Source organism: Bufo gargarizans, chromosome 2 (genome assembly GCF_014858855.1).
Source record: "Bufo gargarizans isolate SCDJY-AF-19 chromosome 2, ASM1485885v1, whole genome shotgun sequence".
Classification (NCBI taxonomy): Eukaryota; Metazoa; Chordata; class Amphibia; order Anura; family Bufonidae; genus Bufo; species Bufo gargarizans.
The window spans coordinates 275,201,349-275,345,527 of record NC_058081.1 but is presented as its reverse complement, the minus strand read 5'-3'; the positions used below and the strand labels follow the sequence as shown (position 1 = coordinate 275,345,527).

The 144,179-nt window shown below is 40.8% G+C and overlaps 1 protein-coding gene across 1 annotated transcript; it reads right to left on the bottom strand.

The window, feature by feature from the left end:
• Window positions 1–22,561: 22,561 nt before the first annotated feature.
• Window positions 22,562–140,573, bottom strand: TFEC (transcription factor EC). Its single transcript, XM_044277012.1, has 8 exons — window positions 140,461–140,573; window positions 100,897–101,139; window positions 96,970–97,065; window positions 75,466–75,586; window positions 39,130–39,186; window positions 38,747–38,822; window positions 25,884–26,031; window positions 22,562–24,161 (listed from the first exon to the last, which is right to left on the bottom strand). The coding sequence occupies exons 1-8, from the start codon at window positions 140,497–140,499 to the stop codon at window positions 23,805–23,807; spliced, it is 1,137 nt and encodes a 378-aa protein (XP_044132947.1). The 5' UTR covers window positions 140,500–140,573; the 3' UTR covers window positions 22,562–23,804.
• Between the last annotated feature and the right edge of the window lie 3,606 nt (window positions 140,574–144,179).

Genomic DNA, 144,179 nt, shown 5'->3' with positions numbered 1-144,179 from the left:
AGTGTGGACAGTGCCGATAAAGTTTATTGTATAAGGATGCAAGTAATTTATTAGATTATGGTGAGGTAATAGTAATAGTCACAGCAGTAGATGGTCATAGGTTTCAGTCAGGGTGTTTCCTCTCGCCATTTCCCCTCTGTATACGCCCATTCATATGGCGTTTCTTACCCCGCATCGTTTCATGTCCTCAAAGTGTGTTATTCTCGTCATTAAGCTTTGCCATTCATTTATTATAGGAGGTCTATCTTTCACCCACTGTCTCAGAATTATCACCTTGGCCAAAAGAAATCCCTTCAGCCAGTACGCCTGTTCTTTTTTGGTGGTTCTATTTTTGTACTCGGGAGGAAAGAGTCCAAGCACAGCTACTTGGATAGTAAAGGGGGGATTATTCCTACAATTTACCACCATAGTCTGGAATATACTGCCCCAGAAGGTCCTAATGGCAGGGCAGTCCCACAGCATGTGTACAAACCCTGCGGCTACAAGAGAACATTTCAGGCAGCTAAATTCCTGACCCTTATTACTGTACATTTTGGATAAAAGACTCGGGGTAACATATAGGCGATGTATTATTTTAAATTGTATCAATCGGTGTTGTCGTGAAAGGGAAGCCTTCTTAATGTTTTGGTATATTTCCCGCCATTGTAAGGGGTTACAATCCCCGATGTCCATCTTCCATTTATCTACACTTTTAAATTTAATGATGGAGCTTAATTCCTCAATAAATCTCCTATATATTAGTGAAATCTTAACTTTATTCCCAACGATATTGTAACAAAATAATAAAAACCCCTGCGTGAAACTTGTAAAAGGTGTTTTTTTAAGTGTGCTTACTAATGCGTGTTGTAATTGGCAGTATCTATAGTGCTCTAATGCAGTTATTGGTGTCTGTTGTGTCAATTCTCCTATTGATTTAATTTTCCCTTTCGTGTATATATGTGAAATTAATGTGATGCCTCTACGAGTCCAATATTCATTTTCGTTAAGTGTCCGGAATTCTGTTAACACGGGGTTATCCCATAGCGGGGAAAAGTCCAGAATTTGGGGGGCCTGAATAAGTGCCTTAATTTTATTCCAAGATTTCTGTAGCGCGGCCCCAATGGGGCAGAAATAGTCTGCGCGCTGAAACAGCCCAGTTTCCAGTATACTAAAAATATTGTTTACATGCAGTTGGCGTTGACCTAAGATATGGGATAGTAGTACTCCGTCCCCAGTATTAACACACCATTGTAGCTGTGCACACAGGTAGTACATTTGAAAGTGGGGTAAGCCTAGACCACCATTACTTGGCACCATTTGCAAATATTGTAATTTAATGCGGACCCTCTTTCTGCCCCATATCAGGTCATTTATCAAGCGATCAATCAAATTGAAAACACTGTCCTCAATCCAAGCTGGACAGGAGCTAACCGTGTATAGTATCCAAGGCAACAGAACCATTTTAATTAGCGCAATCCTGTTAATCTGCGAGAGCGGAAGTTTCTGCCATACCCTTATTTTTTTTTTTATCTTCACAACTAAAGGGGTAATGTTGAGCTTATTATAATCCATAATGGTATTACTGATTTTTATCCCAAGATAGTCTAAATGGTCTGTAGGGGCAATGATTCTAATCCTAAGATCATTCAGGGGAGGCATCTGGTTCAGGGGGAAGAGTACAGACTTTGTCCAGTTTATCTCATATCCGGCAATTCTGCCGAATTCCTCTGTTATCCGCATAACATCAGGGACGCTTCTCCATCCGTCATTCAGGTAGAGTAAGACGTCATCTGCGTATAGACAGATCTTATCATCTGTCCCTCTCCCCCCGAAACCCACTATACCGGTTTCAGCGCGTATTCTGCAGGCGAGGGGTTCCATAAAAATTGAGAAGAGAAGTGGGGAGAGGGGGCATCCCTGGCGTGTCCCCCGCTTTAGAGAGACAGCAGGGGTGAGCACCCCATTAACCTTAATTCTGGCTGTTGCATCACTATATAGCAATTTAACCCATCCAATAAATTCCTGGCCCAGATTCATCCTATGCATAACACGCCAGAGGAAGGGCCACTCCACCCGATCGAACGCCTTGGCGGCATCCAATGACAGGATGGAGCGGTCCTCCCCCCCTCCAATCTGAATATTCAGGATGGTCCGGCGTATGTTGGACTGTATCTGTCGCCCGGGGATGAACCCGGTCTGATCTACATGGACCAGGCGGGTTATTACTTTTTTAAGCCTATTGGAGAGAACTTTTGCAACTATTTTATAATCTGCATTAAGCAACGATATAGGGCGATAATCCTCCACTTTATTGCCCATTTTCTCTTTCTTAAGGATCAGTGTGACCGTTGCTTCAGTCAGAGAGGGGGGCAGCCTTCCACATTTGCTAGATTCATTTAGGACCTGTAACAGTCCGGGCAGAAGTATCTCCGCATGGCACTTGTATATGCCAAATGGGAGCCCGTCCGATCCGGGCACCGAGGATCCCCGGGTCTCATGCAAGGCCACCTGTAGCTCCTCCAAAGAGATGGGGGCGCTCAAGGGGGCAGAGTCCGAGTCCGACAGCACCGGGATCCTAACCTGCTCTAAATAGTCATCTATTTCAGTCACTGTATCTGTCACACTGGATCGATATAAACTGTCAAAGTACTTAACAAACTCTCTCTCCATCTCCACTCCTCCTTCCAATCTACGCCCGTCACCCGTCAGTATTTGTCTAATTCTTTGGGGGGGCTTTTGGTTCGCTATAATGGAAACCAGTAGTTTACTCGGGGTGCCTCCCTCACAGAAATCTTTATAGCCCCTAAAAAATAATTGATTCTGCGCTTTTTTCCTCATAAAGATGGTATACTGATCTTTAGTGGATTTTAACTTAATGCGCGTATTCGCATCATTCCGTACACGGATACAACCCTCCAGATATGAAATGTTTGCCTCCAATTTTTTTTGATCAGCAAAAAATTCATTTTTTTTCCTTTTTATTCTGGAGAAATAGAGCCCGCGCATAAATGCCTTCATGGCATCCCACACAAAGTGGACATGTGCTGTGCCATTATTCTCTTGCCAAAATTGCGCAAGTTCTCTATCTATCCCTGCAGGGTCATTTAGTATAGTTAACCAATGTTCATTCAATCTGAACGGTCTGCTAATCCCAGTTTGTTGTCCGGTCTTCATCACTAGTAAGATCGGTGAGTGGTCGGATATGCCGTGGACCTCATATGTCATTTTTAAAACGGAATCAAGCATCTGCTCATTAGCCAAAGCCATATCAATCCTGGACATAGCACTGTACGCCTTACTAAAGCAAGAGAACGCCTGTTTATTACCATAGAGCCATCGCCAGACATCTATTAATCCCATCTCCTCACAGAACCCGCGAAGTAGGGCGTGTTTTCCCTGCGCACTTTTCCGAGCAGCTGAGATTCTATCCAGCGCCGGGTCAAGTACGCAGTTAAAATCACCACATATTAATATCGGCGATCGCTCTATATTATGCATAAAGAGCGCCAGCTGTTTTAGGACTGTCATTGTAAACGGAGGCGGGATGTACAGGAAAGCAAGAACGCACTTTCTGCCGTTCCATTGAGCATAGAGGAAGATATATCTCCCGTCTATATCAATCAATTGGTCCAGCAGAACAAAGTCAATGCTTTGATGTACATACACACTGATCCCTCGGGAGTATGTCGAGAAGCCGGAATGAAACTGGTGCGCCGCCCATCTTTTTATTAGATATCCGGGGATATTAGGTGTCGCGTGCGTTTCTAATAGGGCAACTATTGCAGGGAGGTGTCGAGTAATCAGATCAAAAACCACAACCCGTTTTATTCTATCGGCCAGTCCACGCACATTCCATATCATAACTCTATTATTGGTCATATTATGAGTTATAGAGGAGGCGTCCATCGCCCCCCAGGGGCAACCGCAACCATGCCAGAGTCCTCCCCCACCCACTACCCACCCACCCCGTTTGACCCCCACCCCTCATCCCCCTAACTGGTTCACTGATGCGAAGCATCATTGTAAACCTCTTACATATTCGCCCATCCGTCCATGGGCAGCCCCCTCTGTTCCCACACCCCTTCATTGGGCAGGTCTCCTGCCACCAAGACCCGACGGATGTGATGGATGTTAGTCATAAATCATTGGGAGATCAGAGAGCATGTCTAGGGTGGTAGACAGAGAGGAATGAGGCGATATAGGAGAATTAACTTCATTCATAGAACTCTAGAGAATTGAGTCTTTTAAATTATTATCTGTAGGTTTAGAGCAAAGGTATAGTCCATACTTGTAATGCTAAGATATATTTTGTATATTGGAGTTTCACTGTCAGAACAATTATAGTTTGAGACTTTCTGATCTTTAGTCATATTTATAGATATTACACCTTAATGCATAGCTGTAGCTATGATTACAAGTGTTCTTGTCCTACTTTATAATATATCTCACTAGCATCTTTATCACCTTCAAGCAGCCTGCAGCTCCCCTTTCCTTCCACAAGGCATTTTGTAAATGTTTGGACACCTACTCATTATTAAAAAGTCTATATCTATTTACAGTACATAGTAAAATAAGACAGAGGACCTGCTCTCACACTTAGCAAAGTCTCAAAGACTGTCTCAACTTTATTTGATTCATAGGGTGTACAGAACCCCTAAATTCCTATTTCAAATTGGACTCCGTTCCAATTCATCCTGTCTGCAATGTAAAGAAACTGAAGCATCAATGTTACATTTGGGAGTGCTCAAAATTGGGAGACTTCTGCTCGGGGATAAGACAAACGATAACCAAAACAACTCGAATTCAGGTTCCCAATGACCATAGGTTTTGTGTATTGGGCATCTTGGATTCAGCAGGTATAACTGACAAAAAGGCCCTGTGTGTCCAGAGGATGCTTTTTCAGGCAAGAGTACTGATTGCTAAGCATTGGATACAAGCATGCCCCCCCTCTGTACGAGAATATATAAACAGGATGAATACTGTGATACAATTTGAAAGGGGAATTTATATGAAAAGGAAATGTCTCACTAAATTTGTTAAGGTATGGCAGGATTGGCTAGATACCCCTGGCATGGCGTCTGAAGCGCTACTGAGAGATTGTCTAAGAGACCTTTGACGTCCCTATTTTAGGATTGGGCGAGGACTAGAACTAATGACCCTACAATACACTACCCTAACAATTCACGCAATATCTGCTCTCATATGTGAAGAGATCTAGGTGGTATAGAGATGGAGTATATGAAGTGTCACCCCTAAGTGATGCAGTTGGGATAAGGGTGGGGGGTTAATTGTTATGTTATGAGGTGTCCGAGGAGCGGATTTCAATTCATTGATTGTTGTCATAAGATATTCGCTATATTTATGACCTATTTATGATCTGACTTTGCTACCGATTCAATCTATGTTAAATATTGTATGATGTATGGGAACTTGAGGGGAAAAAGGAGACACCTCTTATTTGTCTTATCTGTTACAAAATATGTTACAATAAAAATTATGTTTGATAAAAAAAAAAGAAGACAGAGGAGAGGGAAGCGGGTCATTATGTTACAATTTTATAGCCTTAGCCTGGGTGTGAAACTCATGCTGTGAGAGGAAGGAAGAGTAGAAGGTCAAAGGCAATGGATTGGCCGGAGGACACAACACAGCTCTTCAGCTCCATACCAGGAAGGACGTGCCACTTATGACAGTTATCAAGAAGATGACTATTTATAGAGATGATGAAGAGGAGGAGAAAGGGGCATGCCATCTGCACATAATATTTCTATCTGTACTACATCTAATACAAATTCATAAATTTTAAGGAGGGATTAAGAACCATCCTTTTTAACCTATTATATATTTATCCTTTGGGTACACACTATGAGTACCAGTGGGCCATTATGTCCCCAGATAACTACTGTTTTGGAATAAAAAGGCCACTTTTTACTTTTAGGCAACTACCTTTTACAGGAGAAGAGGAACACAAAATGAGCTGCCACTGATTGGCACCTTTATTTTAAGGGATTTTCTTTGAAAATGGACCTAATTCATATGAAGGATTGCACTGCAGTAACTGTCTTTTTATGGGCACTTTTTTTAGGTATTTTGGTACTGCTTGAGTTTGTCATCTGTGCATAAATCTAATATGGGGGCAATGATGCAGCCTGAATCTGTTATGGAGGCACTGTAGCAAGAAGGCTTTGACATAGGTGAGTTTGTTATGACTACGCTGAGACCAGTCATTTTATAATATTTCTTTTGTTGACTCATTTATGGAGACACCCTGTATGGCTCTATTAAGGGCACTGTACCATAGTGTGCCTAGTGCACCACATATAAATATTAGTTTTTGCAACTCTCAAATCGTGAGAGGGGTGGACCTTATTTTTCTATCTTGTACAGACAGACCTGTGAATGACCATGGCACCCAGCCCTACCACTTTGGACTCTACTGATGAAATCAGGTTAATATCATCAGCACAATACCGAAGTATTAAAGCACTAATATACAAATAAACTATACTAAGCTACTACATAGTGCAATCTGCTGTCGGCTGAGCAATTCCATTGAAAACCATATTATAGAGTTTGGTATGTTTAATTTAAATATCTTTCATTAAGGTGAACTTTAAATGTTCAGAACTACTGAGCTATAGTCCTTATTTATTTTTGACACAAAGAAAAGTTCTTCTTGACTAATACCAGGCATTAGTTCAATCAGGAAACATTTTTGGTGAAGTGATTGATTTTTGAACCTTTGTTTTATTCATACTCCAAATAGTTTGTATGTAAAAAAAAATGTTATAAGAACTTCATTGATAGTGTTTTGTAGCAAGCATTGCTTAGGGTAGATTCATAAGTCTGAGAGTCTATTCTGGCAGAGGAATAGACTAACAGAGTTTATTGTATCCACCATACACCACTGGATCCTCATTTACTATAATGTCATCCTACGGCGATCTGGCAGCTTTCTGGCATAAATACAAGCATTTATGGCGGGAAGCCACCAAATCTCTGTCAGATCTTTGTATAGTCAAGGAGCATCCAGCGATGCCCGACAGTGTGCCGCAGTATTCGGCTATGCCAGATATGGTAAACTTTGGTAGTCTGATTCTCTGCCGGTACAAAATACCTGAATTTGTGCTGAAGATGTGAACATAGCCTTAGTTTGATTATCCTTTACAGATAAATTCTTTAAAAATGGTAAGGGTTCTTCCAGTCATTTCCCCTAATTGGTATTCAGTAATAACCTGTGTAAAGAAGATCTTTTACATAGTACTTACCCATCCCTCACTCCACCAATATCATTATCTCCGCTCAATGCGTTTTGATGGACCACGAGATTTTCAAGGTAGCCACTCCAAGTTAGAGTTATCCACTCCTGCACATATAGGTAAAATATTAGTCTCCACAGGAATCTTTCCTCCTCCAATTATTCCTATGGAATGACAAAATATTACACTGATAGTGAAGTACTGCTGCTGTTAGCTATATGCACACATGATATTATACTCACAGGCGCACAATAGTATGCAGGCACTTCAAACAAACGCTATAAATATGAGCACATCAAAGTCGTCCTATCAGTAAAAAACAGGGTACAATCGTCTATGCAAAATATAAATGATTTATTATACAATAATTTGCAATACAATCAAAAATGAATCAACGTAAATTTCAATAATATACAATGATATGCAGTACCCAGAATTTGCCACAATATGGTGCTAACAAAACACTACTCAACCAACACTAAAATATTATGCAATACGGCTTTAAAATTGTGAGAGATATAACATCAATTGATTATGCGCAGAAACTCAATCAAGAAAATTATAGATACGAGCCCTTGCTCTGCCAAATATTATGCCCAACCTTGGATAATGGTAGTATTGCAATAAAACTTAAAATTATCAGCTTGATATTGAACTATTAATTAACTAATATTAACTAATAAATATTCCCATGAGCGAGTTTCTCCAATATTATCCCCTTATTCAGTTATATGCATAGTAACTGAAATCAGCGAAAATATTGATGTAGCAACTAACGTTACACACCCGCAAATTAGCTGGTATCTGGCTTCATATCAAGCAAATTAATTTATATCAATACTACATATAAATAAAAGTATACATTACCCAAGGATGTAGGTGATAGGTGGCAGAGTCTAGGGGAAATTAGCTCTCCAAAGATTTTTCTGATGATCCCAAAATCTTTCTCCAGAGATCTCCATCTATTTCTTTGTTTTTTCCTCTTTTTGTGTCCCCCCCTTTTTGGTATGTGGTTTCTTAACCAAAACTTATCAGATGAGCACACGTTCCTAGTTTGGAACTTTCCAATCATTGTTGGATAGGTGTGTACATTGATAAGGATTGTGACGTCATAACACTACTCAGAAGGCACTTTTGCTACTGGTGTAGTGTTACCTACTCATACCTAGGTGGCACTGTTGTATAAGCTATAAGCATCATACCATGGGTTAACTCATACATGCCTGAGATTTTTAATACTACAAATCTCTGACATCTGGAGACCTTGTCTCAGAGCTAAGGGACAAACTTTGATACATGAGTATATACTTTGAGGAACAACTAGACAATTCTCCCACTTTGGAATTCATGTTTAGATAAAAAATACAATGAAGCCTCTACTTCTGCAGGTGTTCTGTATCTTCTAACTGTCTAAATGTACAGGGTGGGCCATTTATATGGATACACCTTAATAAAATGGGAATGGTTGGTGATATTAACTTCCTGTTTGTGGCACATTAGTATATGTGAGGGGGGAAACGTTTCAAGATGGGTGGTGACCATGGCGGCTATTTTGAAGTCAGCCATTTTGAATCCAACTTTTGCTTTTTCAATAGAAAGCATATGCTCTGAAGAAACGAGATGTGCAGCACCTGAAACTACGGATACTGGAAGCCTGTGCTAGCATTTCTCCTGCAGTGTTGCTATCAGTGTGTGAAGAGTGGGAGAAGAAGGTTGCATTGACAATCCAACACAATGGGCAGCACATTGAACACATTTTATAAGTGGTCAGAAACTTGTACATAACTCATGAAAGAATATAGTTAAAACCAAGCACACCATTGTTTTTCTTGTGAAATTCCCAATAAGTTTGATGTGTCACATGACCCTCTTCCTATTGAAAAAACAAAAGTTGGATTCAAAATGGCCCACTTCAAAATGGCCGCCATGGTCACCACCCATCTTGAAAAGTTTCCCCCCTCACATATACTAATGTGCCACAAACAGGAAGTTAATATCACCAACCATTCCCATTTTATTAAGGTGTATCCATATAAATGGCCCACCCTGTATAATAGATTGTTACAATAACATTAGTTCGTTGAATGACGCAGTAATCTTCCCATGGACTTACTTCGGCCTACATTAAAATCCATACAAAATAGTTAATATAAACCAATATTGCTCTTAAAGGCAATAAATATCCATTATAACTAGAATACTCATATATAAATGTTTACACTCATGAAAAGGCACAACAAATCCCCCTTTATTACAATATAATCCATTGTAATAAGTTGGGTTATGTTGGAATGTCCAAAATGGATTTTCATACGGATCCTTCAGAGACATTAGTTCTTGTTTAAACTGTATGTTACTCTTATGAAGATTTATTGAATGAGTCAATAACTTTGAGTGTAAGTTGGTGGTGATGATAGTGTCCTCCACAACGGAATATACCTAGGATGACCTAGGATGACAAACACGTACCTGATTAATATGCACCCAATTCTCTATAAATTCATCCCCCTTAGGAATTTTGATCTTGTAGACCACATATGCAATGGATCCTGATGGGTATTTATCATGGGAGTGGGCTTTACCTTTAGGCCAAGTTGCTGCATCCGGTTAGACAAACAGATCAAAACATCTGCATTCTTTTTTACTTGAATGGGAAGCAGAAATGGTTTGCATCCTTCAGGGATTTTAACCTCATCAAAAACCATGATACTCACGGAATAGGGCATCTGTGGTCCCCATCTCAAGGCTTGCTCTTTATTCTGGAACCCCTCCGGGTTTCCAGGTAATCTGGACCATAGAGTATTGTTGACCAGATCAGTCTGCATGGCAAATTGGTGTAGAAGGTCATTACCTATGTACATCTGGTACCATGGTTCATTCAACACGATGAATAAATGTTCAGTGTTCCGCACATTAGTTCCGCACATTATGACTCTGTGAATCTCCATCCAAATCAAGGAAACTTTAATCACTTTAGGGTTAGCGATCTGTTTCAAGAGACTTAAGCTCATGTAACTGTCTTCGGATTTCAGATCCAGCTAGGAGTATTTCACCCGGGCCATATTGTTCACCTGTACAGGAATCAATAAGTTATCATTAAACTTCTCAATCCCTACCATGGAGTGAGTATGCTTGGTCAGGTTTGCGATTTTGTAACTTCCCCCTTTAAGAGAAATAGTTAATGCATCCCCATCCAGGGTTACCTTTTTCATTCTGTCTTTCTGGATAGTTATAGTATGTGCGGCACCATTGACGGTTTCCTCGGGCTTACCATTTTTCAGGATCATGACATCAGGCATTTGATTGTTCCTAAAATGAACTTCAACAGAGTTAAACCTTTCTTCAATTGGGGTTGTGCATTGCAAGAGTACTCCAATGAGTGCCTTTACCTGAGTCCAGACTGCTTCATTAATGAAGTCTAGTATGAAACTCAATCTTTTCAGGAGGTCGATTCCTATGATCAGCCGATTATAGGGAAGGTCCACAATCAGTGTGGAATGTCTAATTTTCTTCTTGCCAATTTAAAATTTCAACCATGATGTACCTCTTAACTGCGAAGTGTCTCCAGCCGACACTTATCAAAGAGCCATCAAACTATTTCAATCTCGACCTCTTTGATGTCACATCTAATGCCTGTTGGAAATAACTGTATGACAATCTAGTGGCTTGTGATCCTGAGTCAAGTAAACCCCTAATTGGCCCGATAAGTTCACCTTGGAGATAAGAATCAAGAAAATGTGTGGAGACATCATCACCCAGAGGAGAGAGTGTATATGTATTTCTCACATGCTCAGATATCCTGGTCAAGACTAAATTATATGTTAGTGTCCCTTGACCTGATGTCGAAGATCACCAGTTCAGAGATATCTGATCTGGTTCTATCAGATCATGCTTCAGTTGTAATGGATGGAAATCAAGATATTCTGGAAGGAACAAATTATATTTGGCGATTACCGCAATTGCTGATGCCGGGGATGGTGGTGGGACAGGTTACGGGGATGGTGGTGGGAGTTTTCTCAAGATAACAGTGGCCATGAACAAAATCTTTCTTTGTTTTGGGACACAGCTAAAGCAGTATTAAGAGGGCGTATCATAGCCTATACGGCGGGAAAGAAGAGAGAGCTACGTACAAAGCTTGAGGCAGCAACGAATATATGTACATATACAACTTTCCTACATGATCCGTCGGAGGCGCATAAAGTGCTTTCAGTCACAGCATCCCATCTGTCCAGTCCATTCGTTAAACAAGTCCATTTGCACCCTATTAAGGATAGAGCGGGTACGCTTCACACTCATTCCAAAGAAATAGTTGAGATATTGGGAAATTATTTAAAATCCTTTTACGCCCAAGACCCATATGATAAGGAGAGAGCCTGGGAACTTCTGGGAAAGATTTGTCTGCCCAGATTATGAACGGAGGCGCTATCCTCTATTAATAGGGACATAACAAAGGAAGAACTGAAGATAACAATTAAGACTTTATCAAATGGAAAAGCACCCAGATGGATTTTCAGCAGAATTTTACAGGGCTTTAGCGGATGAAATCTCGCAAACCCTCACAGGGTTTTTTACCTTAATTCTGAAGGGTAAAGATATACCAACATCAGGTAAAATGGCCTATATCAAACTACTTCCAAAACAGGGAAAAGACTTGACCCAACCAGGATCATATAGGCCAATTTCCCTCATAAATCAAGATGTAAAATTGTTATTTAAAATACTGGCCAATAGGTTGGCTATATTCCTACCAGATTTGATAGGGGCCCATTAAGTAGGCTTTATTAAAGGCTGATCAGTGGTCACGAACATGAGAAGGGTTTTAATAGCATTGGATGGATAGAGGGGTGGGAATCACAAAGCCAGGCTCTTCTTGCTGTCGATGGAGAGAAGGCATTCGATAACGTGAATTGGGCCTGGCTCGAAAAAGTACTAGACAGGGTAGGTCTTATAGGTGATTTTTGAAATTACTTGAGGGCAATATATGCAGACCCCCAAGCAAGAGTATATATACCAGGCTTTTTATCAAACACCATAGAACTTAGAAAAGGGAACTAGACAGGGTTGCCCGTATCTCCCCTTTTGTTCAATTTGGCTGTAGAACCCCTGGCCCAACTTTTAATACAGACAAATATATATGATGGGATTTCAGTAGGGAGGAAGGAGATAAAACTATCCTGTTTTGCAGACGATCTATTGATCTACATGAAATCCCCAGAGGCCCATCTAAAATAGATTTTAGAAACTTTTCTTTATTATGGCTCGATAACAGGTTACAAGATAAATGTGTCAAAAAGCCACATTTTATTTTTAAGCCCGGGAAGAAAGGCGACAGGGCAGCAATATGCAGTGGAGATAAGGCGAGATTATATTACCTACTGTATTTGGGTATTAAGATTGGACGATCCGCGCCCACACTCTATTCCCTTAATTACCCTCCACTGATTCAAAAGATAGAGAGGGAACTGGAAAGGTGGAAAGAGCTGCCATTATCCTTGTGTGGGAGAGCGCATCTTTTAAAAATGGTCAGTTTTTCGAGGCTATTATATCCCTTACAAACAATTCCATTATTATTAAAACACAGAGATATAAAGAGAATACAATCAGCCTTCATCTCTTTCTTATGGAAAAAGAAAAGGGCCTGTATAGCCTATGAGAAGCTGATGATGTTGGAATGGGAGGGGGGGCTTCAACTGCCGAACATGCAACATTATAATTTGGCGGCTCTGTTTTGGAATGCCAGAGACTGGATTTAAGAAACCTCTTATTTCTCAGTTGCCCGACTAGAGCAAGATCTGGCAGATCCATGGGATTTATCGGCTCTATTACACACGAGACTCAGAGACATCCCAACCCAAATAAAGGGATCTATACTCTTGAGGGATACCATTATGGCCTAGAAAGAAATAAGGAAGATTTATAGGCTTTTATAGGCTGTATCTATTGCCGCAGATGCCATTATAATCCTTGCCTTCATTTCCTCAGGGAAGGGAAAACAAAATGTATAAAGAGTGGAAAGGGAAAAATATATACAAACTGCGTGATCTATTAAACAACACACGTCAACATCTTATCGCATGGGAGGAATTCCGATCTAGATACCAATTAGCTCCTGCTCACTATCTTCCTTTCCTACAGATCAAATCTTACTGCACTGCGCAAACTGCTATGATGGGGGAGACGGAGAGGTTGACATGGTTTGAAGCCTTATTAGGTACAGAGAACGATAGGTCTGGTTAAAGGAGTCTTTACTAGGTGGGAAAGAGAGCTTAACGACAGAGACCTGGCCAAAAAGATGAGGGAAGGATTAAATTTTATAATGAGGGCAATACCTAACGAATAGTGGAGAGAAACTCAATTGAAGAAAATGCATAGGACGACATATGCATTCGACCTTTCATACAAAGACGCCCCAGCTCATTATTTGAGACAATGCCCTAAATGTGATCTGCCTAAAGCGGGACTGCTACACAGACTGTGGAGCTGTCCAAAATTGTCGCCACTATAGAAACAGGCCATAAACTATGTTAAGTCCACCTGGGAGGTAGAAGTAGCACTTAATCCACAACAGTGCATCTTTCAGTGAGAAGGGGTGTCTGTGAAAGGGGTACATTTGTTGCTCATGTCGGTCAAGAAATCAATCTTAAGGCACTGGTTGAATAACAAGATCCCTAATTGGGAGGAAGTCTTGGGAACCATGAAACAAGTGCTGTATATGGAGAGACTGGAAATAGAAAAGAATAAGGAAAAGACAATAGGCAAATTTGTTAAAAAATGGAGAAAATATATATTGAATTTATATATTGAATCAGCATTGACAAAAGACGAGATCCGAGAATTAATGTCCCCATTTTCACAAACCAAGTTGTACCTAGAAGCTCAAATTGGAGAAAAATTTGGCAAACTGTCAGTATAGCATTAATAACTCTCCGTACGAGAGAAGGCGAGGAAAGAATAGAATCCTTCCGCATGGAACTAAGGGAATAAGTTTGGAGTTGGTTTCAGTTAAGGGGTAGGGAGGGAAGGGGGGAGGGTAGGGGAAAATGGATTTATTACTATCGAAAAGATCAGGATGTGTCATTGTTTAACATAACAATTCTAATGTGGGTAATTTTCTGATACAATTGTACTGATTACATTTTGTACCGTATTTCCTGATTAAAAAATAAATAAATAAATCAAGAAAATATCGGCCTTTTAACCTGAAATAAAACACATAAGAAATTAGGGTGTTCATTTATTTGACGCTTATTAAGGATTTGACCTTTCTGCAGCATCGCGACCTTTTGTGAATTCTTGGAATTCCTGCGGCACGCAGGAGCAGCAGCAGCCCCACCTTTGGGGAAAACTGGATCACATCACAGCTTACAGATGGCAGCTCTCAACTTGACGCTGAGATGATAGGATCACTCACTAGAGAAGACACATTAGTGCCTGGATCAACATGGTTAGACTGCAAGTTAGACAACATGTTAGACATCTCCTCCTTGGCCTCAATTTTAGGGTCAACAACGCTGCAAGGCAAAGTTGGATTAGATATCACATTCGATTTTTTTGCAACCATCCTGGAAGCCTTGCACTGGCCTGGTCTCTGACCCTGCCCCGGCCTGCATTTGTCAGCTGAGCTGGGACCTGCAGTCCCCCCTAAAAAAGACAGGCTGTTTTCCAGTGGACACCTGGGACATTTTTTTAACGATCTGTATGTAATTTGGCCACTTGATCTGCCAACTGATCCAATTGATTATTTGATTTGCACACAGTTTGGACTTGTGGTTTGCCCTTATTAGAAGTGGGTGACCGACTTCTAGGTGAAGTAGGAGGTTCAGGCCTGTTGTCTGGGCCTGTTATTCCAGCGCCTGTATCCCTGGGGACCCCTATTGTAATATTGGGGATGGTAGTTAGACCTCCCAGCACCAGAGTTATCCCCCTCTTTACCATTAGGGTTATGAGGTTTTGTTTGCTTAGGTCCTACCTGTTGTCGCTGGGTTTCTTGGGCAGGTCCTTTAGACTGAGGGTACTTACATGGCTGTGTTTCAAATTTGAAGCTTGGGTTTACCATAGCTTCTGCTGCGTTTTGTTGTGGGGACTTTTTATATCTCCTCTCACCTGTAGCATGGCCTTCACTGATATTATACAATGAGGTAGCAGCTGTCACCAACCTGTCCAAGGGAACTTTGAGATCAAGATCTCTAGCCAAGCTAAGCTTAATTTGGGTCAGCATTGCATCATAAAACTGTTGTTTAAACTCCTCAGACTCCCAGTTTGAGGACCTATACGCCAACCCATAGGCATTTTTATAAATAGAGAGAAATTCCCTGGGACTTTGATTGGGTCTACATGTGAGTTTATAGATATCACGTTTTGCAGCAGTTACCGTACGGTAAGGGACGAATTCTAATTTGACCTTGTGCAAAACATTCTGCCAATCCTGAATTCCCCTCTCCCTGTCCTCATCAGAATACAATTTTAAAGAATCCATGGTGGACTGGTACAATTCTAAGTGAATGGCAATTTCAGGAGAACCTTTTTACAGAATTTGGGCACAGTGACATTTAGAAACTTAATGATACTCAAAGAGCTCTGATCATTTTCTGAACACTGAGTATTTTTATTTCTAGAGACCACCTCAGCATCCCCCTTGTGGGCAAACTAATGCCTGCGTGGTAGGGAATGTATCACATGCTTTCCCACATCACTGTCACAATTACTCACGCTTCGCTCACTTCCATCAGACCCACTTGGCACAGGTTACTTAACCCTAACATTTCTCTCTAGGGGAAGACGTGGAGGGGAACTTCTGTGGCCTTTCGTGTCGCTAGTGCCTAATAAGGACAGTCACAGCTTGAAACACCTGCATTAATTGGGTTAATGCCTCCTGTGTAATCATGCCTCATGATAAGACAGATCACTGAGGACATTGGCTACTTTTTTTGGCATTGTTTGTTTGCTGCAGACTGCTATAACGGATGTGCAGCTCCTCTGCCTCACTTTTTAATTTGTGATAGACAGTATGGATTTGATCGAGCTCGCATTTTAAGTCCTCAATCGATGCCTTTGCAGATTCTAATCATTCTTCCATCTGGTATACATATGCTTGCATTTTTGTTATATGCACATGTCGAACCTCTGAGAGAGTGCTGACCTCTAATAATGCATGCAGAATTGATGGCAACTGCTCTGGGCTAGATGGACTATCTCCTGTTGCATCATCATTTCCCGCTTCACTACCAGCTGCACTCATTTTCCTTACAACAAAATGATACACAGATCTTTAAATAATCTGGTTAGCCAAGAAAAGTATGGAACGTTTTACTATTTGCACAAATAATCAAAGAATTAACTCGATCTCGGTGAGACCTCCATTTTTTGTCAGGTTATATAAAAACCAAATGCTTTATATTTAAAAAAGAACTAATGGATCAAAAAGAAAAATTATTCAAATGCTATTGATCCATGAGATGGACATAAACATCTCCAAGAGTTCAATCGAGAACCTAATTATTTTGTGCAATCAGTAAAAAACAGGGTACAATCATCTATGCAAAATATAAATGATGTATTATACAATAATTTACAATACAATCAAAAATTAATCAACGTAAATTTCAATATTATACAATAATATGCAGTACCTAGAATTCGCCACTATATGGTGCCAACAAAACACTACTCAACCAACACAAGAATATTATGCAATACAGCTTTAAAATTGTGAAAGATATAAAATCAATTGATTATGCCCAGAAACTCAATCTAGAAAATAACAGATATGAGCCCTTACTCCAAATATTATGCCCAATCTTGGATAATGATAATATTGCAATAAAACTTTTAAATTAAAAACTTATAAATTACCAGCTTGATATTGAAATATTCCCATGAGAGAGTTTCTCCAATATTATCGATATTTATATGAATACTACATAGAAATAAAAGTATACATTACCCAATGTACGTGATAGGCAGAGTCTAGGCAAAGTCAGCTCTCCAAAGGTTTTTCTAATGATCCCAAAATCTTTCTCCAGAGATCTCCATCTATTTCTTAGTATTTTCCTCTTTTTGTGTTCTCCCTCTTTTTGGTATGTGGTTTCTTAACCAAAACTTATCATATTAGCACACGTTCCTAGTTTGGAGCTTTCCAATCATTGTTGGATAGGTGTGTACATTGATAAGGAATGTGACATCATAACACTACCCAGAATGCACTTTTGCTACTGGTTTAGTGTTACCTACTCATACCTAGTTGTCACTGTTGTATAAGCTATGAGCATCATACCATTAAGAGTTAACTCATACATGCCTGACATCTTCAATACTACACACCTCTGACATCTGGAGGCCTTGTCTCAGAGCTGAGGGACAAACTTTGATACATGAGTATATGCTTTGAGGAACATCTAGACAATTCTCCCACTTTGGAATTCATGTTTAGATAAGGAATACAATGAAGCCTCTACTTCTGCAGGTGTTCTGTATCTTCTAACTGTCTAAATGTATAATAGATTGTTACAATAACATTAGTTCTTTGAACGACGAAGTAATCTTCCCATGGACTTACTTCAGCCTACATTTAAATCCATATAAAATAGTGAACCTAAACCAACATTGCTCTTAAAGGCAATAAATATCCATTATAATTAGAATACTCATATATAAATGTTTACACTCATGAAAGGGCACAACAAAGCTTTTCTGCTAATAATTAGGCACAACTAATAAATAAAATATAATATTGAAATGCAACCTTATTATATCATTAAAATGATCACAAAACTGAGCAATATACTTTTTCCTTCAAAGTCTTTTAATACCAATCCAATATTAAAGAATATATGGTCCGATAAACTATAAAATTGTTCTACATTTATAAAATGGAATGTTTCAACAGTCAGTAAAAAATATAAGCATAATCATACTGTACAGACATAAAAAATCACTCTATAAAACAATTGAAACCAGAAGTTTGTGCTGAAAGACTCTGGCTACTTTAATATTTGCCATGTTTGTTTCATGTCATTTGCATTGTGTTTTACAAATATGATAAAATAAAGAATAAAAAAAATTCAACTTTCACAACGAAATACAAAAAAACTATAAAAATAAATAAATTCAGATGCATTTACTTAAAATATGTGCTAGAGTACATGTGCTAATATTCTGAAGATATGGAGACTGATTCATCTGACAAAAAATAGAACTTTATAGCTGTTATCTGTCTCTTTCCAATTATTATCTATTAACAAATGTTGCTATTAATTTAAGATTCAGTTTTTAGTCTATTTTTATTTTCAAATATCCAGTGAAGGGAAAACAAATTTAAAAGGGATGAGAAATTGATTGCTACTTCTCTCATCTATTTCCCCTTTGCTCCAATATAGTTCTTGAAGGTCCATGACTGCACTGTTGAGCTACAGATAGATAAGAAATCATGTATGTGCTGCAAACAAGTAGAATAAAGTAGAATGAAGCTATCGTATTAAAATTTAAAAAAAATTTGACAGAAACAAATTTTTCAAGATTTTTCATTTTTCTGTATCTTGTTCTTTCAAAAACACAATTATAAGTGTTTGAAAGTGTGAATAAATCACATCACACCAAAATCCCATAGATGATACTTCAACAAGAATACTCCAGGTGCCCAAATTGATGTTACTATAGCATTTTTCTGTCTTTATATCAGGATTCCTAAGTGTATACCTTAGCAGATTTTAAAAATAAAAATTACACATAAAATTCACATAAAGTAATACGTATATTAATATACACAAGATCAATACATTTGAAAATAGCCTTCCCGTGCACTAATACAATGGTTTATAAAGTATTCTGAGGAATGGTCATATTCAAATTGTTAAAATATATAATATAAAGTTAGATTTTCTCTAGTCAGCAAAAGAAGTTAAAATAAATTAGCCTTGGAAATCATAAAAGAATTCTACAAACACTTGCTTCAAATATTTCTAAAACCATTACAAAACTGACTGTAAGGAGCTAAATGTCCTCACAGAATAATTATTGCTTAAATACATAAACTTAGAGTTTGAGAAAGAATTTCAGCTGCTGAAACAGTTCATGCCATAAGGTACCTAGAAGCTCTTGCACACACCTAAGGGCATGTAAATTGAATAGGCTGAAGGCTTTTTTGCTTGTGGAAGGATCTCTATGTCTTTAAACTGTATAATAAATATGGACCTATAAATTATATTTGGAAAATATAGCTTAAATATAGCCTCTGGTATATGAACATTTCCCCATGAAAATCTATTACAATCTGTTTGAGTTAATTTATATGGCTATTTCTATTGTTTTACTGAGGTTTTAAGATACCAACAATTTTAAGTGCTTATGTAAATCACTGGGCAACTCTACAGAATTGGTGGTATCAAGGGACAGATTTATTCTTATAGGAATATCTGCCTTTATTTAAAATCAATTGAGATCAGTTTTATCCACAAAACCATTATATCTGCTTCCATTGCATGTTTTCTAACGTTTTTGGCAACTAAACTGAAGATTGTCCAATCATTTTATAATTATAACTCCATTTACTCCATCCCCTCTATGCAACACTCAAAAGGACAAAAAGCACATTGTATCCTCATTGTTCTCTAGATCATGCAGAGTTGTATATTCAAAATTAGTTTTTGAGATTATATTTTTTGTTTGATAAGGAAGTAGTTAAAAACAACTACCCCTCACTATTAACTAAACCTTATGCCTCATGCACACAATTTCATGAGCATTAACCTAATGCATCCTTCCATGTGGCGGTGCCAAATCTTGGATGAGTATTTCCCCTAAAAGTACAGAAAATTTTGCTTTTTAAAGAACTATTGATTCAATATACAGTATACAATGAATCATTCTACAATTTTATGCAGAATCCAATAAAAATATCTGCCACATTGAAATACCTAACTATAATATTCAGGTTCCATGCGATATGGATCCCAACTATGGTTGTATGCATAAGGCGTAAAGAGGTTTTCTCCTCTGAGACAATTGGAGTTAATACTCATGATTTATGAGATGTGTTATCTAAACTAAATGAGTTAAGCAAACACCTTCAATTGCTTTTCAATGGCTTTTGTCTCAAGATAACGCGATGAGTTAAGAAATTTGAGTTAAGAGCTTGAGTGCTAACCCTGCTCCATCTGTATATCTTAAACGGAGCCCTGAAAGTGGTGGAAGGCGCACTATGTCCATTAATTTCTATGGGGCCACTGAAAATAGCCTAGCCAGTTCCGTCGGGCCCATAGAAGTGAATAGGAGCGGTGGACATGCATGCGTGGTACACTCCTATTCACTTCTATGGGAAGAGCGCTTGGTTGTGGCCGGACTGGAGACTTCCAGCCACCACTTTGAGATACGCACCTATCAGATAATGGGGGTATATCTTAGCGATATGCCCCATTGTCTCAGATGAGAATACCCCTTTAAAGCAATGGTATCTTTTTGACTAAAGCCAAAAGAAGAAAACACAGCAAAAAGTATTTAATATTCTATTATAATTTGCATGATTTAATGAGAACCTGATGTCTAATCTACAGGCAGCATATTATAGAGCAGAAAGTATTAAGCAGATTGATATGGTGTTCTAAAGTGGAATTAAAAAGACTCTATAAGACTATAACTTGCACTTGATGCATTTAAATCCCTCTACTTTCTATATTTAGGAGTCCAGTGGGTGGTCCTACTTATTGACTTACAACTGTCTCTACATATATAGAAAAAGATCCATGGCACTCTCAAAAATGGATAAAATGAAGTGTTCTTTAATCACCAGACAGCTGTCTGGTGATTAAAGAACACCTTATTTAATCGACTTTTTGGGAGTTCTGTGGAATTTTTTCTTTACCCTTTTGGATGTTGGATTACTTCCATAGCTGCAGGTACCCCGCTACAAATATTCTGCTGTTCTGCTCACAACTTTGGATTTTCTAGATATCTATCTCTCTCTCTCTCTCCATATATATATATATATATATATATATATATATATATATATATACAGTGCTGCCCATAATTATTCATACCCCTGGCAAATTTTTACTTAAGGTTACTTTTATTCAATCAGCAAGTAATTTTCTGACGGGAAATGACATAGGTGTCTCCCAGAAGATAATAAGACGATGTACAAGAGGCATTTTTGTGGGGAAAAAAAAACATTTCTCAGCTTTTATTTACATTTACATTTGTTCCGCACTGTGGAAAATCTCAGAGGACGTGGTCGGAAGCCAAAAGTGACACCTGTGCTGGCCAGGAGGATAGTTAGAGAGGTGAAAAAGAATCCAAGGATCACCACCAAGGCCATCCTGGTGAATCTGGGCTCTGCAGGTGGAAATGTCTCAAGGCAGACAATCCAACGGACACTGCACAATGCTGGGTTCCACGGATGCAGACCAGGCACACAAAAGCTTGCTTGGCCTTTGAAAAAGCTCATCTGGACAAAGAAGAAGACTTCTGGTCTTCTGTGTTATGGTCAGAGGAAACAAAAATTGAATTGTTTGGTCACAATGATGTTTTCTTCATTTGGCGTAAAAAAGGAGAAGCCTTCAACCCAAAGAACACCAACCCCACTGTCAAACATGGTGGTGGGAACCTAATGCTTTGGGGTGTTCTTCAGCCAATGGACCAGGGAATCTAATCACAGTAAACGGTACCATGAAAAAAGAGCAATACATGAGGATTCTCAAAGACAACATCAGGCAGTCTGCAGAGAAACTTGGCCTTGGGCACCAGTGGACATTTCACCATGACAATGACCCAAAACACACAGCAAAAGTGGTGAAGAAATGGTTAGCAGACAACAACATTAACATTTTGGAGTGGGCCAGTCAGAGTCCAGACTTGAATCCAATTGAGAATCTGTGGAGGGAGCTAAAGATCAGGGTGATGGCAAGAAGACCCTCCAACCTGAAATATTTGGAGCTCATTGCTAAAGATGAATGGGCAAAAATACCTGTGGAGACATGCAAAATGCAAAAAGCTGGTCTTTGATAATTTTGGACTGGAGACTTTTTGCTCAAATGTAAATAAAAGCTGAGAAAAGTTTTTTGTTTTCCACAATAATGCCTCTTGTACGTCATCTTATTATCTTTTGGGATACACCTATGTCATTTCCCATCAAAGAATTACTTGCTGGTTGAATAAAAGTAACTTTAAGTCTAAATTTGCCAGGGGTATGAATAATTATGGGCTGCACTGTGTATATATATATATATATATATATATACACAGATATATACACACTATATATATATATATATATATATATATATATATATATATATATATAGTGATGCATAATGGCTATATGTTACTGAATGGGACTGCCCTCTGAACTCTTAAGTACAGAAAGAGTTCTAAATGTGTAAAATATTATGCCTCAATGTTATAGAATTTGTACTAATCCCACAAAACTATATGCCAATCTGCTCAGTTCCTCCTGCTCTATAACATGCTCCCTAATGATCTGACATAATATTCAATGTTACACATTGCCTTTAAATTTAGCATTGAAGGCAAATGTTTTAAGCATTATATGATGCTACAGCCACGTTTTTAAACCTAGTCATTTTTGTCTTCCTGCTGTTTAAAACATAATCTTGGTGAATAATTGCTGCTTCTGGTGATGAGGCATATGGGTACCGTGATTTGACAAAAGGTTCACCGTTCGGTACAAACGTCACAAAGGCACTTGCCTGTTATGACATAGCGTTATTAGAGCAGCTAGTGTTTAAAAACTATCTATGCAGACTCTAGTGAGTTAGAAGCAAAGTGTAGACCAGAAAGTCCTTAAAGCCATACCTGTGGCCTCTTTTTCTGACACAATTCCTGATGTACTGTTCATTGGTACATAAGTGTTAGTAAATATATCCCATCAAGATGATTAAAATAATACCAATACATCAAAAAAAGAAGAGAACTTTAATGTCCTAATCTAGAGTAATGCCAGTTGTTATTTTAGTCAGTGTAGCAGAAATATAAAATGGCTATTTCCTCACGAACATCCGAGTCAACTATGAAATTTGAAAAATAGAAATAAGTTTTCACATTTTAAAGGCCACAACATTCTTATTATACTGGAGTGTAAGAAAAATACATTATATAGCAAATATCTGTTGCTATGAAACATAGAATGTGTCGGCAGATAAGAACCATTTGGCCCATCTAGTCTGCCCTATGGCCCTTTAAAGACCCTTAATTAAATTTGCTAAAAGGATGTTCCATTTATCAAAATGTCAACTTAATTACCAGTGGGAAATATTATACTGTAATACACATACACAAAATCATTAAAGTTTAGTCACCAGGTGATTTTTAGCCCCAAGCTAAACAAGTTGAGTTGTATTTACTAATTGGAGCTGTTATAGTGGAAAATTACTTAGGCCCATGTAAATTTAATGGGTGAAAAATATAATATACAAACATGTCACTTTGACATTCATGTGTTAGAGAATGAAGTTGTTCATTTTGCACTCTTTCCCTGCAATGAAAATCACTTTTTCCTTTACGTCTTCTTTGTAAGTTGACACAGAAGAAACTGTCTTTAGGGTCTGTCTACTGTATTTATACTTCATCACCATCATCACTGCTGAAACTGCTTCTTCTGCTGCTTCCTTTGGAAAGGTCAGGTGACGTTGCCGACAGAAAGGGGTCAGTTCCGTATGGAGACATTTCTTCTAATATCTGTTCCTTAAGTGCAGCACTGAAGGATAAATCTGTAAAGTGTGAGAGTGGATCAGAAAATCCTGTTGACCCATCACACAAGTCAGTTGATTGTCCAATACACATAGGAAGCTGATGAACATAATCTTCGGACATATTTTCTCCAAATGTTTGTTGCTTAATGACTTGTGAAGTTAATTCTACTGTGCACATTGATGGCATTGGCAAACCATGTGCTCTGGCTTGCATTTCAAGTTCCTACAGTGAAAAAAATAGGATATATATTATTTTATGTTCCTTAGAAACAAATACAATTTTAATCTGTTAAATTTGTCAATCCCTCTAAAATAACAATTTTGGATCTCTTTCTTAGAACTCTATATTGTGCTGGTTTTCAGCTACTCCTGGAAATGTATGAATAACTGACATATGGGTGATACCATTCCTCTTGCTGAATCAGTGCTGACAGTGTCAGAATGACACTATGTTAGGGACACAATGCAGAATTCTAGTAATAGATACAGCAGAATTGTTGTCTTATGCAGAATGTAAGTGTTCACTAAAGCAGACATGTCAAGATAGCAGGCAGGTCCCCTTTAAACTAAGTTCCGACACATCATAGAGACGTGTACGAGGTTTAGATTGGGGGGGGTCTGGGTCTTGAGACTCCGAGCAATGAATATGATAAGGGGACACAATCTCTTTGTTGAGTTCTGTGCCATTTTAGCTCCTTACTGTACATCTTTACTTCCAAAGAGTTGAAGACAAACTAGATATAGTTATATCACCTATCTTCAGTTCTCCATATACCTCTGTATGGCCCAGTCCTTAGAAAAGTAATTATATTGCAATAGTAACTTATTTATATTTACCAAACTATACCCAACATTAGTCCTTGTCTGTTTTTGGGCAGATATAATTTGAAATATATTTAAATATCTGAAGCCTACTTGACATGTTTTGACATGCACATTTAGGGTACTTTCACACATTGGTTTCTGTTAGAGTTTTTCTGCACTTTTTCATTTTTCGGATCTGCATTTTTTGCTGTTAGCATTGTGAGATATGGCAGGCTGTTCTGGCAGAGTCTCTCTGGTGCAGTGTTTTTTGTCTGGCAAATTCTCGGCATGTTTACAAGGTTGTGGCCAGATCTCTGCCAGTTCCCATTAAAATTTACTGGGGCCAGATGGGAACACAGTGGCTTCTGGAAATCCAAAGAGACCTGGTCCTTGCCAGTACAGCCTGTCGGATCTCATAACGCTAATGTAAAACTAGCCTTAATGTTTTTTTTTTTTTTTGTTATTTCTCAATACTTTCCCTAAAGAGGAAAAAACGCCATGAAGAAAACACTACTGGTAAAACACAGTAGCCCAGATTTACAAATGTGTTTGTGCCAAAAATCTGTTTACAAAGTAGCACAAATTGGCAGTATTTGACACATCTAAGGTTTCCACACTTTTTTCTGACATGTGTAACAAGGGGGGCGTAGCTTAGAGGAAATGGGATGGAGCTTCATGGGAAAGAGTCAGGTCCTAAGATGCACCATTCTGTACCAAAATTGCACCATAGTTCTGACGTAAAAATCCCAGAACCAAATTTAAGAGGGTAAAAAATATATAAATTGTAAACTAGGTGTTTAGCTAAAGGAGAACACTTCTATAAAAACACTTTTAAATTAAACACATTGGTATTTCTTCTAAAGGAAATATTGTTTTCTATATCTTTTGTTTTACATTGTGGAGAGACATAAATTGGTTCTCTTGATTCTTAGCACTTTTAAAACTCGCAGGTTTTAAATCAAAAAGCTACTCATTGAGCAATGTCACTGTACATTTATTCAGACAATCCTTGTAAAAAGTTAAATGCATTCTGTCATTGCAAATGGCTCCAGCATCTAATGGTTAAAATAAATAAATATCTAGTGGAGGAATAGATCAGGATAATTTTCAGAAGTTTAGAACTTTTTTGCACTTAACCAACCTGAATACGCAGCAGCAATCTTCTGTTGGCTTGTTCTATTTTTTTCTGTCTATGTTCTAATTCTCTACCTCTTTGTTGTTCTTTTTGTAGCCACTTGATGTATTCAACTGAAGCTTTTAAAATAGTTCCTTTGTTCCAGCGCATATCACTGCAAAATGGCGAAATAACCTTTCTCAATTGTGCACATCAGCAGAATTCATAAGAACTTACAAAATCTTTTACATTAACCTGAAATAATGATTTACATGACTATTATTCACTGTTAGATATTATTGCTTCTGAATGGAAATTTTAATAGAATAGTTAAGAACTCCTTATATAGTAAAATTGATCCTGGAATGAAAATATGTGTCAAAAGAAACTAATAGAGAGACTTTTTGTGAGAGCGCTAAATGTATTATGATTCCACCATTACAGTTTTTATATTTTAAGTGAAAATTGCTTTTATTATTAACTTTGAGATTAAAATCTATGTTCAGTACTTATACATTAATGGAAAAGAAATGTACATTGCCAAGGACTTCAGATTACATTTTTAAAGATCGTTTTAAGTATAATATTCTTTATATTTGACTCTTTTCGGGAAAGGGAGAGGGTTTCATTGTTAAAGTAAAATAAACTACAGTTTTAAAAGGGATTCTTATTTGAAAGTGTACAGAATTTCAAAGTATAACATCAATGGAAACTGCTACTCAGATGTTTATTTTAGCTGTATGTTAAGACCATCAAATCTACTGACCTGAATCTAATCTTATCTAAACATAATGAACCTGTACAATAAAGTAATAAAGAGCAAAGGCTAGGATGCAATGGGGAACCTTTATTAAGTGTAGATACTAAAAGTACATAGGAACATCACCATAGCTAGAGTAAAAAGGTTGGTTCTGGTCTGGTGAAGAAAATAACCAATTAAACTAAACAATTAAGCTATGAATATATGTTTAGGCATATAGCTATAAAGCAACTTACATTCTTTCTCAACCATACAAACTTTGAGGTATTATCTAGAAACTCAGACAGCATTTGCCCCCTTTAAAGAGGACATTAATGGGAAAAAAACGGTCAAGAAATTGAGTTCAGGTCATAGATACAATGATTGAAAGTGGGATATATTAATTTGTACTTCACAAAGTCTTTTGATTGCTGTGTCTTATCTTTCGATGTCAATGATAGGTCTACTACAAAGATGTTTTGATATGTTTTAAAAAGTACCATAAAAATACAATTAAACCCGCACTACATGTAACACGGATAAGTTGCAGTTTTGGTTAAAATTAAAGGCCTGGGGAGGAAGGAACTCTAAAATAAGCAACACCTGGAGTATGTTATGTTTATCATAAATTCCATAGTATCAAACTACCCAAAAGAACAGCAAAAGCAAAATTGCATTGAAAGCACTTAATATGTTCTTATTGACTATGAACATACATCAAGCCACTACATTTTCACTTACAAGAAAACAAGAAACAAGAAAAACAAAACACTGAAAAACAAAAAGACATAAAGTTTATGCCAATAAGTCGGTGGGGCTTAGAGGAAGGGACAGAGCTTATTAGAAGGTTGGGGCCCCCTTTATAATAATTTTTTGCTAGACAGCTGCCATTAGCTGAGTGCAATGGTTATTCTTTATAATATTGTAGATGATATCCCACCACTGAGCATCTCTATTGCTGACCAGAGTTCCAATCGAATTCTAGCTACAGAACACCACTTGATAAATGAATTGCTTTATATGATTCAGTTATCTCTAGCTCCCCATGTGAATCAAGTCTAATACTGGTTTGAATATAGCAATCTATAATGCTATCAATTTCTGAATTAGGCCTCATGCACACGACAGTGTTTTTTCACTGTCAGTGATTTGGCTTCAGTGGTCCGTGTCCGATTTTGCTTCAGATGTGTTTCCTTGTGTCTTCCTTTTTTTTTTGTCTGACAGGGGAAAAAAAAAATGAAGGTTAATGAAAAGTGTCATTTTATTGCACCAAGGTCTTGTAGAAAATAAACGGACACGGACGCAAACACGGATGACATACCAGTTGTGCGTCCGTTTTTTTGACGGACCCATTGACTTGAATGGGTCCGTCCTCCGTTTTCCACTGACAAGAATAGGACAGGTTATATTTTTTTGACGGACTGGAATCACGGATCACGGACCCGGAGAAAAAACGGAGGAGTATCAGTTTTTTTTTTTCACAGCTCTATAGAAATGAATGGGACCTCCGCTAAACTGTGAAAAATGACGGATCGGACGCGGATGCACACAACGGTCGTGTGCATGAGGCCTAATGCAGTCATTGTTTAGTTAGTGATCTCCATCAGTGATTGTGAGCCAAAACCAGGTGTAGGTCAAAAACAGGACAGATGCAAATCTTTCCATTATACCTAATCTTTGTGTACCCTCTACTCTTGGTTTTGGCTCACAATCACTGATAGAAATCAATGATCAAATTTTCAAAACACTGTGAAAGTGATCTACAGCTACAAATGTCTACAAAATAAAATATAAAAAAGAATATTTGTGGTTATAAGCACAAAATAAATTTCATGAAGAAGCATTTGGTGATATCATAATTAGTGTTGAGCGAATCGAAGCCAAATTGATTTTAAGCCAAATTTCCTCATGCTTCGTGGTAACGAATCTATTTTTTCTGTAATGACTGTAAAAAAAAAATATAAATACATACTCACTTTATTCACTTGTGTGCGAAGATGCCGTCACAGCCATTTTGATTGCAGAAACCGTGCAAAATCTCGTGCGGGGTAACTTATGACATCACCACGCCAGTGCGCTGGCTGGGCGTGATGACGTCATCATATTACCGCGTGAAATTTCAGGCAGTGTCTTCAATCAAGATGTCTGCGAAGGCCTGTAAGCAAGCAAATGGATAAGGTGAGTATTTATTTTATTTTAAATCATAGCCTCAGATGCCGCAATCAGCGATGAACGCAGAATCTGAGGTGTTCAATGACAGGGGCCATTCCCCATCATTGAACCCACTACATACAAAGAAATGCGCTTTAGTAATTTTGTGAAATTCGGTGAAGCAGCCAAATCGAAATTTTCATAACTTTGCTCATCTCTTATCATAATGAATTTAAAAAAAAACTGCAAAAGGCATATTTTGCATGCCTTTGCAGTTTTTTATTTCATTTGTAAGTTCACATGACCTGTCATATTAACATGAACAGAACTGTATATATATATATACATACATATATATATATATATATATATATATATATATATATATACATACAGGTGCATCTGAATAAATTAGAATATGATCAGAAAGTTGATTCTCAGAAAATTTGAATAATATATAAGACCAATAAAAAAATTTTTACTACAGAAATGTTGGCCTACAGAAAAGTATGTACAGTATATGCACCTAATAATTAATCGGGGTTCCCTTTGCAAGAATTACTGCATCAATACCACGTGGCATGGAGGCGCTCAGCTTGTAGCATTGCTGAGGTGTTATGGAAGCCCAGGTAGCTTTGATAGTGGCCTTCAGCTTGTCTGAATTGTTGTATCTAGCAGTGGCGGATTATAATTAGGGCGCTTGGGCCTGTAGCTCCGGGTCTGGCATCGCTGGGGGGCCCAACACTGACCAAAACTTAATTAATACTGTGGGGGCAGTGTGGGGGAAAACTACTACTACATATTAGAGGACATTATTTTTCAGGGACACTATACAGGCATTATTACCTAGAGCACAATATATGATGTTATTATTACTGGGGGCACTCTAGGGGACATTATAATTGCTGTAGACATTATAGGGACATTTGGGGGTCATTTAACAAACTGGTGTAACATAGAACTGGCTTAGTTGCCCATAGCAACCAGATTCCACTTTTAGTTTTAGACAGCTCCTTTTGAAAATGAAAGGTGGAATCTGATTAGTTGCTATGGGCAACTAAGCCAATTGTACTTTACACCAGTTTGAATTAGTCATGGCGTTCTGGGGCAAACGGAGGAGAAGAGAAGATCTACACGACAGGAGATATCACTGGAAGTAAGAGGTATGTGGTGCTGTATTCTATTATATGTAGAGCTGGCTCACTACTGTGACCTGCGTCTCATCTTCTCCTCCAAGTCTTTTTTTTATTATAATTGACAGTATTTTTCGCTTTATAAGACGCACAAAATGAGGGAAAGAAGTCAATGCAGATGGTCACAACGGCCAACCGATGAGCAAATGGATGAGGTGACTGTGTTTTTTTTCTCTCCACCATTTCAGTGGAAGACAAGTGCAAGAAAATTCAGCTTTGTGGCTGAAATTCGGATCAAAGTCAATTTGACTTTGATTAGCTCATCGCTAGCTGCAGTTTTCCCTATTGCTTGTGTACCTTTTTCTACAACATTTTTTCCTTCAACTTTCCATTAACCCCTTACTGATCAATGACTTAAAGGGCTTCTGTCACCCCCAAAACTCATTTTTCATTTTTGGGCATCCTCCTTTCAAAAAAATGCCCCCTCCTCCTGCTGATTGACAGGGCCAGGGAGCGCTCTCCTCCTCTGACTGGCCCTGTCTGCAATTCAAATCCCGCCCCTGCACCTCATTCGGCGCAGGCGCTCTGAGAGAAGGACGCTCGCTTCCTCAGCACTTCCTCAGTGCGCCTGCACCGATGACGTCTTCTCTTTCGGGTTTAGAGGTGATGTCATCGGCGCAGGCGCACTGAGGAAGTTCTTAGGAAGCAAGCGTCCTTCTCTCAGAGTGCCTGCGTCGGTGCGGGATTTGAATTGCAGACAGGGCCAGTCGGAGGAGGAGAGCGCTTGCTGGCCCTGTCAATCAGCAGGACGAGGGGGCGTTTTTTTTAAAGGAGGATGCGGCAGCTACCAGCAAGTAGACGCCCTACTTGCTGGTAGTCGAATCATTTGCATATTTTAAACGATCGATTTTTAGTGAAACCAAGCCACAGAACAAGGTAAGAGCCCTATATAGGGAATAGTCATCCAATAAGGATTTTAATATGCCCAAAAATGAGTTTTGGGGGGTGACAGAAGCCCTTTAACATGTACATCATGATGTTAGTTACCGCATCATAACGTGCACAGTACTTCATGAAATGAAAGTGTCCCCGCAAGTATACTTGCAGTGACACCGGCCTCTTAATGAGTGTCATCGACAGCAGAGCTGTCAGGGCACCCATCAGGGGACCAGTCCGTCCGCTAACACTAGTGATGACAAGCCACAGCAAAGTCACAGACGAGACTCTTTGCTTGGCACTAGCGCCATTGACCCTGAATGGATACCAACAGAGTCATATACTCTGTCTGTTCCAGACTGTCACAGTAATCCATTATGAAGTTATGGGGTTTAGGGGGGTGGAATATTTTAAAATTTCTTCATTTCGATGACAGCACACAGTGCCCCCAACATGATGACCCCAGACATGACAGGGTTTATAAAATTAGGCACCTTATAAATTATTTAAAAGAAATTTTTAAAGAGGCCTACACCCCAGAATATTGCCGTGGAAAAGTCACTTGTCCTTTTTAAAGGCAGGCTTCAATTTTGCCAATATTTGCCAAGGAAGAGGGCACGATTTGGGCTAAAAATGTATAAGCTCTGCAAGAGCTACACCTATAAATTTAGAGTGTATGAAGGCAAAGATACCCAGTTTTGCCCTCCTGAATGCCCCTCTTCCTCCAAACTGGCAGGTAAAATAGTGTGGGATCTTTTGCACCCTCTTTTAGATAAGGGGTACAACTTGTATGTCAACAATTATTACACCAGTCAGAAAGACAGTGGCATGTGGCACCATAAACCGCAATCAAAGAGGCCTGCCCAAGCTTTTTGTGATCCAAAAATTTAAGTCTGGGGAAATTAAGGGCCTTTGCAATGGGGAAATTTTACTTGTAAAATATTGAGACAAAAAAAGATGTCCTCATAATGACATCTATGCATCCAGACAGTAACAGCCCTGTTCCTGTGTGCGGCACAAATGCCACAGTCTGTAAGCCTGTCTACATACAGGATTACAATAAATTTATGTGTGGTGGACCTTGCAGACCAAATGCTGCAGCCCTATAGAGCAGTCAGGAAATCCCACATTTGGTACAAGAAACTTGCAGCCCACCTTATGCAAGTAGCCCTGTATATTTATTTTGTCATGTTCCAAAAAGCAGGGACCCAAGGAACATATCTTGTTTTTCAAGAACAAATCATTAAGAATGTCATATTTGGAGAGCAGCGCCAGGATAGCAGTGGGATAGCGTCATCTAGTCATGCCAGCAGAATTATGCCAGGGCAACATTTCTCATCAGAGGTGTCCCCTACTGCGAAAAAAAGCAGAGCCCAAAAGAGATGTATGGTCTATTACAAGAATGGGATATGGTGGGATACCATATATCAATTGGACACCTGTCCAGATAAGCCTGGACTTTGAATTAATCAGTGTTTCCGCATTTACCATACTTCCCTAGATTAACTTATTCAATTTACATTTTCTAACTTATTTTATGCACTTTTGGCCATTTTTTTTTTATTATGCAATCCATTGCTTTTTAACACTCCACATTTCATTATATTATTAGCCAATTATAATTTGGAAAATTAGACAAACTCCAAAATGTAAAAATAAATTCTTATTATACCCCTAGATGAATACCATAAAATAATAAAATTCTCACTACACCCCTAGATGAACACTTTAGGGGGTATAGTTTCAAAAATTGTGTCACATTTTGGGGTACCCTGGGGTAATTTCAAATGTTACACAGTGCCTGAAAATTATTCCAGTGAAATCTGCTCTCCAAAAACTATATAGTTTTGCTCTATCTGTTCTAAGCTCTGCCGTACGCCCATACAGCAGTCAACAACCATATATTGTCTGTATTCAGGAGAAAATGGGAAACAAATATTGTGGTAACTTTCTCCTGTTACCCCTTGTGACAATGAAATCTTGGGCCCTTGATTAAAATAGAAAATCTGGGAAAATAGTGAAATTTAAAAATTTCATCTCCATATTCCTTTAATTCTTGTGGAGCACATAAAGGGTTAACAAAGCTTGTAACATCAGTTTTGAATAACTTGAGGGGTGTAGTTTCTAAAATAGGGCCATGGTTTCTACTATGTAAGGCCCCCAAAGTGACTTCAGAACTGAATTGGTCCTTAAAAAAGTGGGTTTTAGAAATTTTTCTAAAAATTGTAAGAATTGCTTCTAAAATTCTAAGCCTTCTAATGTCCTAAAAAAATAAAATTACATTTTCAAAATGATGCCAACATAAAGTAGACATATGGGAAATGTAAAGTAATAACTATTTTGTAAGGTATCACTATCTGCCTTAAAAGCTGAGAAATTAAAATTTTTAAAATAACAAATTTTTCAAAATTTTCTGTAAATTTTTATTTTTTTTTAATAAATAAATTTGAAACATTGTGACTTAAATTTACCACTAACATGAAGTTCAATATGTCACGAGAAAACAATCTCAGAATGGCTTGGACAAGTAAAAGCATTCCAAAGTTCCACATAAAGTGACACATGTCATATTTGCAAACATCAGTCTGGTCACGAAGGTGCAAAATTGGCCCAGTCATTAAGGAGTTTAATATGCTTGGAAGCAACACAGTGAACAGCCATCTTCTTTAGCAATTACCTTTTGTAGCCTACCATCCTTGTGAAGGGAGTACATGACTGTCTTGTGTACAACTGTCAAGTCAGCAGTCTTCCTCATGAATGTGTAGCTTACTAAACCAGACTGAGGGACAAGTTTAAGGCTTAAAGGGATCCTGTCACCTAAAAAAACATATATAAAACTGCTAGCATTACCTCATAGTAGCCCCCAGTCTGTTAATAATCATATGTTTGATCAGTTAGTCTGATGCTCCATAGGTTCAAAAAACGATGTTTTAAGCGCCATCAGCGCTATCTTGCCGGTCAGCTTGAAGTCAAGGGGGCAGCGGCTTCCTTACTTCAAGTCAAGGTAAACACGCCCCCTAATCGTCCCCTCTTTTGTTAGATTGACAGCCTGCAGTGCGGCCAGGATCACATATATCTCACGCATACGCGGTGCGCTCCTTGGTAAGGTGCGATCTGGTCTACAGCTGCCGCTGTTAGCAGGGTTCCATCGGCGCACTGCGCATGCACGAGACTTATGCGATACCGGCATCACTGCAGGCTGTCAATCTAACAAAAGAGGGTATGGTTAAGGGGCGTGCTTACCTTGACTTAAAGCAAGGAAGCCGCTGCCCCCTTGACTGCAAGCTGACCGGCAAGCTAGCGCTAATGGCGCTTAAAACATAGTTTTTTTTAACCTATGGAGCATTAGACTAACCGATCAAACATATGATTATTAACAGACTGGGGGCTACTATGAGGTAATGCTGGCTGTTTTATATGCGTTTTTTAGGTGACAGGTTCCCTTTAAGAAACCTTTGCTGTTTTCTGGTTGTTGATTAGCTGATTAGAGTGTGACACCATAGTCTACAATATTGAACTTTTTCACAATTTTGAAATACCGACTTTTGCATTTTCATTAGCTGTAAGCCATAATCATTAACATTAAAAGAAACAAACACTTGAAATAAGTCACTCTCTATGTAATGAATCTATGGAATATATTCAAATTTATTGAGATGCACCTGTATATACATATATTAACCCCTTTCCGACCAGCACTGTAATAGTACGGCGCTGCGGGAAGTGACTTCCCGACCAGTGCCGTAGGCTCCTGCACCCGCCCCAATAGCTGCAGGGGACCAACTGTTCCCATTTGCCAGACTCCTGCTGTATGCGTCAGCATTGGTGAAAACACTGCGGCATGTGCGAGGTGTGTGGAGGGAGCACCTTCCCCATCAGGTCCCCGCGCTGCTGTGACCCCATAGCAGGGAAGGCAGCCCGATGCCTTCCACAGGTATCGGGGCTGTCTTCCATGTAAGCCTGTGAGATCCAGGCTGAAAGGCTGTAAGTATATTACAGTGTGTAATACACTTACACACAATGCATTATAATACAGAAGTATTGTAATGCATTGTACAGAGAACAGACCTCCAAAAGTTGTGGGGAAAAAAAGTTTAAAAAAAGTTAAAATAAATTTTTGAATAATAAAAAAAAATTAAAGTTTCAAGTTTAATTTCCCATAATTAAATAATAAAAAAATTGTAAAAAAAAATAGGAAAAAAAAGAAAAGTAAACATATTAGGTATTGCGACGTCCATATTGACCGGCTCTATAAAAAAAATTTCACATCATCCACCCTGTCAGGTGAATGCAGTAAAAAAAAAAAAAATATTATATAGTGCCAAACAGCCATTTTTGGTCACCTTCCCTCACAAAAAGTGTAATAAGAAGCGGTCAAAAAGGCATATTTAGCTCAAAATGGTACTCATCAAACCGTTATCTCATCCCGCAAAACAAAAGACCCTACATAAACAATCGCCCCCAAAAAAATAAAAAAAATATGGCTTTTAGAAAATGGCAGCACAAAAACAAGATATAATTCTGTTCAAAAATACATTTACTGTGTAAAACTTACAAAAATAAAAATGATAGACATATTGGGTATCATCATGTCCGTAACAACCTGCTCTATAAAAATATCACAGGAGATGCCCCCTCAGGTGAATGATATAATATATATATATATATATATATATATAGATAGATACAGACGTGGACAAAATTGTTGGTACCCTTTGGTCAATGAAAGAAAAAGTCACAATGGTCACAGAAATAACTTTAATCTGACAAAAGTAATAATAAATTAAAATTCTATAAATGTTAACCAATGAAAGTCAGACATTGTTTTTCAACCATGCTTCAACAGAATTATGTAAAAAAATAAACTCATGAAACAGGCATGGACAAAAATGATGGTACCCCTAGAAAACACAGAACATAATGTGACCAAAGGGACATGTTAATTCAAGGTGTGTCCACTAATTAGCATCACAGGTGTCTACAACCTTGTAATCAGCCATTGGGCCTATATATATGGCTCCAGGTAATCACTGTGTTGTTTGGTGATATGGTGTGTACCACACTCGACATGGACCAGAGGAAGCAAAGGAAAGAGCTGTCTCAAGAGATCAGAAAGAAAATTATAGACAAGCATGTTAAAGGTAAAGGCTATAAGACCATCTCCAAGCAACTAGATGTTCCTGTGAGTACAGTTGCACATATTATTCATAAGTTTAAGATCCATGGGACTGTAGCCAACCTCCCTGGACGTGGCCGCAGGAGGAAAATTGATGACAAATCTAAGAGACGGATAATCCGAATGGTAACAAAAGAGCCTAGAAAGACTTCTAAAGAGATTCAAGGTGAACTTCATGCTCAAGGAACATCAGTGTCAGATCGCACCATCCGTCGTTGTTTGAGCCAAAGTGGACTACATGGGAGACGACCAAGGAGGACACCATTGTTGAAAACGAATCATAAAAAAGCAAGACTGGAATATGCCAAACTACATGTTGACAAGCCACAAAGCTTCTGGGAGAATGTCCTGTGGACAGATGAGACAAAAATCGAAGTTTTTGCCAAGGCACATCAGCTGTATGTTCACAGACGAAAAAATGAAGCATATCAAGAAAAGAACACTGTCCCTACTGTGAAACATGGAGGAGGCTCTGTTATGTTCTGGGGCTGCTTTGCTGCGTCTGGCACAGGGTGTCTTGAATCTGTGCAGGGTACAATGAAATCTCAAGACTATCAAGGAATTCTAGAGAGAAATGTACTAGCCAGTGTCAGAAAGCTTGGTCTCAGTCGCAGGTCATGGGTCTTGCAACAGGACAATGACCCAAAACACACCGCTAAAAACACCCAAGAATGGCTAAGAGGAAAAAATTGGACTATTCTAAAGTGGCCTTCTATGAGCCCTGACCTCAATCCTATTGAGCATCTTTGGAAGGAGCTGAAACATGCAGTCTGGAAAAGGCACCCTTCAAACCGGACACAACTGGAGCAGTTTGCTCATGAGGAGTGGGCCAAAATACCTGCTGAGAGGTGCAGATGTCTCATTGACAGTTACAGGAAGCGTTTGATTGCAGTGATTGCCTCAAAAGGTTGCGCAACAAAATATTAAGTTAGGGGTACCATCATTTTTGTCCATGCCTGTTTCATGAGTTTATTTTTTTACATAATTCTGTTGAAGCATGGTTGAAAAACAATGTCTGACTTTCATTGGTTAACATTTATAGAATTTTAATTTATTATTACTTTTGTCAGATTAAAGTTATTTCTGTGACCATTGTGACTTTTTCTTTCATTGACCAAAGGGTACCAACAATTTTGTCCACGTCTGTATATATATATATATGCAAAAACAGACATTTTTGGTCACTTTGCCTAACAAATAGTGTAATACCAAGCAATAAAAAAGTTTTATGTACTCCAAAATGGTACCAATCAAACTGCCCTCTCATCTCACAAAAAAATGAAATCCTACCTAAGACAATCGCTAGAAAAATAAAAACAAATAGGGCATTCAGAAAATGGCAATACAAAAACATCCTGTTAAAAAAATGAAAAAAACTTTACAAAAACAAAAATAATTGACATAGTGGGTATCGCCATATCCGTAACAATCTGCTCTATAAAAATATCTGCCCCCTCAGGTGAATACTGTAAAAAAAAAAATTTATAAACTGCACCAAAACAGCCTTTTTACCTCGCCTCACAAAAAGTGTAATACCAAGCAATCAAAAAGTCTTATGTACCCTAAAATGGTACCAATAAAAATGTCACCTCATCCTACAAAAAAATGAGCCCCAAAAAAATCTGTGCTGCAAAAGCCATATGGCGCTCCTTTCGTTCTGGTGTGTTGCTATATTCAGTAGAAAATGGGTAACAAATTTTGGGTGCTTTTTCTCCTGTTACCCCTTGTGATAATGAAAAATCTGGGGCTAAAGCAACATTTTATTGGAAGAAATGAAACTTTTCATTTTCACAGCTGTGTTTTCAAATTCCATATAACACTTAGGGGGTGCTCAGTACCCCCTTAATATATTCTTTGAAAGGTGCAGTTTCCAAAATGGGGTCACTTTTTGAGTGTTTCCACTGTAGGGGTACGTCAGGATCTCTTCAAATATAAAATGGTGCCCAAAAACCATTCTAGCAAAATCTGCCTCCAATATCCATATGGCGCTCCTTTCCTTCTGACCACTGCCACGTGCCCATAGAGAAGTTTACGACCACATATGGGGTATTTCTGTAAATTTCAGAATCAAAGTAATGCATAATGAGGTTTATTTTTCTGTTGATTGATTGACCTAAAAAACTGAATGAAAAATGAAATTTCGCCTACATTTTCCTTTAATTCTTGTGAAACACCTAAAGGGTTAACAAAGTTTGTAACATCAGTTTTTAATAATTTGACGGTGTAGTTTCTAAAATGGGGTTATTTATGGGTGGCTTCCATTATGTAAGCCCCTCAGAATCACTTTATAACTGAATTGGTGCTTAAAAAAATGGTTTGGGAAATTTTGGTGAAAATTAGAAAAATGACTTCTAAGCCTTCTAACATCCTAAAAAATTAAATGACATTTTTAAAATGATTCCAACATAAAGCAGACATATGGGAAATGATGACTGATAACTATTTTATGAGGCATTACAATCTGTCTTAAAAGAAGAGAAATTCCAATTTAGAACATTTTGATTTTTGAAAATTTTTGGTAAATTTGGGATTTTTTATAAATAAAGGAAAAATATATAGACTAAAATTTAGCACTGTCGTGAAGTACAATGTGTTATGAGAAAACATTCTCAGAATGGCTTGGAGAAGTAAAAGTGTTCCAAAGTTATTACCACATAAAGTTGCAAAAAATGGCCTGGGCAAGAAGGTGAAAACTGGCCCGGGGTAGAAAGGGTTAATGTTAGAAGTAAAGTAAGTGAATTTACTGTAGACTCACGGATCATTTGACTTTGGGATCAGCGTTCCAAGTTCTTTAATCCTGTAGTTAATATTGTAACGTCTCCTCCGTTCAACTGAAAAACAATGAATATTTCATGAGGGTTTATTTCAGCCTAGCTATCCAAGAGCTCTATTTATATGCACTCCAGTTAATGTTTGTCATTAAAAACAGCAGTTTAATTGGATATTTTTAGGAAACTTTTACAGGATTTTAGAAAAAAAAACTTGAGCAGTGAATAAACAAATAATTCTCAAAGTTCTGTGAAAGTTTTTGGACCAGATATTACTAATAAAGTACAATACAGCATTGATGTAACTTTTGATATTAGAAATATACATTTTGTTAGGAACAATATTCATTATATATGTTCTCATCCTTACTTAGATTATGACTGTCTTTCTTCTGCCTCTCTTTAGCCAATGCTCTTGTATCTGTATCTAGAACAAAAAAATAGTACAAAAAACATTAATCTGCAGTCAATAAAATGGACTGATAATTATTATATACAGTATTACAGTTCTTTACATTATTTGTCATTTTGATTGTTAGCCTTTTACATTTTAAGCCATTTTGTAAAACCTTCTATGTCATGTAACTAATTATCCAATTATTTGAGGATGGTGGATATTTACATTAGGAAAATCCCATCTCTAAATAAAGAACTACTGCAAGGGGCATGAAGAGTTAGGTCTTCCAGAGCCTGAACCATTTTTGGAATTGGCTATATACTGTGGCAAATATAGGCTGTTCACAAGCAGGGTATCCCCCCTATCATGCGCGCGCAATACAGGCGTGGGTCACTGTTGCTACATTTTTCAAGCTGATAGAAGCTTCCCGAGACTGGAGAAAATGGTTGGCACGGCAGAACATTACAATAGCTTTATATGCAGATAGAGTGCTCCAATATATTTGTGATTGCGCAAATTGGTAATTAATGATGCGCATATTGTTGCACAATACATGCAACTTCACATTTTAGCAGGTCTGGCTACATATTACTGACTGGTGCACTAAGTATTGTTGTGAACTTGTGACATCACAGCACTGTCTGTAGCTTGTATGTATGGACAGCTACACCATATCACTATCTAACTGTCACGAGGGTGTCAAGAGCCACGTCTGACTCCGTTATACCCGGGGTCAGGAAGTCGCAGCGGGTGGCTGCGCGCTCTATGTCTAAAGATCACGGTGTTTCTTAGTGTTTGTTTTCTGTGTTTGCCTTGCTATCCTTTTTGTCTCACTCAGGGATCCGTAGCTTCTCCTCCTCAGCTGTTTCTTGTCTGCCACTCCCAAACTCCTTATATTCTCCTCTCACACTTCTCTTGTTGCCAGTTATAGAGCTTCCTGCCTGGACATCTATGCTGACCCACTGGAGCTGAGAATCTGGTTGTTGTTCCAGAGTGCTACCCTCCGGATCCCTGTTGGGCTTTTGTTGTCTCCTGTTGTTGCCCTCCTGGGATTATATGTTTAGTTTGTATTGTCTGTCCTCCCCTTGGTGTTTTCCTTTAGAGCTAGTGGTGCGGACTAGTGTTCCCACCGCCCTGTTCACTATCTAGGGCTCATCCTAGGGAAAGCCAGGGTTTTAGGCACGTGATCGGCGTACGGGTGAGGAACCCGTCTAGGGACGACAGGGCAGCCAGGCGCCAGTCGCAAGGTGAGTCAGGGGTCACCACCTTCCCTCTCACTAGGGCAGGGCCTCCCTCTTTTCCTCCCTCCGTGTCACGTATGTGACAGTTACGCCGATCGTGATATTATAACTGGCCCTTATTTTTTTTTGAGAAAAAAAAAAATATATATATATATAATTTTTTTTTTTTCTCTACTTAGAATCCAATATGGATCCTATTGCTGCTTTGGCAAAACAGCTTCAAGGCCTGTCTTTGGAGGTGGCAGGATTGAAGGCGTCTGTCCTCCAACAGCAGCAGCAAATGCAGCAGACCGTAAGCCCAGCGGTTGCTATGGGTAACCAGGTTGTTACAGAACCCAAGGTTGTTCTTCCTGACAGATTCTCTGGGGGAAGGGACAAATTTGTGTTGTTCCGTGAGGCCTGCAAATTATATTTTAAGCTGCGCCCTTACTCCTCAGGTAATGAAGAACAGCGGGTGGGGATTGTTATTTCCCTGCTTCAGGGGGACCCGCAATCCTGGGCGTTCTCGTTACCCCCTGGTTCCCAGGCTCTCCGGTCAGTGGAGGGATTTTTTGGGGCTTTGGGTCTCATATATGATGACCCTGACCGTGTCGCCCTGGCTGAGTCGAAGTTACGGAGACTCCTACAGGGAGATCGGCCAGCAGAGGAATATTGCTCAGAGTTCCGCAGGTGGGCTACGGATACTCAGTGGAACGACCCGGCTCTCAGGAGTCAGTTCTGCTCTGGGTTATCTGAAAGGGTTAAGGATGCGCTGGCGCTGTATGAGACCCCCCTTTCCCTTGATGCTGTTATGTCCCTCTCTATCAGGATAGATAGACGTCTTAGGGAGAGATCGAAAATTCCTGAGCAATCGGTAACCTCTCCCAAGCAGCAGTTAGTCTGTACTGACTTGGATGAGCCTATGCAGCTAGGAGGAACTTCTCGTCAGGTCCGTCCTCCTGAGGTTCGCCGTAGGTGGGGGGCTTGTTTTTTCTGTGGGGGGAAGGGTCATTTCATTAATGTCTGTCCCTCCTTTTCCCAAAAACAAAAGACCGTCGGAAAACTACTAACCCCAGGCTGTGCGGAGGATGTCAGCCGGGGGGTATACGTTTCCTCCATACGAACATCTCAATTTGTGTTGCCAGCGGTTATTGTTTTTGGTGTTAAGACGGAGTCTATTTCTTTTTTTCTAGACAGTGGTGCAGGGGTAAATTTGATAGATGCCCATTTTGCCCGCACTATGGGTTTGTCTCTCTGTACGCTGCAGAGACCCATTCCCATATTCGCTATTGACTCTGCTCCTCTGTCTCAGAGAAACCTCACTCACGTTGTCCATAACTTACATCTTCGGGTAGGGGACCACCATAAGGAGCGTCTTTCATGTTACGTTCTGGAGGGCCTTCCCTCTCCTGTGGTATTGGGTCTTCCCTGGTTGGTAGCGCACAATCCAGTGGTGGATTGGCAGGCCAGGGAGATATTGGAGTGGAGTGAGCATTGCAGAGAGAATTGCTTAAATAACAATTGCTTAATCGCCTCCATAGCTTCCCTACCTACATTTATTTCGGACTTTGAGGACGTTTTTTCTGAAAAGGGTTGTCAGAAGCTACCACCTCATCGTCCTTATGATTGCCCGGTTAACCTGATTCCCGGTGCAAAATTACCCAAGTCCAGGTTGTATAATCTTTCGGGTCCCGAGAGACAAGCCATGAAAGATTATATCTCCGAGAGTCTGGCCAAGGGACACATCAGACCCTCTTCTTCACCCGTGGCTGCAGGGTTTTTCTTTGTTAAAAAGAAAGATGGGGGCCTGCGTCCTTGCCTAGATTTCCGTGAGCTAAACCGGATAACCGTCCGAGACCCATACCCTCTTCCTCTCATTCCTGACCTTTTTAATCAGATTGCGGGTGCTAGGTGGTTCTCCAAACTTGATCTTAGGGGGGCCTACAATCTGATTCGTATCAAGGAAGGGGATGAGTGGAAGACAGCTTTTAACACCCCTGAGGGGCATTACGAAAATTTAGTCATGCCTTTCGGTCTGACCAATGCCCCTGCTGTCTTCCAACATTTCGTTAATGATATTTTTAGTCATCTCATCGGCAGGTTTGTAGTCATATACCTAGATGATATCTTAATTTATTCGGCTGATCTGAAAACACATGAAGTACATGTCAGGCAAGTACTGCAGGTCCTACGGACGAATAAATTATATGCGAAAATTGAAAAATGTGTCTTCGCCGTTCAGGAAATACAATTCCTGGGATATCTATTATCTGCTTCAGGTTTCCGTATGGATCCTGGGAAGGTCCAGGCAATTTTAGATTGGGATCTTCCTGAGAACCTTAAAGCTCTACAACGGTTTTTGGGTTTCGCAAATTTCTACAGAAAGTTTATTAAAAATTATTCAGTGATCGTTAAACCCCTTACTGACATGACTAGGAAGGGGACTGATTTTTCTAAATGGTCTGACGCCGCTAAAATTGCATTTTCCTCTCTAAAAGAGAGATTTACCTCGGCACCTGTCCTAATTCAACCTGATGTCTCCCAGCCTTTTATTGTTGAAGTTGATGCGTCGGAGGTGGGAGTGGGGGCTGTATTGTCTCAGGGTCCGTCTCCTGGCAAATGGCGTCCTTGCGCTTTCTTTTCCAAAAAATTATCTGCAGCAGAAAAGAACTATGATATTGGAAATAGGGAACTGTTGGCGATTAAACTGGCGTTTGAAGAGTGGCGTCACTTCTTAGAGGGAGCAATCCACCCCGTCACGGTAATTACAGGATCACAAAAACCTTCTGTACCTAGAATCGGCTAAGCGTCTCACCCCTAGACAAGCTAGGTGGTCGCTATTCTTTACCAGATTTAACTTTGTAATCACCTATCGTCCTGGGGCAAAAAATACCAAGGCAGACGCATTGTCTCGTAGTTTCCCTGGAGGGGGTAATGTTAGTGATCCGGTACCTATTTTACAAAGAGGAGTGGTTGTCTCTGCTGTACACTCTGTTCTAGAGGGAAAGGTGTTAGAGGCCCAGGGGGACGCCCCGGCCTCTTGCCCCTCAGAGAAATTGTTTGTACCGTTAAACCTGCGTCTTGAGTTATTGAAGGAACATCATAATTCGGCACTTGCTGGGCACCCGGGTAGTAAAGCAACCTTGGAGCTATTGTCTCGTCGTTTTTGGTGGCCAAGGTTGCGTCAGGATGTAATAGATTTCGTGTCTACTTGTTCTACTTGTGCACGCGCGAAAGTCTCTCATACACGTCCAGCAGGGTCTTTATTGCCACTTTTCATCCCCAATAGACCATGGACACATCTATCAATGGATTTCATCACTGACTTACCTTTGTCTGCGGGTAAAACAGTTATCTTGGTAGTAGTAGACAGGTTTAGCAAAATGGTACACTTTATTGCGCTACCCGCACTTCCTAATGCTAAGACTCTTGCTCAGGTGTTTATCAGTGAAATCGTGAAGCTTCACGGGGTCCCTTCCGATGTGGTTTCGGATCGGGGAACCCAGTTTATTTCTAAGTTTTGGAAAGCTTTTTGTACCCGTTTAGGGGTACACTTATCCTTTTCCTCAGCTTTCCATCCTCAGTCGAATGGACAGACTGAGCGTACCAACCAAAACCTAGAAACATATTTAAGGTGTTTTGCGTCTGAAAACCAAGAGGTGTGGTCATCATATTTACCGTTAGCCGAGTTTGCCATAAATAATCGCCGTCAGGAATCCACTGGCAAGTCACCATTTCTTGGTGCATACGGTTTTCATCCCCAATTTTGTACTTTCAAAGAGGGGGGGTCTTCTGGGGTTCCCGAAGAGGAACGGTTTTCTTCATCTCTTTCATCGGTATGGCAGAAGGTGCAAGCTAACTTGAAAAATATGAGTGGTAAATACAAATGCATGGCCGATAAGAAACGGTCGCCAGGTCCGGACCTAGGAGTGAATGACTATGTGTGGTTGTCTACTAGGAATATTAAGTTGAAGGTTCCCTCTTGGAAACTGGGTCCTAGGTTCATTGGTCCTTATAAAATTGTAGCCGTCATTAACCCTGTGGCTTTTCGCCTGGAGCTACCTCAGACTTTTAAGATCCATAACGTCTTCCATAAGTCGCTGCTCAAGAAGTATGTTCCACCTCTAGAACCATCACCGCTGCCACCTCCTCCTGTTGTTGTGGATGGTAATCTGGAGTTTCAAATATCCAGAATTGTTGATTCTCGTCGGGTCCGCCGCTCTCTTCAGTATCTGGTGCATTGGAGGGGTTACGGTCCCGAGGAAAGAATGTGGGTTCCAGCGTCAGAGGTAAACGCCAACAGGTTGATTCAGGCTTTCCATGTCTCTCATCCGGAGAGACCTGGTCCTGAGTGTCCGGAGGCCCCTCGTGAAAGGGGGGGTACTGTCACGAGGGTGTCAAGAGCCACGTCTGACTCCGTTATACCCGGGGTCAGGAAGTCGCAGCGGGTGGCTGCGCGCTCTATGTCTAAAGATCACGGTGTTTCTTAGTGTTTGTTTTCTGTGTTTGCCTTGCTATCCTTTTTGTCTCACTCAGGGATCCGTAGCTTCTCCTCCTCAGCTGTTTCTTGTCTGCCACTCCCAAACTCCTTATATTCTCCTCTCACACTTCTCTTGTTGCCAGTTATAGAGCTTCCTGCCTGGACATCTATGCTGACCCACTGGAGCTGAGAATCTGGTTGTTGTTCCAGAGTGCTACCCTCCGGATCCCTGTTGGGCTTTTGTTGTCTCCTGTTGTTGCCCTCCTGGGATTATATGTTTAGTTTGTATTGTCTGTCCTCCCCTTGGTGTTTTCCTTTAGAGCTAGTGGTGCGGACTAGTGTTCCCACCGCCCTGTTCACTATCTAGGGCTCATCCTAGGGAAAGCCAGGGTTTTAGGCACGTGATCGGCGTACGGGTGAGGAATCCGTCTAGGGACGACAGGGCAGCCAGGCGCCAGTCGCAAGGTGAGTCAGGGGTCACCACCTTCCCTCTCACTAGGGCAGGGCCTCCCTCTTTTCCTCCCTCCGTGTTACGTATGTGACAGTTACGCCGATCGTGATACTAACCTACACTGACTACCTCCCACTAACTATCTGTTTTATATATATAAGCTAACTAACTATCTAATGTAATTAACCAGTTAATCATAGAGAACCGCAATGACACTGCTGTCTCTCTCAGAACTCCATAAAACTACAGAAAATGGCTGCTGGGGAGGTTCTTATATAGTAAGGGGTAGGCAAATTTCCTATTGGTTGCTAGGGATGTTGCTAAGCGCAGACAAAGACATCGCAGCCTTCTAATTGGACCACAACCAAGAAGGGAGATTACTGATGAAAAAAAAAATCTCGAATATTTGAGAATACGAATATATAGCACTATAGTCTAAATCGTAGCAAATTCTAAAAGTGGCGATAGTCGCGATTCAAATATTGGCGCCCAACACTAATAAAGACCGGCGTTTTAAGCGCCAATCTTAATAACCCCTATATCTGGTGGTGGATCCGTCGAAGTTATAAATAGGTGCAGACCTCTACATAACTTCAGCACATTCAGCGCCAATTTTAAATGTAAGACAGCTTCCCATCTGGTATACATTTAGACCATTTTCCACGCCTAAAAAATTATGAATAAGACGCCAGACCTGACGTGAGCAGGGAAAAGTCGCAGATTTTGGCACAAATAACCAATAACGAATAATTGGGCTGCAATCTGTGCCAGAAATACCCAAATATAGAAGTATTTCTGGATAATAAAGGATCGACAGAGTAACTAGCAAAAAGTTTTGAGAGCCAAGCACCCATGTTCACATGTAAATATCTCAGGTATTAAATCAATTCTATCAATTGAAGAAAAGTTCAACCATTAAAAGTACAATTTGGAGTTTACTCAGCAAAAATTCTGTGCATAGCTGGGTTGTCTGGGTTGCTGACGTGTCAGTGAGGCTAGAAGCTGAGCCAATTACATTTCTGGCTCAGCGTCCAATCCCATAGCTAGGCAGGGAAGTTAAATCTGCTACTCAGCCATGGACAGCTGCTGGTGATTGTATACATATACAAAGGCTCTGTACCTCTATACTTTGTACCTGAACTCTAGTTCTGCTCATGAACCCTCTGTGTACTGGCCGTATCTTATTTCTGGATTGATTCTACATCTTTAGTGTTAGCTTCTACTGACTCTGTTGGTATTCTGACCAGTGGCGTGCCTAGGGTGCTTGTCACTCAGGGCGGGTCCTTTCCCACAAATTGTTCCCCCTCACAGTAGTATTTCCCTCATTGTACAACCTTCACAGTTGTTTTGTAGAGATGTGTGCCCCTTCACAGTAGTTATACCCACATTATGCCCCCCTCACAGTAGTGATGCCCTCTCTGTGCCCCTTTCACAGTTGTAATGTTCTCTTTTGCCCCTTCACAATAATAATCCCCATTGTGCCCCCTTTACAGTAATAATCCCCATTGTTCCCCCTTCAAAGTAATAATCCCAATTGTGTCCCTCTTCATAGTAATAATCCCCATTGTGCCCCCTTTATAGTAATAATTCCCAATGTACCCCCTTAATAGTAGTAATGCCCACTGTGCTAGTAATGCCCTCTGTGCCCCTCCATAGTAGAAATCCCCATTGTGCCCCTTCACAATAATAATGCCCTCTGTGTCCCCTACACAGTAATAATGCCCTCTGTGCCCCTTTATTGTAGTAGTGCCCTCTGGCTCTGTGCCCCTCCATAGTAGAAATGCCCATTGTGCTCCCTTCACATTAGAAATGCTCTCTGTGCCCCCTCCATAGTAATAAAGTCCTCTGTGTCCCCTCCATAGTAATAAAGCCCTTTGTGCCTCCTCTGTATTAAAAAATAAATAAAACACAGAAACTACTCACCTTGTCCCGTACCTGAAGCTAACATACCTCTCTTCCCTGCAGGCACAGATCACTCTGCAGCACTGTGTGGGCAGAGCTTATGCAGATTTCTGGGCTGCAGACTTCGCCCACACAGGCTGACAGCGCGATCTGTGTCTGCAGGTTGAATGGTGGAGAAGGGAAAAGTCTTTCTGCTTCACCATTCAGAGCGCTGGGAGGAACGTGGGAGGTGAGCGGTGAGTGACAGGACCCAGCTCCCTGTGCTCCAGCAATCAGCGCTTCCATTTGTATTGATGGAAGCTCTCATTGCTTCTGGCACCCCCCTGAGAGCCTGCACAGTGGCCAGCTTCTGGATTAACCTCTAATCTACTGTTTGGGTCTCCTGGTTATGATCCTGCTTGTCTAGTATTTTTTGTCATTCTGGTAGCTCTGTTTCTATCAAACTTGTACCAGTTTTCTACTACCTTACTCCGCAGACATAGCCTGGGTCCCTAGTAGCCAAGTCTATCTAGTTGTGCAGTAGGCTCTGGTCAAGAACATAGGGGTAGCTTTAGCTTCTTATCCACCAGAGTGGTTAAAGAAGACTGGTAGGATTTTCTGAGTTTTATGGCTATGGTTTTGCATTTCCTTACAGGTACTTTAAATACTCACCATGGAATGCAGGACAATCTGCAGGCAACATGTTATACATTGTTTTTACAATGATCAAATGATTAAAAAAAACTGTTAATGGGGTTGTCCAGTATTTGTTTTTAATTACTTAGAAGCGAAACACATACTCCATAATTATGGTGCTCATTCTGAACACCTTATTTCTCAATGTGGTTAAACCAGACAGCTGGTAAAAGAATACATATTCATAACTTGCTTCTCTGAACACAGTTTATTATAAAACTGGCTGCCTACAGCCACCACTAGGGGTAGCTCAGTACATAGGAATTGATACAGTTACTATTTATATCAATAGAAGATGAAAATAATCTCTTTGAACTGAACTCCCCGTAGAGGGGGCTGCTGGAAAATAGAGTAAATTTAGGTAAGGAACAGGGCTGTCTCCACAGGCCCCCTAGCAGTCACATGGTCCATTATGGGCACACCACTGTTTCAAGCATTTGTATGGCTTATTTTTCCATGCAATAATAAAATATGCACCCATAGCATACATGCATACAGCAAGGCATGAAAAGCTAAAAGTATACTTATCATGGTTAGCAAATTATTTTCATGAACCACCATGCTATTATGCTATGTGGTGTGGGTACACTAGTTACTGGCTGTAACTAAAAGTTAACATACAAATATAAGAGCAGAGAGAGAAGTCAACAATGTCTGTAGCATCTAAAGTGGTCACGCCATCACTGAGTCTGCAGTGATACTAATGTGTTGCAATGGCAACAGTAGGGCTAATAAAGGATCCTGTATCTGTCATGTGTATGTGCCTATTAGGCTTTTCCTATGGTAAAAATAGTAAAATATTGACAAACAATTATATACTGCTATAATCTATCTATCTATCTATCTGGAATCACTTTTTTTAAATAACCTGTATAATAAAGTAAAAATGATTTTTTATTCCACTGTAAATGATAGTAAATAAAAAATAAACAGTAAATGATAGTAAATAAACTGATAGTGGAATATGTAGGGCTTTTTACCATTAATACCCCCTTTAAAATTTCATTTATACTGTATGTTGAATCCCATGAAAAAAATTAACAAAGAAAGCAATATGGGATTTACTGCCCATAGCCGATTTTAAATACTGCATCCTCAGGTTACTTAAAACAGAATTTCAAAACGTTGTAAACCCTTTCCTGACCTCCTCCATAATAGTATGGTTAAAGCCAGATCTTTAAAAATGGTGCTAGTCAGCGAGTCATGAAACAGACTCCTGTGGCTAATCGCTGTGACCAGCGATAATGCCAATCGCAGGCATTTAACTCTTCAGATATGTGACCATGGCATCTGTGAGTGCAAAACCCGAAAGCAATGTGCTTATGGGCCTAGAACAGTTCCGCCACACAGCGAAAGTGAGAGCTATTCATTGTCTGTGAAAAGCCAGAGCCTACTGAGGCTCCGCTGCCTTTTAAGGTACTTTTGCAGGTGGCAGCACTATATTTCAATATACTGAATCTATTTGTCAATGGATTTAAAGTTAGGCCCTTGGGGGCCTAAAAGAAAGTAGAAAAAAAAGGTTTTAAAAGTTTTTAAAAATATAAACAAAAATTAAAGAAATATAAAAATTCTAATCACCCCCCCTTCCCCAGAATTAAAACAAATAAACAATGAGAAAAAACATAGGCAATGCCACATGCACAAAGCCCATACTTCTAAAGTATAAAAAAAAAACATTTATCCCATATAGCGAACAGCATAACAGAAAAAAATCTAAATTGCTGCTATGCCATTTTTTTCGCTTCACAAAACAAAAAAATTTAAAAAAGTGACCAAAAAGTCATATACACCCTAAAATGGTATAAATAAAGACTACAGATCAGCCCACAAAAAAGAGCCCTTACACAGCTCCGTAGACAAAACTATAAAAAAAAATGTATGGGGGTAAAAAAAAATGGCAATGTTTTCATTTTTATAATTAAAACACAAGGAAAACTATGTGTGGTTTCGAAGTAATTGTACTGATGCAAAGTATGGAGGTCATAGGTCAGTTTTACTCCATAGGGAATGCTGTAGAAACAAAACCCATGAAACTGTGGCGGAATTGTGTGTTTTTTCCAATTTTCCAATTTAGAATTTTTTTCCAGCTTCTCACTACTTTGTATAAAATAGTAAATGGTCAATTAGAAATCACTTGTCCCAAGAAAAACAAGCCCTCAATCGTCTATGTAAACAGAAAAATAAAAAAGTTATGTCTATTGGAAGACAAGGAATGAAAAACAAAAATGCAAGGGGGGTAGAAGAGGTTAAGGCAAAATGGAGGTAAATTCAAAAATTGATATATAAATTATAAAAAAAAAATTATCCAGTTTGTAATGTAGCACAGCAAGGGTTAACAGCAAAACCAAAATGTATCACCCTGATTCTGCCGTTTATAGAAATATCCCATGTGTGACTCTAGTCTCCTAACTGACTTTATTAGGCGCTTGCAGAGGCCTTGAGCTGCCAAAACATAAGAAACACCTCTCAAAAGACCCCATGTTGGGGATATAGGGATATAGTGAGCATTTTGACCTCACAGGTGTTTTATAGAAGTTAGAATAGAACTGTGCCATGAAAATGCTAAATTATATTTGTTCTCATATAATGTTGCTTTAGCCTCAAATGTTCCATTGTCACAACTGGTAATAGGAGAAAAAAAATGTGTTATGCATTTTCTCCTAAATGTAGCAATACCTCATGTGATCGTAAAGTAAAGGAGCGCCTTTTGGCTTTTGATGGACAAGTTTTGCTGGAATGGTTTTCAGGCAACATGTTGCATTTCAAGAGACGCTTACAGTGGAAATCCCCAAACCGTGACCCCATTTTGCAAACTAAGGGGGTCATTTATCAAACTGGAATAAAGTAGAACTGACTTAGTTGTCCATAGCAGCCAATCAGATTACTCTTTTCATTTTCCAAAAGAGCTGTCCAAAATGAAAAGTGGCATCTGAATGGTTTATATGGGCAACTAAGCCAGTTCTACTTTACACCAGTTTGATAAATGACCCCCTTAGTTTCCAAAATGGGGTCATGGTTTGGGGATTTTCACTGTAAGGTTCTCTTCAAATGCAACATGACGCCTGAAAACCATTCCAGAAAAACTTGCCCATAAAAAGACAAAAGGTGCTCCTTCCCTTCTGAGTCCCGCGATGTGCTCATATAGCAGTTTAGTTATTGGCTTAACCTCACAGGTTTTCATATAATTTAAAAAAATTGGAATATGAAATAAAAAAAATTATTTTATTTTAATTATATGTAGTTTTAGCCTCTGAATCCAATATTTTCGCAAGTAGTAATAGGAGAAAAAACACCCAAAATTTTCTTACATCATTATTCTCGAGTATGGCAATTCTAGTATATGGTCATAAACCGCCTTTTTACATTGCAGGGTTCAGAAGAGAAAGAGGACCATGCATTTGAGGCCTAGTTTGGTGCTTTATACAGCATTGGCCGAGAACTGCAGAGACACTGAGGTGAAATAAATAATGAAACCCCAAGAAATGGGTGTAGCGAGCATTTTAACCCAACAGATGTGTAATGACCCAGAGTGCCATTACCACTTTGCACCCAGCTACTGTCTCCTATGGGATAACACAGTGTCATCTTATGTATTTATTTCATGTCCAAACACTGTGCATTGCTATTTATTGCTGTTATTGTCCATGTAATGTACCAGGTTTACTAGAAGGTGGCAGCAAGCATAGAAAAGCTACATTTTCAGAGGATGGAACCTTCTTTCCATTCTCTACTCTCCCTCTAAGGAGGAGTAAGTTAGTTAGAGGTCAGTGGAGAGTACCCTGCTTGGGGAAGGAAGCAGGTCCACGTCCCTGCTGGACGTGCCCTACCTAAGCCAAGTAGAGTACCTTCAGCCTTGCTGGACACCAAGGCCAAAGCCTGAAGCCTCTGAAGCCAGAAGGTATAGATTACCTGGTATTAATCTAGAGACAGACAACAGAGAGAAGTTGCAGCATAAAGAAAGAATCCAAGTTATACAGAAAGCTTGTCAGCACAGCAGAGCCAGAGAGCAACCGAAGTAGCAGAGTTGAGTTAATGGTAAAGCCTGCTGGGAACCAAAACAAAGCCTGAAACGTTTATTCAAGTAAAGCTGTTATTGAACTTCATCACAATCTCTGGACTCAATTTATTTATTCAAATCCCTTGATTATTCACCCAATTTGCTCTGCTTCGGCCGACGACACCTGGGATCCAGCATATTCAGGTAGGAGCACCATGACACGTGCACCAACATTAAGGGACATTTAGGCCACCCTACACCGCTCTGGCATTCCTACACCTATGTACCATCTACCACAGTATCACTAAAAAGGGGCCCTGTGCCCTTGTTGCTTCACTGCAACTGGCATCACGAAAAACATTTGCTTTAATGGCTGTTGCCGTGCGTCGCAGATGTCTTGCAAAAAATAATGCACAGAAGATGGCCTAAAATTGACATTTTACTACAAATAGGCCATGTCAGTACCCCATATGTTGATCCCAACATGTGCTAGTGTAAAAAGTCAGCCCTTATTATGCAGAACTCTGGCAACTGATCAGAACTCTGGCAACTGAAATTTAATGTGGATAAGTGCAAGATAATGCACCTGGGGCGTAAAAACCCAAGGGCAGAATATAGAATATTCGACACAGTCCTGACCTCAGTATCTGAGGAAAGGGATTTAGGAGTAATTATTTCAGAAGACTTAAAGGTGGGAAGACAATGTAATAAAGCAGCACGAAATGCAAGCAGAATGCTTGGATGTATAGGGAGAGGTATAAGCAGTAGAAAGAGTGAAGTGCTTATGCCGCTGTACAGAACACTGGTGAGACCTCACTTGGAGTATTGTGCGCAGTACTGGAGGCCATATCTCCAGAAGGATATAGATACTCTAGAGAGAGTTCAGAGAAGAGCTACTAAACTGGTCCATGGATTGCAGGATAAAACTTACCAGGAAAGGTTAAAAGTAGAGTTGAGCGAACACCTGGATGTTCGGGTTCGAGAAGTTCGGCCGAACATCCCGGAAATGTTCGGGTTCGGGATCCGAACCCGATCCGAACTTCGTCCCGAACCCGAACCCCATTGAAGTCAATGGGGACCCGAACTTTTCGGCACTAAAAAGGCTGTAAAACAGCCCAGGAAAGAGCTAGAGGGCTGCAAAAGGCAGCAACATGTAGGTAAATCCCCTGCAAACAAATGTGGATAGGGAAATGAATTAAAATAAAAATTAAATAAATAAAAATTAACCAAAATCAATTGGAGAGAGGTTCCATAGCAGAGAATCTGGCTTCCCGTCACCCACCACTGGAACAATTCTAGTAAGAAGCAGGGCGGCAATACCAGAGGGTTAGACGGATCGTTAGTGATAGGGATATGTGTCAAACAAGTTTAGACGATATGACCAATAAATTTAGAGAGCGAGGCTACCCCCCTGATCTATTGAAAATACAGCGTAATAAAGCTGAGATTACACCACCAGATAGAACTAAGAAAGAAACAAGGGTCCCCTTAGTGATTAAATACCATCCCTGGTCCCAGCGCCTTAGGACTATTGTTAATCAACATTGGCACATATTATCTAAGTCCTATCCACGGATAGGAGAGTTCCAGAGGCCACCCATGATATGCTATAAACGGGCAGAAAATATTAGGGATAAAATAGTCCGGGCGGATGTGGGAAGTAATAAAATAGAAAGAGGACAGAGTACTTTATCTACACCTAGACGGGGCACTTTTCCTTGTTTAAACTGTGTCAATTGTTCCAGCGTTATAAAGGGTTCATGTTTCTCCCACCCTCACTCAGGTGAAAATATTCCAATAAGGGGCACGTTCACTTGTGATAGTAGATTTGTGGTTTACATTCTTAAATGTCCATGTGGATTACTATATGTGGGGGAAACCTCAATGAGAATGAAGGACAGACTAAGTAAACACAAATCTACTATCCGTAAACAGAATTTATTACTCCCAATACCCCTTCATTTTTATGATAAAAAACACAACATCTCGCAGTTGAGGTATCAGATTATTGAAGGTGTATCATTACCCCGTCGAGGGGGTGACAGAAATAAATTGTTATTGAAAAGGGAGGCTTACTGGATCCATCGTCTTCAGACAATGGAGCCCAGGGGCCTCAATCGTGAGTACAATGTGTCCTGCTTCCTATAAGGCATTCGGCCTTATGCAATCTGATAAATATATTTCTTTTTTTCTTCAGCGTGATTAATCACTGCAAGAATGGACTATGTGACTGAAAATCTTCGCCAGTATAGAGTGGATATGTTTTTTGCGAATTTTCAATTGCGAATTTTCAGTTGCGAATTTTTAGTTGCGAATTTTCAATTGCGAATTTTCAATTTTCAATTGCGAATTTTCAGTTGCGAATTTTCAATTGCGAATTTTTCAATGCGAATTTTTCATTGCGATTATTTGATATGCGAATTTTATTTAATGAGGGAGGCGGAGCTTCTTTGATGATGTCAGTTCCTTTGTGTTTCATTTATGTATAAATAGCTGGAGTGTAAGATGTTTTATGCAGTCTGATGAAAGCACATCTGTGCTGAAACGCGTCACTATGCCATTTTGAATATGTGACTGAATAAATCTACATTGTGATCTACATCAGCGAAGTGCCGGTCCTTTCCTTTGAAACCACCACTGGAACAGTCCATTCTCAGATATTTAGGCCCCGGCACCCAGGCAGAGGAGAGAGGTCCCGTAACAGAGAATCTGTCTTCATGTCAGCAGAGAATTAGTCTGCATGTCATAGCAGAGAATGAGGCTTCACGTCAGCCACCACTGCAACAGTCCATTGGCATATATTTAGGCCCAGCACCCAGGCAGAGGAGGGAGGTCCCGTAACAGAGAATCTGTCTTCATGTCAGCAGAGAATTAGTCTGCATGTCATAGCAGAGAATGAGGCTTCACGTCAGCCACCACTGCAACAGTCCATTGGCATATATTTAGGCCCAGCACACACACAGGCAGAGGAGAGAGGTCCCGTAACAGAGAATCTGGCTTCATGTCAGCAGAGAATCAGTCTGCATGTCATAGCAGAGAATGAGGCTTCACGTCAGCCACCACTGCAACAGTCCATTGGCATATATTTAGGCCCAGCACACACACAGGCAGAGGAGAGAGGTCCCGTAACAGAGGATCTGGCTTCATGTCAGCAGAGAATCAGTCTGCATGTCATAGCAGAGAATCAGGCTTCACGTCAGCCACCACTGCAACAGTCCATTGTCATAAATTTAGGCCCAGCACCCAGGCAGAGGAGAGAGGTCCCGTAACAGACAATCTGGCTTCATGTCAGCAGAGAATTAGTCTGCATGTCATAGCAGAGAATGAGGCTTCACGTCAGCCACCACTGCAACAGTCCATTGGCATATATTTAGGCCTAGCACACAGGCAGAGGAGAGAGGTCCCGTAACAGACAATCTGGCTTCATGTCAGCAGAGAATCAGTCTGCATGTCATAGCAGAGAATGAGGCTTCACGTCAGCCACCACTGCAACAGTCCATTGGCATATATTTAGGCCCAGCACACACACAGGCAGAGGAGAGAGGTCCCGTAACAGAGAATCTGGCTTCATGTCAGCAGAGAATCAGTCTGCATGTCATAGCAGAGAATGAGGCTTCACGTCAGCCACCACTGCAACAGTCCATTGGCATATATTTAGGCCCAGCACACACACAGGCAGAGGAGAGAGGTCCCGTAACAGAGGATCTGGCTTCATGTCAGCAGAGAATCAGTCTGCATGTCATAGCAGAGAATCAGGCTTCACGTCAGCCACCACTGCAACAGTCCATTGTCATAAATTTAGGCCCAGCACCCAGGCAGAGGAGAGAGGTCCCGTAACAGACAATCTGGCTTCATGTCAGCAGAGAATTAGTCTGCATGTCATAGCAGAGAATGAGGCTTCACGTCAGCCACCACTGCAACAGTCCATTGGCATATATTTAGGCCTAGCACACAGGCAGAGGAGAGAGGTCCCGTAACAGACAATCTGGCTTCATGTCAGCAGAGAATCAGTCTGCATGTCATAGCAGAGAATGAGGCTTCACGTCAGCCACCACTGCAACAGTCCATTGGCATATATTTAGGCCCAGCACACACACAGGCAGAGGAGAGAGGTCCCGTAACAGAGAATCTGGCTTCATGTCAGCAGAGAATTAGTCTGCATGTCATAGCAGAGAATGAGGCTTCACGTCAGCCACCACTGCAACAGTCCATTGGCATATATTTAGGCCCAGCACACACACAGGCAGAGGAGAGAGGTCCCGTAACAGAGAATCTGGCTTCATGTCAGCAGAGAATCAGTCTGCATGTCATAGCAGAGAATGAGGCTTCACGTCAGCCACCACTGCAACAGTCCATTGGCATATATTTAGGCCCAGCACACACACAGGCAGAGGAGAGAGGTCCCGTAACAGAGAATCTGGCTTCATGTCAGCAGAGAATCAGTCTGCATGTCATAGCAGAGAATGAGGCTTCACGTCAGCCACCACTGCAACAGTCCATTGGCATATATTTAGGCCCAGCACACACACAGGCAGAGGAGAGAGGTCCCGTAACAGACGATCTGGCTTCATGTCAGCAGAGAATCAGTCTGCATGTCATAGCAGAGAATGAGGCTTCACGTCACCCACCACTGCAACAGTCCATTGGCATATATTTAGGCCTAGCACACAGGCAGAGCAGAGAGGTCCCGTAACAGACAATCTGGCTTCATGACAGCAGAGAATCAGTCTGCATGTCATAGCAGAGAATGAGGCTTCACGTCACCCACCACTGCAACAGTCCATTGGCATATATTTAGGCCTAGCACACAGGCAGAGCAGAGAGGTCCCGTAACAGACGATCTGGCTTCATGTCAGCAGAGAATCAGTCTGCATGTCATAGCAGAGAATGAGGCTTCACGTCAGCCACCACTGCAACAGTCCATTGGCATATATTTAGGCCTAGCACACAGGCAGAGGAGAGAGGTCCCGTAACAGAGAATCTGGCTTCATGTCAGCAGAGAATTAGTCTGCATGTCATAGCAGAGAATGAGGCTTCACGTCAGCCACCACTGCAACAGTCCATTGGCATATATTTAGGCCCAGCACCCAGGCAGAGGAGGGAGGTCCCGTAACAGAGAATCTGTCTTCATGTCAGCAGAGAATTAGTCTGCATGTCATAGCAGAGAATGAGGCTTCACGTCAGCCACCACTGCAACAGTCCATTGGCATATATTTAGGCCCAGCACACACACAGGCAGAGGAGAGAGGTCCCGTAACAGAGAATCTGGCTTCATGTCAGCAGAGAATCAGTCTGCATGTCATAGCAGAGAATGAGGCTTCACGTCAGCCACCACTGCAACAGTCCATTGGCATATATTTAGGCCCAGCACACACACAGGCAGAGGAGAGAGGTCCCGTAACAGAGGATCTGGCTTCATGTCAGCAGAGAATCAGTCTGCATGTCATAGCAGAGAATCAGGCTTCACGTCAGCCACCACTGCAACAGTCCATTGTCATAAATTTAGGCCCAGCACCCAGACAGAGGAGAGAGGTCCCGTAACAGACAATCTGGCTTCATGTCAGCAGAGAATTAGTCTGCATGTCATAGCAGAGAATGAGGCTTCACGTCAGCCACCACTGCAACAGTCCATTGGCATATATTTAGGCCTAGCACACAGGCAGAGGAGAGAGGTCCCGTAACAGACAATCTGCCTTCATGTCAGCAGAGAATCAGTCTGCATGTCATAGCAGAGAATGAGGCTTCACGTCACCCACCACTGCAACAGTCCATTGGCATATATTTAGGCCTAGCACACAGGCAGAGCAGAGAGGTCCCGTAACAGACAATCTGGCTTCATGACAGCAGAGAATCAGTCTGCATGTCATAGCAGAGAATGAGGCTTCACGTCACCCACCACTGCAACAGTCCATTGGCATATATTTAGGCCTAGCACACAGGCAGAGGAGAGGTTCATTCAACTTTGGGTAGCCTCGCAATATAATGGTAAAATGAAAATAAAAATAGGATTGAATGAGGAAGTGCCCTGGAGTCCAATAATATATGGTTATGGGGAGGTAGTTAATGTCTAATCTGGACAAGGGACGGACAGGTCCTGTGGGATCCATGCCTGGTTAATTTTTATGAACGTCAGCTTGTCCACATTGGCTGTAGACAGGCGGCTGCGTTTGTCTGTAATGACGCCCCCTGCCGTGCTGAATACACGTTCAGACAAAACGCTGGCTGCCGGGCAGGCCAGCACCTCCAAGGCATAAAAGGCTAGCTCTGGCCACGTGGACAATTTAGAGACCCAGAAGTTGAATGGGGCCGAACCATCAGTCAGTACGTGGAGGGGTGTGCACACGTACTGTTCCACCATGTTAGTGAAATGTTGCCTCCTGCTAACACGTTGCGTATCAGGTGGTGGTGCAGTTAGCTGTGGCGTGTTGACAAAAGTTTTCCACATCTCTGCCATGCTAACCCTGCCCTCAGAGGAGCTGGCCGTGACACAGCTGCCTTGGCGACCTCTTGCTCCTCCTCTGCCTTGGCCTTGGGCTTCCACTTGTTCCCCTGTGACATTTGGGAATGCTCTCAGTAGCGCGTCTACCAACGTGCGCTTGTACTCGCGCATCTTCCTATCACGCTCCAGTGCAGGAAGTAAGGTGGGCACATTGTCTTTGTAGCGTGGATCCAGCAGGGTGGCAACCCAGTAGTCCGCACAGGTTAAAATGTGGGCAACTCTGCTGTCGTTGCGCAGGCACTGCAGCATGTAGTCGCTCATGTGTGCCAGGCTGCCCAGGGGTAAGGACAAGCTGTCCTCTGTGGGAGGCGTATCGTCATCGTCCTGCCTTTCCCCCCAGCCACGCACCAGTGATGGACCCGAGCTGCGTTGGGTGCCCACCCCGCTGTGACCATGCTTCATCCTCATCCTCCTCCACCTCCTCCTCATCCTCGTCCTCCTCGTCCTCCAGTAGTGGGCCCTGGCTGGCCACATTTGTACCTGGCCTCTGCTGTTGCCAAAAACCTCCCTCTGAGTCACTTCGAAGAGACTGGCCTGAAAGTGCTAAAAATGACCCCTCTTCCTCCTCCTCCTCCTCCTCCTCCTCCTCCTGGGCCACCTCCTCTTCCATCATCGCCCTAAGTGTTTTCTCAAGGAGACATAGAAGTGGTATTGTAACGCTGATAACGGTGTCATCGCCACTGGCCATGTTGGTGGAGTACTCGAAACAGCGCAACAGGGCACACAGGTCTCGCATGGAGGCCCAGTCATTGGTGGTGAAGTGGTGCTGTTCTGTAGTGCGACTGACCCGTGCGTGCTGCAGCTGAAACTCCACTATGGCCTGCTGCTGCTCGCACAGTCTGTCCAGCATGTGCAAGGTGGAGTTCCACCTGGTGGGCACGTCGCATATGAGGCGGTGAGCGGGAAGGCCGAAGTTACGCTGTAGCGCAGACAGGCGAGCAGCAGCAGGATGTGAACGCCGGAAGCGCGAACAGACGGCCCGCACTTTATGCAGCAGCTCTGACATGTCGGGGTAGTTGTGAATGAACTTCTGCACCACCAAATTCAGCACATGCGCCAAGCAAGGGATGTGCGTCAAATTGGCTAGTCCCAGAGCTGCAACGAGATTTCGCCCATTATCACACACCACCAGGCCGGGCTTGAGGCTCACCGGCAGCAACCACTCGTCGGTCTGTTGTTCAATACCCCGCCACAACTCCTGTGCGGTGTGGGGCCTGTCCCCCAAACATATGAGTTTCAGAATGGCCTGCTGACGTTTACCCCGGGCTGTGCTGAAGTTGGTGGTGAAGGTGTGTGGCTGACTGGATGAGCAGGTGGAAGAAGAGGAGGAGGAAGCCGAGAAGGAGGAGGTGGCAACAGGAGGCAAAGAATGTTGCCCTGCGATCCTTGGCGGCGGAAGGACGTGCGCCAAACAGCTCTCCGCCTGGGGCCCAGCTGCCACTACATTTACCCAGTGTGCAGTTAGGGAGATATAGCGTCCCTGGCCGTGCTTACTGGTCCACGTATCTGTGGTTAGGTGGACCTTGCTACAGATGGCGTTGCGCAGTGCACACTTGATTTTATGGGATACTTGGTTGTGCAGGGAAGGCACGGCTCTCTTGGAGAAGTAGTGCCGGCTGGGAACAACATACTGTGGGACAGCAAGCGACATGAGCTGTTTGAAGCTGTCTGTGTCCACCAGCCTAAATGACAGCATTTCATAGGCCAGTAGTTTAGAAATGCTGGCATTCAGGGCCAGGGATCGAGGGTGGCTAGGTGGGAATTTACGCTTTCTATCAAATGTTTGTGAGATGGAGAGCTGAACGCTGGCGTGTGACATGGTTGAGACGCTTGGTGACGGAGGTGGTGGTGGTGGTGTTGGTGGTACATCCCCTGTTTGCTGGGCGGCAGGTGCCAACGTTCCTCCAGAGGCGGAGGAAGAGGCCGAGGCGGCAGCAGCAGAATAGGCCGAGGCGGCAGCAGCAGAAGAGGTAGCAGGGGGAGCCTGAGTGACTTCCTTGGTTTTAAGGTGTTTACTCCACTGCAGTTCATGCTTTGCATGCAGGTGCCTGGTCATGCAGGTTGTGCTCAGGTTCAGAACGTTAATGCCTCGCTTCAGGCTCTGATGGCACAGCGTGCAAACCACTCGGGTCTTGTCGTCAGCACATTGTTTGAAGAAGTGCCATGCCAGGGAACTCCTTGAAGCTGCCTTTGGGGTGCTCGGTCCCAGATGGCGGCGGTCAGTAGCAGGCGGAGTCTCTTGGCGGCGGGTGTTCTGCTTTTGCCCACTGCTCCCTCTTTTGCTACGCTGTTGGCTCGGTCTCACCACTGCCTCTTCCTCCGAACTGTGAAAGTCAGTGGCACGACCTTCATTCCATGTGGGGTCTAGGACCTCATCGTCCCCTGCATCGTCTTCCACCCAGTCTTGATCCCTGACCTCCTGTTCAGTCTGCACACTGCAGAAAGACGCAGCAGTTGGCACCTGTGTTTCGTCATCATCAGAGACATGCTGAGGTGGTATTCCCATGTCCTCATCATCAGGAAACATAAGTGGTTGTGCGTCAGTGCATTCTATGTCTTTCACCGCTGGGGAAGGGCTAGGTGGATGCCCTTGGGAAACCCTGCCAGCGGAGTCTTCAAACAGCATAAGAGACTGCTGCATAACTTGAGGCTGAGACAGTTTCCCTGGTATGCATGGGGGTGATGTGACAGACTGATGGGGTTGGTTTTCAGGCGCCATCTGTGCGCTTTCTGCAGAAGACTGGGTGGGAGATAATGTGAACGTGCTGGATCCACTGTCGGCCACCCAATTGACTAATGCCTGTACCTGCTCAGGCCTTACCATCCTTAGAACGGCATTGGGCCCCACCATATATCGCTGTAAATTCTGGCGGCTACTGGGACCTGAGGTAGTTGGTACACTAGGACGTGTGGATGTGGCAGAACGGCCACGCCCTCTCCCAGCACCAGAGGGTCCACTAACACCACCACGACCATGTCCACGTCCGCGTCCCTTACTAGATGTTTTTCTCATTGTTATGGTTCACCACAACAACAAATATATTATTTGGCCCAATGTATTGTATTCAAATTCAGCGGGATATAAATTTGAGGCCTAGTATTTAGGCGCTGGGTGACAGGTATGGGTTTAGTGACAGAATTAGACTTGGAAATACACAGTAGCGGGTGTGTGTGAAGTTATTCTGAATGACCCAATGTGCACCTTGAATATTATATACCCTTTTAGGGATAGATTTCAAATAGCTCTGATATAGCAGAAACCACTAAATTATGAAATTGCTAAATTGGGAATTGTATTTCAACCCAGAACAAGAAATGTGCTTGAACGGACACTAAATAACTCGCCCAGCTACAGCACTAACGAGAGATTTAGCAGGATATAAATTTGAGGCCTAGTATTTAGGCGCTGGGTGACAGGTATGGGTTTAGTGACAGAATTAGACTTGGAAATACACAGTAGCGGGTGTGTGTGAAGTTATTCTGAATGACCCAATGTGCACCTTGAATATTATATACCCTTTTAGGGATAGATTTCAAATAGCTCTGATATAGCAGAAACCACTAAATTATGAAATTGCTAAATTGGGAATTGTATTTCAACCCAGAACAAGAAATGTGCTTGAACGGACACTAAATAACTTGCCCAGCTACAGCACTAACGAGAGATTTAGCAGGATATAAATTTGAGGCCTAGTATTTAGGCGCTGGGTGACAGGTATGGGTTTAGTGACAGAATTAGACTTGGAAATACACAGTAGCGGGTGTGTGTGAAGTTATTCTGAATGACCCAATGTGCACCTTGAATATTATATACCCTTTTAGGGATAGATTTCAAATAGCTCTGATATAGCAGAAACCACTAAATTATGAAATTGCTAAATTGGGAATTGTATTTCAACCCAGAACAAGAAATGTGCTTGAACGGACACTAAATAACTCGCCCAGCTACAGCACTAACGAGAGATTTAGCAGGATATAAATTTGAGGCCTAGTATTTAGGCGCTGGGTGACAGGTATGGGTTTAGTGACAGAATTAGACTTGGAAATACACAGTAGCGGGTGTGTGTGAAGTTATTCTGAATGACCCAATGTGCACCTTGAATATTATATACCCTTTTAGGGATAGATTTCAAATAGCTCTGATATAGCAGAAACCACTAAATTATGAAATTGCTAAATTGGGAATTGTATTTCAACCCAGAACAAGAAATGTGCTTGAACGGACACTAAATAACTCGCCCAGCTACAGCACTAACGAGAGATTTAGCAGGATATAAATTTGAGGCCTAGTATTTAGGCGCTGGGTGACAGGTATGGGTTTAGTGACAGAATTAGACTTGGAAATACACAGTAGCGGGTGTGTGTGAAGTTATTCTGAATGACCCAATGTGCACCTTGAATATTATATACCCTTTTAGGGATAGATTTCAAATAGCTCTGATATAGCAGAAACCACTAAATTATGAAATTGCTAAATTGGGAATTGTATTTCAACCCAGAACAAGAAATGTGCTTGAACGGACACTAAATAACTCGCCCAGCTACAGCACTAACGAGAGATTTAGCAGGATATAAATTTGAGGCCTAGTATTTAGGCGCTGGGTGACAGGTATGGGTTTAGTGACAGAATTAGACTTAGAAATACACAGTAGCGGGTGTGTGTGAAGTTATTCTGAATGACCCAATGTGCACCTTGAATATTATATACCCTTTTAGGGATAGATTTCAAATAGCTCTGATATAGCAGAAACCACTAAATTATGAAATTGCTAAATTGGGAATTGTATTTCAACCCAGAACAAAAAATGTGCTTTGACGGACACTAAATAACTTTCCCAGCCACAACAGGACAGCGTTAACGAGAGATTTAGCAGGATATAAATTTGAGGCCTAGTATTTAGGCGCTGGGTGACAGGTATGGGTTTAGTGACAGAATTAGACTTGGAAATACACAGTAGCGGGTGTGTGTGAAGTTATTCTGAATGACCCAATGTGCACCTTGAATATTATATACCCTTTTAGGGATAGATTTCAAATGGCTCTGATATAGCAGAAACCACTAAATTATGAAATTGCTAAATTGGGAATTGTATTTCAACCCAGAACAAGAAATGTGCTTGAACGGACACTAAATAACTCGCCCAGCTACAGCACTAAGGACAGATTTAGCTGGATATAAATTTGAGGCCTAGTATTTAGGCGCTGGGTGACAGGTATGGGTTTAGTGACAGAATTAGACTTGGAAATGCACAGTAGCGGGTGTGTGAAGAAATTCTGAATGTCCCTATGTGCACCTTCAATATGATCTACCCTTTTAGGGATAGATTTCAAATAGCTCTGATATAGCAGAAACCACTAAATTATGAAATTGCTAAATTGGGAATTGTATTTCAACCCAGAACAAGAAATGTGCTTGAACGGACACTAAATAACTCGCCCAGCTACAGCACTAACGAGAGATTTAGCAGGATATAAATTTGAGGCCTAGTATTTAGGCGCTGGGTGACAGGTATGGGTTTAGTGACAGAATTAGACTTGGAAATACACAGTAGCGGGTGTGTGTGAAGTTATTCTGAATGACCCAATGTGCACCTTGAATATTATATACCCTTTTAGGGATAGATTTCAAATAGCTCTGATATAGCAGAAACCACTAAATTATGAAATTGCTAAATTGGGAATTGTATTTCAACCCAGAACAAGAAATGTGCTTGAACGGACACTAAATAACTCGCCCAGCTACAGCACTAACGAGAGATTTAGCAGGATATAAATTTGAGGCCTAGTATTTAGGCGCTGGGTGACAGGTATGGGTTTAGTGACAGAATTAGACTTGGAAATACACAGTAGCGGGTGTGTGTGAAGTTATTCTGAATGACCCAATGTGCACCTTGAATATTATATACCCTTTTAGGGATAGATTTCAAATAGCTCTGATATAGCAGAAACCACTAAATTATGAAATTGCTAAATTGGGAATTGTATTTCAACCCAGAACAAGAAATGTGCTTGAACGGACACTAAATAACTTGCCCAGCTACAGCACTAACGAGAGATTTAGCAGGATATAAATTTGAGGCCTAGTATTTAGGCGCTGGGTGACAGGTATGGGTTTAGTGACAGAATTAGACTTGGAAATACACAGTAGCGGGTGTGTGTGAAGTTATTCTGAATGACCCAATGTGCACCTTGAATATTATATACCCTTTTAGGGATAGATTTCAAATAGCTCTGATATAGCAGAAACCACTAAATTATGAAATTGCTAAATTGGGAATTGTATTTCAACCCAGAACAAGAAATGTGCTTGAACGGACACTAAATAACTCGCCCAGCTACAGCACTAACGAGAGATTTAGCAGGATATAAATTTGAGGCCTAGTATTTAGGCGCTGGGTGACAGGTATGGGTTTAGTGACAGAATTAGACTTGGAAATACACAGTAGCGGGTGTGTGTGAAGTTATTCTGAATGACCCAATGTGCACCTTGAATATTATATACCCTTTTAGGGATAGATTTCAAATAGCTCTGATATAGCAGAAACCACTAAATTATGAAATTGCTAAATTGGGAATTGTATTTCAACCCAGAACAAGAAATGTGCTTGAACGGACACTAAATAACTCGCCCAGCTACAGCACTAACGAGAGATTTAGCAGGATATAAATTTGAGGCCTAGTATTTAGGCGCTGGGTGACAGGTATGGGTTTAGTGACAGAATTAGACTTGGAAATACACAGTAGCGGGTGTGTGTGAAGTTATTCTGAATGACCCAATGTGCACCTTGAATATTATATACCCTTTTAGGGATAGATTTCAAATAGCTCTGATATAGCAGAAACCACTAAATTATGAAATTGCTAAATTGGGAATTGTATTTCAACCCAGAACAAGAAATGTGCTTGAACGTACACTAAATAACTCGCCCAGCTACAGCACTAACGAGAGATTTAGCAGGATATAAATTTGAGGCCTAGTATTTAGGCGCTGGGTGACAGGTATGGGTTTAGTGACAGAATTAGACTTGGAAATACACAGTAGCGGGTGTGTGTGAAGTTATTCTGAATGACCCAATGTGCACCTTGAATATTATATACCCTTTTAGGGATAGATTTCAAATGGCTCTGATATAGCAGAAACCACTAAATTATGAAATTGCTAAATTGGGAATTGTATTTCAACCCAGAACAAGAAATGTGCTTGAACGGACACTAAATAACTCGCCCAGCTACAGCACTAAGGACAGATTTAGCTGGATATAAATTTGAGGCCTAGTATTTAGGCGCTGGGTGACAGGTATGGGTTTAGTGACAGAATTAGACTTGGAAATGCACAGTAGCGGGTGTGTGAAGAAATTCTGAATGTCCCTATGTGCACCTTCAATATGATCTACCCTTTTAGGGATAGATTTCAAATAGCTCTGATATAGCAGAAACCACTAAATTATGAAATTGCTAAATTGGGAATTGTATTTCAACCCAGAACAAGAAATGTGCTTGAACGGACACTAAATAACTCGCCCAGCTACAGCACTAACGAGAGATTTAGCAGGATATAAATTTGAGGCCTAGTATTTAGGCGCTGGGTGACAGGTATGGGTTTAGTGACAGAATTAGACTTGGAAATACACAGTAGCGGGTGTGTGTGAAGTTATTCTGAATGACCCAATGTGCACCTTGAATATTATATACCCTTTTAGGGATAGATTTCAAATAGCTCTGATATAGCAGAAACCACTAAATTATGAAATTGCTAAATTGGGAATTGTATTTCAACCCAGAACAAGAAATGTGCTTGAACGGACACTAAATAACTCGCCCAGCTACAGCACTAAGGACAGATTTAGCTGGATATAAATTTGAGGCCTAGTATTTAGGCGCTGGGTGACAGGTATGGGTTTAGTGACAGAATTAGACTTGGAAATGCACAGTAGCGGGTGTGTGAAGTTATTCTGAATGTCCCTATGTGCACCTTTAATATGATCTACCCTTTTAGGGATAGATTTCAAATAGCTCTGATATAGCAGAAACCACTAAATTATGAAATTGCTAAATTGGGAATTGTATTTCAACCCAGAACAAGAAATGTGCTTGAACGGACACTAAATAACTCGCCCAGCTACAGCACTAACGAGAGATTTAGCAGGATATAAATTTGAGGCCTAGTATTTAGGCGCTGGGTGACAGGTATGGGTTTAGTGACAGAATTAGACTTGGAAATACACAGTAGCGGGTGTGTGTGAAGTTATTCTGAATGACCCAATGTGCACCTTGAATATTATATACCCTTTTAGGGATAGATTTCAAATAGCTCTGATATAGCAGAAACCACTAAATTATGAAATTGCTAAATTGGGAATTGTATTTCAACCCAGAACAAGAAATGTGCTTGAACGGACACTAAATAACTCGCCCAGCTACAGCACTAAGGACAGATTTAGCTGGATATAAATTTGAGGCCTAGTATTTAGGCGCTGGGTGACAGGTATGGGTTTAGTGACAGAATTAGACTTGGAAATGCACAGTAGCGGGTGTGTGAAGTTATTCTGAATGACCCTATGTGCACCTTGAATATTATATACCCTTTTAGGGATAGATTTCAAATAGCTCTGATACAGCAGAAACCACTAAATTTTTAAATTGCTAAATTGGGAATTGTATTTCAACCCAGAACAAAAAATGTGCTTTGACGGACACTAAATAACTTTCCCAGCCACAACAGGACAGCGGTAACGAGAGATTTAGCGGGATATAAATTTGAGGCCTAGTATTTAGGCGCTGGGTGACCGGTATGGATTTAGTGACAGAATTAGACTGGGATATGGCCAAAAAATAACCACACTATTGCTGGTTAAATGCACTTGGTGATGGGCGCAGCTTGCCCCTGATGTAGTATATGGCCAAAAAATGAACAGACTATTGCTGGTTAAATGCACTTGGTGTCACAGCTTGACCAACCACACTACTGAGGGTTAAATGCACTTGGTGACGGGCGCAGCTTGCCCCTGATTTAGTATATGGCCAAAAAATGAATAGACTATTGCTGGTTAAATGCACTTGGTGTGATAGCTTGACCAACCACACTACTGAGGGTTAAATGCACTTGGTGTGACAGCTTCACCCTGATGTAGGCTTTAGCCAAAAAACAACCACACCATTGAGGGTTAAATGCACTTGGTCGCAGCTTGTGCTGGCGCACCACAAGACACAAAATGGCCGCCGATCACCCCAGAAAAATGTGACTGACAAACGGTCTGGGCAGCCTAAAAACAGTGAGCAATTGAGGATCAGCAGCTCAATGATCCACAGCTGCAGATCGATCAGTTAATCAAGTCCTTTGGAGGAGTTAATCTGCCTAATCTCGCCCTACTGTCGCAGCCGCAACCTCTCCCTACGCTAATCAGAGCAGAGTGACGGGCGGCGCTATGTGACTCCAGCTTAAATAGAGGCTGGGTCACATGGTGCTCTGGCCAATCACAGCCATGCCAATAGTAGGCATGGCTGTGATGGCCTCTTGGGGCAAGTAGTATGACGCTTGTTGATTGGCTGCTTAGCAGCCTTTCAAAAAGCGCCAAGAAAGCGTCACAAAAGCGCGAAGAAAGCGACGAACACCGAACCCGAACCCGGACTTTTACGAAAATGTCCGGGTTCGGGTCCGTGTCACGGACACCCCAAAATTCGGTACGAACCCGAACTATACAGTTCGAGTTCGCTCATCCCTAGTTAAAAGACCTTAATATGTATAGCTTGGAAGAAAGAAGAGACCGAGGGGATATGATAGAAACTTTTAAATACATAAAGGGAATCAACTCGGTAAAGGAGGAGAGCATATTTAAAAGAAGAAAAACTACCACAAGAGGACACAGTTTTAAATTAGAGGGGCAAAGGTTTAAAAGTAATATAAGGAAGTATTACTTTACTGAGAGGGTAGTGGATGCATGGAATAGCCTTCCTGCAGAAGTGGTAGCTGCAAATACAGTGAAGGAGTTTAAGCATGCATGGGATAGGCATAAGGCCATCCTTCATATAAGATAGGGCCGGGGCTATTCATAGGATTCAGATATATTGGGCAGACTAGATGGGCCAAATGGTTCTTATCTGCCGACACATTCTATGTTTCTATGTTTCTATGCTGTGCTTACTGATTTTAGAAACATCCTACATGTGATCCTAATAGTTTGCCTGGACATAAAATACTATCTATGTTTTTGAGATGTATAAAGCCTTCCGCTGAAAATTGTAGAGAGTCTCGGGTGAAATAATAAATGGAACCCCTAAGAAAAGACATCAGTTTGGAAACTACGCTCTCAAGCTATTTATTATGGGGTGGGGTGAGCATTTTGACACCACAGGCAGTTTGCAGAAATGAATGAGCAGGGGACTGTGCAAAATGAAAACTGGAAGTTTTGGAAGTGTGCCTAGCTTATGCCATCTGAAACTCATAGCACACCCTTTAATTTAAGTAAACTGGGTACAGAAATTCCATAAATGTAGATGTAAACTGCTGTATGGGCACATGGAAGAACTTAGAAGGGAGGGAGAATTTGGTTTTTGGAGCACGTATTTTGCCGAAATGGTTTTTGGGAGCTACATGAAAAAAACAGAGACCCTGAGGTAACCGTAGAGTGAAAACTTCCAATAAGTGACCGCATTTTGAAAATTATGCCCTTGAAGTATTTAACCACTTCACATCCGGGCCATTTCCCCCTTCCTGACAGAGCCATTTTTTGCAAATCTGACATGTGTCAATTTATGTGGTAATAACTTTAAAACGCTTTTTCTTATCCAGACCATTCTGAGACTGTTTTCTCGTCAAAAATTGTACTTTAAGACGGTGGTAAAATAGAGTCACAAAATTTTATTTTTAATTATAAAAAAATACCAAATTTACCCCAAATTTGTAAAAATTTGCAAATTTGCAAATTTTAATTTCTCTACTTTTATAATAGAAAGTAATACCTCCAAAAATAGTTATTACTTTGCATTCCCCATATGTGTACTTCATGTTTGGATCACTTTGTTAATGTCATTTTATTTTTTGGGGACGTTAGAAGGCTTAGAAGTTTAGAAGCAAATCTGGAAATTTTTCAGAAAATTTCCAAAACCCACTTTTTAAGGACCGGTTCAGGTCTGAAGTCACTTAACAGAAACCACCCAAAAATGACCCCATTTTATAAACTACACCTTAAGGTACTCAAAACTGATTTTACAAACATTGTTAAACCTTTAGGTGTTCCACAAGAATTTATGGAAAATGGAGATGAAATTTCAGAATTTCACTCTTTGGGCAGATTTTCCATTTGAATATTTTTTTCCGCTAACAAAGCAAGGGTTAACAGCCAAACAAAACTCAATATTTATTGCCCTGATTCTTTCGTTTACAGGAACACCCCATATATGGTCGTAAACTGCTGTATGGCCACACAGCAGGCCGCAGAAGGAAAGGAACGCCATATAGTTTTAGGAAGGCATATCTTGACTGTTTTTTTGACACCATGTCCCATTTTTTTGACACCATGTCCCATTAAAGCCACCAAAAATCATATGTATCCTAAAATAGTACAAACAAAACTTCCACCTTATACCGTAGTTTCCAAAATGGAAAATTTGCCCAAAAATTTAAATTCTGAAATTTCATCTCCATTTTTCATTAATTCTTGTGGAACACCTAAAGGGTTAACAAAGTTTGTAAAATCAGTTTTGAATACCTTGAGGGGTGTATCTTCCAAAATGGGTCACTTTTTTGGGAGTTTCTACTCTAGGGGTAGCATTGTGTGGGACATTCACCTTTTTGATCAGTTGGTGTTGCACTTTTTGTGATGTTAGGTGACAAATATGGCTTTTTTTGAAACCGTGATATATTTATACTAAATATGTCTATTTTATTAATTTTTTCCTATTTTTTAATTATTTAACTTTATTGGGGAATTAGGTTTTTTACATGTGAAACCTTTTTTACATTTTTTTTATAAATAACTTTCTTTTTTTTTCTTTTTTTACTTTTTATTTTACATTTTGTGTCCCCAATAAGGTCATACAAGAACTCTGGGGGATATTTTACTTCATTTGACTTTCATTACGAGCAGCATAATCCTTTCAAACAGCCTCTGAGGTACCAGAACAGCCATTTTTCTGACAAACATGGGCCTGATTTATTAGGTAGTTTTGCCAGTTTTCTGGTAGGGAAAATACACACATTTTTTGCATCATCTTCACTAATTTCCATAAAATAAGGGGAAGGTGGAAAGTGGTGTGGCCAGCAGGCCTGCCACATTTATCATCTTTTTGGCCAGCATGGATGCTGCTCCAAATGTATGACAAGGTGTGTGCCTGGTCAAAAATTTGACGATGCATCTGGCAGCACACAAGCTTATCATGGACCAGCCTATGATAAATCAGGTCTTATATGTTTTTTTTTCTATTTTTCTCACAATGGAGCTATCTGAGGGATTATTTTTTGTGAGATAAGTTTTCATTATCATATGTTCTTTTGTTTATACGACTTTTTGATTGCTTTTTTATTTAATTTTTTTGGGGGGGATGCAGGATGAAGAAAAGTTTCAATTCTGCTATTACTGTATGGGTTTTGTTTTTATGACATACATCATGCAAGAAAAAAATATATCTATTACCTTTATTATGCTGCTCAGCACAATTAAATAGATTTTAAAATTTTTATTAATTTCTTAAAGCTTACTACTTTTACACAATAAAAATTTCAGAGAAAAATATCATGTTTTTGTGTCGCCATTTTCTAAAAGCCATTTTTTTTTTTTCTAGTATTTGTCTTGTGTGAGGACCAGGGTCAGGACAATCGGTAGGCGAGGGTAGGCGCCCTAGGCGGGAGAAACCTCGCTACCAATAAAAGGGGACACTATCATGGCCGCATCTGCTGCCCTTCAATCTGCATCTGCAGCCCTATGAGGCAGTAGAATGTCGAAAGATGAAGTGATGACATCACCGCTACCTCCTGTGCTGGGTCCCGCATGATCTTGTAATCGCTGGGGGGAGCAGGGAAGAAGGAATAGTGATGGACGAACATCAGCCAGGATGGTTCGCTAACGCGATCACGCGAACGTGATCAAATGTTCGCAAACCATAAGTTCGTGGCGGGCCCCATTTACTTTAATGGCAGGCGAACCTGAAAAACCTTCAGTTCATATTTGCAGCCACCAAATACTTAGTAGAAGTGTACAAATAGTCCCACAACATGGACAGTGACATGCTAGAATGGATCAATGACAGCAATTCCAACAAAAAATATGTGTCTTAATCAGGGGACATTTTTATGCATCTTAAAGGGAAATTCTCTGAAATGTGCCCTGCTGGAGCCTAGAAAAATGGCTATTTTAGGCCACGGGAGTACGGGCCCCAAACATTAGGCATTCACCAGACAGAAAAGATCAAGTGATTATGTGGCTGGAGGTATATTACACGGTCAATGGATATCAATTTTACTGCAAGCCAGTACAAAAACAGATCACATACATATGTTTAAAAGAACTAAAAATATAAAATTGGAGTAAAAACATGGCTAAAGAAATCCCCCCTCTTGAAAGAAAAAACAATGATAATAGTTGAAATTCGATAACACGTGGTCGTCACTGGTGTCGAATTCCTCCGAGGCCACAAAAATTATTTATTCAGCGTACATATAAGAACAAGTAAGTATGTGGCTGGAGGTACATTACACGGTCATTGGATATCAATTTTACACCAGGCCAGTGTACTACAGGTCCCAAAAATTATGCATTCAGCGTACATAAAAGAACAAGTAAGTATGTGGCTTAAGGTAGATTACACGGTCATTGGATATCAATTTTCCAGCAGGCCAGTGTACTACAGGCCCCAAAAATTATGCATTCAGTGTACATAAAAGAACAAGTAAGTAAATGGCTGAAGGTAGATTACACGGTTATTGGATATCAATTATCCAGCAGGCCAGTGTACTACAGGCCACAAAAATTATGCATTCAGCATACAGAAACGAACAAGTAAGTAAGTGGCTGGAGGTAGATTACATGGTCATTGGATATCAATTTTCCAGCAGGCCAATGTACTACAGGCCCCAAAAATTATGCATTCAGCGTACATAAAAAAACTAAGTAAGTAAGTGGCTGAAGGTAGATTACACGGTCATTGCATATCAATTATCCAGCAGGCCAGTATACTACAGGCCCCAAAAATTTGTAAAAGCAAGTATGTGGCTGGAGGTCTATTAGACGGTCAATGGATATTAATTTTACTGAAGGCCAGTACAAACACAGATCAAATAAATATGTTTAAAATAACTAAAAATATAAACTTGGATTAAAAACATAGCTAACGAATTCCCCCCTCTTGAAAAAAAAAACCAATGATAATAGTTGAAACATGTGGTCGTCACAGGTGTTGAATTCCTCCGAGGCCTAAAACATAAGGCATTCAATGGACAGAAAAGGCCTTTTATGCTGCTGAATTTACCAGGGACCAATATTTGTTCTGGGTGGTAGTGGATATTTGTGAGCTGGCATGAGGAAAGAACGGATCAGTCCTTCCGTCTTATGGATTCAGTTATTTTCCGTTATAACCATGTTATAACGGAAAGTCATAACAGAATCCCTCTTATACTAGTGTGAACCCACCCTTAGTGATATTTTATTTAACACAGCCTTATTGTATAAAATACATATTGTATTAGTATTAATCACGACACAATGACAGGTTAAAAAAACAAAACAATTTTTTCAATTATAAGACTAAAACACAAGACACCATTTAGCTTTATACATTTCTTTGAAACAGAAACTCCAAATGTTTATATACTCCACCTACAACTGATAACATTTTACTGCAATTTCTGTTATTATACACAGAGGAAAACTTTGTTTTTCATCTCAAATCGCATCAAGATTTATAGTACTTTTTCAGACAAAAGTGTATTTAACCATCTTCCAGTAGCTGGACTGTCTGCATTCTCTAGTTCAATTCTAATCAGATTTCTTAAATTTTTCCAGTGAAAGAGCCCTGTGTTTGCTTTCCATGACATTAATAAACAGTAAAGGGTTTTATTATGTTGAGGACCAATTGAATGTAACTTTTCAATCTGTTAATCCGTTAATATAGATACTTATTGAATGGATTTTCTGTAAACTCTAAAAAGTCATTTGTTCTATCATGAAACACATTTAATAGGAGATAATTAATTTATGCAGTTGAACCCCGGCCAACATTTGAAAGAATCTTGTGTTTCCCAAAATAATTTGATTATGGAAATGCATGATGCTCATATGGATCACAAGGTCACCATTGTTTTTGAGCTTCTAAAATAAGAGGACTGAATAAACATGCTTGTTGATCTTTGCTCTGCATTTACTAAAATAGTAAACTTTGTAAGATACATGTGTCGTTGTCATCACAAAATGATTAGCATTTTTTCTATGTAGAAAGCATTATTCTGGACCTTAAAGATTTTTTAGTAGATTATGTGTTATTATACTTTTATTTTTTATTTATTTTTATCTTGTATGTTCATCATTTGTGGGCAAGATTTAATAGGGCTCATTTTCACAATAAGAATTTATATATAATTTATAATATACCAGTCACCAGTACAGGGTCTTACTTGTTGGTGCATGCACTAAGTCTCTTATACCAGCTAAATACCGTTACTGCTTCTGGTGCAAACTCATCCATGCCAGTGACCATACATCATGGTATCCCTTCTCTTAGGACATTTAGCAGTCCTGGTGGTTTCAGATTTCATGTACCATAGGCCCCTGGATAGCTAATACTCCCAAAGCAGATGTTTTTCTATGCATGATAGACTTCATGCACATAAATATATAACATTACCATGAACATATTTGCGATTATTTTCTCGATTGCGAAAATCGGCAATGTCATAATCGTGTAATACACGTGCAATACAGTTTGGGTCACTTTGGGAAACTGCTGTCTCTCCTATAAATGCAAAAATTGTTAGAAGAAGTTTCCTGAGACTGGAGAAAATGGTTGCTACGGCAGAACATTACAATAGCTTTATATGCAGATAGAGTGCTCCAATATATTCACGATTGCGCAAATAGGCAATTAATGCACATATTTTGCACAATATGTGCAACTTCACATTTTAGCAGGTCTGACTACATATTACTGATTGGTGCACTAAGTATTGTTGTGACATATGTCTGTAGCATATATGCATGGACAGCAGAACCTATCAGCTACACTCTAACACAATCTAATCTACACTGACTATCTCCCACTAACTATCTGTATTATATATAAGCTAACTAACTAACTATCTAATGAGTTTGACACACCAAAGCACAGAGCACAACAATGACACTGCTGTCTCTCTCATAAATGCAAAAATTGTAGAAAATGGCTGCTGGGGAGGTTCTTATATAGTAAGGGGTAGGCAACTTTCCAATTGGTTCCTAGGGATGTTGATAAGCTCTGACAAAGATATTGCAGCCTTCTCATTGACCCACAAGCAAGAAGCAGGGAGGTATCATGTGTTCAAGTTCAAAAAAATCTAGAATATTCACTAATATGAATATATAGCACTATATTCTAAATATTCGTAAATTCTCGAAGTGGCGATATTCGCGCACAACACTAATAAACACTATATATGACACTATGGTGGCCAGTAGAACATCGAAAAACACCTAATAATATGGTCAGAGACAGGTGTACCATAGCATTTTAAGTAAAGAACAGGTGTACACTACCACTATACCACCAATGTTACCAATAATACTCCATACATGACCACACAACATGACCATATAATAGGGACATACCTATACAAGAGAAAACTGAACTGATCAGATACAGTCACAGGCAAAATGCAAAGTAATTAGAAGACCTATCACCCCCTTAGACATGTCTGCTTTCTAAATGCTGTTATTCCTTCTGGACATCTATGAATAAATTGGCAACTGTTGTCACCATTCTTCTTGCCAAATGGATATGCTTCTACATACCGTGTCGAATTCGCCAACAGTATCCAATTTGCCATCACCATATTTTCACCATGTGTATTATGTAGGTCATTAACAAAGGAATTTGCATAATCACATGAATTCAATAATTTACCTGTAACTTCCCTCTTTACACCAACGCCAGATGTACAAGATGTGTTAGACAGCCCCATGGTGGAACTGGAAATGCTTTGGTCAGTATTATAAACATCCAAAATACTGCTGGATAATGAATGCTGAAAAAGGAAAGATCCAACTTTTACATTGTATAAAATAATAATATGACAAAATGTATATCTACTGAAGTATAAAGATCTAATATTGAACATAAAACACAAAATTAAAAAATATGTTAATTAAATAATTTCTGCAAATTGTGAGTACTGCTGTATTATGACAATGTTGGTGTACACATCCTAAACCTTGGACCCCAAGCATGCCTGGACTGGACTGCTAATGGCACCACCAGCACAGTGTGAGATTTATAGTATGTGCTGGGAAATCTTACACAAACCACTCAAATATCTCATTATCAGTTAGCTTACTATGGCTTGAAAGAATGAAAATAAAAATGAAAGGGTGTGTAGGCTACATATACACATAGGGAGTCATTTATCAACACCAGCGTTTTAGATGCCAGTCTTAATATCCCTTTGCATAAGCTATGGCTGTGACTATGTTATGTAGAGGCGTCGCCCTCTATATAACTTTGGCGTATCCACCTCCTGTCTAAATGAACACTAGCTCCCTTGTTCACGTAGATTTACACTATTTTCTATGCCTAAAACAGGCGTAGAAAATGATAAATGAGATGGGCCTGCCACCCCCACCCCTGTTCCCCACCCACGCCATGCCCCGTTTTTTAAACCTGGCATAAGCAGGGAAAAGTTACACATTGCAGCACAAATAACCTTTGTGCAGCAATCTTCCCTAGATATAAGCCAAACATTGGTGTATATCTCTTAGTAAATTACCTCCATAGTTCTAAACCCATTATTATTATGCAGAATTTTTGAATATATACTAAATATTTATCACTGTCATAAGCAGGGTTGCCAACCCGAATTCTTCTTCTTTCTGAACAACTCATCCCAAATCATGAGCAGTCAACATGACAATTTGAAAAACCATATTAAATTATAAAGATGATAAGTAATTAGAGTTGAGCGAACACCTGGATGTTCGGGTTCGAGAAGTTCGGCCGAACATCCCGGAAATGTTCGGGTTCGGGATCCGAACCCGATCCGAACTTCGTCCCGAACCCGAACCCCATTGAAGTCAATGGGGACCCGAACTTTTCGGCACTAAAACGGCTGTAAAACAGCCCAGGAAAGGGCTAGAGGGCTGCAAAAGGCAGCAACATGTAGGTAAATCCCCTGCAAACAAATGTGGATAGGGAAATTAATTAAAATAAAAATTAAATAAATAAAAATTAACCAAAATCAATTGGAGAGAGGTTCCATAGCAGAGAATCTGGCTTCCCGTCACCCACCACTGGAACAGTCCATTCTCAGATATTTAGGCCCCGGCACCCAGGCAGAGGAGAGAGGTCCCGTAACAGACAATCTGGCTTCATGTCAGCAGAGAATCAGTCTTCATATCATAGCAGAGAATCAGGCTTCACGTCAGCCACCACTGCAACAGTCCATTGTCATAAATTCAGGCCCAGCACCCAGGCAGAGGAGAGAGGTCCCGTAACAGACAATCTGGCTTCATGTCAGCAGAGAATCAGTCTGCATGTCATAGCAGAGAATGAGGCTTCACGTCACCCACCACTGCAACAGTCCATTTTCATAAATTTAGGCCCAGCACCCAGGCAGAGGAGAGAGGTCCCGTAACAGAGGATCTGGCTTCATGTCACCAGAGAATCAGTCTGCATGTCATAGCAGAGAATCAGGCTTCACGTCACCCACCACTGCAACAGTCCATTTTCATAAATTTAGGCCCAGCACCCAGGCAGAGGAGAGAGGTCCCGTAACAGAGGATCTGGCTTCATGTCACCAGAGAATCAGTCTGCATGTCATAGCAGAGAATCAGGCTTCACGTCAGCCACCACTGCAACAATCCATTGGCATATATTTAGGCCTAGCACACAGGCAGAGGAGAGAGGTCCCGTAACAGACAATCTGGCTTCATGTCAGCAGAGAATCAGTCTTCATATCATAGCAGAGAATCAGGCTTCACGTCAGCCACCAATGCAACAGTCCATTGTCAGATATTTAGGCCCAGCACCCAGGCAGAGGAGAGAGGTCCCGTAACAGAGGATCTGGCTTCATGTCAGCAGAGAATCAGTCTTCATGTCATAGCAGAGAATCAGGCTTCACGTCACCCACCACTGTAAGAGTCCATTTTCATAAATTTAGGCCCAGCACCCAGGCAGAGGAGAGAGGTCCCGTAACAGACGATCTGGCTTCATGTCAGCAGAGAATCAGTCTGCATGTCATAGCAGAGAATGAGGCTTCACGTCACCCACCACTGCAACAGTCCATTTTCATAAATTTAGGCCCAGCACCCAGGCAGAGGAGAGAGGTCCCGTAACAGAGGATCTGGCTTCATGTCACCAGAGAATCAGTCTGCATGTCATAGCAGAGAATCAGGCTTCACGTCACCCACCACTGCAACAGTCCATTTTCATAAATTTAGGCCCAGCACCCAGGCAGAGGAGAGAGGTCCCGTAACAGAGGATCTGGCTTCATGTCACCAGAGAATCAGTCTGCATGTCATAGCAGAGAATCAGGCTTCACGTCAGCCACCACTGCAACAATCCATTGGCATATATTTAGGCCTAGCACACAGGCAGAGGAGAGAGGTCCCGTAACAGACAATCTGGCTTCATGTCAGCAGAGAATCAGTCTTCATATCATAGCAGAGAATCAGGCTTCACGTCAGCCACCAATGCAACAGTCCATTGTCAGATATTTAGGCCCAGCACCCAGGCAGAGGAGAGAGGTCCCGTAACAGAGGATCTGGCTTCATGTCAGCAGAGAATCAGTCTTCATGTCATAGCAGAGAATCAGGCTTCACGTCACCCACCACTGTAAGAGTCCATTTTCATAAATTTAGGCCCAGCACCCAGGCAGAGGAGAGAGGTCCCGTAACAGACAATCTGGCTTCATGTCAGCAGAGAATTAGTCTGCATGTCATAGCAGAGAATCAGGCTTCACGTCAGCCACCACTGCAACAGTCCATTGTCATAAATTCAGGCCCAGCACCCAGGCAGAGGAGAGAGGTCCCGTAACAGACAATCTGGCTTCATGTCAGCAGAGAATCAGTCTGCATGTCATAGCAGAGTATCAGGCTTCACGTCACCCACCACTGCAACAGTCCATTTTCATAAATTTAGGCCCAGCACCCAGGCAGAGGAGAGAGGTCCCGTAACAGAGGATCTGGCTTCATGTCAGCAGAGAATCAGTCTGCATGTCATAGCAGAGAATCAGGCTTCACGTCAGCCACCACTGCAACAGTCCATTGTCATAAATTTAGGCCCAGCACCCAGGCAGAGGAGAGAGGTCCCGTAACAGACAATCTGGCTTCATGTCAGCAGAGAATTAGTTTGCATGTCATAGCAGAGAATCAGGCTTCACGTCAGCCACCACTGCAACAATCCATTGGCATATATTTAGGCCTAGCACACAGGCAGAGGAGAGAGGTCCCGTAACAGACAATCTGGCTTCATGTCAGCAGAGAATCAGTCTTCATATCATAGCAGAGAATCAGGCTTCACGTCAGCCACCAATGCAACAGTCCATTGTCAGATATTTAGGCCCAGCACCCAGGCAGAGGAGAGAGGTCCCGTAACAGACAATCTGGCTTCATGTCAGCAGAGAATCAGTCTGCATGTCATAGCAGAGAATGAGGCTTCACGTCACCCACCACTGCAACAGTCCATTTTCATAAATTTAGGCCCAGCACCCAGGCAGAGTAGAGAGGTCCCGCAACAGAGGATCTGGCTTCATGTCAGCAGAGAATCAGTCTGCATGTCATAGCAGAGAATCAGGCTTCACGTCAGCCACCACTGCAACAGTCCATTGTCATAAATTCAGGCCCAGCACCCAGGCAGAGGAGAGAGGTCCCGTAACAGACAATCTGGCTTCATGTCACCAGAGAATCAGTCTGCATGTCATAGCAGAGAATGAGGCTTCACGTCAGCCACCACTGCAACAATCCATTGGCATATATTTAGGCCTAGCACACAGGCAGAGGAGAGGTTCATTCAACTTTGGGTAGCCTTGCAATATAATGGTAAAATGAAAATAAAAATAGGATTGAATGAGGAAGTGCCCTGGAGTCCAATAATATATGGTTATGGGGAGGTAGTTAATGTCTAATCTGGACAAGGGACGGACAGGTCCTGTGGGATCCATGCCTGGTTAATTTTTATGAACGTCAGCTTGTCCACATTGGCTGTAGACAGGCGGCTGCGTTTGTCTGTAATGACGCCCCCTGCCGTGCTGAATACACGTTCAGACAAAACGCTGGCTGCCGGGCAGGCCAGCACCTCCAAGGCATAAAAGGCTAGCTCTGGCCACGTGGACAATTTAGAGACCCAGAAGTTGAATGGGGCCGAACCATCAGTCAGTACGTGGAGGGGTGTGCACACGTACTGTTCCACCATGTTAGTGAAATGTTGCCTCCTGCTAACACGTTGCGTATCAGGTGGTGGTGCAGTTAGCTGTGGCGTGTTGACAAAAGTTTTCCACATCTCTGCCATGCTAACCCTGCCCTCAGAGGAGCTGGCCGTGACACAGCTGCCTTGGCGACCTCTTGCTCCTCCTCTGCCTTGGCCTTGGGCTTCCACTTGTTCCCCTGTGACATTTGGGAATGCTCTCAGTAGCGCGTCTACCAACGTGCGCTTGTACTCGCGCATCTTCCTATCACGCTCCAGTGCAGGAAGTAAGGTGGGCACATTGTCTTTGTAGCGTGGATCCAGCAGGGTGGCAACCCAGTAGTCCGCACAGGTTAAAATGTGGGCAACTCTGCTGTCGTTGCGCAGGCACTGCAGCATGTAGTCGCTCATGTGTGCCAGGCTGCCCAGGGGTAAGGACAAGCTGTCCTCTGTGGGAGGCGTATCGTCATCGTCCTGCCTTTCCCCCCAGCCACGCACCAGTGATGGACCCGAGCTGCGTTGGGTGCCACCCCGCTGTGACCATGCTTCATCCTCATCCTCCTCCACCTCCTCCTCATCCTCGTCCTCCTCGTCCTCCAGTAGTGGGCCCTGGCTGGCCACATTTGTACCTGGCCTCTGCTGTTGCCAAAAACCTCCCTCTGAGTCACTTCGAAGAGACTGGCCTGAAAGTGCTAAAAATGACCCCTCTTCCTCCTCCTCCTCCTCCTCCTCCTGGGCCACCTCCTCTTCCATCATCGCCCTAAGTGTTTTCTCAAGGAGACATAGAAGTGGTATTGTAACGCTGATAACGGTGTCATCGCCACTGGCCATGTTGGTGGAGTACTCGAAACAGCGCAACAGGGCACACAGGTCTCGCATGGAGGCCCAGTCATTGGTGGTGAAGTGGTGCTGTTCTGTAGTGCGACTGACCCGTGCGTGCTGCAGCTGAAACTCCACTATGGCCTGCTGCTGCTCGCACAGTCTGTCCAGCATGTGCAAGGTGGAGTTCCACCTGGTGGGCACGTCGCATATGAGGCGGTGAGCGGGAAGGCCGAAGTTACGCTGTAGCGCAGACAGGCGAGCAGCGGCAGGATGTGAACGCCGGAAGCGCGAACAGACGGCCCGCACTTTATGCAGCAGCTCTGACATGTCGGGGTAGTTGTGAATGAACTTCTGCACCACCAAATTCAGCACATGCGCCAAGCAAGGGATGTGCGTCAAATTGGCTAGTCCCAGAGCTGCAACGAGATTTCGCCCATTATCACACACCACCAGGCCGGGCTTGAGGCTCACCGGCAGCAACCACTCGTCGGTCTGTTGTTCAATACCCCGCCACAACTCCTGTGCGGTGTGGGGCCTGTCCCCCAAACATATGAGTTTCAGAATGGCCTGCTGACGTTTACCCCGGGCTGTGCTGAAGTTGGTGGTGAAGGTGTGTGGCTGACTGGATGAGCAGGTGGAAGAAGAGGAGGAGGAAGCCGAGAAGGAGGAGGTGGCAACAGGAGGCAAAGAATGTTGCCCTGCGATCCTTGGCGGCGGAAGGACGTGCGCCAAACAGCTCTCCGCCTGGGGCCCAGCTGCCACTACATTTACCCAGTGTGCAGTTAGGGAGATATAGCGTCCCTGGCCGTGCTTACTGGTCCACGTATCTGTGGTTAGGTGGACCTTGCTACAGATGGCGTTGCGCAGTGCACACTTGATTTTATCGGATACTTGGTTGTGCAGGGAAGGCACGGCTCTCTTGGAGAAGTAGTGCCGGCTGGGAACAACATACTGTGGGACAGCAAGCGACATGAGCTGTTTGAAGCTGTCTGTGTCCACCAGCCTAAATGACAGCATTTCATAGGCCAGTAGTTTAGAAATGCTGGCATTCAGGGCCAGGGATCGAGGGTGGCTAGGTGGGAATTTACGCTTTCTATCAAATGTTTGTGAGATGGAGAGCTGAACGCTGGCGTGTGACATGGTTGAGACGCTTGGTGACGGAGGTGGTGGTGGTGGTGTTGGTGGTACATCCCCTGTTTGCTGGGCGGCAGGTGCCAACGTTCCTCCAGAGGCGGAGGAAGAGGCCGAGGCGGCAGCAGCAGAATAGGCCGAGGCGGCAGCAGCAGAAGAGGTAGCAGGGGGAGCCTGAGTGACTTCCTTGGTTTTAAGGTGTTTACTCCACTGCAGTTCATGCTTTGCATGCAGGTGCCTGGTCATGCAGGTTGTGCTCAGGTTCAGAACGTTAATGCCTCGCTTCAGGCTCTGATGGCACAGCGTGCAAACCACTCGGGTCTTGTCGTCAGCACATTGTTTGAAGAAGTGCCATGCCAGGGAACTCCTTGAAGCTGCCTTTGGGGTGCTCGGTCCCAGATGGCGGCGGTCAGTAGCAGGCGGAGTCTCTTGGCGGCGGGTGTTCTGCTTTTGCCCACTGCTCCCTCTTTTGCTACGCTGTTGGCTCGGTCTCACCACTGCCTCTTCCTCCGAACTGTGAAAGTCAGTGGCACGACCTTCATTCCATGTGGGGTCTAGGACCTCATCGTCCCCTGCATCGTCTTCCACCCAGTCTTGATCCCTGACCTCCTGTTCAGTCTGCACACTGCAGAAAGACGCAGCAGTTGGCACCTGTGTTTCGTCATCATCAGAGACATGCTGAGGTGGTATTCCCATGTCCTCATCATCAGGAAACATAAGTGGTTGTGCGTCAGTGCATTCTATGTCTTTCACCGCTGGGGAAGGGCTAGGTGGATGCCCTTGGGAAACCCTGCCAGCGGAGTCTTCAAACAGCATAAGAGACTGCTGCATAACTTGAGGCTGAGACAGTTTCCCTGGTATGCATGGGGGTGATGTGACAGACTGATGGGGTTGGTTTTCAGGCGCCATCTGTGCGCTTTCTGCAGAAGACTGGGTGGGAGATAATGTGAACGTGCTGGATCCACTGTCGGCCACCCAATTGACTAATGCCTGTACCTGCTCAGGCCTTACCATCCTTAGAACGGCATTGGGCCCCACCATATATCGCTGTAAATTCTGGCGGCTACTGGGACCTGAGGTAGTTGGTACACTAGGACGTGTGGATGTGGCAGAACGGCCACGTCCTCTCCCAGCACCAGAGGGTCCACTAACACCACCACGACCATGTCCACGTCCGCGTCCCTTACTAGATGATTTTCTCATTGTTATGGTTCACCACAACAACAAATATATTATTTGGCCCAATGTATTGTATTCAAATTCAGCGGGATATAAATTTGAGGCCTAGTATTTAGGCGCTGGGTGACCGGTATGGATTTAGTGACAGAATTAGACTTGGAAATGCACAGAAGCGTGTGTGTGAAGTTATTCTGAATGACCCTATGTGCACCTTGAATATTATATACCCTTTTTGGGATAGATTTCAAATAGCTCTGATATAGCAGGAACCACTAAATTATGAAATTGCTAAATTGGGAATTGTATTTCAACCCAGAACAAAAAATGTGCTTTGACGGACACTAAATATCTTGCCCAGCAACAACAGTACAGCGGTAACGAGAGATTTAGCAGGATATAAATTTGAGGCCTAGTATTTAGGCGCTGGGTGACAGGTATGGGTTTAGTGACAGAATTAGACTTGGAAATACACAGTAGCGGGTGTGTGTGAAGTTATTCTGAATGACCCAATGTGCACCTTGAATATTATATACCCTTTTAGGGATAGATTTCAAATAGCTCTGATATAGCAGAAACCACTAAATTATGAAATTGCTAAATTGGGAATTGTATTTCAACCCAGAACAAAAAATGTGCTTTGACGGACACTAAATATCTTGCCCAGCAACAACAGTACAGCGGTAACGAGAGATTTAGCAGGATATAAATTTGAGGCCTAGTATTTAGGCGCTGGGTGACAGGTATGGGTTTAGTGACAGAATTAGACTTGGAAATACACAGTAGCGGGTGTGTGTGAAGTTATTCTGAATGACCCAATGTGCACCTTGAATATTATATACCCTTTTAGGGATAGATTTCAAATAGCTCTGATATAGCAGAAACCACTAAATTATGAAATTGCTAAATTGGGAATTGTATTTCAACCCAGAACAAAAAATGTGCTTTGACGGACACTAAATATCTTGCCCAGCAACAACAGTACAGCGGTAACGAGAGATTTAGCAGGATATAAATTTGAGGCCTAGTATTTAGGCGCTGGGTGACAGGTATGGGTTTAGTGACAGAATTAGACTTGAAAATACACAGTAGCGGGTGTGTGTGAAGTTATTCTGAATGACCCAATGTGCACCTTGAATATTATATACCCTTTTAGGGATAGATTTCAAATAGCTCTGATATAGCAGAAACCACTAAATTATGAAATTGCTAAATTGGGAATTGTACTTCAACCCAGAACAAAAAATGTGCTTTGACGGACACTAAATATCTTTCCAAGCAACAACAGTACAGCGGTAACGAGAGATTTAGCAGGATATAAATTTGAGGCCTAGTATTTAGGCGCTGGGTGACAGGTATGGGTTTAGTGACAGAATTAGACTTGGAAATACACAGTAGCGGGTGTGTGTGAAGTTATTCTGAATGACCCAATGTGCACCTTGAATATTATATACCCTTTTAGGGATAGATTTCAAATAGCTCTGATATAGCAGAAACCACTAAATTATGAAATTGCTAAATTGGGAATTGTACTTCAACCCAGAACAAAAAATGTGCTTTGACGGACACTAAATAACTTTCCCAGCTACAACAGGACAGCGGTAACGAGAGATTTAGCGGGATATAAATTTGAGGCCTAGTATTTAGGCGCTGGGTGACAGGTATGGGTTTAGTGACAGAATTAGACTTGGAAATACACAGTAGCGGGTGTGTGTGAAGTTATTCTGAATGACCCTATGTGCACCTTCAATATGATCTACCCTTTTAGGGATAGATTTCAAATAGCTCTGATATAGCAGAAACCACTAAATTATGAAATTGCTAAATTGGGAATTGTATTTCAACCCAGAAGAAAAAATGTGCTTTGACGGACACTAAATAACTTTCCCAGCTACAACAGGACAGCGGTAACGAGAGATTTAGCAGGATATAAATTTGAGGCCTAGTATTTAGGCGCTGGGTGACAGGTATGGGTTTAGTGACAGAATTAGACTTGAAAATACACAGTAGCGGGTGTGTGTGAAGTTATTCTGAATGACCCAATGTGCACCTTGAATATTATATACCCTTTTAGGGATAGATTTCAAATAGCTCTGATATAGCAGAAACCACTAAATTATGAAATTGCTAAATTGGGAATTGTACTTCAACCCAGAACAAAAAATGTGCTTTGACGGACACTAAATATCTTTCCAAGCAACAACAGTACAGCGGTAACGAGAGATTTAGCAGGATATAAATTTGAGGCCTAGTATTTAGGCGCTGGGTGACAGGTATGGGTTTAGTGACAGAATTAGACTTGGAAATACACAGTAGCGGGTGTGTGTGAAGTTATTCTGAATGACCCAATGTGCACCTTGAATATTATATACCCTTTTAGGGATAGATTTCAAATAGCTCTGATATAGCAGAAACCACTAAATTATGAAATTGCTAAATTGGGAATTGTACTTCAACCCAGAACAAAAAATGTGCTTTGACGGACACTAAATAACTTTCCCAGCTACAACAGGACAGCGGTAACGAGAGATTTAGCAGGATATAAATTTGAGGCCTAGTATTTAGGCGCTGGGTGACAGGTATGGGTTTAGTGACAGAATTAGACTTGAAAATACACAGTAGCGGGTGTGTGTGAAGTTATTCTGAATGACCCAATGTGCACCTTGAATATTATATACCCTTTTAGGGATAGATTTCAAATAGCTCTGATATAGCAGAAACCACTAAATTATGAAATTGCTAAATTGGGAATTGTACTTCAACCCAGAACAAAAAATGTGCTTTGACGGACACTAAATAACTTTCCCAGCTACAACAGGACAGCGGTAACGAGAGATTTAGCGGGATATAAATTTGAGGCCTAGTATTTAGGCGCTGGGTGACCGGTATGGATTTAGTGACAGAATTAGACTGGGATATGGCCAAAAAATAACCACACTATTGCTGGTTAAATGCACTTGGTGACGGGCGCAGCTTGCCCCTGATGTAGTATATGGCCAAAAAATGAACAGACTATTGCTGGTTAAATGCACTTGGTGTCACAGCTTGACCAACCACACTACTGAGGGTTAAATGCACTTGGTGACGGGCGCAGCTTGCCCCTGATGTAGTATATGGCCAAAAAATAAACAGACTATTGCTGGTTAAATGCACTTGGTGTGACAGCTTCACCCTGATGTAGGCTTTAGCCAGAAAACAACCACACCATTGAGGGTTAAATGCACTTGGTGACAGGCGCAGCTTGCCCCTGATTTTGTATATGGCCAAAAAATGAACAGACTATTGCTGGTTAAATGCACTTGGTGTGACAGCTTCACCCTGATGTAGGCTTTAGCCAAAAAACAACCACACCATTGAGGGTTAAATGCACTTGGTGACAGGCGCAGCTTGCCCCTGATTTTGTATATGGCCAAAAAATGAACAGACTATTGCTGGTTAAATGCACTTGGTGTGACAGCTTCACCCTGATGTAGGCTTTAGCCAGAAAACAACCACACCATTGAGGGTTAAATGCACTTGGTGACAGGCGCAGCTTGCCCCTGATTTTGTATATGGCCAAAAAATGAACAGACTATTGCTGGTTAAATGCACTTGGTGTGACAGCTTCACCCTGATGTAGGCTTTAGCCAAAAAACAACCACACCATTGAGGGTTAAATGCACTTGGTGACAGGCGCAGCTTGCCCCTGATTTTGTATATGGCCAAAAAATGAACAGACTATTGCTGGTTAAATGCACTTGGTGTGACAGCTTCACCCTGATGTAGGCTTTAGCCAAAAAACAACCACACCATTGAGGGTTAAATGCACTTGGTCGCAGCTTGTGCTGGCGCACCACAAGACACAAAATGGCCGCCGATCACCCCAGAAAAATGTGACTGACAAACGGTCTGGGCAGCCTAAAAACAGTGAGCAATTGAGGATCAGCAGCTCAATGATCCACAGCTGCAGATCGATCAGTTAATCAAGTCCTTTGGAGGAGTTAATCTGCCTAATCTCGCCCTACTGTCGCAGCCGCAACCTCTCCCTACGCTAATCAGAGCAGAGTGACGGGCGGCGCTATGTGACTCCAGCTTAAATAGAGGCTGGGTCACATGGTGCTCTGGCCAATCACAGCCATGCCAATAGTAGGCATGGCTGTGATGGCCTCTTGGGGCAAGTAGTATGACGCTTGTTGATTGGCTGCTTTGCAGCCTTTCAAAAAGCGCCAAGAAAGCGTCACAAAAGCGCCAAGAAAGCGACGAACACCGAACCCGAACCCGGACTTTTACGAAAATGTCCGGGTTCGGGTCCGTGTCACGGACACCCCAAAATTCGGTACGAACCCGAACTATACAGTTCGAGTTCGCTCATCCCTATAAGTAATACATTTCTATAGCTCAGTACCAGCATTTACTATAAGCTGTAAAATGATGATAATTACCACCAAGATAATTTAGTCAGGTACTACCAGCCTAAAAAAAATTCATGGATACATCTATTTTTATTAACGGACACAGGATAAAAGTTGCCTATTTTATGGACTGTCCAGAAATTTCCATTTCTTACTTATTTCAAAGTTCCATTAATACTATGGCACTGTACATCATGAGAGGGTTACACATACATAAAAAAAAACAAATTCGATAAACATGAACCTTTTAAAAAACTGGTACATTGCGGGTGGACCCTGCCCATGAGAGCTTAGATTCTACAAGGGACAGGGAAGAACACAGTAGGTGTGGGTAAAAGCTGCTGGTTCTGGTTGTATGGTGGCAGCATGCTCATTAGAGGGCTTTCCTGAAGAGGTGCGTTTTCACATTGCTTTTGAAGGTTTGAATGTTGGGGGAGAGTCTTATGTGTTGTGGTAGTGAGTTCCAGAGTATGAGGGATTCACATGAGAAATCTTGTAGATGATTGTATGAAGAACAGATGAGAGGAGAACAAAGAAAGGTATCCTGTGAGGATTGGAGATTACGTGTGGGGATGTATCAGAAAAGTAGGTGAGAGATTTGAGCAAGGGACACGTTTTGGAAAGCCTTATATGTAGTTGTTAGCATTTTTAACTGAATCCAGTCAGTAATGGGGAGCCAGTAAAGTGGAGCGGCAGAGAAGAAACAAAGGGAGGGCTGCGTTAACCGCCCAGCAGAGTTGAGCATAGATTGGAGGTGTGCAAGAGTGCTAGATGGAAGACCACAGAGTAGGTTGTTACAGTAGTCTACACGGGAGAATACAAGGGCAGGGGCGAACTGGGAACTGAAAGTGGCCCTGGATAAAAATGCGGCCCTATTTTGTAGGGGGGGGGTCAAAACTGACAGAAGGTGGGCAACACAAGTAGGCAGGTCCAATGCAAGTACGCAGAGCCAACAGAAGTAGGCGGGGCAAGCAATACCATAGTACAGAAAAAAATGCCTCAGCAGAGCCAAAATACCACAGTGCAGTACAAAATACTGCATCCCCTGCTGCAGTATTCAACTATATCACTGTCCTGAGGACAGCAATATAGTTAAATTCAGGAGGGCACATGTAGCCACCAGTCAGGTGTATAAGTACCTGATGCTTCTAGCATTAATTAATGCTGAGAGCATCAATCGTCATGTATCCACTTGGTGGCAATGAGAGGCAATCAGTTGGGCCCCTGAGCATTGGCCCATGGGGAAATTTCCCTGTAGGGTCTATGGCTAGTCCACCCCTCTACGTGCGAGGGTGTGCACTACCATTTTAGTTGACTCAGGGGTTAGAAAGGAGTTAATATGAGTAATGTTCTCGAGTTGAGAGCGGCAGGCAGAAGTAAGGGTTTGGATATACGGTTTAAAGGACAGGGCAGGAAAAAGATGTTGAATTCAGTTTTCTCCATGTTGAATTTTAAGAAGCTGGAGGAGAATAATAAAGTGATAGCTGGCAGACATGCTGGAATTTTGAATAGTTGGGAAATAATAGAGAGGTAGATAATTGAAACATATGTAGAATAAATTTGGTTAGAAAAATTTAAATTGTCCTTTAAAATACACCATTAAAGTTATCTTTCTGTCCTTCTGTCCACTGCTCAGTCATCTTACTCAGACCAGGGTGTCACCAGGCCTCAGTGACATTACATCCATAGTAATGTGATATCACATAATTGTGCCATATTTTTTTCCCTATTTTCCTATAGCATTTTGTTGGTGTGAGAAATATGGGACACTATTAAAAATGTGTTATTTCAGATAGTCTCACAGCGGTACAAAATCACTTTATATAATTTAGGGGTTGGAGCTCTAATGACCAGCCTGTTTTGGGCCATAATGGCTAAGCATTTTTTATTATTTTTTATTTTTTCATCATTGCATTCCAACATCTATACCTTTTTTATTTTTCCGTCTATGTAGCGGTATGAGGGCTTCTTAATTTGCAGGACAAGTTGCAGTTTTTTGAATAGCACCATTTTGGGGTACAAATAATTTACTGATTAACTTTTATTAACATTTTTGGGGGGTTTAGATAAAAACAGCAATACTGAAATTGAGTTTTTACATTATAAATTGTGCTGCATTATTTTTTTTTTTACGTTTTACTACTTTTGCACAATTAAAATACTTTTTTCATTATACAGACCTATGTGAGGGCTTCATTTTTGCATGACTTGTAGTTTATATTTTTATAAAAAAAAATAATTTTTAACAAACTTTTTATATTCAATTTTTTATGGCAAATAGGCAAAAAAAATTGCAATTCTGGCATTCTCTTTACAGCATTCACCATATGGGATACATTATATCATAATTGTGTAATGTGAAAGGCATTCGATTGAAAAGCTTTTTTTTTTTTACAGTGGATTTAAAAAAGTCTACACACCCCTGTTATAATGTCAGGTTTCTGTGTTATAATAAAAATGATATAAATGATATAAAACATTTCAGAACTTTTCCACCTTTAATGTGACTTATAAACTGTACAACTCAATTCAAAAACAAACTGAAATCTTTTAGGTAGAGGGAAGAAAAAATATAAAGAGAAAATATGGTTGCATATTAATAATTGAAGCACCTTTTGATTTTATTACAACACTCAGTCTTTTTGGGTATGAGTCTATCAGCATGGGACATTTTGACTTGGCAAGATTTGCCCACTCTTCTTTGCAAAAACACTCCAAATCTGTCAGATTGCGAGGGCATTCCCTGTGCACAGCCCTCTTCAGATCACCCACCGATTTTCAATCGGATTCAGGTCTGGGCTCTGGCTTCGCAATTCCAAAAATGTAATCTTCTTCTGGTGAAGCCATTCCTTTGTTGATTTGGATGTATGCTTTGGGTCATTGTCATGCTGAAAGCTGAAGTTCCTCTTCATGTTCAGCTTTCTAGCAGAAGCCTGAAGGTTTTGTGGCAATATTGACTGGTATTTGGAACTGTTCATAATTCCCTCTAGCTTAACTAAGGCCCGAGTTCCAACTGAAGAAAAACAACCCCAAAGCATGATAGAAAAAGTTCTGAAATTATTTATCTTTGTATCATTTTTTACAGCACAGAAACCTGACATTTTAACAGGAGGTGTAGACTTTTTATATCCACTGTATGTAAAACATTTAAAAACATTTTTTTTTGACCATTTACTAGTCCCACAAGCGTTCTATAACAGGCAATCTTTTGTTCACTTCTATAATACTCTGTACTGCTTAGGCAGTGTAGAGGATTATACAGTCACCAGCAGGCTCCACCAGAGGGGCGCATCCTAATGGGGATATACTACAGGTACCCTGTGATCTCATTCCTGGAGTGTTGATGGGAGGCAGAAGAAGTCAATCACGATAAACTATTTCGATGTTGCAGCAGCTATTGACTGTGGCATCTAAGGGGTTAAATTGTCCAGATCAGCACTTCTGCAAGCCTAGGCCAATAGAGCAGGAGGTTGGCTCTCATATGAGAGCAAAGCCCTGCTCTTCACTGCACAGGAGATTCTGCAGCACTTAGACTAGACTGCAGGAAAATGGAGGAGGCCTAGCCTAAGGCCCAAAAGTGACCACCATGAAAAAGGCTTATGGGTGGTTACTAACAGATGAATTGCCAAATAAGCAGGGATGTATTCATTTTATTGCTTCTTTAAGTTTTCTTCTGTGTAGACCCAACTTTGAAACCCTCAAAGATGCCAAAAGGACACACCGCCTAATAAAGCATAGAAACTCCTTGTCACCACAATGTCATATCTCACACTATATAAGAACCAACAAAACCATTATTATCTGAATGGAGTTTTGTTACCTATGACATTAGCAGGTCTGGAGTGGTTCCATGACTCATTCAGTGGAGACACTGGTGGGGTCATAGCAGATTATACATTTATATAGTTTCCATTCATAACAAAGCCAAGACACCTATGATGAATCCATTTGGCATCCAGATAGATCATGATAGGGATTGGTCAGGTTTCCATATGGGTGTCAGTATTTTTGATGGCAAGACTAGGAATGCAGACTACACTATTATTGCGATAAGTATTACCAAGATGCCTGACAAAAAGGGAAGAATAGTAGTGTAAATAGTGTGCTAATTCCACACCTGTGATAAATCTATATGACAGGCTGTTTTGGCAGAGGATCCCATTATAATTAATATGGTCTGGAGGTGAGAAGCAACCTGCCGGAGTTCACTGTGTCTGGCCTAGCTGGATACTGACGCTCACCTCCAGACCATATTGATTATAATGGGATCAATTAGGAATCCAGACGATTGGTTGGACAAAAATGGGTGTGTGCACTGGTGTGGTCAATAGGCTTCGACGGTGCACGTCCCTATCTGGCTAGGCCAGATACGCTGAACTCCGGCAGGCTGTTCCTCTACCGCAGGTGTGGAACTAGCCTTAGTACATGAAGTAGTTAAATAATTTTGTCATGAGTCAAACAGGCTTCATAGTTCCTGATACCCCCTTCCTTTCTGATAAACAAAAAAAAACCTATAGTGCTATAATGGAATATCTCTAGAGGCATTTCCACTTGAAAATTTACCACAATAAATGAAGAATGATCATATTTAATGTTTACTACTAAATTCATTTTCAGCAATTGTGGTTTGTTGTTTATAGAAAACCTACCATTCTTTAAAAACCCTTTCTTTTCTATCTAGCGTTCAATAAATGTTTACTTCCTCATCAGCTTTGTCAAATTAAGGTTTAAACATTTGTGCTATAGTTTCTAGAAATTTGCAATCAATTAACTTGGATAATATTTTTGTATAACACAAGCAGACACCTCAAATTTTGTTTACTCTTTATATCAAACACACTGTATAGTATACTTTTTTTATCTTGGCCATTAGTAGTTACTGATGTCGCAGTTCTAAACTTGATTGTGATACCACATCTTACCATGATATCACAACACAATGACAAAAGCCATGGAAAGCAATATAAAAAGACAAAAGTTTCTTTCCATTGTTTAGTAAACACGTTAAGAATCAAGATGAGGATTGCTACATCTGTACGTCTATGTGTTAAATTTTCTATATATAAACTTTTAGCTGTATGGAACCTGTGAAAATTAGTTCTTACCTTATTTTTCTAATCTGTGTCATATGTGGTATCTTGAGTCTTAAAGCTGAGATGTTAGAATGAGGGTTTCATGTGTGCAGCAAGGTGAACTTTGCTTCCTCTTGTAACTTTGTTTTCCTAGCTTTTTTGTCTTTTTCACTTTGCTAGGCAAGTTGCAGTGTTAATATTTGCCCAATCCAAGGTGCAGCTGCCCTTGCAGGAATTGGGTGAATTCTGTCATGCTAATCCTATTTACTTATAAAGCCCTGATGTACACTTAAAGGAACATTACATACTTCATATAGTTTCATCAATTGTATGCCTTTAAATTATTATTATTAAAACAAAAGATTTGTCTTTGTTTTTAAGATGGTAAGAACTCTCTCACACATACCTTCAGCCATGGAAAAGTAAAAATGTTATGGGCAGCACATAAAAAAAATCCTAAAACAATTTTAGTTTTTTTTGTGCAAAAGTAGATAAACATAAAAAGCTATATAAAAAATAAAAACAATGGTGGGATTGCTTTGTCACACAGTCAACCCCCGAAATTTAAAAAAAAAATAATACAAAAATAAACCGTCAAATATCTACAATAACAGATATAAAAATGTATGGCTTTTGAAATGGAAATAAAAAAAGCATTTCCTTGCTCCGATGCTCCCTCTTGTCACGCTGCATTTCACAGTGCAAGCCTGTGTTTGTTTAATGCCGGTGACCTACTGTGCTTCACATCACTATACTAAGCAGAGACTTCCACCTAGCAGTGTGCCAGGTGACTTCACCGGCGCAGATGACCAGTCTATAGCGCTGCCCTAGGCTGTTTTAGAGGCAGGTACTATGCTAGTTTGCATAGTACCTGCCTCCAAAACAGCCTAGGGCAGCACTATAAATTAATTTGCTGCACATTTGTGATGTGAAGTACAAAACATTATTAAATTACTTTTTAGGATTTTTAAAAATAAAGTTTCTAGAAGTGAACACTGTATGCAACAATGCTATAATTTGTTATCTAGATTAAACAAGTAATGGATATTTGATTGCTTTTTCAGACTCCTCTTTCACTACCCAATCTTTGGGCAGGATGAGTGCTGAATCCTATTATACTGGCTGATGCAAAGTATATGGTGGAGGCTAATTACAAACCGGATTCCCAAAAAGTTGGGACAATATACAAATCGTGAATAAAAACTGAATGCAATGATGTGGCGGTGCCAACTTCTAATATTGTATTCAGAATAGAACATAAATCACGGAACAAAAGTTTAAACTGAGAAAATGTACCATTTTAAGGGAAAAATATGTTAAATCAGAATTTCATGGTGTCAACATTGAAACGTCTGGATGGGAGCATCCTCTGGATGGGAGCATATGTTGTTCTAGAACCTGAATATATTTTTCTGCATTGATGGTGCCTTTCCAGACATGCAAGCTGCCCATGCCACACGCACTCATGCAACCCCATACCATCAGAGATGCAGGCTTCTGAACTGAGCGTTGATAACAACTTGGGTTGTCCTTGTCCTCTTTGGTCCGGAGGACATGGCGTCCCAGATTTCCAAAAAGAACTTCGAATCGTGACTCGTCTGACCACAGAACAGTCTTCCATTTTGCCACACTCCATTTTAAATGATCCCTGGCCCAGTGAAAACGCCTGAGCTTGTGGATCTTGCTTAGAAATGAGTTTTTCTTTGCACTGTACAGTTTCAGCTGGCAACGGCGGATGGCACGGTGGATTGTGTTCACTGACAATGGTTTCTGGAAGTATTCCTGAGCCCATTCTGTGATTTCCTTTACAGTAGCATTCCTGTTTGTGGAGCAGTGTGGTATAAGGGCCCGGAGATCATGGGCATCCAGTATGGTTTTACGGCCTTAACCCTTACGCACAGAGATTGTTCCAGATTCTTTGAATCTTCGGATGATGTTATGCACAGTTGATGATGATATATGCAAAGTCTTTGCAATTTTTTGCCGGGTAACACCTTCTGATATTGCTCCACTATCTTTCTGCGCAACATTGTGGGAATTGGTGATCCTCTACCCATCTTGGCTTCTGAGAGACACTGCCACTCTGAGAAGCTCTTTTTATACCCAATCATGTTGCCAATTGACCTTAATTAGTGTTAATTGGTCTTCCAGTTCTTCGTTATGCTCAAATTTACTTTTTCCAGCCTCTTATTGCTACTTGTCCCAACTTTTTTGGGATTTGTTGACACCGTGAAAATTTGAATCAACGTATTTTTCCTTTAAAATTATACATTTACTCGGATTAAATGTTTGATCTGTCATCTACGTTCTATTACAAATAAAATATTGACATTTGCCATCTCCTATCATTGCATTCTGTTTTTATTCACAATTTGTTTAGTGTTCCAACTTTTTTGGAATCCGGTTTGTATTAGAAATTAGCTTTGTTACTGATAGTTGGCCAAAAAGTCAGGCAGTATAATAGGCCCTTCAAATTACTCAGGAGGATTCCCAACTGGGATTTAGGCAAGTCCTGCACAACCTGTAGTCTGTTTGGTTGGAGTCAGTGACCATTTCTCTAGAACTACGTACAATCCTGCTGGTCTTGTGATCAGGGCAACGGTAGTCATTGGAATGGTCAATGTTTGACTCCAGGTTGTGCAAGACGTTATTCAATTCCTGTTGCCCATTACAGCGTTATCTAGGAAACAGATTACAGTATTGGCGTAGACAGTGTTCAATTCATTAAACTTTATTTACAAGAGTCCAGTCAACAAATATAATTATGGAAGTATGTGATCTGCACTCCTCTATTATGGTAATCTGAGATTAGGGATTTCTACAGCAATCCAGTTTGAATATATGCAATTAGTTTTATTGATCAGAAAAAAATTATTCACATCAAATAGTTTTCCATACAGTGTTGTTTATATCCAGGAGTAGAATATTAACCATATTGTGTTCCCCGAACATTTCCGTAGACATCCAGGATTGTCTTTGCCCTATTGCCACCAATGTGTTCCCGTTGAAAAATGTCTAATGATAGACCGAAACGTTTGGGGAACACAATGTGGCTAATATACTCTCTTTACTCCTGGATATAAACAACACTGTATGGAAAACTAATTGATGTGAATACTTTTTTTCTGATCAATAAAACTAATTGCATATATTTAAACTGGAGTGCTCTGGATATCCCTAATCTCAGTCAACAAATATAATGATGGTACAGATAAAGTTCTGTTGGTTTGTTTCATAGAAGGTCATATGATCAGATTCCAGTCTTTTCTTTAACAATGATTACAAATGTACAACTATATTGAAGTAAGTGTTTTAAACTTTATTCATTCAGATCTAGTGTAAATCCAATGTATTATAAAGTTTAGATTATTCATGTAGAAACAGTATTGAGTTTGAGGGTTTTTTGTGGCATTAATACCTGACGACTTTTCTAAATTTATTGGAATTGATTTTAAAATATATTAAAATTAAATGCCAAGGTAGACAAAAACTATTTATCTTTTTTCCAGTGTGAAAATGTCTCCTCACACCTCAGTGCACTGATATTTGGTTTTACTTTGTATCAGAATTTACATTACAGAAATAAAAGGCACAGATTAGGTCCAGCATTATACATGCTGGTATGTCTATTTCATGGTAACTAAAAAACTTTGCTCAGTATAGTTGAAGACAACTCCATCATTGGTGGCCTGTCTGTTTAGCACTTACTGAGGTGCTATAGAACTTATTGTAGAAGTGAAGTTCACCATAAAAGGGTTTTCCAGGATTTTGATATTGATGTACTATCCTCAGGATAGGCCATCCATATCTGATTTATGAGGGTTCAACACCCTGCAGAGCAGCTGTTACCTTGCCGTTCAAGAGCAAGAAGTCAGCACCTGAACTATAGAGCTCCATCCATTATGTAGAGGACAGAGCTGATAATTGCAGCTCTGTTCCCATTCAACTAGTGTTCATTCAGAGAACTTTAACCAGGGCCTCATGAACAGAATAAGAAGACAGTTTACCTCTATTCAGCACTTGAATAACTTTGTCCTTCAGGACCAGAAGATTATTTTTTTATTTTGCCTTACCACATTTTGATTGTTACAATCGTTCATGTTTAGGGTCCATTAACACGTATGCAACTTGGGTCCGGATCCGTCCCTGCAATTTTGCGGAACGGGTGCAGACCCATTCATTTTTAATGGGGCCGGAACTGATGCGGACAGCACACTATGTGCTGTCTGCATCCGCATTTCCGAATCTGCACTTCGAGATCCGCAATTCCGTTGTCTGTGTTTTGTGGATCCGCAATTTGCGGACCGCAAAACACCTACAGATGTCTGAATGGACCCTTACTCTGATATAGCTAAGCTAGTATTGTGCAATAAGACTGTACATTGTAACCACATTTCTTGGTAGTGATATATGGCTCTTACATTATTTGGCATTAACAAAGAAGTTTCTGTGCAGTTCAGGCCATCATCATTGAAACTTGATTCCAGACTAATTATGTCATCGATAAATTCTTCCATCTGTTGAAAAGTAAATAATTATATTTAAGGTTACCTTTAGGATAGTTATTTGCATATCTGACATTTTCAATACACTTCTCACTAAATGTCAGCCATAACTAGTGGTGTGGTGGTAGTGAATACTGCACATCTCAGAAAATACCAGAAAGAAAGCCATCTATACAAACATGGAACGCATGGCAAGAAGTCATCTAGGCATTCCCTGGCATAGTCTCAGACTAATTGCAATATTTTATTGTATACTATGCAAAAATAGCAAGGATGCTAGAATTAGCTTTTTTTTTGGGGGGGGGGGGGATTTCTGACTGTTAGGCCTAGTTCACACGAACGTTTTTTTTGCGGGTGTACGGGCCGTTTTTCTGTGTTCCGTATACGGTCCATATACGGAACCATTCATTTCAATGGTTCCGCAAAAAAAAAAATGAATGTGTTCCGTATGCATTCCGTTTCCGTATTTCCGTTTTTCCGTTCCGTTGAAAGATAGAGCTTGTCCTATATTTGGCCATAAATCACAGGTCGTGGCTCCATTCAAGTCAATGGGTCCGCAAAAAAACTGAACACATACGTATGTCTTCCGTTTCCGTTCCGTTTTTTTCTGAATCATCTATTCAAAATGTTATGCCCAGCCCAATTTTTTCTATGTAATTACTGTATACTGTATATGCCATACGGAAAAACGGTATGGAAAAACGGAAAGGAAACGGAAACACAACGGAACTTAAAAACGGAACAACGGACCCGTGAAAAACGGACCGCAAAAAACAATAAAAGCCATACGGTCGAGTGAACTAGGCCTTAGTCTTTTTCTTTTCAGCAGTATGTTGACATCAAAAATCAAAGACAAAATATTGTCTTTCAATAGCAGTCAGTACACAGAGATAAAACTCCTATCTAGGTAATCCATTGTCAGTTTACTGCTGCTATGAGAGGTAGATGTTATCTGTAAGCTATAGCTCATACAAGCACTTTTAATCCTTTGTGCCTCAGCTACCTCCTCCCAGATTGTAAGTTCTATTGCAAGCAAGGCCCTCACACCCTTTGCTTTAATTATTGATTTGTTTTTTATTATATAATATCTGCTTTTGTTATGCATCTACCCCGTGATTAGAAAATGCTGCTGAATATGCTGGTGCTAAATAAATAAATATCATTAATAGTAAATTAGTAGAATGGGGATAACTGTATGCTAGCTCTATTGTTCTTTTGATAGGCATAGATAAAATAACCACATTATATTACATTACAGTTGTGTAATGTGTGTGCATTGCCATCTGTGGCATTACACTTGTGCATTACACTTATGTATTCTGTGATGATCCCCTTCCCTCTCTGACCACAGTGAATGGTCTGAGAAAAGCCAGGACAGGAAGTAGAATACATAGAGAGACGTTCAAAAAATGATATCCCTAAAACCACCTAAGATGTGAATCCAAAAATAGAATACATAAAATATTCACACATAGGCTATTAATATAGGCTAAAACATTTGATGGAAATGTTTCTAGGTGCTCCATTTTTGCATTGCAAATATCAAAATGTTATAGAAGAAATGTCAATATAAGTCACCAAATTAAGGAAGTGTTCTTGAATTTGGTAAAAATGTTTAAATTAATAAAAAATTAGGGAATCTATTGAATTTACTTCGATGTTAGTCATGTATAGTGATGAGCAGCAATATTCGAATTCGAGATATTTCGCAAATATTTTGGCGAATATTCGCCATATATTCAAGAATTAGTGAATTCGTGAAGTCCGGGTATTATTTTCTTGATTGCGAAAATTCACAAAAAAATGAGTAATAAAATTGAACATAAAAATAGCATAAAGCGGTATTTTAAAAAATGAATATTCGCAATATTCTAAATATTCGTAAATTCTCAAAGTGCCCATATTCGCGATTAAAATTCGTAATTCGAATATTCGTGATCAACACTAGTCATGTAGGGTAGAAAAGTCACAAAGAAACATCACCAGAAAATTTAAACCTGAAATCTATATTCAGCTCCCTGAAAGGATATGCACCACTATACATTGGCACATAGAGTGTCTATGACTCTCTCTGTGATTTGGAGACTCAGGGACTTTGTGTGTCTCCATGCAGCCTCCAGCACACAGCTCTGCCATGTCCATATATTTCTTCCTCTCATTAAAAACCTAGAATGCAAATAAGTATGCCACCTAGCTTCATCTTCTCATTCACTCTGACTTGGGGATAGCTAGTATGCTAGCATGCTTAGATAATTTTAGACTCCATATTTTTATGGATAACATCAGAGATGGCAATGCAGAAAGACAGAAAAACAAAAGGGCTTCCATAAGTACTAAGAAATTATATCTGCATTGATGTCAAAGAGTGAGAATACAAAAAGTAAAAAAAGATAACTTCCACATAAACAAAGCTAATGTGGCCTCCTAGATTATAATGGTCTCTGTAGACTTTCTAAAGTAGCTAGACTATTGAGTTGGAAATACATTTCAATGGATTTCTGCTCAATGTATAAGTATTTTTATCTCCTAGCCTGCTGTGCAAATAAAGGTTATCAGCTGCCCATGTACAGTATGTGCTTTGTAAACAATGGATGCTGATGGTCTCCTCATCCATATGATGGTAGATGGTGGCAGTGTAAAAATCTATGTGACTACCTCCTCTGATGTCCCAGGCTGCCTCCCCTTCTGAACAGCAGCTTAACTCATCCAGGGCAAATGCAGATACAGTTAGCAAATCTCTTGCATCTGTGCATGCACAGAAGGGGAGGTATCCTGGTACATTCAAGGAGGTGGTCACATGGATCAATCACAAACCTTTCATTGTCTTATATTGTATGGATGTGGAGACTACCACTGTCCATTGTTTTCACAGCACTTCTCTTGATTTTCACAGTAGCGGTATGATGTAAAGATACTTTTACCAGCAAAACCTAACTGGTTATTCTTACCTTTTTAGATTCTTTCTTCTATTAAGTTGCACTGTATGAAACTGTGCTTGGTAAACTGGTCACAGGAGCTGGTGCCTTCTCAAACAGCCAATCAAATACTGATACTGAATCCCGGGAAACCATTTTAAGCTAAACAACAGGTGTATAATAGCATGCTCATGGTATAAGAGCCCTATAGCTAGTGGTTGGTTCCCTTAAAATTACATTTGCCTTCTCAGTGATAAGGAAAATAACCATGGCTATGGTCATATTAAGAAATAGGGTGTGGGAGTGGGCTTTAAAAATCTTGTTCACTATTGATTCAGAGCAAATTTCCAACTTGATGAAAGGAACAATATTGATACTTAGTAAGGGTCTTAAGGCACATGAATTTGCACTGCCATTTTTTTACCAATTAAAAAAAAAACACTAAAATAACTACAGGTGTTTCTTGTGGTGTTTTTTTATATATTTTTTGCAATCAAAGTGTTTTCTTCATGATGTTTTTTCACTATAAAGAGGATGATGTGAAAACACATGAAGTATGACAAAAACGTCAAAATGCTACGTTTAAAAAAACTAAAATATAAAAAATGCCACCGAATTTACGAAAAATACCAGTGTCAAAAAAATGCTTGTGTGTCCTATGTTTCATTTTTCCATAGACATTCAGCTATCATCTGGAGTTGCCATTTTTACCACACAAAAAATGTGACAAACAACACTAGTGCAAAAACTACCACTAAATGTTCAACAGTGTAGAAAAATGACACTCTTCGAGTCAAAGCATCCTAAAGATATAAATATACTGTTTTCCCCATCAACATTATACATTGAAAATGTTTGAATCGCCCACACTGATTAACAAGATGAATAACATTTGGTAAGAAAAGTATTGAGGGTATAACATTGTTACCTCATTTTCATGGCTGTTTCCCAAAGCTAGTATTTTAGACACAGTGCCATTTGGTGTACAGCTTTCTGCCACAGGAGACATATGTCCATTCAGTAGAGGTGGAGTTATTCCTGCCGGTTGGGCATGTGAATAGGAAAGCGCCTGCGTTGAAAATTTGGTTCCAATTGTGAAGTACTGTTTGACTTGCTGCCTTTGTGATTCCTGAAAATGATATTTTGCTGGATTTTCCAGGTGTGTTTGAACCTACAACCCAAAATAATAACAATGGATCTCTAATAACAAGGCTAACGTGGTATATAAGCAGTAACGGCAGGGCAAGGTGTGGTGTCTCGTGGATTTTTCTTATTTGAAAACATGGGCATTTGATATAGATATCTACACATTAAGGAAAATTCTATAGAAACCAACATTCCCGTTATCACAAAAAAATATAAAAATATACTTTAAAAGCTGAAAATTATTATAAAATGCAGCCGAAAAAGTATTGGGTATGACATGCTATTAATTTATTCTGAGTTTTCTGCAAAAGTTTTTACATGTGTCTAAAATGCCAAGCAACTTGAATCACATATATTATACTCTGCATCCCATGCTGACAAATTTGCTGTATTTAGCGCTATTTTTTATGACATAAGATTATATGTGCAAAAATATTATTACTTCAGCATTAATAATCAATTAACAAACAAGAAGTGCTTAAACTGATAAGTAACATAAATAAAAGAACAATTTTATAGACATTTCCAGACATACTTCAGTAATAAAATTGCCCACATTTTATCATCATTTATCTCTTAACCAAAAAGAGAAACCCTATAAAAAAAAATGTGTATATATATATATATATATATATATATATATATATAAACAAGAACTAAAAAAACTAAGTCAAAACTACTAAAATATAATTATACACTCCTTACCTCATAGTATGAACAGTCAGCTAAATGAGGCATTTTCAAGAACTTTCACAATTCAGTCCTAGCGTTGGAGGTACCAACCACACAGTCCTCTGGAGGTTGCAGATCAATAGGGACAATGTTTGAACTCAGTAGGACTTTATAATCTTACTAAGCATGATAAAGGATCTAATTGGCTACGACGAAGCCATCCTTTGATTGCAAAGATTGACAGTTACTTCAAATAGCTCTGCTTCTTGTAGATGTCACATTCCTTTAATTTAACCACGAAAGGAAAACTAGATACAACATAAACTGTATTGTCAATTGAGTCTTGCATCTTTAGTCCAGTGGGGCTTTTTCTCTGGTTAATTGCAAATTCATAGTAATAAATTTCTCTCAAGTGCCCCATGTGTGAGTATTTTTAATATGCTCTTAATTATCATCAGTAGTAATGCTTGATTTACAACACATATTTATCTCTCTGCTGTGCTCCAATTATACAATCCATTTAGAATTCCCCTAACATACATTAACATGCAGCAGTAATCCACATGAAGTATTTGCATATAAATTAAGCATATTTTGTCATCACTTTGTGCCAGTTATTTAGCCTTTTACATCTTAGTCAGTTGACAGTTTTACTAATACTTAATTATCCCTATAAAAAAAAACGACAAAAAATATGAACAAATATATGAAAGCTGATATCTCTAACAGAAATGTAACATTATAATAGTGGTATAACTATTTAAGATCTAAAGTGAATTTTTCCTACTTCACAATTTTAATAACAATGACAATGAAAAATGTAGAACATTTTATTTTGTCTATAAGCTTTATCTTTATCAATTCTTTTCAGTGTTAATTTGGGGACCTTTGTCCCCTCCAGTAAACCCCTCTCAATTCTTGAGAATCGCATGATTGAACTCTTTAGTTACACATAAACATATCGTATCTTCATTAATAAAAGTAAATACAGTATATGAACAGCTCGCTAAAATGCAACTTCTCTGCTTTGTTTTTGCCATACAAAAATTCCACATTTATTGTAACTCCTCACTTTCAGTCTTTAATTGCAGTCATCAAAATTGATAAATTCAGACTAATTAGGTTAAAGTGTAGACAGCCACAGCCAGAACAATTTGCTTAAAAGGACATACTGTATGCTATAAACACATAAAGACTAGATTTCAGTAGGTGTACCCTGACAATTGCAGCATGATCTGGTTATATGCTAAGCTGTATGATGGATTTTGAAGTTTCCCCACTTGCTGTCATGGATTGGAAAGGTTAGATTTTCCATCCAATTCTATTGGAACATAGTAGGTTAACAACGTATAGAAGTAACTTAGTGTTGGAAAACAGTAAAGATCATAGTAGTAAGATAAAAATAAAAATAAAACTATCCCTTAATTGTCCTCTAAATGCAAATGCAGTAACAGAAGAACATATATGGAGGACATATTCCTCATAGTAGGGTGTAGATGCATAAACTGTGACTGAACAAGGGAGAACCAAACTGTTTCTTGTATATGTTATAAAATCATCTGCAAGCAATGTAATAAATCAAATATATGAGGTTCAATTACAAATAAAATATATTGACTATGTTTTTGAGAAGACCTCAATATTTTTATGTTTCTTAATAATATCATATTGAGTCTCAACATATATAGGTATAATATACATTTTTTTAGACCTGGAAAAGTCACAGATTGCGGCGCAAATAAACTTTATAGAGTATATATAGGTCAATATTGACCTTTATTATTGAGAAACATAAACATATTAAGGTCTTCCTTTTATTTTTTATAAGTTGCCACTGAACGTTCATTTACAGGAAAAGAGAGCAACATCTCATACAGTGTACCTGTCACAAAACTGTGCCATAGTCCATAGCCCGATGGTACCATGGCTGAAACTAACAAAGTACAGTAGCGATTGCCCACCAGTAGCTCTCAAGTCTCATATGCCTTACGAGTCGACCCCTTGTTGTGTAAGTCGCCATAGTAGCTCTACGTTATGACCATGCTAAATTCCACTTACATTAACAATATTACAGACATATCCTATTTCCAGAACATTGCCAGTCGGACATATCCATATGGAAATTGAAATTGCATGATTTTGTGTTTCTCCCATTTAAGTATATCAACATTGTGACTTCAATGTAGCTCATGATGATCATCACTCAAATTTGCATGTACAGTAGTTTAATAAAAGGTTGGGAAACTCTGCAGTACAGTGTGGGTCACTTTGACACTTCCATAACTACAGTACTTAGCTGGTCACTGCAGCCACCCGTGATTTAAAATATGATTCTTAAAGAGCAGTTATATGCTGACTTGTTCTTAAATGGGTTGTCCAAGTAATTAAAAAAATGGCAGGGACACTATTAGAATTATAACCACTTCTGTTCCAGTGCTCCCTCCTGACTAGGCTTCGTTGTCCTGACTGCAGCAGTGAAGTAAATAAATACTTTACATGACCATAGCAGCCAATTACTGGCCCCAGCAGTCTTGTGCTGTATAACGTTGAGATCAGTGATTGGCTGAAGCGGTCATGTTCTGTAAATGGACATATAACTGCAGCCAAAAAATTCCATCATGGTTGCAGTAGCGAGGATGACATTAGCAGCAGCGATAGAACTACTTTTCTAACAGTGATCCTGATCGACAACTGTCCTGACAAATAACGCTGACAACTCTTTTAAGATATGTATTTGAATATTATATACATTGCATCTGTCCTATTAAATATTGAATATCCTTATAGGTTTGGAATGTTCAAGGTTGACTTGCTTAATGGCAGAAAGATCCCTCAAGAAGCACCAAGTCCCTTTTAACCTATAAAACGTTAAAAGGAATCTGTCTCCTTCTTTTACCATTTTAAGCTGGCACCATCGCTATGTTGACTAAAGTACCTTATTTCCAGGACTCTTCTTTTTACTTTATTTCGTTTAGTAGTTTTGATATAAAAGCGATTTTTATGTTATGCTAATTAGGGTCCAAGGTGCCCAGAGGGGCGTTTTTTCACTCTCCGGTGCCCAGTGACACCCCCCTGAAGTGCCCAAGAATGCCTCTTGATCATCAAATAACCTCCGACAGCCTGACAAACGGTTCCGCACCCTCCCCACGTCATAGTGTACCTTATAGAAATGCCCCGTCCTTTTTCCTGTCTGCGTCTAGAAAACTCGCGCAGGCGCAGTACTGCCTGCGGCCTGCGTGATCATCAACCTCCTGAGGGCAACAGCCTCAAAAGTCTCACTGGGCATGTGCCGAGCCCAGTGATGTGACCTGAGCGCTATTGCCCTCAGTACGTTGATGAACGCACAGGCGTGATCAGGAGGCGTTGTTGGGCACTGCAGGGGGCGTCACTGGGCACCGGAGAGTGAAAAAAATGCCCCTCTGGGCACCTTGGACCCTAATTAGCATAACATAAAAATCGCTTTTATATTAAAACTACTAAACGAAATAAAGTAAAAAGAAGAGTCCTGGAAATAAGGTACTTTAGTCAACAAAGCGATGGTGCCAGCTTAAAATTGTAAAAGGAGGTGACAGATTCCCTTTAACTAGATGAATAATAATCCTTAGCAAACCAGTAGCCATACAATCCAGTACAAAGGTAATTAATTAATTAATTAATTATGCCTTTCATGGCAAATTCCATCACAACTAGCTTTGGTTTTGCCCCTTAGTATCTACCAAGTCTCCACCATGTACTGTAGCAAAGGAACCCCCTATTGATTTGTCAGCAATGTAAAAAAGAGAGTTTATGGGGTAAAACTTGCCCCTTGTGCTCTGACTACTGCTGGCTTTTCTCCATGGCTCTCCTTATTGCACTTTTGTTAGTTAAATAGTCTATATATATATACATATATATATATATATATATATATATATATATATAAAATGCTGTCTGCCATATGGGGAACTTTATATGGAAGATAGTTACCTTTCACCAGCAAATGGCAGCTAGAATTGCATACTATACAGCAGGGGAATCAGAAAGAAGAGAGAGTAAGAGAGACAAGCTATTTCAAAACGTCCATGTCTGCACAACACTGCCTGCTGGAACAGTCAAGTTCTGCTGTGTCCATCTGGCAGAGATAGTAAGTACGTTTCACATTGTATTTGTGTCATAGTATGTATATGGGAAAAAAAAGGGGGGGAATGCAGCAGCACCCTGCAAAGCAGATAATGTACAATAATGCCATAGTCACAAAAAATATTAAAGTGCTAATACTACGCTTATTTATGAAGCAAGATGCTTGGCAAATGCATTTTGGATCCACATGCATGCCAGGTCCACTCTGCCTTTTACCATTTTTGGTGCCAAAATGGCCTCCATTACTTACAAGGGATGCAGGTACCAACATGCATGCCGAGCCCAATCCATACCTTTCCATGTGCCAGACAGCTTCCAATGAATGTAGTGAGAGCAGGCCACAGCTTTATACTGAAACAGTATGGAGTGGGCTTGGCATGCATGTTGGTACCTGCATCCCTTGTAAGTAATGGAGGCCATTTTGGCACCAAAAATGGTAAAAGGCAGAGTGGACCCAGCATGCATGTGGATCCAACACTTCCTGAACTTTATGGTGGCCATTATGGTGCATAACAGGTAGTATTTAGTGTTAGGACCCATCTTACAGAGATCGCCTTGACGTCCGGTAGACGGGCTCAGATGGTTTTGAACAAAATGCATTTCCCAAGCATCTCACTTTATAAATAAGCATAGCATTAGCAATATGATATTTTTTGTGACTATGGCATTATTGTACATTATCTGGTGCTGCTGCATTCCCCCTTTTTTTCAGCCATGGCAACCTGCACCTGCGCAGGGGAGGTGCTGACTAACCCCCTTTTCTTTGCATAGTATGTATATGTACACTAAAATAATATTATTTGTACACTTATAAATAGTAACTAAATTGCAACAAGTTTTTAATTTTTCTTTTATAAAAAGGCACAAATGCACAGCATATACAGTTAAATATATGCTGCTGGTGATGCTGGGAAATATGTATTTTGCATGCTTAAGAACTGTAGTAGCTTTGCAACATGTTTGTGGACAAAACTATAACCCAGCTCATGCACAGAAAAAGCCCCACAGCAAATTTTTGATTGGCCTCCCCCCTCTGGAAACTTGGAAACCCCCTCCACCTGTGCAACCTACACTCCTGTGGCTCATCAAGATCAATCTCTCAGATGAGGCCCAGCAGCCGCATTGTATAATACTGTTGAGGGGGCCCTGGCAATAAAATCTTTTAATCCTCATCCTGGGTGGGCTCCTTTTGAGTTTGGGCCCCAATGTAGGCAATTTACTTGCTTCCCCTATAGCTACGTCTGCGATAAAAGCTTATGTGTCTTGTCTTATGTGTTTAGTGCAACACATAAAGTTATGAACAGCTCCAGCTACCCTGACTGTAGGACACACAGTATACTATTTGACTCTATACTGTCACATCAAGGTGGCCTCTTTATAAAGTGGCTCAGCTTCACAAGGTGACAACAGAACTTGCAGGTGGTGCAACACAACAGCCAAACAACACTAAGACACAGGCCACACTAATCCACAGACATAGCACCACGGCAGCCACCATGCAGCACTGCCCCATGTAAACAGATCTCAAAAACTCACCTCTCAACATGGCCTCATCCTTATAAGTTATGCTGAGAAGCATTAGATCAATGTATAACATGTGGATGTGCGAACCATGCTTTTTTCTTTTTGCCACAGTAATACATATGAATAGCTTGAAAAAAAAAATCATGAGTCACCAAAAAGCGGTGTATATACATACAGTGGTAGCTATGTTGGTGTATCTGCAGTGCACACAACTAGAATTTTCTCCAATTCCACTAGGTATACCGCAAATTTTAAAACTACATCATAACTGACATGAAAAATCAAACACTACGTTTAGAAGCACATTGCTTTATGTTGTTACATGGATTGTTTGTTTGCTTTTTTTATGTCAGCCATGGTAATGTGCACTTATACATTTATTTAATTTTGTTTGGAGGTGCTTGTTTAGTTTACATTTTTTTCTGCATTTTACATTCTGGAGAGTGGCTGCCTCCATTTGGACCGTGCACCTATAAATGTCTGTCCAAGGCTTTTAATTAAAGCAGAGTGAAGTTGGATCCTAGGTTGTGCTATTGGATCCTCAGTTGCTTTATTTTTAATGATATCCTAGCAATCATTTCATTGCTGTAAATATTAACCCCTTAAGAACCCTGGGATTTTCCATTTTTGAGTTTTTGTTTTTCCCTCCCCGCCTTCCTACAGTCCTAACTTTTTTATTTTTCCATTCACATAGCCTTATGAGGGCTTATTTTTTGCAGGACAAGTTTTACTTTCTAATGGCACCATTTACGGTTGCATACCATGTAGTAGGAAGTACGATTTTTTTTCCAAATGGGGTAGAATTGGGAAAAAACACAATTCTGATAAAGTTTTTTATTTTTTTTACACTGTACACTATGCAGTAAAAATGACCTGTTATCTTCATTCTCCAGATCAGTACGGCTCCAACGATACCACCATTGTATAATTTTCCTTGCGTTTTAATACTGGAAAACATTTTTTTATATATAACCCTATTCTGACCCCTAAAACTTTTTTGTATTTATGTGTACGGGGCTGTGTGAGGGCTCATGTTTTGCAGGACAATCTGTTCATTTCAGTGATACCAATTGTAAGTGTGTGTGACTTTTTGATCACTTTTTATAAAAAAAAGTGGAAGTGACAATGGCAAATTGTCTGTTTTTATTTTTTTACCACTACGCCACTACGCCATTTGCCGTATACCATTAATATAGTTATATTTTAATAGTATGTGCATTAAAATATATAAAGAAAGACTTATTTTGCACTATACCAATACAAGCCTGCCACCTAGTGGCCTGTATTGGTATATACATCTATTTGACACGGAAGCCTGCTTGAGGCTCCAGTCAATTAGCGCAGGGTAACAGGCTCACCGATCTCTGCCGGGGAGCGTTGTTACTGGACCGGTAGCGCGCGACTTCCGGTTCCAGTCTGCGCAGATGCCGTAGTCACATTTGACCGTGGCATCTGAAAGGTAAGATGTATGCGATCAGCCTTATGGCTGATCGCATACATGTGCAGTGGGTCTCTGCTATTTAAAATAGGCAGAGACCCCGCGGCTTAGGCGCCCGCTGCACAAGCGAGCGAGCGCCATGTTTAGGGACTGGACCCATGACGTACAGCTACATCATGGGTCATTAAAGGGTTAAATAAAAAAACACATATCTCTAATCTGCTTCTGCTTACTACTGAAATGAAAAGGCTGAGTAAGGGCTTTTACAAGCCTATTGTTCATCTGCTTACTCAATGTTCCTGGTTTTTCATTTCCTTTCAGCAAAAATCTTAGAATACCTCAAAAGACCTTTTTGATATTTGTATAGAAGCTATTGCAATGGACATTGGTCAATAAAATCTACTGTTTGGACATAGAACTTAAGCAATTATTTCCGCCTGCTATCAGTAGCTCACTGTGAGTACATACATTTAGATATTTTTTTGATTCAGTTTGCTATTAATTAATATAGCACATCATAAATTGCACCATGAATAAGGGGACATTTCTCAGTTGTGTCCACCATCATCAGGGTAAATCCCTTGCAACATCTATATTATTTTTAAGGGGTTGTCTCTTGATTTCAATTCTTGTCCATGTCCCATTTTAGAGCATATGGATCTCATAAATGAGGCTCCCTGTGAACCCTATGAACGAAGCTCTCTTCTGGCAGACTTCAGAAATTCTTATATAACATGGAAGGTCATCCATCTGAATGGCTGCCATGTAATATTACATGTCCCTTGCAGTGCCCATTGGCTGAGGCTTCCACTGGCAAAATCAGTTCTCATGAGACAACAACCCCCTTTAATTAAAAAAAAGTTCAATCTTTTTCTCATATTGGAACATTATATTTGGAAAGAATTGATTGCAAAGATAATTATGCATTACTCTCAAGTATTAGGAAAGCATTTCTCAGCTATGCATGTCTGTCTTAAACATGGCCAGCAATGATCTTTACAAGATTTATGCTCTATTTTATAAGGTTGCATAGTAATTTCATAACAAAAGTTCATAGATACATGACGTAGAGTAATATTACAAAACATTGTCAATGCTTTTTCTGTTACTTAATTGGTTTTAATTGAAAACACATTAGTACAATGCCATTATACCTGCAAATACATAAAAAACATTACTACCTTCTGCAATATTTTATCATATCATATTAGTCTCGGTTTTATGAACAGTTTCACTGTCATGTCTAGTGAAAGTCTGGTTGTGGACAACTAGTTTTTTTTTACATAGATGTACTGGGAAAGCTGACTCTGCAAGACAATGGTGTGATAAATATAATGAGACCTGTCTTGCTTATTCAGGTTCTCAAAATTCTGCAATACCGACTGCTGACAGTTCAGATTATGTCTACATAACCGTATATGGTTGTCAATGTGTGAGCTTCTGCTCTGGAATTCTATATGAAACAGGCCTAAGATGAACTTGTTCTTGAAGTGTATTTATTCAAGATATTAAGATCATGTTCTGTTTTCTGTGTCTTAACTATGAAGGAACCACAACCTAATCATGGTGGAGAAAACAACCACCAGGACCTTGTGTCCTTGGTGACAAAACTTGGTAGTAATGGTCATATGGAGTGCAGGTAGATTAGAAATAATAAAGGTGTAGTTGAATTAAAACAATATCATTTTAGAAACAGATTTAAAGGAGACTTTTCATATGGCACTTGACCTGCAGGCTTGTGAGAAAAGGTCTAATACGCCCAATATGTGTGTATATGGCTGTCAATCACTAAATAGGAATGCCCAATGAATTCCTAAGCATAGAAAGATCAGCAATTAAAATGAATAAAATGCAAGTTACACTGAAACCTATACATAAAAACTATATATCAATCTAATGAGTTCCTCCTGATCTATAACAAGCTGGCTACAAATATGGCTTTGTGTACAATGTTACAGGTTGCCATTAATTTGCCATTGGTCAGAATAAACACATTATATGAATTGTATGGGTTAAAAAAAGATGACATCCAAAAATAACTCTGATTGCTTTAAAAGTGGTTATCCAAGTTAAATAAAAACACCAGCAGCAACTTAAAAATAAAATAGCAAAAGTCATACCACTTTTCTGCCCTTACTATTTCAGCATCATGGTCTGTTTCTGCAGTGCTGACGTCAACTTCCTGGCTGTATTGGTGACGACCATACACAACAGGTCACAGACCAGCCGGCCATTAGCAGTATACAGCACATGACTGCTGAGACCAGTGAGGACCATAGTGTGGTACGGGAAGCGACAGGGCAGAATATTAGTAAATATGACTTCTTTTTGGTATATTATCCCACTCACTTTTGCTGCTATTTAACTCATACAACTACACTCCTCAATATTGAAATTGCAAAACTAAGACGGGCAAGATGTAAGGTTATACAAATCAAGGAAGTATCAGGTGTTGGTAATGAGCAAATTGTCAAGCAACTAGCTCCAATCTGTGGCATCTGGGAGAGGCATAAAAGTCAGATGGGAAGCAAACCTCAAAAATTAGATCAAGTTGTGTGTCTTGGAATTATAGACCTTGGTTTATAACTCTGGGAGATGAGTCTGTGCCAAGATGTTGGTACTATTCAGTGTTGTATGTGCTTGTGGTTAAGAGAAGAATGAAAAACTGGAATGACAGACAGAGGTGTACTGAGATAAACCTGTGAATGGCGTATAGTGACCCATTCTGTACTGCAAGTGAAATTTGACACATCACATCCCAAACCTAGGGTGGCAAACAGTGTCTACACAAAACATCAGAAATTTGAACGACATTGGGCTACAAGACAGATATCCAGCTACAGGTGTTCCATTGACCTCATTCCACCACACTCAAAGGCTATCATGGTACTCAGCAGGAAGGCAATAGAGGCTTCAATGGAAGTCTATCCTCTTCAGCGATGAGTCCTGCTTTTGTCTTGCATGCAATGATACCCAGAGATTGGTCTGGAAACAATATGGGCAATGCAATGAAAAGGCCTTCACTTCACAAAGGAACATTACACCAGTGCTACTCCTGGGATTATGGTGTGGAGTGGCATAAGGTATGGTAGCTGGACCCTTTTACCTTTCATTTCAAGTGCCCTTATAGGTTGGCGTTACATTGATTTGGTTGTGTAACCAGTGGTACAGCCATTTCTCCAAAGTTTCTGAAAAGCCATTCTTCAACAGAACAATGCCAGGTCGCATGTTGCTCATGCTACCATGAGCAGCCTTTGTCACCTAAATGTACTGCCATGACCTGCAGCGTCTCCATACTTCAGCAATTGCAGAGGGAGCTGAAGGCAGACGATCTTGCAGATTTGCTTGCCCAAGTGCATTCAGAGTGGCAGAACATTCCTCAGACAACCATTAATAACCTCATTGATAGCATGAGAAGGTATGTAATTATGTGTATTTCTGCTTGTGACGCTCATACTAGATATTAAATGATTCAATATCTTTTGAACATTTTGTTTCCATTTTTATCATGTCTATACAATTCTGTGATTTCTGTAATTCCACGATTTTTCCTCCTTGGTGTTAAAATTTCAATGTTAAGGAGTGTTTCTTTAAGATTCAGTGATAGAACTATTGGGCTAAATTGTTATGTGATCTATAACCTATACTCCCCAAAAGGTCTTGTGCTGTTAAAAAATGCAGAATAAGAGGAAAGCTGCTTGAGGTCATTTTTTAAAGAATGGTTTAAATATAACTTGAAACAGCTGCCAACCCTGATATCTGTCAACTTTATATTATCAAAAACCTAAATCTAGGGAGATGTTAACATGCATGAAAAACTTGTAGAAAAAGAAGTAGGGTTGGAGGAATAATCTTCTAAAAATGTGAAAATATTTTGGAATTTACATTTTTGCCATTCTTTTGTTTCAGTTTGGGCATCAAATTAATTGTCTTAGGCTGTTCGGTCAAGCTACACCATTTACATTTTGAATGAGGCTAAATCCTTGTTGCTGGCATTTCACATCTAAAAGAATGTCTTTTATCTACCAGGTAGATTAATTGTTTACACAATGTCCAAACTAGAAAATGATTTTAAGCTGATTTGTATTCTAATTTCTACATAGCTAAAAGGGCTTTTAAGGGCAATTGTTTTAAAATAAATCTCAGTTCATCAACTTCAAATAGAGAGAATTTTATATAAAATAGTTTATTCAATGTTTTACATTAAATTGTTAATTATAATATTTAAAAAATTGATATAAAGAAATCTTGAAAGAGCTGAATATATCCTTTGTACATCATAGTTAATATGTACATTGCTGTCTTACCAGCAACCATAGATATCACATTATAGTAATATAAATTGTAAATAAATTACAAGCTCAAGAGTGAATATGTCAAATCAGATGTGTACATAGATCTCATAGTGCCCTATAGCAAAACTTAGTAAGGGTCCCACGCCCCACCAAGTTTCCCATGAACCTCCAATTTTCTAAAAATCATAAGCAGGATTTTCTCTCAAATTTAGATTAAATATTTGAGAAAAAATTGAAGCATGATCTAATGCAGGGATGGGCAAACTGCGTCTCTCCAGCTGTTGTGAAACTACAACTCCCAGTATGTCCAGTCTGCCTACAGCAGGGCATGATGGGATTTATAGTTTTACAACAGCTGGAGAGCCGCAGTTTGCCAATCGCTGATCTAATGCATGCATGTTCTTTGGGAACAAATACAGTGCCTCAAAAGAGGCATTATGGAGTATCACTGCAGTTTTCGCACTGGCCATTAAGCCTAATAATAGGTGCCAATTCTCGAGCTATACAGATCACCTTACTGCAATCATCTGCTTATCTGTCATTTCAATACTACCTGTAATGATATCACTTCTATGTATATATAAGACAGGATCCACCATTTACAATAGGTGATTGTCAAAGCTTATCAATTCTTATTTAACATTTATTATCCATTATACAACTCAAATCATATTGTGTTATATAATAGATAATAAAGATTAAATTACCAGAGGAGGTAGTATTTAGTGTAGGTTCCTGTCCTAAAGAGATCACCTTGTCATTGGCGGACAGGCACAACCGATTTTGTGCAAAATATATTTGCCAAGAATCTCATATTTATAACGTAGAATTAGGTTTAGTACATATTCTATAGTGAGTATGGCACTATTGTATTTACTTTATTATTTAGGTTTGCAGAGTGCTGTTGCATTGTGTTTGTTTTTGCTTTTGTGCTTTCAGCCATGGTGTGCACCTGCGCATTGGGATGTGCTGACTAACTCCCACTTTTTTCTTTACAAATTATACTGAGTAATACACAAACCAAATTTTTACACCAATAAACATCATCCCATCCCTGCCCCGAGATGGACCATAAAAAAAAAGAGAGAGGTGAAGATGGGGAAACAACTAGGGTTGAGCGAACCCAAACTGGTAATGGAGGTCACGTAGCGCCGCACGTCACATCAGCTATTACTAGTGTAGGGAGAGGATGCTGCAGCTGTGAGGGAGAGATTATGAAACAATTCTGGTGCTCTTGGTGTTAAATCTGAAAACCACAGCGATTATTTTTGTGGGTGCCGTGCTACGTTTTTGTACTCCTGAGCCCAGTGCCACAAAGAAATAAACTTTAACCAGTCTGTTTGTTAGGTGGGCGTCAGCGACCATTTTCGCAAGTGCAGTGCACTTGCAACTGCATGTGTGCCAGGGATATTACTTTAATCCTGTTCTGGTAACTCAGTGGGCGACATCTAGACATTTTTTAAGGACACCTGCACTGCATATGTGCCAGGGGAAAGGAAAATAATATAGGTAATCCGTCTGTGACTTCAGGGCCCCGGGGGGGGGGGGGGGGACATATTCAAATTTTTTTCTGTGAAGTACCCCTGTGCTGAATATCTGACAGGGAAAATGTATTCATTAAATCCATCTGTTAGATTCCAAGTTCCAAGGGGACAAATTCCCTGCGGCCTGCAGTGCATATCTGCCAGTGAAAATAATTCCATTACATTAGTCTGTCACATATTTGTGTGACCTAAAGCGATATTTTTTTTTTTCTTTCTAAAACCGGCACTGCATATCTGACAGTCAAATAAAACCCTTGAATACTGCTGTTACATTGTTGGTTGAAAAAAGCACACTTTTTGTGCTAGATAGTACATTTGCGGCCTGCGCTGCATTTTTGACAGTCCAATAAAACCAGTCAATACTATTCAATCACCAGTCAATGACTATTGGTGGTTACATTGTCACCTGACATAAACCATCTGTAACCCTGGGTTCAGACCTGAGCGTTCCGAAAGGAGCGCTCTGTATGCGCGATTGTACCGGCGTTTACAATCGCGCATACAGAGACAAGCGAACACACATTGTCGCGCGTTCCCGAATATCTATGTACGGGAACGCGCAACAAAATGCCCCCAAAAAAGCTCAAGAACTTGTTTGAGCGTTGGGCGTTTTACAGCGCGATCGTACGCGCTGTAAAACGCCCAGGTGAGAACCATTCCCATAGGGAAGCATTGGTTTCTCCTTGTTGAGCGTTTTACAGCGCGTAGGAACACGCTGTAAAACGCTCAGGTGTGAACTTAGGGTTAGTTTGGTGGGTGAACGCAAAGAATGAGGAGAGCATCAAATGGGATGTTGGCCCCGGTCGTGGTGCTGCTGGTGTTGGTGTAGCTCCTATTGCAGAGGGAGGACGTGGTCGATCTGTGCCAGCTACACGTACAAGTGAAACACCTTCCTCAGGTACGAGTAGGCAACAGAACCTTCAGCGTTATTTGGTAGGCCCGAATGCGGCTCTACAAATGGTGAGGCCAGAACAAGTACAGGCGATAGTAGATTGGGTGGCTGACAGTGCCTCCAGTTCCTCCTCCAGTTCCCCTGCTGAAAGATCAGAGTTGGCACCTGCAGCCGATGTCCATCAGTCTTTCACCTCACCCCCTTGCAAATCAGTCAAGCAGTCTGAGCCCCAAGTCATGGAGCAGTCTCTTCTGCTTTTTGATGACTCTGCTAGCAGGGTTTCCCAGGGCCATCCACATAGCCCTGCCCCAGAAGTGGAAGAGATTGAGTGCACTGATGCCCAACCACTTATGTTTCAGGATGAGGACATGGGAGGACCACCGCAGCACGTCTCAGATGATGACGAAACAAAGGTGCCATGGCTTTCTGCAGTCTGCAGACCGACAAGGAGGGCAGGGGTAAAGAGTGGGTTGAAGATGATGTGGAGGATGATGAGGTACTACCCCCCACATGGAATCAAGGTCAAAACCCTGCTCTGCATTGCTGACACGGAACTAAATTTTGTAAAACGTCTGTTACTGACCGGAAGATGCGAGACTACTAGCGCACGCTGGTAGATGCACTGCTGATGGCATTCCCACCTGACAGCGGGGACTCAGTGGAAGCACAAAGTGAAGGCAGAGGAGGAGGAAGAGGTCACCAACACAGCTGGGGCACCGCCAGCACCTCAGAAGGCAGGGTTAGCATAGCCGAAATGTGGAAAAGATTTGTCAGCACGCCACAACAACCAGCACCATCAGCTGATATGGAACGTCTTAGTAGGAGGCAGCATTTCAGCAACATGGTGGAGCAGTATGTGTGCACACGCCTACACGTACTGACTGATGAGTCTGCCCCCTTCAACTTCTGGGTCTCCAAATTGTCCACATGGCCTGAGCTTGCCCTGAACACCTTGGAGGTGCTGGCCTGCCCTGCAGCCAGTGTATTGTCTGAATGTTTGTTTAGCACAGCAGGAGGGGGTTATCACAGACAAGTGCAGCCACCTGTCCACAGCCAATGTGGACAAGCTCACGTTCATTAAAATGAACCAGGTAGGGATCTCACAGGACTTGTCCGTACCTTGTGCAGAATAGACATGTATACTGGCCTCACCCAGCCATTGTTGTACTCCAGCGCACTTTGTCTTTGTTTAAATTTTTATATTTCCTAATGTTTTGGGGTATACACAAATTTAAACAAAAAATAATAATAATAATAAAATGAAATAAAAAACAAAACCAAAAACCAGTGTTGGCTACCTCCTCCACCGTCGCTTCTACCTACACCGCCACATCCACCGCCTCCTCAACCTTCTACTCCATATGGACCTCCTTCTCCTAGATCAAGATAATTTTTTATTTACCATATTTTTCACCCTATAAGATTCACCGGCCCATAAGTCGCACCTAGGTTTTTGAGGAGGAAAATAAGCAAAATATTTTTAACCAAAAGGTGTGCTTTTGGTGGGTTTTGAACTAATGGTGGTCTTGCATGACACTATTATGGGGGATCTGTAGATGACGCACTGTTATGGAGGGATCTGTGGGTGGCACTGTTATGGAGGATCTGTGGATGGCACTGTTATGGGGGGGATCTGTGGATGGCACTGTTATGGGGGGATCTGTGGATGGCACTGTTATGTGGGGATCTATGGATGGCACTGTTATGGGGGGTGATCTGTGGATGGCACTGCTATGTAGGGGGATCTGTGGATGGCACTGTTATGGGGGGTGGATCTGTGGATGGCACTGCTATATATGTGTCACCCACAGATCCCCCACCCCATAACAGTGCCATTCACATATCCCCCACCCCATAATAGTGGCATCCACAGATTCCCTAATATACCATAGCTAAACCTGTGAGAGGGGGAGGGAGGAGGGGACGGTGTCATGCAAATGTGGCAAGGCTGGTGCGGTCACTGTACTCCGGCCCCACCGCTCACTCACTGCTTTATTGCTTTTATAATAATAACTTTAATTGATGTTCCGCTCCCCAGCCCCATCTGTACTACTTACTAAATGTCCTGTAGCAGGCAGAGCAGGGCGGGCAGGCGGCCGTAACTCACTGACGTCACGTGCCTGCGCCACCTACTTTATGTGTGAAGTAGGCGGCGCAGGCACGTGACGTCAGTGAGTTACGGCCGGCTGCCCGCCCTGCTCTGCCTGCTACAGGACATTTAGTAAGTAGTACAGATGGGGCTAGGGATCAGAACGTCAATTAAAGTTATTATTATAAAAGGTTTAAGCAATAAAGCAATGAGTGAGCGGCGGGGCGGAGTACAGTGACCGCACCAGCCTTGCCACATTTGCATGACACCGGCCCCTCCTCCCTCCGCCCTCCAGCTGATACATCGCAGTCTGCGAAGCTGCAGCATCACAGACTGCAATGTAAAATGGCAGCATTCGCCCCATAAGACGCAGGGGCATTTTTCCCCCAAAAGTGTGTCTTATGGGGTGAAAAATACAGTATTTGGAGTCATTTCCCTATCCACATTTGTTTGCAGAGCACTTGCCATGCTCTTAACCACATTTCGCTGCCTTTTGCAGCCCTCTAGCCCTTTCCATGACATTTTTTAGAGGCATTTTAGTACTCCAAAGTTCGGGTCCCTATTGACTTCAATAGGGTTCGGGTTCGAGGTCAAGTTCGGGTCCCGAACTCAACCTTTTTTGCGAAGTTCATCCGAACCCGTCGAACCCGAACTTCCAGGTGTCCGCTCAACTCTAGAAACAATATGTTATTATGCCATCAGATCATAAATATAATTTACATATATATATCAATGATAAAAGTCCATTGTTTGCACTAATATATATGTGCCAATTTATCCTATTCATTTATCCTTACTGCACGAAACGTTTTTGCAGTTCAAGTTCTTTGAAGAATCGACTGACTGAAGCAACAGCTGCACTGGGTCCTTCTTAACAAAGGTCAAACTTTAAATATCCTACATATTTACTACTGCCTTCTCTATTTTGGTAAATGAATGATCTAAAATAACTCCGACAGCTCTAAATGATGGAGTATGACATAAAATACTACATTAGCGGTCATGCCTGTCAGGCATTATTAAAGAGAACAAATCTAAATGTATTTATAGATTTTTGTAACGACTCAATGTCCCTATTTTAGATTTTGTATTTATATATTAACTTCCCCATTTTATATTCATGTTAGAATAGATTCATATTACATGATGTTTCATTTTTCATTGATGAATAAGAATAAAAGGAAACTATATTTGGTTCATAGTCTGACATTACTAATTCAGACTTAACAGGGAGCAGTACTGAAAAGTCACAAATGACAATGATGTACTATTACAGCAGAATGAGTGCTACAATTTTTGTATGTATTTATAGGCTTATAGGCTTGGTATATGGCATTGAAAATTTTCCTTTCTAGCACATTATTGCCATTTGGTTGTATGTTTACAGCTGACATGTTGTGTTTTCTTATAAGTATAAATAAAGTCATGTGAAAAAATATGCTTCTAGTTGAAATTGTACATGATCTCTTACTAAAGACCTATATGTTCAATGAATATTTAAAAGGGTTATCAATGAATTTTAATTTTTACAACAAAGTTAGGAAATAATGTGTCTAGCTTAAATAAGGAATCATATTGCTCTGCCAAGCCAATTCTCCTCTGCCCTTACTCATTGCCATTTTGGCTATGGGTTAGGTAGGGTGTTGAATCTCCTTAAATGAGACTTACTGGAGGTAGGTACGACAGTGGTATGGAGACTTATTGGCAATGCTCCATGAAAAAATGTATATGCAAAGAGAAATCACAGCATTAAAAATATGCTTAATCTGTGAAGATAAATTTTATTCATGTTTCCAGCAATACGTATGTTAAGAGATATATTTAATTATAATTAATGCACTTTGGTATCCTGATATGCAATACCATTGCTAGCTAATACCACATGTTCTACCACTTCTTATTTTGGGTATGGTTCTATTTTTAATTTAATTTGGTTTTGTATTTTAAAGATGAATTATTAATGATTATTATATGTTTTATGATCTTGTGCAGGGTTATCTTTTTAGGTGGTTATTTGTGTACAGTATACTGACAACACCTTGCTGTTATAGTGTTGTTTTGAAGCCCTTACAATATAGGTGTATTAGATATAAAGACGGCCCAGGTTTCATTCTATCCCAGACCTTCATCTCGGCCTAGAAATAAGTATATTGCACATCAGATAAAAATAATTTGTATACAAAGTAAATAACAGTACAAAACAAATGGAATCTTTAGACTATGTCTACGTCTCAAAACAATGCAAAGAAACAACTAAAACACCATCACAGTGGTCAATATGTAAATAATATTAAAATGGTAATCATTTGACAACATAGTAGCCAGCAAGTGGTACAAAATCACTGCAAAAAAAAAAAAAAGTATAATATATAATGATATATATAATGATATATATAATGAGCTTGAGAACATGAAGGAAAACTCTGAGTCAAACATAACTCAAGATAACTAGTATACTGCCCAGGCGTTATAGTAATGCTTCAAAACAGCAACACAAGAAGTTCAGTTTTGACATATTCAGTTTCAGATGAAGAGAGGACACAATATTGGACACAGCCGACAGATTATCACTTGTGTTTTGTAGTAGTGCAGGGGTGATATTATAGGATGAGATATATAATTAGAGGTCATCAGCCTAAAGAATGTACTGAAAATCAGAAATTCTGATATTTTAGTAACATGTAATATAGGGGGGTGTTTATTATACAGAAATACACATATATGTCCGTCTAATTCATCATTTTCTATGCCTGTTTTGGGCATAGAAAATTGTCTAAATGTAAGACAGCTCGGAAACTGTCTTACATTTAAAACAGGCACTGGATGTGCCAAAGTTATGGAGAAGCCTTCGCCTCTTCATAACTTCGGCGGATCCACTGCCAGCTATGGGTCTTTTTTAAGACCGGCGTCTAAAACGTCAGACTTAATAAATGTGCCACATAGTTTATAAGGCTGAAAAAAGACATCTATTCATACAGTTCAGCCTGTTATCCTACAAAGTTGATCCAGAGGAAGACAAAAAAAAAACTTCATGTAGAAGCCAATTTTTCTCATTTTAGGGGGAGAAAGTCCTTCCCGACTCCAATCATGCAATTAAAATAACTCCCTTGATTAATAACCCTTCTCCAGAAATGTTATAACTATATAACCTATAATATTATTACACTCCAGAAATTCATCCAGGCCCCTCTTGAACACTTTTAGAGTTCACCACCACCTCCTCCTCAGGCAGTAGGTGCTTGACATAGAGATAACAGGGGAAGATTGGGGACTGAACCCTGAGGAACTGCAATGGCAGGGAGATGAGAAAAAGTAGAATGAGCAAATGATTGAGTGGTCAAATAAGTAGCATAACACAAAAGTTCTCAGTAGGGTTTGCCAAGGAGGATAAAAAATAATAATAAATTGTAATTTAAGGAACTAGTGCATTACAGTATTCAAATAGTAATGGAGCATAATGCATATTTTAATAAAGTCCCCAGCATATGCTGCTCTTTCAGGAAGTGTTTGGCAAGTATTGTAAGCAGATTGACTATGCACTGACAACACAATCCATAGCAGTTAAAACTATGACAAGGTACACTTGTCTTTGATTGTTCAAGTGAATTGCAGTGTGAAGTAAAATGTGTGAAATATGGTGTCTGCATGAAAATAGCAAAGAATAATTCATCTGGAGATCATTGAACAAGCGACAAAGGACATGATTCAAATATGGATGTGTGCTTAAGTGTTTGTTTATTGCCCTGAATGTGTTAAGTTGACAGATACTGGATTATGTCACATAGAAAGTACAAGATAGCATAACCATAGCACAACATGCCTCCCAATTTAGACAATACGGTCCATTGATTTGTCACACACGATGTAACAGATACATTGTAACACTGAAGTATGTGGTGGAAACAAGTTGCACGGCAAGTGGGGATAAAAGGAACACCAAGTAAACAAACAACAGGTAAACAGACAAGGCCCCAAAGCTTAGGAGGAGGTAATGGTAACCTCCTAACAATCCCTGAGCCTCTCGCTGACTGCTGACAGTATGAGCAAGTCCTGATGGTGAACGAACTCATAAGCTGGAACCTAAGCCCTGCTGACACTGTAGCAAACCCCAACTAAGGGAAAGGGGAATGAGACAACTGGTACCTTCCACTGTGAAGGGACCAGCGTCTCCCTGAGACCTAGCAGTAACACACGCACAAAGAAGAAAACAGGAGGACTTAGCTTGAGACAACTCCAGAAAGAAAATATCAACGGCAAAGTCAGCAGTAAGAGGCAGACTTAAATAGAGCCTCTTAACCAGCTAACGAGCAGAACCTGTGGCTAGGTGGGATCCAATCCACAACAACAAACAGAAAGGAAACACAGAAAGACCTGTCAGATAGACTCACAAGATGCAAGTCTATCAGATCTTCTTAGATCTCTCATAGGGCAGGCAGTGACAGTACCCCCCCTTCTATGGGTGACCTCCAGGCACCCAGGACCGACCTTATCCAGGTGCACACTGTGAAAAGCCTTCAGAAGGCGACTAGCACTGATATCAATCACCGGAACCCACATTCTATCTTCTGGCCAGTAACCCTTCCAATGTATGAGGTACTGAAGGGAACCACGAAGAATATGCGAGTTAATTATTCTGGAGATCTGAAACTCCAGATTACCATCTACCAAGACAGGAGGAGGTGGCAAGGGAGATGGTTCAGCAGGTTCCATATAGTTTTTCAACAAAGACCTGTGAAGCACATTATGGATCTTCCAAGCCTGCGGACATTTGAGACGAAACGCAACCAAATTAATAATGGTAGAGATCTTGTCTTGAACTAGGGTTTAACGAACAAGAACTGAAAAGATTGGGTTCGTACCGAACTTTAGGATTATTTGACCCCGGATCCGAACCCGAACATTTCCGTAAAGGTTCGGGTTCGAGTTCGTTGTTCGGCAATTTAATAGCGCATTTTGAAAGGCTGCAGGGCAGCCAATAAACATGCGTTTAACTTGCGTGCCCTTAGAAGCCATCACAGCCATGCTTATTAGTGTAGGAATAGGATGCTGTTGCTGTGAGGGAGAGAATATAAAATAATCTGTCTGATATCAGAACTTGCTAACTCTGTTAACTGCAACATTTTTGTACCCTGCCCTGAGTCCAGTGACACAGAAAAATAAGTTATGTATGTCTGTTAGTTAGGTGGGCGTCGGCGGCCATTTTGTGCAAGTTCAGTGCACCAGCACTGCATATGTGCCAGGGACAATAATTTAATCCTGTTCTTTTAGTTCAGTGGGCAACATATACCCATTTTTTAAGTGCACCTGCACTGCATATGTGCCAGGGGAAGGGAAAAACAATCTAGGTAATCCGTCTGTGAGTTCAGGGACCCAGGGGGTGACATATTCACATTTATTTCTGTAAAGTACCCCTGTGCTGCATATGAATATCAATTCAGTAAATCCATCTGTTAGATTTTGGGGGGACAAAGTATAAATTTTTTTTGCTAAAAAGTACATTTGCGCCCTGCACTGCATTTGTGATAGTGAAAGAAAATCAGTTAAATTCATCTCTTTCATTTGTGGGTGAAAAAATCATATCTTTTTTTTCCATAAAGTACCTTTGCGGCCTGCACTCCAAATCTAATAGTGAAATATAATCAGTAAATCCATCTGTTTCTCCGTCGGTGAAAAAGTCTTTTTTTTTTTTTTTTGCCAGAAAGTACCTTTGCGGCCTGCGTTACATTTCTGACAGTCCAATACAACCGTTAAATACTGCTGTTATATTTTTCTTTGAAAAAAGCACCCTTTTTGTGCTAGATTGTACATTTGCAGCCTGTGCTTCATTTCTGACAGTCCAATACAACCGTTAAATACTGCTGTTATATTTTTCTTTGAAAAAAATACCCTTTTTGTGCTAGATAGTACATCTGTGGCCTGCTCTGCATTTCTGACAGTCCAATACAACTGTTAAATATTGCTGTTATATGGTGGTTTGAAAAAAACTAAATTTTTGTGCTACATCGTACATTTGCGGCCTGCTCTGCATTTCTGACAGTCCAATACAACCGTTAAATACTGCTGTTATATTTTTCTAAGAAAAAAAACACCCTTTTTGTGCTACATTGCACATTTGCGGCCTGCACTGCATTTCTGACAATCCAATGCAACCGTTAAATACTGCTGTTAATTTTTTTTTTTAAAACACCCTTTTTGTGCTACATTGCACATTTGTGGCCAGCGCTGCATTTCTAACAAGCCAATACAACCGTTAAATACTGCTGTTATATTTTTCTTTTAAAAAAAAACCCTCTTTGTTCTAGATTGTACATTGGCGGCCTGCGCTGCATTTCTGACAATCCAATGCAACCGTTAAATACTGCTGTTAATATTTTTTTTTAAACACCCTTTTTGTGCTACATTGCACATTTGTGGCCAGCGTTGCATTTCTAACAAGCCAATACAACCGTTAAATACTGCTGTTATATTTTTCTTTTAAAAAAAACCCTCTTTGTGCTAGATTGTACATTGGCGGCCTGCGCTGCATTTCTGACAATCCAATGCAACCGTTAAATACTGCTGTTAATTATTTTTTTTTTAAACACCCTTTTTGTGCTACATTGCACATTTGTGGCCAGCGCTGAATTTCTAACAAGCCAATACAACCGTTAAATACTGCTGTTATATTTTTCTTTTAAAAAAAAACCTTTTTGTGCTACATAGTACATTTGCGACCTGCGCTGCATTTCTGACAGTCTAATACAATTGTCAAATACTGCTATTATATTTTTCTTTGAAAAAACACCCTTTTTACGCTACATTGTACATTTGCGGCCTGCGCTGCATTTCTGACAGTCAAATACAACCGTTAAATACTGCTGTTATAATTTTTCTTTGAAAAAAACACCCTTTTTGTGCTAGATTGTACATTTGCGGCCTGTGCTGCAGTTCTGACAGTCCAATAAAACCGTTAAATACTGCTTCTACATCGTTTGAAAAAAGCTCACTGTAACTGACTGTAACTGGATGTGTGAAGATTTTGCCATCAATGTTTTATTATCTACTGCTGGAATAAAGAAATTGTCACTCAAAGATTATAGGTGCTGGAATCCTTTCGTCTTTATACTTGTTGAGGTCCTACCTACACTACCGTGCACCAAGGGTGGATTACCTTGAATTTAAGCGGGTGAGCTGGATTTTCCTATTTTCTACAGTCCAATACAACTGTTAAATACTGCTGTTATATCTTAGTTTAAAAAAACTGCCTTTTTGTGCTAGATTGTACATTTGCGGCCTGCGCTGCTTTTCTGACAATCCAATACAACTGTTAAATACTGCTATTATTTTTTTCTTTGAAAAAAACATGCTTTTGTGCTAAATAGTACATTTGTGGCCAGCACTGCATTTCTAACAGGCCAATACAACCGTTAAATACTGCTGTTATATTTTTCTAAGAAAAAAAACACCCTTTTCGTGCTAGATAGTACATTTGCGGCCTGCACTGCATTTCTGACAGTCCATTACAACCGTTAAATACTGCAATTATATTTTTCTTTGAAAAAAACACCCTTTTTGTGCTACATCATACATTTGCGGCCTGCGCTGCATTTCTGACAGTCTAATACAGCCGTTAAATACTGCTATCATATTGTGGTTTGAAAAAAATACCCGTTTTGTGCTACATCGTACATTTGCGGCCTGCGCTGCATTTCTGACAGTCTAATACAACCGTTAAGTACTGCTATTATATTTTTGTTTGGAAAAAACACCCTTTCTGTGCTAGATAGTACATTTGCGGCCTGCGCTGCATTTATGACAGTTCAATACAACCTTTAAATACTGCTGTTATATTTTTTTTTAAAAACACCCTTTTTGTGCTACATCATACATTTGCGGCCTGCTCTGCATTTCTGACAGTCCAATACAACCGTTAAATACTGCTGTTATATTTTTGTTTAAAAAAACGCCCTTTTTGTGCTACATCATACATTTGCGGCCTGCGCTGCATTTCTGACAGTACAATACAATCGTTAAATACTGCTGTTATATTTTTCTTAAAAAAGAAACCTTTTTTGTGCTACATAGTACATTTGCGGCCTGCGCTGCATTTCTGACAGTCCAATACAACCGTTAAATACCGCTGTTATATCTTTCTTAGAAAAAAACTATTTTTAGCTAGATTGTACATTTGTGGCCTGCGCTGCATTTTTGACAGTCCATTACAACTGTCAAATACTGCTGTTATATATTTTTTTTAAACACCCTTTTTTTTTAAACACCCTTTTTGTGCTACATTGCACATTTGTGGCCAGCGCTGAATTTCTAACAAGCCAATACAACCGTTAAATACTGCTGTTATATTTTTCTTTTAAAAAAAAACCTTTTTGTGCTACATAGTACATTTGCGACCTGCGCTGCATTTCTGACAGTCTAATACAATTGTCAAATACTGCTATTATATTTTTCTTTGAAAAAACACCCTTTTTACGCTACATTGTACATTTGCGGCCTGCGCTGCATTTCTGACAGTCAAATACAACCGTTAAATACTGCTGTTATAATTTTTCTTTGAAAAAAACACCCTTTTTGTGCTAGATTGTACATTTGCGGCCTGTGCTGCAGTTCTGACAGTCCAATAAAACCGTTAAATACTGCTTCTACATCGTTTGAAAAAAGCTCACTGTAACTGACTGTAACTGGATGTGTGAAGATTTTGCCATCAATGTTTTATTATCTACTGCTGGAATAAAGAAATTGTCACTCAAAGATTATAGGTGCTGGAATCCTTTCGTCTTTATACTTGTTGAGGTCCTACCTACACTACCGTGCACCAAGGGTGGATTACCTTGAATTTAAGCGGGTGAGCTGGATTTTCCTATTTTCTACAGTCCAATACAACTGTTAAATACTGCTGTTATATCTTAGTTTAAAAAAACTGCCTTTTTGTGCTAGATTGTACATTTGCGGCCTGCGCTGCTTTTCTGACAATCCAATACAACTGTTAAATACTGCTATTATTTTTTTCTTTGAAAAAAACATGCTTTTGTGCTAAATAGTACATTTGTGGCCAGCACTGCATTTCTAACAGGCCAATACAACCGTTAAATACTGCTGTTATATTTTTCTAAGAAAAAAAACACCCTTTTCGTGCTAGATAGTACATTTGCGGCCTGCACTGCATTTCCGACAGTCCATTACAACCGTTAAATACTGCAATTATATTTTTCTTTGAAAAAAACACCCTTTTTGTGCTACATCATACATTTGCGGCCTGCGCTGCATTTCTGACAGTCTAATACAGCCGTTAAATACTGCTATCATATTGTGGTTTGAAAAAAATACCCGTTTTGTGCTACATCGTACATTTGCGGCCTGCACTGCATTTCTGACAGTCTAATACAACCGTTAAGTACTGCTATTATATTTTTGTTTGGAAAAAACACCCTTTCTGTGCTAGATAGTACATTTGCGGCCTGCGCTGCATTTATGACAGTTCAATACAACCTTTAAATACTGCTGTTATATTTTTTTTTTAAAAACACCCTTTTTGTGCTACATCATACATTTGCGGCCTGCTCTGCATTTCTGACAGTCCAATACAACCGTTAAATACTGCTGTTATATTTTTGTTTAAAAAAACGCCCTTTTTGTGCTACATCATACATTTGCGGCCTGCGCTGCATTTCTGACAGTACAATACAATCGTTAAATACTGCTGTTATATTTTTCTTAAAAAAGAAACCTTTTTTGTGCTACATAGTACATTTGCGGCCTGCGCTGCATTTCTGACAGTCCAATACAACCGTTAAATACCGCTGTTATATCTTTCTTAGAAAAAAACTATTTTTAGCTAGATTGTACATTTGTGGCCTGCGCTGCATTTTTGACAGTCCATTACAACTGTCAAATACTGCTGTTATATATTTTTTTTAAACACCCTTTTTGTGCTACATCGTACATTTGCGACCTGCGCTGCATTTCTGACAGTCCAATACATCCATTAAATACTGCTGTTATATTTTTCTTTGAAAAAACACCCTTTTTGCGCTACATCGTCCATTTGCAGCCTGCGCTGCATTTCTGACAGTTCAATACAAGCGTTAAATACTGCTGTTATATTTTTGTTTGAAAAAAACACCCTTTTTGTGCTAGATTGTACATTTGCAGGCCTGCGCAGCATTTCTGACAGTCTAATAAAACCGTTAAATACTGCTGTTACATTGTCGTTTGAAAAAAACTCACTGTAACTGACTGTAACTGGATGTGTGAAGATTTTGCAATTGATGTATTATTATCCACTGCTGGAATAAAGAAATCGTCACTCAAAGATTATAGGTGCCGGAATCCTTTCGTCTTTATACTCGCTGAGGTCTTATCTACACTACCGTGCACCAAGGGTGGATTACCTTGAATTTAAGCGGGTGAGCTGGATTTTCCTATTTTCTACAGTCCAATACAACCGTGCTAGATTGTACATTTGCGGCCTGCGCTGCATTTCTGACAATCCAATGCAACCGTTAAATACTGCTGTTATATTTTTCTTTGAAAAAACACATTATTGTGCCAGATTGTACATTTGCAGCCTGCGGTGCATTTCTGACAGTCCAATACAAGCGTTAAATACTGCTGTTATATGATGGTTTGAAAAAAACAGCCTTTTTGTGCTACATCATACATTTGCAGCCTGCACTGCATTTCTGACAGTACAATACAACCGTTAAATACTGCTGTTATATTTTTCTTTGAAAAAAACACCCTTTTGTGCTAGATTTCACATTTGCAGTCTGCGCTGCATTTCTGACAGTCCAATACAACTGTTAAATACTGCTGTTATATTTTTCTTTGAAACAAATCACCCTTTTTGTGCTACATCGTACATTTGCAGCCTGCGCTGCATTTCTGGCAGTCCAATAAAACCATAGTCAATACTGCTGTTAGGCTCCTTTCACACTAGCGTTCGGCTGTCCACTCGTGAGCTCCGTTTGAAGGGGCTCACGAGCGGACCCGAACGCTTCCGTCCAGCCCTGATGCAGTCTGAATGGATGCGGATCCGCTCAGACTGCATCAGTCTGGCGGCGTTCAGCCTCCGCTCCGCTCAGCAGGCGGACACCTGAACGCTGCTTGCAGCGTTCGGGTGTCCGCCTGGCCGTGCAGAGGCGTGCGGATCCGTCCAGACTTACAATGTAAGTCAATGGGGACGGATCCGTTTGAAGATGCCACAATATGGCTCAATCTTCAAGCGGATCCGTCCCCCATTGACTTTCAATGTAAAAGTCTGGACGGATCCGCTCAGGCTAATTTCACACTTAGCTTTTTTTTGCCAATATAAAGCAGACGGATCCGTTCTGAACGGAGCCTCCGTCTGCATTAATATGATTGGATCCGTTCAGAACGGATCCGATCGAACGCTAGTGTGAAAGTAGCCTTACATTGTTGGTTGACAAATTAAAATTTTTTGTGACCGTTAAGTAATTGTATTAAATTCACCTGTCACAGTGTTGTGTGACTTCAAGAAATGTTTTCTCTTTATGACACCGGCACAGCTTTACTGTCAGTGAACTTAATTGTTGACTATTGGCAGTTACATTGTCGCCTGACATAAACCATCTGTTAGTTTGGTTGGTGAATGCAAAGAATGAGAAGAGCGTCAAATAAGGGATGTGGACCTGGTCGTGGTGCTGCTGGTGTTGGTGGAGCACCTGTTGCAGGGAGAGGACGTGGTCAATCTGTGCCGGCTACACCCACAAGTGAAACACCTTCCTCAGGTGCGAGTAGATGACTGAACCTTCAGTGTTATTTGGTAGGCCGGAATGCCGCTCCACAAATGGTGAGGCCAGAACAAGTACAGGCGATAGTAGATTGGGTGGCTGACAGTGCCTCCAGTGCCTTCACATTGTCTCCCACTCAGTCTCCTGCTGAAAGATTAGAGTTTGTACCTGCAGCCCATGGCCATCAGTCTTTTACCTCACCCCCTTGCAAATCAGCCAAGCAGTCTGAGTCCTAGTCTCTTCTGCTTTTTGATGACTCTGCTAGCAGGGTTTTCCCAGGCCCATCCACATAGCCCTGCCCCCGAAGTGGAAGAGATTGAGTGTACCAATGCAAAAACCACTCATGTTTCAGGATGAGTATATGGGTGGACCACAGCAGCATGTCTCAGATGATGATGAATCACAGGTGCCAACTGCTGTGGCTTTCTGCAGTGTGCAGAGCAACAAGGAGGGCAGGGGGTGAAGACTGGGTGGAAGATGATGTGGAAGATGATGAGTTCCTCAACTCCACATGGAATCAAGGTCATGCGAGTTACCTGTGTATTTCAGAGGAAGAGGCGGTGGCACAGAGCCACCAGCACAGCAAAAGCTGACCGGTCACCCCTAGACAGTACGCCTGCTACTGCCCACCGCACCAAGGGACTGAGCACACCAAAGTCAGCTCCAAGGAGTTCCCTGGCATGGCAGTTCTTCTGACAATGTGATGATGACAAGACACAAGTGGTTTGAACGCTGTGCAATCAGAGCCTGAAGCGTGGCATAAACGTTCTAAACCTGAGCACAACCTGCATGACCAGGCATCTAAGTGCAAAGCACAAGCTGCAGTGGAGTAGACACCTCAAAAACCAAGAAAGGTCTCTGGCTCCTCCTGCTTCCTCTTCTGCTGCAGTCTCGGCCTTTTCACCCCCCTCTGAAGTGACAGTGGAACCTGCCACCCTGAAAACAAAGAATGTGCCAGCAACACCACCACCTTTGTCACCAGCCTCACCCAGCCATTGTTGTACTCCAGTGCACTTTGTCATTGTTTTATTTTTTTATATTTCCCAATGTTTTGGGGTCTACCCAAATTTAAACAACAACAGAAAAATAAAAAAGAAATAAAAAACAAAACAAAAAACCTGTGTTGGCTACCTCCTCCTCCACCGCCGTTTCCACCTACTCTGCCACATCCACCGCCTCCTCAACCTCCTACTCAATATGGACCTTCTCCTCCTAGATCAAGATTATTATTTTTTATTTTTAAATATTTTATGTTATTTGAAGTCATTTCCCTATCCACATTTGTTTGCAGACCACTTGCCATACTCTTAACCACATTTTGCTGCCTTTTGCAGCCCTCTAGCCATTTCCATGACTTTTTTAGAGCCATTTTAGTGCTCCAAAGTTTGGGTCCCTATTGACTTCAATGGGGTTCAGGTTCAGGGTCTAGTTCGGGTCAAGCTTGGGTCCTGAACTCTAACTTTTTTGCGAAGTTTTGCCGAACCCGGCGAACCCAAACATCCAGGTGTCCGCTCAACTCTAGTAAGGACCAATTAATCTTGGGCCCAACTTCCAAGAGGGTATCTTCAACTTAATGTTCTTAGTGGACAACCACACCAAATCACCCACACATGTCTGAACCAGCCATATGTTTAAATCTTTTGGCCTTTTTTTCAAATTGATTTGACTCTTCCGCCAGATAGATGATAATGAGGAACAGAATCTTTCCTCTTCAGATATACCAGAGGACTCAGTCCCAGAAAAGAGGGTGAAACCCATATGCACCAAAAAAAATGGAGACTTATCAGTGGACTCCTGTCTACTGGTTATTTAAGTCAAACTCAGCCAAAGACAAAAATTAAGACCACTCTTCCTGATTCTCGGAGACAAAACACCTCAAATAAGTTTCCAAATTCTGGTTAGTACGCTCAGTTTGTCCATTCGACTGAGGGTGAAAGCCAAAAAGAAGGACAACTGAACTCCCAGATGAGTACAGAATTCCCTCCAGAACCTGGAAACAAATTTCATCCCCCTATCAGACACCACATCAAAAGGAATGCCGTGTAATTTCACGATATTATCAATAAACACTTGAGCAAGAGCTTTGGCATTGGTTAAACCTGATAATGGTATAAAGTGCATCATCTTACTGAAGCTGTACACCACCACCAAAATCACTGTCTTCCCAGAGGAACTAGGTAAATCAGTGATGAACTCCATGGAAAAATGCATCCAGGGATGGGATGGGACAAAGGAGGAAGAGATTCCGAAGGCCGAATATGAGTCACCTTGGTACGTGCACAGGTCTCACAGGCTGCCACATAACCCTCCACACCTTTACATAAACCTGGCCACCAGAATCTTTGGGAAATTAGATCCACAGTAGATCTGTTCCCAGAGTGTCCCGCAAGGACAGTATCATGATGTACCTTGAACACCTTATGCCGAAGCCCAGAAGGAACAAACAACCTCCCTGGAGGACAGGAATCAGGTGCCTCACCTTGAGCTTCCAACACCTCCATCTCAAGTTCGGGATAAAGGGTGGAAACCAACACCCCATCAGCCAAAATTGGAGCAGGATCCTCCGAATCTCTCCCCCAGGAAAGCTACGTGACAAAGCATCCACCTTGATGTTTTTGACCACAGGGCGATAAGTGACCACAAAATTAAATCCGGTAAAAAACAATGAACGTCTGGCCTGCCTTGGGTTCAGGCGCTTCGCCAATTGCAGGTAAGCCAGATTCTTATGATGACTAATTACCGTAATGGAATGAATCGCTCCTTCTAACCAACGACGACATTCTTCAAAGGCCAATTTAATAGTCAGCAACTCTCTATTACCAACGTCATAATTTCTTTCGGCAGAAGAGAGTTTTTTGGAAAAAAAAGCACTGGGGCGCCATTTGCCAGGAGATGTTCCCTGCAACAAAACTGCTCCGACTCCCAATTCTGATGCGTCAACCTCCACAATGAAAGGCTGAGACACATTAGGTTGCACCAGAATGGGAGCAGAAGCGAAACATTTCCTTATTGCAGAAAAAGCATCAAATGCCTCTTCTTCAGACCAGACTGAGAAATCCACACCTTTCTTGGTCATATCGGTCAAAGGCTTGACAACAGTAGAATAATTCAGGATAAATTTTCTGTAGTAATTAGTAAACCCCAAAACCCTCATCAGCGCTTTCAGATTCTCAGGTCGATCCCAGTCCAATACTGCACGGACCACCAAGTAAACAAACAACAACAACTGGTAAACAGACTTGGCCCCAGAGCTAGGGAGGAGGGAATGGTAACCTCCTAACAATCCCTGAGCCTCTCGCCGACTGCTGACAGTATTAGCAAGTCCTGATGGTGAACGAACTAATGCGCTGGAACCTAAGCCCTGCTGACACTATAGCAAACCCTAAATTAGGGATAGGGGAATGAGACTCCCTGAGACCTAGCAGCAACACACGCACAAAGAAGAAAACAGGAGGACTTAGCTTGAGACGAGCGGGAAGTAGAGGATCCACAAACAACCAGTATAGAACTCCAGAAGGAAAATACCAACGGTAACGTCAGCAGTAAGAGGCGGACTTAAATAGAGCCTCTTAACCAGCTAACGAGCAGAACCTGTGGAGAGGTGGGATCCAGCCCACAACAACAAACAGAAAGGAAACACAAAAAGACCTGTCAGATGGACTCACGTGCTGCAAGTCTATCCGATCTTCTCAGATCTCTCACAGGGCAGGCAGTGACACATGTGTACAGTAAATGGAATAGGAATGCATTTGAGCTGGAATTAATACAATGTTGGAAGTAGGCATTTGACAGAAGGCCGTCATTTTGTAAACTGTAGTATCTGGACTACTGCAGCAAAATAAAATTACAAATGTCTCATTTTTCCTAAAAAGGGGTTGTCCTACACTAACAATTTTTACATCCCCAATAAAGCTCCATCATATTGAAAAGTACTAACTTTTTTTGTTGGATTGGAGCTCAGGATGGAGAGTTGGATTGGTGGTGGCAGGGGCGTAGCTATAGGGGGTTCAGAGGTAGCAGTTGTCACCAGACCCAGGAGCCTGAAGGGGCTCAAATTGTGGTTCAATTTTTGCCTCAGGCAGCATAAAGGCTATGTGCTCGCCTGCCCCTGGTCACAAAGCACTGAGGGAAGAGGCCCAAGCTGAACTCTTGCACCAGGGCCCATGAGCCTTTAGCTATGTCTCTTGCTGATGGGGTTCTTTTAATTTTTTATCCACTTCATTTACTTGGGCTTTGTATTAAACTACATTGAGGTGAATAATGCATGAAAAGAAAACGAAAAACATGCAAACTTTTTAATATATTATTAAAAGCCTGCCGTTGTGCCCTTCCTCTGCCATCTGGAACAGAGGTGAAAAAAATAAGGACCCTAATTCTCATGACCAGAAGCTACAGGATGTCTTATAGATTTTTTGACCAATACCAAAGATAAGTAACTCAAAGTTACTCATCAGTTCCCATTCAACTATAATGCTATGCAACTTAATTACTGAGGTCAAACTGAGATACAAGATTGGGTTTGATTTTGTGTGTCTGTCTGATTTGTTTTCTACTGATTTATGTATTTATAAAGGCGATTAACTGCCAATTGCTAAACAAATAAGAATTATACATAAGCAAAGCCTCAAATAGTAAAGTATACAGAAATTTGCCCGTGACAGGTAAGTCAGCATTTGAGACGCATCAACACTGTATTATTAACCCATTCTCAACAAGCGGAGTACATGTGTGGCGGAAGTTAGGTCTTTACAGATGGATTGCACTCACAAGCGTAGCCAGCACCGTAACTGCCGGGTTTCTGTAGTTTTAAACAGCAGGCACCTGGGCTAATGTAACTGATAGGGCAAAATTGAATCCATCAAATGCCTTCATCAACTGTGACCATGGCATCTGAGATGGCTTTCCCTGGGAGCCCTGCCCTCCTGGGGCGCAAATGGCTTTTCCTCGCTGAGATGGGGAAGCCCTTAATTTGTGATAAAATTATAGCTGTGGTTCTCATGGAGCCCTGCAGGGTTAAGAAGAAACTGATACTGTAGGTCTGTGTCTTTTTTCAACTTATGGAACTATGTAGTTCCATTTCATACTTGCAATACACATTGAACTAAACTAAAAAAATTAGATTTTAAATTGACAGCAGAAAAAGCCCTTTGTCATCTGTTACTGAGTAGAGAGATTATGAAACAGTTTCACTTCTACTGTGATTGCAGCTATTGCTGCAATCTGTACTTTTGCTGTCAAGATAAAACACTGCCAGTTTCAGTTCTTTATACACTGCCTGTACCAAAAAAAAAAAGTCGCCACCTGGATTTAACTAAGCAAATAGTTATGAGCCTCCTATTGGATAATTACTGCATGGGCAATTATCTTTCACCTGACAACAAGTTATTTAACCCCAACTTGCTTCTCATTTCTTAACCCCTTAAGGACTCAGCCCTATTTCACCTTAAGGACCAGGCAATTTTTTGCAAATCTGACCAGTGTCACTTTAAGTGCTGATAACTTTAAAATGCTTTGACTTATCCAGGCCATTCTGAGATTGTTTTTTCGTCACATATTGTACTACATGACACTGCTAAAATGAAGTCCCAAAAATTCATTTTTATTTATAAAAAAGTACCAAATTTACCAAAAATTTGGAAAAAATTGCAAATTTCTAAAATGCAATTTCTCTACTTCTATAATACGTTAGTAATACCTTCAAAAATAGTTATTACTTTACATTCCCCATATGTCTACTTCATGTTTTGATAATTTTGGGAATGATATTTTATTTTTTGGGGATGTTACAAGGCTTAGAAATTTAGAAGCAAATCTTGAAATTTTTCAGAAATTTTCAAAAACCCAATTTTGAGGGACCAGTTCAGGTCTGAAGTCACTTTGCGAGGCTTACATAATAGAAACTACCCAAAAATGACCCCATTCTATAAATTACACCCCTCAAGGTATTAAAAACTGATTTTACAAACTGTGTTTACCCTTTAGGTGTTCCACAAGAATTATTGGAAAATAGAGATACAATTTCAAAATTTAACTTTTTTGGCAGATTTTCCATTTAAATAATTTTTTTCCGGTTACAAAGCAAGGGTTAACAACCAAACCAAACTCAATATTTATGGTCCTGATTCTGTAGTTTACAGAAACACCCCATAGGTGGTCGTAAACCGATGTACGGGCACACGACAGGGCGCAGAAGGAAAGGAATAAACATACAGTCTTTGGAAGGCAGGTTTTGCTGGACTGTTTTTTTGACACCATGTCCCATTTGAAGCCCCCCTGATGCACCCCTAGAGTATAAACTCCATAAAAGTGACCCCATCTAAGAAACTACACCCCTCAAGATATTCAAAACTGATTTTACAAACGTCGTTAACCCTTTATGTGTTCCACAAGAATTAATGGAAAATAGAGATACAATTTAATAATTTCACTTTTTTGGCAGATTTTCCATTTTAATAATTTTTTTCCAGTTACAAAGCAAGGGTTAACAGCCAAACCAAACTCAATATTTATGGCCCTGATTCTGTAGTTTACAGAAACACCCCATATGTGGTTGTAAACAGCTGTACGGGCACACGGCAGGGCGCAGAAGCAATAGAATGCCATACGGTTTTTGGAAAGCAGGTTTTGCTGGACTGTTTTTATTTTTACACCATGTCCCATTTGAAGCCCCCCTGATGCACCCCTAGAGTAGAAACTCCAAAAAAGTGGCCCCATTTTAGAAACTATGGGGTAGGGTGGCAGTATTATTGGTACTAGTTTAGGGTACATATGATTTTTGGTTGCTCTATATTACACTTTTTGTGAGGCAAGATAACAAGAAATAGCTATTTTGGCACGATATTTATTTTTTGTTATTTACAAAATTCATCTGACAGGTTAGATCATGTGATATTTAGTTTTACACAATGATTTCATTTTTGAAGCAAAAAAAATCATGTTTTAGTGTTTCCATAGTCTGAGAGCCATAATTTTTTCAGTTTTTGGGCGATTACCTTGGGTAGGGTATGATTTTTGCGGGATGAGATGATGGTTTTATTGGAACTATTTTGGGGTGCGTGTGACTTTTTGATCGCTTGCTATTACACTTTTTGTGATGTAAGGTGACAAAAAATGGTTTATTTAGCACAGTTTTTATTTTTTATTTTTTACGGTGGTCATCTGAGGGGTTAGGTCATATGATATTTTTATAGAGCCGGTCGATTCGGATGCAGAAATACCTAATATGTATACTTTTTTTATTTATGTAAGTTTTACACAATAATATAATTTTTGAAGCAAAAAAAAATCATGTTTTAGTGTCTCCATATTCTGAGATCCATAGTTTTTTCAGTTTTTGGGTGATTTTCTCAGGTAGGGTCTCATTTTTTTGTCGGGATGAGATGACGGTTTGATTGGCACTATTTTGGGGTGCATATGACTTTTTGATTGCTTGCTATTATACTTTTTGTGATGTAAGTTGACAAAAAATGGCTTATTTAGCACATTTTTTTTTTTTTTTTTTTTACAGTGTTCATCTGAGGGGTTAGGTCATGTGATATGTTTATAGAGCCGGTCGATACGGACGTTGCGATACCTAATGTATACTCCCCCCCCTATTTTTTTTACTTTATTTGGGGAAAATGACGTTTTTGTTTAATTTTAAATTTTTGGGGGAGGAAACTTTATTTTTTCAACTTTTTTTTCACTTTATTTTTTGTCCCACTTTGGGACTTGAACCTTTGGGGGTATATTACTTTACAATGCATTCCAATACTTCTGTATTGGAATGCATTGGCTGTATGAGCAATACTGTGTATTACTCATACAGCTTCCGGGGCCTGTGAGATCCAGGGGGCTGGATCTCACAGGCTCTTCACCGAAAGGCAGCGCAGATGCCTCAGGAAGGCATCGCGCTGACTTCCATGCCATCGGGTCCTCCCCACAGCCCCATGGGGACCCGATGGCACCGCCGCCGCACTATAGAAAGTCGGTACGTCATGTGTTCGTAAGGGGTTAAACAACCATATCGACCATTTTGTGGTCGTGGAAAAGATGTTAGTCTGTTTGAGAAGGGTCAAATCATTGGCATGCATCAAGCAGAGAAAACATCTAAGGAGATTGTAGAAACTACTAAAATTGGGTTAAGAACTGTCCAACGCATTATTAAAAACCGGAAGGATAGTGGGGAACCATCGTATTCGAGGACGAAATGTGGCGGGGAAAAAATCCTGAATGATCGTGATCGACGATCACTTAAACGTGCAAAACGTGCGAAGGGAACTCAAGGGATTGGGACTGAACAGCTCTGTAGACGTAAGAAAACCACTAATCAGTGAGGCAAACCAGAAAAAAAAAGGCTTCTATTTGCTAGGGAGCATAAAGATTGGACTCTGGAGCAATGGAAGAAGGTCATGTGGTCTGATGAGTCAAGATTTAACCTGTTCCAGAGTGATGGGCGCATCAGGGTAAGAAGAGAGGCAGATGAAGTGATGAACCCATCATACCTACTGCCTATTGTACAAGCCTGTGGGGGCAGTGCAATGGTCTGGGGTTGCTGCAGTTGGTCAGGTCTAGGTTCAGCAACAGTATGTGCTCCAAGAATGAGGTCATCTGACTACCTGAACATACTGAATGACTAGGTTATTTTTTTTATCAATGGATTTGTTCTTCCCTGATGGCACAGGCATATTCCAAGATGACAATGCCAGGATTCATCGGGCTCAAATTGTGAAAGAGTGGTTCAGGGAGCATGAGACATCATTTTCACACATGGATTGGCCACCACAGAGCCCAGACCTTAACCCCATTGAGAATCATTTTTTTTTTTGTGGCGACTTTTTTTTGGGACAGGCAGTGAATATTAAATGTTCAAATAATAAAAGTAAAGAGGTTTTCTGGGAATAATTAGCTACTAACTAAAGGTCGCAATCCTGCATTGCCTACTGAAGACCTACTCCCCACTGGTACTGCTTGCTGACTTCTGTTCCCCATCTTTAGTACCCTGGCTTGTTTTCTTCCAGCCAGGTAAGGACATGGTCTTGTATGCCACTGCAGACAATCACTTGCTTCAGAGGTGACATATCACTTGGGAACACATCACCACTGAAGCCAGTTATTGTTTGCAGTGGTGTGTGAAAGAAACCATATCCATACCTGGCCAGAAGAAAACAAGCCATGGTCCGGAAGATGGGCAAGTAGCATACCATAGAAGCCATAGTGGCTGCTACAGGGCATCGGATGTTGGGGATGCTCTATATCTGTGATGGCTAACCTCCGGCACTCCAGCTGTGGCAAAACTACAACTCCCAAGATGCATACTTGCTTTGTAAAAATGAAGGCCGCAGGCTGCCATAGCAACTGATCAGTGACCCACAATTTTACATGAATGAGACCCCTCCCACTGACATGCTGCAGTTGATATTAACAAAAGTTTCTGAAGGGTTAAGTGACTAAAGTTATCAAAGTTATCTCCAGCCCTGGTCATTGATAATAGGTGTTAGCCATGTTATACAGTTGCCACCCACTCTATATATCCTTCCTGCACTGCTGGTGTATATTTATGTGCAGCAGTCAGAAAGGTGTTGTTCAGCACCAAAAAACTAGGTTACATGTCTTTTACCAGATGTATTATGTGTTTTGGACACTTTTTCACCTCACTAGCCACTGACTTAGAGAAAAGCGGTTGTGGTTTAGATAAATAGGCATGGCTTAAAATACACTACCATGTGGCAAAATTGTGGCAAAATTTTGCTGCTAAATGTTGGTATAAAGTAAGCCTACTAGGGCACAAGCCTACAGAAGGTGGCATAAGGAAAAAAAAAAACATGTCAAATAAGATGCTCAAGATTTGTCATACCAATTAAGCCAACGTAATAAATTTAGCTAATCTGCCTGCTTGGCTTGGTCTAGCTTTAAATTTTCAGTCATTCAACCCCCCCCCTTCCCTTCCCTTCCCTTCCCCTCCCTTCCCCTCCCGTCCCCTTCCCTTCCCTTCTTCAAATACATCATGTCATATTTACCTGCTCCCCATCACCGGTTTCAAGGTCCTTCAGTAACCTGCTGACACTGCCAAACTCTGGTCCCGCTCATCAACATCTTGATTGATGAGAGTCACGTGTGCCGCTGCAGCTAATGACTGGCCACATTGGTGACTTGTCCCCAGTCCGTCACATGCCAGTGCCATACAGCATGAGGGATGCGTCACTGCCCCTCGAAGGTGGACAGACCCTTTTTAACAATATTAATAAATCTGTTCCATTGTGATTACAGCCTTGTTCACAAACTGCAGTCTTCTGCATTTTTACAAGTCAAAGCCAGAACGGATTTAAATAAATAAAATTATAAACCTTTTCCTTTTACTTTTTATCTATTGCAACCCAAGCCTGGTTTGCGGCACTAAAACAACAATGTTAGTATGGCAAGCATACAAGCAAAGATTTAAGTAACATATCAAGTTAATTGCTATGGAAAACAAACAACCAAAAATGTTGTAAAGCCTATTGTTTTTATCATGCTTCCATTGTAAACTAGAAGTTATGACCAGTACGTTTATAATGATATACAGTGATAGCGAGAGTAGAGGAAACAAGGAAAAAATATTATAAAATGAAATAAAATAAAATTATAAAATTAAATTAAATTAATACACCGCTACCATATATTACAATACAATCAAGCAGTCAGACGGTGATGAGGTTACCATCCTCATGCCACCTTGAAATGACACCTCCATATATGCTAATCCAACTTGTTCTTTTTTAGCCTTCGGTTAGAATGGTAAATGCTTATTATTTCCATTACATTCTAACACCAGTTTGAGATACAACTATTTCTAAGGTGATTCTCCTAAAAGAATCAGCTTTTCCAAGCAATATAAATGTTTAAACTGTTTTTTTTTTTTACATAGTTAAGACATTTGAACATAAAGGTCGATATTAAGATTCAGTTAAACAGATATTCCCTCGTCCTTTATCCATTACCTTGCAGAAGATACATTTGGTCAATATGACTGCAGCCAAAGCTGGAATACAAAAATGTTAGTACTTACTGTTAAAGACTGGATTCGCAGCAGTGTGACCATTTTCATTAAAACAGCTCAAAGGTACAGAAACAGAGATGGTTTTGCTAATGTCACTAGTTCCAATGCACAGTGGGGGTAGAAAAGAGAAGTGGTTGATAAGTGTATTTCCTAAAATCTGCCTGCTAACATAAGTAACGTGAAAGACATGACTATGCATTTTATAAAGGAAAATAGAAAAAAAAAATGAGTATGCTGTAAGGACAATGCAATTCAAGTATACACTTCACCTTATCAGAGGGATTTCCTACTGTCTAAAAGATCCAAAAAGTAGAAAAATAGATTTCCTCCTTTATTGTGACATTTTTAACTGAAACTGTAAAAAAGCAATGAGTTAACTAGTAAATCAGTGTGTGATTTTTAAAGGGGTTGTCTTTAAAAATTAAAACTTGGGCGGCTCCTGTACATGAGCTAAAATAACAAATTAAGTAATACTTAAAGGGCTTGTCAGGGATTGGGGAGATAGTTCTATGTGCGCAACAGTCTTCTAAATATTAAATTCATGCCTGTCCTACCTTTAACAGACATTTCTGATGCCCCATTTGCAATTCACAAAATCTCAGCCGGAAGTGCAGTTTTTCTAAGAGTCAGGCCTCATGCACACGACCGTTGTGTGCATCCGTGGCCGTTGTGCCGTTTTCCGTTTTTTTTCGCGGACCCATTGACTTTCATCAGAAAATGCTCCGTTTTGCAGCTGAGACCGTGATCCGTGTATTCTGTCCGTCAAAAAAATAGGACCTGTCCTATTTTTTTGACGGACAACGGTTCACGGACCCATTCAAGTCAATGGGTCCGTGAAAGAACACGGATGCACACAAGATTGGCATCCGTGTCCATGATCCGTGGCCGTAGGTTACTTTCATACAGACGGATCCAAAGATCCGTCTGCATAAAAGCTTTTTCAGATCTAAGTTTTCACTTCGTGAAAACTCATATCCGACAGTATATTCTAACACAGAGGCGTTCCCATGGTGATGGGGACGCTTCTAGTTAGAATACACTACAAACTGTGTACAAGACTGCCCCCTGCTGCCTGGCAGCACCCGATCTCTTACGGGGGCCGTGATCAGCACAATTAACCCCTTCAGGTGCGGCACCTGAAGGGGTTAATTGTACTATCATATCCCCCTGTAAGAGGTCAGGGCTGCCAGGCAGCAGGGGGCAGACCCCTCCCCAGTTTGAATATCATTGGTGGCCAGTGCGGCCCCCCCTCCCTCCCTCTATTGTAATAATTCGTGGGTGGCACAGTGTTCGCACACCATCGGCCCCCCCTTCCTCCCTGTACTGTAATAATTATTCGTTGGTGGCACAGTGTGCGCCCCCCATCGCCCCCCCCGCTTCCTCCCTGTATTGCAATAATTATTCGTTGGTGGCACAGTGTGCGCCCCCATCGGCCCCTCCCCTTCCTCCCTGTATTGTAATAATTATTCGTTGGTGGCACAGTGTGCACCCCCCATCGGCCCCTCCCCTTCCTCCCTGTATTGTAATAATTATTCGTTGGTGGCACAGTGTGCACCCCCCATCGCCCCCCCCCCGATCATTGGTGGGAGCGGAGTTCTGATCGGAGTCCCAGTTTAATCGCGGAGCTCCACCTACTGGTAAGTGACAGCAATGTGCCGCACAGACCTGTCACTTACCAGTAGGAGGAGCTCCCGGCCGGACACAGACATCGCAGCTCCCAGGTAAGTATGAATCTTTTACTATTGTACTTTTGCTAAGTAACCATGGCAACCAGGGCTGCAGTAGCGTCCTGGTTGCCATGGTTACTGATCGGAGCCCCAGCGATTAAACTCCGCTGCCACCAATGATGGGGGGGGGAGATGGGAGGCCGCACACTGGCCACCACCAATGTTGTTAATGCTATAGAGGGAGGGGGGTCTGATGGAGGGCGCACACTGTGCCACCAACGAATAATTATTACAATACAGGGAGGAAGGGGGGGACCGAGGAGGGGCGCACACTGTGCCACCAACGAATAATTATTACAATACAGGGAGGAAGGGGGGGGCGCGGGGGGGTGCACACTGTGCCACCAACGAATAATTATTACAATACAGGGAGGAAGGGGGGGCGATGGGGGCGCACACTGTGCCACCACGAATAATTATTACAATACAGGGAGGAAGGGGGGGCCGATGGGGGGCGCACACTGTGCCACCAACGAATAATTATTACAATACAGGGAGGAAGGGGGGGCCGGGGGGGCGCACACTGTGCCACCAACAAATTATTACAATAGAGGGATGGAGGGGGGGGCGCACTGGCCACCAATGATATTCAAACTGGGGGGGGGGGTCTGCCCCCTGCTGCCTGGCAGCCCTGATCTCTTACAGGGGGATATGATAGTACAATTAACCCCTTCAGGTGCGGCACCTGAGGGGTTAATTGTGCTGATCACGGCCCCCGTAAGAGATCGGGTGCTGCCAGGCAGCAGGGGGCAGTCATGTACATAGTTTGTAGTATATTCTAACTAGAAGCGTCCCCATCACCATGGGAATGCCTCTGTGTTAGAATATACTGTTGGAAATGAGTTTTCACGATGTAACTCATATCCGACAGTATATTCTAACATAGAGGCGTTCCCATGGTGATGGGGACGCTTCAAGTTAAAATATACCATTGGATTGGAGAAAACTCAGATCCGATGGTATAAAAGGGACTCCAGACTTTACATTGAAAGTCAATGGGGACGGATCCGTTTGAAATGGCACCATATTGTGTCAACGTCAAACGGATCCGTCCCCATTGACTTGCATTGTAATTCAGGACGGATCCGTGGATCCTCCAAAAATCAAGGAAGACCCACGGACGAAAAAAACGGTCACGGATCACGGACCTACGGACCCCATTTTTGCGGACCAAGAAAAAATACTGTCATGTGCATGAGGCCTCAGTGACGTACCTGGTCCCTTTCTGCAGAGCGAAGCCTCTTCTTCCGCTTCGCAAGGAGCCCGGTGACATCACCATCAGCCATAGTAATTATTCACAGCGCATGGATGGGTGGTAACTAGGCGGCAACAAACCGCACTAAGCCACATCCCTCTGGTCCGGTGACGTCACCGGGAAGGGCGCTTTATTATCAATGAAGGACGCAGGAGGCAGCATCTGAATTAGGGGGGCAGATGCACGGAGGAGCAGACAGACACCAGAAATCATGAGATGCTGCGCTGCGCTGGGACCCAGAAGGCAGTGCAGCAGAAAGTTACCGCACACATAAACAGAGATGTCAACAAGCAGTGGGGGATTGTCGGAGCCCGGCTGCAGTCGGAAAATACATAAAACTTCTGGGGGGACCTTGAATAAGCTATTGATAGTGAGTAAAATGTTATGTAAAAAAATATTTGATTCCGGACAACCCCTTTAAAGGGGTTGTCCCACAAATAATATTTTACTGTTTTCAAACCAGCACCTGGCTCTGAATACTTTTGTAATTGTTTGTAATTAATCACGGGCTGCATAAACGGCCGATGCTGCAGGAATCATACAGCAGGCACCCACCCACAATGACGTGGAGTAGCGATTGTGCCAAACCCCATAATTTAACCCCTCAGATGCCGTGTTCAACGCTGATCGGGGCATCTGTGAAGTATCTGAAGCATACGGCTCCCTCTGCCTTCCGATGGGAACACCCGCAGTGGAAATGCGGGGCTCCGATTGGTTACCATGGCAGCCTGGCAGGCCTACCACAG

Bases quoted from the DNA above. Each gene is read 5' to 3' on its own strand.
- TFEC (XM_044277012.1), bottom strand. From the start codon at position 140,499: ATGAAAATGGTCACACTGCTGCGAATCCAGTCTTTAACA. The intron at 75,587-96,969 runs GTAAGAGCCATA...TTCCTTTTTCAG, and splicing joins CTTTGTTAATGCCAAATAAT to CATTCATTATCCAGCAGTAT. The intron at 38,823-39,129 runs GTAAGGATGAGA...ATTGTTTTTCAG, and splicing joins GAAAGACAGTCATAATCTAA to TTGAACGGAGGAGACGTTAC.